We start from the raw sequence: 144,179 nt of genomic DNA, 5'->3' as shown, positions 1-144,179 counted from the left end.
CCTCTTTCTAAGTCAATGTGACAACTGGAGGGACCTTTGTGATTCTTATTACCATTGCAAAACGTCCTTCAGCAGTAACCGTTAGGAAACTTAGAAGAAACAATTACAGGCCCTAGAGCATACAAGCATGCCAGGGGCACGCAGCAATGTTGGGTTTGTGGGAGAGGGCCTGGGGTCTTGCTTTTATTGGGTTAGAGCTTGGGGGTCTGGGGTTTCCCAGACTCTATTGGTGAATTTAAAACAGAAGAGGAAAAGTTTAAAGCACAGGGAAGAGAAAATAACAAGTAGCCTAAATGGTCAGTTATCAAAATCAAAATCTCTAAAACAGAGGAGCTGGGTGGGGATAGGCGGCCTGGCTCTTTATCTAGTCCTGAGGCTGGCAGTGTGCTCATTCCAGACAGCCTTGCTTGAAGGGGATGCCTCTGCAGTCAAAGCTTAAATCAGGCACTTGCATCACAAAAGGAAAAGCCAACTGTCAGGGCTCCCCCTGGGATTCCTCAGGTGTTTGTGGTGATGCTGGTGTAAAGAAAGCTCCTGCACTACCAGGCGTGTTAACAGTATAATCACAGTGCTGGGCTATAGGATCTTGGTTTGTGTTCCAGCACTTTAGATGTTTGCACGACTAAATCGCCCAACGATGCGTTTCTGACACTATCCTGTTGTTAAGTGGCACATGACAACTTCTCAGACCTCCACCTCTCAACCCTGCTTTCTCCCATATCCTGATTTTAGCACACACCTTGGTTGCGAGCTGTCTCAAACACTTTATCTAGAAATTAGAAAGTCATAACGAGCAAATACTGTGTTGAAAATAATCTGTTTCGGAGACTGACTATCCAAGTGATAAATTGGCCAGGCCTTTTGTTTCAAGTCTACTCTGCTTCCAGCTCCCCTTTAGTACTTCAGTTCTCCATACACTGACCAAGTAAGGGCGTTACCAATTAAACTAATAACTAACTCTTAATGCCTCACAACACTCAGCACAGACCCATGCAAATGATTAGGTTGGTGCAAAAGTAACTGCGGTTTAAAAGGTTAAAAATAATTTCAAAAACCGCACTTTTGCACCGACCTAATAGAAGGCAGTGGATAAATGTTTGTTGAATGAAAACCAGAAGATCAGAGATGGGAAGAAATTGAAGCTTTGTGCTACAGTTTGGAAATTCTCTCCACGGTCAGTTACGTGAGTTCCCAGTTTCCTGACTCCATAATTGATTAGTTTTGCTCTTCTTTATGAGCTCCCTCTGGTTTAAACACTGTTATGGAGGAGCAAGTCTCTTTGTGCCTGTTTCATTCTCCTTGGGTGAATACTGTACAGTAGAGGCTCGCAAATTTTTTTGTAAAGGGCCACACAGTAAATATTTTGCATTTTGCAGACCACACGGTCTCTGTTGCAAATACAGTCTTCATTATTCTTAGATCCTGTGTTTACGAATTTGGCCACTCACAAAAACGTATTTAGAACCCCCAAACCAATACTTGTAGTGCCTTTGTAGTCATTCATGGACATGTGCAGAGTGGCAAAAAATTTGCGTCACCGAATGAATGCCTATGTTCCCAGCTATGAGGTTCAACAAGATGACATTCTGCCTTCTTGTTTCAGCTGTCATACTGTACTCAAGTGTCCTTTTTGTGATCTATCTGGTGTCATTTTTTTTTTATTTTTTTTTTGCGTTTGTGAGCTATTTTGTTGTTTAAAATGGCACCGAAGTGAAGTGCTATCTAGTGTTCCTATGTGTAAGAAGGCTGTGATGTGCCTGAAAAGGGGAAAATTCATGTGTTAGATAAGTTTTGTCTAAGCATGAGTTATACCGTGTTTCCCCAAAAATAAGACCGGGTCTTATATTAATTTTTGCTCCAAAAGACGCACTAGGGCTTATGTTCAGGGGATGTCCTCCTGAAAACTCATGCTAGGGCTTATTTTCTGGTTAGGTCTTATTTTCAGGGAAACACGGTAGTACAGTTGGCCATGAGTTCGAGGCTGGCAAATAAACAATATATATTAAAATAAAGTATCTGTAAATAGAAACATGTAAAATAAGGTTATGTATTGATCTGTTGACAAAAATGTTGTGACCAGAGGCTTTCAGGAACCTACCCCTGTATTTCCCTTCGGGACCATGGTTCAGTATTCACTGACTCAGTACTCCTGGTGACTTTATAGAACATAATTACCACCAATAACAATAACCGATTGTATTCGACTCTGCATTTGCAATGTGAGAGCAGCCATAAATGATATGTAAACAGTAAGTATGGCTATGTTCCAATGAAACTTTGTTTATAGATATAGAAACCTGAATTTTATACATTTTTATTTTATGAAATATTCTTTTCTTGATTTCCCCCCAACCATTTAAAAATTATAAAGACCAGTCTTAACTTGCTGTCCTTTCATGGCCTGAATTTGGCCCAGGGGCTATAGTTTGCCAACTCTTGTTTTCAATGAATCCCACTGCGTTGGAGCCAGGTCACTGTAGATTAGAGAGACCCACAATCTCATTCCCCTGGAAGTCTCTGCCATCCCAGGACCAGCACTCTGGTGGGGCCTGAGAACACTGGTGATGTTTGGGTCTTTGGAACAGAAGGAGACAGTACTAAAGTCAGTTCAGAGCGCTGGGTCTGAAAGCCAGTTGTGTCACTTCCTAGCTATTTTACTTGAGGCAACTTTGCTGAGCCTTGCGTATAATAAGATGGAGAATCATGGTGATCTCCGAGGACTGTAGTTACTACAGATTAAGCTGCACAGTAGGAAGGGGCTCTGCAGATGGGATTCCTGTACCACCTTCACCACTCCCACTCCAGACCAGCAGCTTGGTCTCTACCCTTGGGGTTCCTTGGACAGCATCCAACCCTCACACAGGGAGCAAGCAGATGCCCACAGATCTCATTCCGATGACCCTCCTCACCATTTTCAGGGCTCAGAGACCAAGTAAGACAAGCAACCAATGAGCAGGAAGATATTTCTAGCCTCATTTCTGTTGCCTGGCAACATGCTGCTTAAAGCACAAGGGAGGTGCCTCCAGATTGCCCCCACCCTTGTTTAGGCTCAGGTCAGTCAAATAATTTTCAGGTGGCACCTGCAGAAACCTGCTGGTGAGAAACCTCTCAAATATCAGTGCTTACAGAGGGAAGAAAACAGAAAACTCTATTTATTTTCCTGACCTAAAAGATAACATCCTTTGGCTCTTTCCTTTGTTTAAGGTCAGATCAGGCGCATCCCCTGAAAGTGGTTCCAGGAGTTTTCAGATATATAAATTTATGCTTTTCTTTCCAAATGTATTTCTTTCAGTAATAATGATGGTTAATATTAGAAGAAACAATGTTAATTTCCTCGTCTGTAAAACTGAAGTAATGATTCTGATCCTAGCCTGAAGTATAAAGGGATTGGTAAACTACATAGGAATGTTATGGTGATTACATGTAAATGAACATTGATTTTAAAATGTCATGTCAGTAGATTTTATAAGCAATGGGTGACAAAATTAAGTCAGCACTTTTATCCCAAGGAACTCCTTGCACTTGACAGGCACGGTCTCATTAATTTTCGCAGAGTAGAAAAGCAACCTTCGTGAAACCACAGCCTCAGCCCTTAGCCAGAGGACACTTAGAGCCCCACCACGTTCTTAGTCTAAGAATGAGGACACCAAGGCTCCGAGGCCGGTGGAGACCTTGCAAGCCTGGGATCCAGAAAGAAGACAGAACTCTGCGTCTGGACGTCAGTGGGCCTGCATCGGGCCTTTCCCCAACTTGAGCGCGTGGAGCGCGCAGGAGGCGGGAGGGGGCGGGGGAGGCGGGGACATGACCAGCTGCGGTAGCAGAAGCTGTCGCCGGGCGGGGGCGCGACCTGGGCGGCAAGTGGTGCGGCGAGCTCGCAGTCACGTAGCCAAGAGCCTGGCCGATTCGCTCTGGGCCGCCTAAGGACCACTCGGACTCCTGAAATTCAGCACCTTAAGATGTAGATGAGGCACAGGAAAGGAATGATCCCTCATCCCTTAACTTACTTGCATCTTTCCAGAAATTGACAGAACATAAGAATCTTGCACATTTATATGTTATACTTTTGAAAACAAAGAACTGTCACGTAATGAGAGGTAGCAAGGGGCTCAAAGAGCCTGAGTTTCTCAAGTTTCGCAGATAAGGAAACGGATTTACAGATAAGGACCAGGATGCCTCCCATCCCCACCTACCCCTCCCCTAGCCACCCTTCCCCCTTCCCCGGCCCCTCCACCCCGGTTCTGTGCCTTTGCCTCACACTGTCCTGCAGTTCCACTAGTTTTATCTGGTGGTTTAGGACTTTAAACAAGCTACTGAAAACGCCAGGGTCAGGAGAGTTAACCCCGTCTCTGCCACTGAGGGTGTGTCTTTAGCTAGTCGTTTTCTCTATTAGGAAGCAGAGATTGCAGGTGTGCCACCAGGAAGCGGTGGAGCCCCGCAGTGCTGTCCTGCAGACCTTGTCTAGGCCTTGGTAAGGTTTGAGCCCTCCCCAAAGCCTGGGCTTGGTTTCCATCCCCTATCGCCCCTGAAGCTGAGCTAGAAAACCTCCACATTTTTACAGGTGGGCCCCAGGGCTTTGCCTGCCCTCCTGTGTGGTGAAAGGAAATGACTGATTCTGCTGGAAGGCCACAGCTTCCATTGCCAACAGAGATAATTTTCAAAATGCTGGCCATGGAATACAGCCTTCAAAAGAAAGACTAACCAGAAGCACCACAAATCGAACAGCCAATGCTGGCTTGCTCTGTTTGAAACAGGAATATGGGAGGGTGGAGACTAGACCACACTTCACCTTCCCTCTGCCCACCCTTCCACCCTCAAGGTGGCCTGGCAGGGGTGAAGTCCCAGGGCTCTTCGGGAGACAGTTTGAAAATCACTGTCTTGTTGGTTAAAGTGAAGGCTCTTCAGTATGCTTTCCTCAAAACCTTTTTACAATCTGGCCACCACTATTCCCCACCTCCACTCCCAACACTACGGTCCAGACACATCAGGATATGGTGTCCCTTGCATTTGTCCACTTCCCTTGCTCCTGGATTCTCTGCTCAAAAGTTACCTCCTCTGTCACTCCTCCCTTGGTGATTCCTGTAGCACACTGTGTATTTCTCAAGTGTGGCACGTGTCACAGTTGTTTGAGGTCATCTTCCCCGACTGGATCATGAGTGCCTTTAAAACAGGAACTGTGTCCTATTCTTGCAATGTTTAACTGATATTTCAAGAACACTTAACTGCTAGGTTGTGGGGATAGAGTTGAGAGAAGAACTAGCCTCATGGGGCTGACATCCTAGAGAAGGAGAGACACAATTAAGTAAGATAAACAAGAGATATGGCCTCTAGAGTGATCAGTACTAGGGAGAACAAAAGAGCAGAAAAAGGGATGTTAAAAAACAAAATCCTACCAAGTAAATTTGGAGATCTAATTGGCTTTATTAAGTGAGTCATGAATCCCACAGCATCTCATCTAGCAACTGACAGGGCTCTCTGAGGGTTGTAGAAAATGGAAGGTTTTTATAGGAAGAAGGATGGGGCTGGTAGCTATTAGCAAAAGAAAAGAAAGACCTGGACATCTTTGGAGGAGGATGAAGGGAAAGGCAAGGGTTTTTATCATATAGATTACCTCTTCTTTCTATGTGGGAAGGAGGGATGGAGAGGGCTCATGTGACATATTATCTGTGACAGATTACCTTATTTGTGCTTGACCAGAAAATTCCAGACTGGTTGATTAAGATTATATTTCTAGGAAAGATTGAAACACCAATTAGGTCAGATATTAGATCTAGGTTTGCTATCATGGGCTTTAGCATAAGTGGCGCCATCTTGGACCTGTGGTTTTCTTTTTAAGGGGATAGACCGTGTGTTGCGGGGTTGAGGGGGGAACATTCTAACTTGATGGTCAGGGAAGGCCACACACAGAAGGTGACATGTGCATCAGCCTGAAGGTGGTGAAGGAGGGAACAGTGTAGACCTTTGTGGGGAAACTTCCAAACACAGAGCAGCACAAAGGCAAAGACACTTCAGGTGGGAGCAGGGAGGGGACCATTGTGGCTAAAGGGAAGAGACGACATAAAGTGGGAGGAGCGGAGGACACGAGATCAGCGAGGTAAGGGGATGGGAGAAGGATCCGGGGGCCGTGGGGCCCCTGTGAGGACTTTGCGTGGTACCTAAGGGAGAGGGTCAGATGGAATGTTTTGAAGTTCCCACAGTTTCAACAAAGCTGCTTCCACAGAGTGAGTGCCACAGTGACAATTCTGGTGCTCATTTCTCTGTCCTTGCTTTATTTCTTGCCTTTGACGTCACTGGCCGTTAACGTTCAAAATTCCACTTTCTCCTTTTCTTTCCTACTTCAGCAGCCACTCTTTATTGGGTTTCTGTAATTTTCTTCCTCTGCTCACCCTTGTGAAGGTTTACTCCCAGCCAAGGCTTTTTTTTAACACACATAGCCTCCCTGCGAGCCCCATTCAGATGGCCACCTGATACATGAACGAGATAGGTTCGGTTAGAAGGAAGACTGTGAGAAGGGCGGCGTCTACTACGGCCATGCCATATGTGACCCTTGCTTTCCCCTCCACCTCCAGCTCATGCCACTCCCCCACATGTAACCTTTTCTGGGGTCACTTCAGATAACTCATTTTTAGAAATTTTCAGCTCTGCCTTCACACATGCTTTTAAGATATGTATTAACTATTGCCAAGAAACAAATCACCCCAAAACTTTTTAGTGGCTTATAAAAACAGTAATCACTTGATCTATCTCTTGGGTCTGGCTTAGGCTCCTTCATAAGACTGCAGTTAAGATGCTGGCCAGGGCTGCAGTCACCCACTGGGGCTGGAGGATCCACTCCTCAGGTGGCTTGTTCACATGGCTGGTTAGTTACTGCTGGCTCTTGGTGGGAGGCCCCAGTTCCTTTTCAAATACGTTGTTTGAATGTCCTTCTGGGTTGGCATCTGGCCTCCTCCAGAGCAAACAATCCAAGAGAACAAGAAGGAAACTGCAATGCTCTTTAGAATCTACCCTCAGAATTCACATACCATTATCTCCAGCATTCTCTATTGGTCACTCAGAATAGCCCTGATCCAGTGTGCAAGGGCACAAATACCAGGATGTGAGAATCTCAGAAGTGGGCTCCCCCATGGAGTTGTCTACTTTCTTAGTCTAAATGACGGATTTGTCCCTCAAAACTCAGCTCGCTGACACACAGCCAGCCACTTCCTTTGAGGAGGCCTCCCTCATTGGTGGACATCCTTTTCTGGTGCCATTAGCCCATGGGCATATCTCACTTTCCTCTTGTATTAAGCTGCATTGAAATTGTTAACTTATCTGCATCTCTCTTCCCTAATCTTTAAGTTCCTTGAGGGATAAGAGAATGTCTAATAAGGCAACTTGATATCACAGCATCTAGAACAATGGTGTATAGCAAGTCAGTACAAGTTATATAAGGCATAAATGAATGGATATATAACATTTCCTTTCCCCAATCAGAAATATTTTGTGTATCATTTAATTTATATCATACCCCATTTCAGTTCTCTGCCTATTGTTTTTCATATTTCAGCTTTCATGTTGCATTTCCACCCTACCTCACCTCTGACACAGACCCACTCTCCTTTGACCCAGCAATTCCATTCTAGAATTTAGTCTAAGGAAATAATTGCAAGTCTGTATAGCATAGAGAGTAGAGTCAATAAATAATATGGCAACAACTATGTATAGTGCCAGGTGGGTGCTAGACAATCTGGGGACTCACTGCATCAATTATATAAATGTCTAACCATTATGCTGTACACCTGAAACTAATATAAAATAATATAGAATGCTTTGATAGTAGCCACCCTAATGGTGTAAGATGATAGCTCATTGTGGTTTTGATTTTCATTTCCCTAGTGATTAGTGATGTTGAACATCTTTTCAAGCACTTATTGGCTACTTGTATATCTTTGTTGGAGAAATGTCTTTTTGAGTTCTTTGCCCATTTTTCAATCAGGTTGGTTATTTGGATTTTTGTTGTTGTTGTAGAGTTGTAGGAGTTCTTTATATATTGTGGATATTAACCTTTTATCAGATATGTGATTTGCAAATATCCTATTCTGTAATTGCCTTTTCACTCTGTTAATTGTGTATAAAACATTAAAAGAGAAATGTTTATACATACATACACTCAGGAGAAAAACTGGAGAAACACACTAGGAAGTTAGGGGTATGAATTATAGAATTAAGAGTGATTTTAATTTTCTTCTTTATCTTGTATTGTTAAGATTTCCTGGCATAAACATATCATTTCCACATACAATGTTTAAATACACAACAATTTTCATTTTTGTTCATAGGTTTGTTTTCTGAAGGTCTAACCAGGAAGGTCTGAAGTCAAGAGAGAACTGAGTTGTCGGCATCCTCCCAATGGGGTACCGAATCAAGGAATGCTAAGTTGTTTTACTTCTCTGAGTTTCATTTTTCTCTCCTTCAAAATGCAAGAATTGCCATTCTTTATTCTGAAGAACTTATGCATACCATGTATAGATTTGATTGTCCTTAGGAAACCCTTCCCAATATCCTCTCTGCTCTAAAGGTAGTTGTTCCTATTTCTATCAGAGCAGACATCCCACAATACAGTATCTGGTTCCCTGTTTAGAATGGAATGTCCTCAAAATCAAGGGCTTACTCGTCTTTGCAACACCCACAAACACTGTGCTTGTCATACTTGTTGAATAACATTGCCAAATCCAAAAGTCACCTTTCTGTTACTCAACTTCTCAGGAGAATTTGACTCAAGAGAATCAACTGATCACTTCTTCCCGTTGAAATCATGTTCTGTTTTTGCTTCTGTCACCCCACATGATCTTTTTTTTCCTCCTAGGTCCCTGGCTATTCTTTTTCAATTTATTTTACAAAGTCCTCTTTATTCTCTACATAGTACTGTTATCGGAGTCCTTTAGTGTTTAGTACCTTCTCCTCATTTTCTCTCCTTCCATGACCTCATCTATTCCCAAAGCTTTAATTCCCACTTATATACCAATTATTTCCCACTGGCCCATACATCTATTTAGAGCTCCAGACTGTATATCCAATTGACTTGTGCTGTGTGTTTCTGTTTGTCCTTCTAGATCCACTCTATTCTGGTTAACCCTTCTCTCTGCCCTGATACTTTGACATTTATGGACTACATCAGGAGACTCTCTGACTTCCGGCTGAGTTTGGCCAATAGAAATTTCCAGCAAAAGATTGAAAAGCAGGAGAGTGAGGTCAATAAATTTATTACCCCAGCTCTGTCTTTGTGGTTCACCTCAGGGTGGCTTACCTCTCTACTGAAGGTCACAGCTGCTATCAGAAGGCCCTCTCCATCTAACTATTAATAACTAACTAATATTCTCTCTCTCTCTGCCTTTCACTTTCTCCTTGAGGCCTAAGCATGGTAATGCCTCCCCACTGTTACTAGCTTCAAGGTACTACACTCTGCTCACAAGGTTCCTAAACTCTGCTCACACCTTTGTACACAGCCCTTTTATTAAACTGTCCTTACATTACTCTGGTTTCCTCCCAGAATCTTGACTCTTACATATCTACCTGACATCTCCCCTTGGAATTCTCACAGGCATCACACACACGACATGTCCAAAGCATAACTTTGGATTTTCTTGCATGCCTCTCCTCCCCACTGTCTGCTTTCTCTGTGAATGTTAGCACCATTAGGCCGGGTGCACAAAGCAGAAGCCTGGGAGTCGTACACGAGTTCTCCATCTCCCTCACCCCTACTCCCTTTCATCTTAATCTATCATTAAGTGGGTAAATTCAGTTTCACACAGCTGGCTTCTTTTTGTTCTTTAGATCTCAGCTTAAATGATATCTTTTTTAAAAAGAACCTTCCTTTATGTAACCAAGAAAGGGCCCTCCATCCCTTTATTCTCCCCCCCATGTAGCACTTTGCTTCTTAGGAAACAATATTACTTCCTAATACACTTAGGAAGGGATTATCTATTTTACTTGAGAGTTATGTTCCTTTGGTAGAAAACGATGAGTCTGAGCTATGAAGGATAATAAATATAACTCTTAAGGTCTCCCAGCTTGGAGGCCAATATATCCTGGCTTGATCAAATATGGCAGAATTAATCTTTGAAGTTCCAGACTTGTATCCATGTTAATCTCTTCAAGGTACAGTACCCCTCAAAGCCTCATGGAAAAGCAGCCATTGGCTTTATCCACCTGGTCTACAGGTAGAGATAAACTACATGACATCTAGGGCTTCGTAAGAGCCCAGTTCTATAGGCTACAAGTTCAAGGATTTATCCTTGCCTATATATTTGTTTCACATAAACTCCACATATAAATGCAACTTTAAACAGATATAATGCAGATGCCTAAAATGCCAGATTTAATTCAATTATTTAGTTCAACCAGTGAACTAAAAGTTCAGAAAACAAAAAAACAAAAACTTAAATGAAAGAAAACACTTCTAAAACAAATTGCCATCATTGTGTCAAAATTCCTCATATACATGGAGTCAGACAGAAAACAGAAATAGATGTGTGTGTTATCAGAATTAAATTAAAAATATTTGCCTCTTTTCTTCCTGTGGCACATCATCGTCTGAAAGAAACACCCATTGTGTTTGATGTGTGGGTTCAGAGCTGAGGATTTGCCATGGTGTTTACGGTCTCCTGTGTGTTAGTTTTATCAGCTTGATGCCTTGTGGTTGAACCAAGGAAAGAGAATCAATACCCTGTATACTCCCTCTGAGTAGGAGTTCAGGAAAATATATAGAATGGATAAAATGAGAGGATAACTAGTCCATTGCATGAATATTTATTGAGTATTATGGGCAAGGTACTGCTCTCGGGTCTGGGTATTCAAGGTAAATAGGATGGAGTTCCTTCTATCCAAGAGCTCATTATCTGATATGCAACTGCCTTGAAAAATATAGAGCACTATAGAAATGCCCATTTCCTATGATTATGTTTTATTGCATATACAGTGAAGGGAACCTAATAGTCATGCGCAGAGAATAAGTATAATGAGTTGGATTGTGTACCCCTACTTTCATATATTGAAATCCTAACCCTAGAAACTTAGAATGTGACTATATTTGAAAACAGGATCTTTACAGGGATAATCAAGTTAAAATGCTATCATTAAGGTAGGACCTAATCCAATATTACTGGTATCCTTATAAGAGGAAGAAATTTGGAGACAGACCATGTGAGCATGAATAAATCTTTGTTTCTTGATACATCTTATTGGTGCTGTTTCTCTGAAGAACCCTGACTAATACATGTGGTGCAGACAGTGGGGGATGGATGGATGATTAACACTTGGCTTTCGGGTAACTTGACTCTGATTTGGTGGCCACTTACCCAACTATAAACCAGAGTAGTTGTTTCGTTCACAGCCACGCAATTCCTAATATTGTTGGGGAATAAGTGCTTTTCCTCACACATTCAGGTTTTGGAGTGACAATTTTAAAGTACCATAAGCCAAAACCAAAATTAAATCTATCAAAATGCCTTTGACTTTATTGTTCTTTCCACTGTGTCACACTGTCCCTCTTATGGAGGAAGTCTCCTCACCAAACGTAGGCAGTTAATAGCTGAAGCCATCCATCTGTTGTCCTCCCGGCATGAATGTCATGTGCTTGTCATGTCTATTTGATTCCTTCCACACACTCAAACTCTCTATTCTGGGAATTAAGCTGAGACAAGTTTTTCTCTTCCTTAACAGCAATTGGCGAGCATGCTTGCTTTAGTAAACAATGTAAATGCAGCCTGGGTGTTCCCAGGAAAGCTATCTGAATGCTTCGTTCTTCGGCTGTGCAGAGCCAAAGAAAAATAACCAAAATGTGAAATCTCAGCTTTTTTCTCCTTAATCTTATCAGTGCTTACTACCTTCCATGGAGGCCTTGGGTGGAAAGTTACAAAACAGGACAAATTTTCATCTAAAAATAAATGAGCAGATATTACTTAATTAAAATTATACATTGCTTAGGATTTTAGCTCCATTTATTAGTCTTCTCCATGAACATAGTTATGCGGAGAAAACTAAATGGAAAAGATGAATGAAAATATTTGAACAATTAAGATTTGGACCACAAACACAACTTTCCTTGTATTTACTTCATATTGATTTTCAGCAACAGCATGTTTTTGGTAAGATCTTTCTAACTACAGTTTTCTCTCCTTCTCCCATGCCTACCACTAGCTACTGGTTCAGCCAGGGGTGACAGAGCTTGTAACAGGGCTATCAAAAAAAAAAGGAGACACACAAAGCAAGGGATTGAGCAGACTCAATGAACAAGAACACAAACTCCATTTCAAAAAGCTAAGAGGTGAGTCAGATGTTTGCAGAAACCAAAGAGCTGGAGGTGAGGATGGAACCCAAATATACAGTCATGCACCACATAATGACATTTCAATCAACGATGGACCACATGGATGATCGTGGTCCCATAAGATTATAATAGAGTTGAATAGTTCCTGTCGCCTAGTGACTTCATAACCATCCCACTGTCCCAGCGCAGCACATTGCTGTTTAGTGTCGGTCTTAGTCTATCCATAATAATGCTGTCTGTTGGCTCGCATCTGGGCCCCTTGAGCTTCCCACAGACACCTCCCCTTTCTAAACCAATGTGACAACTAGAGGGACCTTTGTGATTCTTATTACCATTGCAAGACATCCTTCAGCAGTAACGGTTAGGAAACTTAGAAGAAACAATAGTTTATGACTTATAGGCCCTGGAGCATACAAGCACGCCAGGGGGCACCCAGCAATATTGGGTTTGAGGGAGAGGGCCTGGGGTCTTGCTTTTATTGGGGTAGAGCTTGGGGGCCTGGGGTTTCCCAGATTCACTCTTAATTGGTGAATTTAAAACAGAAGAGGGAAAGTTTAAAGCACAGGGAAGAGAAAAAAACAAGCAGCCTAAATGGTCAGTTATCAAAATCAAAATCTCTAAAACAGAGGAGCTGGGTGGGGGGGAGGGGGAGGCAGCATGGCTCTTTATCTAGTCCTGAGGCTGGCGGTGTGCTCATTCAAGACAGCCTTGCTTGAAGGGGATGCCTCTGCAGTCAAAGCTTAAGTAAGACACTTGCATCACAAAAGGAAAAGCCAACTGTCAGGGCTCCCCCTGGGATTCCTCAGGTGCCTGTGTTAGAAGTACAATCACAGTAGTAGGCTATCTAGGTTTTGTAAGTGCATCGTAGAGATGTTCCCATGATGAAATCGTTTCAGGACACATTTCTCAGCACACATCCATTGTTAAACGGCACATGACTGTAAAACTGATTATAAATGGCTATATAATATTCCATTCTAGGTCAGCCATTTCCCACAATTCTAATTTTTTATTTAGATCACTTCCCATTCTTCACTTTATAACCAACACTCTGGAGAGCATCTTTGCACATAATAATTTCGGGTCCATTCTGGACTACTTGTGTAGTATTTGTTTCATGTCCTTTATCCATTTTATATCTTTGAGAGTCCTAGTGTTTTTCTTACTAACTTATATAATAAGGATATAAAACCTTTAAGATTAAAAAAAAATAGGGACAAATAAGGATAAAGTGACCAGCTAAAATGTACTCTGCTCTTCCTAGATTCACTTTACAGTGAACGAATTTACTACATTACATAGAAAATTCCAGAAATAAGCAATACATATGTTTTAAATTGTGCACTGTTCTGAATAGCCTGATGAAATCTTGAATCATCCTACTTTATTCTGCCCAGGACATGACATCCCTTTGCCCAGCGTCTCCATGCTCCCAGCTGTTAGTCACTTAGTAGCCATCTCATTTATCAGATCGGCTGTCTTGATATCACAGTGCTTGTATTTTACTTAATAAAGGCCCCAAATTGCAAGAGTAGTGATGTTGGCAACTCAGATATGTCAAAGAGAAGCCATAAAGTGCTTCCTTTTAGGTGAGAAGTTGAGTACAATACAATAAGATATTTTGAGAGAGAGAGAGAGACCACATTCATATAACTTTTATTACAGTGGATTGTTATAGTAATTGTTCTATTATTAGTTATTGTTAATCTCTCACTGTGCCTAATTTATAAATTAAATTTTATGGTAGATATGTATGTATAGGAAAACACATAGTATGTACAGGGTTCTGTACTGTTTCAGGCATCCACCGGGGGTCTTGGAACACATCCCTGGGGGTACAGGGGACTACTGTGTAAGGCTTACAGAAGAATGGACAAAGGAAAACTGGACAGCTCTTCTTCAGCTTTCCTTATCTTCTCTATGATTTTATGCTAGTTTTCCCTACCCTTGGCTACTACTCACCCCTAAACTAATCCAGTCAATAGGCAGGCCAGGCTAATTACTCATGCATTACTTACAGGGCATGGTGGTTGTGTAGAATTGGGTTAGGCAGCTGTAAAAACCTACCAGCTCCCTTGTGACTCTGAATTGCCTTTTCTCTATTAAGATGTGTTCTTCCCCTGCAATGTTCCCCAAGGCCCCAAGTGAAAGCTTGCCATGATTCATGCAATTTTCAAATGTGAAAAATGTCCCTATGATAGAAATACAGGACCAACTTGTTCAAATTTATAAAGGGGTCTATTTTCAGGAGACAACATGTAGCCAAGACACATGTCCAAGTTCAAAAAGAAGACAGAACAATAATGATGAAGATGTGAGAGGACAAAAAGACAGGGAAGCTGGGAAACATAAGATGAAGCTTTTCATGTGCCTAATTCTTAAGATGCATGTGATGAGCTCCTGGAGAACTGCTAAATGTGTCATATAAATTTGGCTTAAAATATTTTGGAGCCAACCCAAAAGGGGACAATATAATAAGTTCCGTGATTAAGAAGGGGTGGTTACATAAGTAATGTTGTTCTTGGAATAGAGATGAGAGAAAAACTACCCTCCCACTACCCGTATCACCAACACCCCCACCCCAATTGCCTCTGGTAACATCATAAAGAAGATGTGGAGCAGAATGAACCCCATTTTCTGACATCCTTACAGAAAAGCATCAACAGTCTACAAGGGCTATAATAAATAATGTTCCTTGTCCTCCATAATTTCATGATCTAATAAGAAGAGGGGATAGTTTATGATTTAATGAATAGAGGAGATTGAGTGTGTGGCCTTGGACGAGCAGGGAGATTTCTAGAGCAGGGAGATTTTTCACATTTTAAATTGAATATTCACAATCTATATAAAGTGCGTTGTTCTGCATAGAGACCTGCAGCCACTCTAGTATGTCCCTTATGAAAAAGCATGAAGTGGCTAAAAGACAGATGACCCAGGAAAGAGATTAAAAATACCTTTGTTGGGGTTATAATAAATCATACTTATGGCAAAAGTGTGAAACCCATTAAACAAAATGGTTGCTCTTCAGTGAAGCATGTAAGAAGGAACATTAACTCAAAGGAAACAGATCCCAGGCTGAGAAGTAGTGAAAGGCTCCACCCACAGTGAGAATAGACCACTCTCAGGACTAAGGAGAGCATCTCCGGAAGAAAGCACCGGAAACTTGTCTGGGAGATGCTTCCCTCACTACAGAGGACACATTTCTTCAGTGTGAACAACAGCAACATCTTGCTAAGGTAAAGAGGGGTGGAAAACAAGGCAAGAATTGATTCTACAGAAACTTTCCCAAGTGAGTGGCATAATGTTTCCTCCATGTCAAAGTGCTTTTCCCAATAGGTCCTCCAGCCATTCTTCCTAGTTACGTGTGATCTCTCTCTCTCTCTCTCTCTCTCTCTCTCTCTCTCTCTCTCTTTCTTTTTTAAGTTATTTGTTTTTGCTCTAGAGGCCTGGTTCAGGTGAATACTGGTATTGGTGAAAATGTTAGTGTTTTCTAGAAGTGTCTCTATAATACTCTGAAGCAGAAGCGACAGCGAGCTTCTGGATGTCAATGTAAGTTAGGTATTGCAACCAGGGCAATGGAAATGTCTTCTTACGAATAACCCCAGTTCCATCCTTGCCCCCTTCTCCCAACAGCCTCTGGGCAGAACAAGTGGCAACTACTAATATCAGCACTCCCAACTGGCCCTCGTGGGGCAAGATGGCTTCTTATCCTAGCCCCAGCTGCTCTTCTTAAGTCAGTTCCCTCAGTGCCTGGCTATTCCCCCGAAGATCGGTGAGGTACCATTTTCCCTGGAAGGGATAAGGCAGCACTCCTTTCAAATACAAAGGACAATGTCTTCTTCCCTCTTCTCTTCCCAGTTTCCCAGGGTATTGCAATTCTACCCTAGCCAGATTCTCACGGGAAATTTCACCCATCCCCATGTCTACCCATGAATTACTATTATGAATTACTATTATTCACATTGGGTACACAAACTTAATAACCCTCATTTTGGTGCCATCTCACTACTGGCTCGCCCTGTCATTCTCAGTCATATCACTTTGTTTTATTATGGATATTATAGGACCTAAAATTATTTGAAATTATCTCATACATTAATTTATTCACAAATTTTTTGTCCATTCGTCAACCTCTAGAATATAAGAGCAAGGAATATGAGAGTAAGGATTTTGCTTGTGTTGTTAACTACTGTATTTTCAATTCTTAGAACAAAATGTGGCATATATTAGGTTATATGTAATATATATAATATATATAATATATATTAGATATATATAATTATTGTTGAAAATAGAAAAAGTATAGTCAATTGTAAATCAGGGGAAATAGGACAGTCTACTGAGTGCTGCAATAGGGGAACTTAGAGTAGCCAGACATCATTAGGGGCCTGGAGAGATGAATAAAGAGAAGTATTATGGTGTAGAAAGGGATCTTGAGCATTGATTCCTTCTAGCACATTCTTCATTTCAGTTATTGTATTCTTCACTTCTGACTGGTTCTTTCTTATGGTCTCTATGTCCTTTTTTATGCTTGCTGTCTCTTTGTTGAAGTTTTCACTAAGTTCCTTGATCATCCTTATAACCATTGTTTTGAATTCTGTCTCTAGTAGGTTGCTTGCCTCCATTTTATTTAGTACTTTTTCTGGAGTTTTCCCCTGTTCTTTCATTTGGGATATATTTATTTGTTTCTTTATTTTGTCTGCCTCCCTGTGTCTGTTTCTATGTATTAGGTAGATCTGCTGTGTCTCCCAGTCTTGGCTGGGTGACTTTATGAAGTAGGTGCCCTGTGGGTCCCTGGCACAGTCTCCCTGGTCACCTGCTCTGGGTGCTCCAGGAGTATTCCTCGTGTGGGTTGTGTGTGCCCCCCTGTTATAGTTGAGCCTTGATTGCTATTGGCACATCAGTAAGTGAGATTGACCCTCAGGCTGATTGGCTGTGGGGTTTAGCCACGTTTACAGCTTACAGGCTGCTGTGCAGGGGGCTTACCCCACTGAGTGGGATTTGCCCCAATGAGCTCTGGTGTCTGTTGAGATCACCCTTTGGAAATGCTGCTTGTGGGACTAATTGGGTGATGCTTTGCTGTGGTCTAAAGCCAACCTCCATGTATGTTGATTCTGGGGCCTCTTGGGAGGGTCTCTGGTGCAGGCCCAGGTTAACCACCTCCTGTGACCAGCCAGGCACTACCTGGTAGGAGCTACAAAGCAATCTATGGTTGTTTGCTGCCTGTGCTAAACCTGGAGGTGCATAGGAGAAGACACACTGTGAACTGAAGACATCTGCCACCAGTACTGGACCTGGTATAGCTCCACAAAAAGCCAGGACACCCCGAGGCCTTTTACCACCTGCTGGGTTCTGTAAGGCTCAGCCACTGATAAAGCCTTGTGCCCTATGCAAGTTGGGTGAGGCAATGTCTCAGGGAGTCACTAAAGTGGGAAGAGTTGTGTTCACCAGGTTAATGTAGATTCTGGTTTAGTGCCAGGGCTGAGCCTGGAGCTACTCAGCAAAAGTCTCAGAGCACACTGAGGCCAGTTGCCACACGCCTGGGGCCCATGGACTCTGATAGTTTTCCAAGAAATAATGCAATACAGGTGGGGCTGGCTGCTTACTGAGAAAGTGCTTCCAACGTTGGGTGAGTTTGGTGGGCAGAATCCCAGGGAGTCAGCAGGGTGGAGTGAGCAGAACTCATCAGGCCAATCAGATTTAGATGTGGCTGTGTGTGGGGCAGGCTCAACACAGGAAAGATGGCGCCTGCCTGCTGGCTGCACAGGAGAAGGCCCCCCCCACAGGGAAAATGGTGACTGTCTTTTAACCCTTGCTGTACAGCCACACACCTCAGTCTGTCGCCTATATGCCTCTGATGCCCCCTGAGTCACCATCCCTCCGCTGGAGCCCTGCAAATGAGTGAGTCTGTGCGCGGTCCCCTTAAGAGGATGTCTGGGTTTCCCACAGCCTTCCATCTCTCCCAGATGGTTGGAATCCCCACTGTTTTTCACAGCCAGATGTGGGTGCTTCTCTTCCTGGCACCAGAACTCCGGGCTGAGGAGTCTGGTGTGGGGCAGGGGTCCTGTACTCCTCGGGAGCGGGGAAACTCTGCAGCCGAGGTATCCCTCCTGATTCTCATCCACCACATACAGGTGTGGGGCCTGTTCCACATCTCTGCCCATCCTACCAGCCTTGAGGTGGCTTCTTATTTATATGCTTAGTTATAAAACTTCTGTTCAGGCAGACTTCAGGTGGTTCTCCAGGTTGACTGTTGTATAAGTTAGTTGTAATTTTACTGCATTCATGGAAGGAAGCAGGCATGGTGTTTATCTACTCTTCCATCTTGGATCTCTCGAAATTAACTTTTAAGAAACTAGTACTTATTGAGTCTGGGTGTAGTATCAGAGAATATGTGCAATTATTTTTAAAAACTATAAAATACTCCTCCCACACACAGAGGCTGAATGTTCTTTGTAAACTGCAATCAAAACAAGGTAATACAATAGATTGAATGTAGAAGCAGAGCAGTTATGAGAATCAAGCTGTTTTCCGTTAAGCCAGACATTAAAGAGATTTGTAAAATGTAAATGATATCTCTCTTGTCACTAAACTTGTTTTGTTTTGGAAAATAATTATTTGTCATAATTCATGTTAACATGTAATACATTATTATTTTAAATAAATAAATATTTTTAAAGTTTCTCAGTATTAACTTCTAATGTGGTAAATATTGGTAACCCACATTTTATGCAAGCTATTTAGAATCCTCAGTTTTTAAGAGTATGAGTGGGTTTTGAGACCAAAATATTTGGAGAACCTCTATTTAGATTAGGCTTAAGAGAATCCAGTAGTGGCTCCAAAGAAAATGAAGCATTTTCTTTTCATTTTTTTTCTTTACATGAGGCCAGGTCCCCATCAATGTAGTGATTTAGAAAATTAAACTGAAGGAAGGAGGCCAATATTTACAGATGCTTCTTTGTGCCATAAGACATCTACTCTCACATTTTCCTCAGAACTATCCTGTGAGGTAACAGTTATTCAATCCCATTTTGACAGAAGAAGAAAGATGCTAGGAAGAGTTATGTACCTTGCCCAACACCACACAGCCAATAAGTGGGTGGCAGAACCACCCGTCTGCCTAGCACTTCCCATCAGACCAGAATACAACGGATAATTATCAGAAATGTTTAGTGCAAAATAATTTCACCTAAACTATAAGCACAATTGAGGCAAAATATGGCTGTGATATATTTGAATTATCCCAGTGACTGCCTTGGTATGTCACAGCACCACTTCCCTGGGCTGGTGAAGACAAGACAATGCCGTCACAGAATAGTTACCAAATTTCCTGCAAAACTTTATAAAACAGCTGGCCTCTCTTTAAACTTCTTGGAATCATTCTTCCTAAGGAAAAAGGGTTTCCACCCCCCCCTCCTTCTGTTTTTGTTCTGGCATTCTTTTGTGAGTATGGAACTGATTACTAAATAGGGTCAAACAGCTTGAGTTGGGCTTCCTGTGTGAATGTGAACAGGGTTGATTTCCAGCCTTTCGTTTGATATGTTATCTGTGGCGGCAGTGCCCGACATTGAAGTTTCAGATGGCTTCCTTCAATTTCCTGTATTGTTAGAATGGTGGACGTGTGTGCACATGTGTGCATGAGAGAGAAAGGAGGAGGCTGCTATGTGGATTTCCTTGGACTTTTGTGAAAGGTTTTCAGTTAGACATTAAGAGGGCCACATGTTTTCATGGAAAGAGTACTGGTTAGCACAAATGTGGGCTTACTGCTTGTCTGCCACTAATTATCTGTGTAGTTTCCAGCAAATTATTTAGTTCTCAGGCCCAATTCTGCATACTTACAAGGCTCCTTCCAGCTCCGAAATTGTGTAACTCTGAGTTACTCAAAGGCTGGCTTTCCAACTCCCCATAGTGTTGTTCTGAAACATTTGTTATTCTTCTTTCTGACTCTACTTGGTCCTCTTCCATTTCCCTTTATTATTGTTACATTATAGCCTCTTATATTTAAGTTCTTCTAGAAATGGTTGTCCTCCACCAGCTCTTATTATTCAGCTCCCATTGTCTCAAAAATAATATCACAAATAATCGACTTTATCTTAGAAGGAAGATCCAGAATGTGTTCACTCCCTGTTCTGTTAAAGGGGAGTCTGGCAACCGGAGACTGGATTTTGTCAGGATCCACCCTCAAACCCATGAGATAGCCCAGAGAGGCTGGGCTAGCAGCCACGTCTCCAGTTCTAATATATTTTTATTAAATTCAGTTAGATTTTAAGTATACAGGACAGTGGCAAATTTAATTCATCTGCTTTTATGTCCGAGTATGAACATTTAAACTGGGACCAGGACGTTAACCTTCTCTTGTTTTCCACAAGTTTTGGCTGTCCCACAGTTGGCTGGCTTCCCTAGATCCTTCAAGAGTGGGTTTAGCGCCACCTAGTGATGTGATAGGCTGATGTTTTACTGCCTCATTCCTACAAAGCTTGAGGAAGAAAACCGGTTGATTGTGAAATATAGTCAAATGAGAATTACCCAAAAAGCTAGAAACATTTGCAACAGATCACTTAGTATATTAAAAGTTCAACTTTGTTATTAATCATGCAAATATGTGTAAATTACAGAATCCCTGGGACCATAAAAGTGAAGATTTATGGGTGTGTTCGCTTTAGATGAGTCATGTTCAGTTTTTAACTTCCAGGTGAGTGTTTTGAGGATCCAAGTGTTAGGTATTGGTAATTTATGCTCCTGTGGAAAATACAACTCTTTTAATATTTCTCAGCCTCAATTTCTCTTTATGTCATCTGTAAAAGATAATTTGTAAGAACCCTCCAAACCCTTTACAAAATTTCCACCAACACTACAATTCTGTGATTAAATCTAGTGATAGTACATACTTCAAAACCATGATTATTTCCAACCTGTAGGAATTTAATGTAACAAGAGAAGTAGAAATAGTATCAATAATTGTCATTTATTGGGTACTGCTGCATGACTGGTATTGTTTTAGGAACTTAACACACATTACTTTTTTAAAGCTTATTGGGGTAACAATAGTTAGTAAAGTTACGTAGATTTCAGGTGTACAATTCTGTAATCATCTATATATCACATTGTGTGTTCACCACCCAGAGTCAGTTCTTCCATCACCACATATTCGATCCCCTTTACCCTCTTCTACCATCCCTCTCCCCCCTTAACACACATTTTTTAAAATTTAATCTTTTAAAAATTTTGGGTGACAGAACTCTGCAACATAAATATCATTATGTTCATTTTACAGCCAAGGACGATAAGACTACCAACATCCTGCTCTCCATGTTTACAAACTAATAAAGAAGGTAAAAGAGAAACAAATGAGAAAAATGCTCTTGTCATTATAATTCATCATAACACCATTCTACAGTGTAGTCCACAGTGCAATTTCACGTGTTCCAGCAATACCAAATATAAAGTATTGATTTTTTCGTGTGTAAATTTCCAAAAACACCCTAGTGGTATCCCCTTGTGTAGGTGGGACAGCACATTTATTTTGATGAATGTTGCAAAAATGCTCTCTAGCTGTCACCTGGCAACCCTGGTCTGGGTTCCCACAGACCAAACAGAAACCCAGTAGCTGCTGCCCCCTGGAGGTGGGGTTTCACTCTCCCGGTTGCACAAGCCTCCCAGCGCCCAGTTCTTCCCTTACCCACCTAGGTGTTGGGGTTGTTACCAACGGTTTTTAGTAATGATCAATACCACACTGACCAGTTATCGTGTCCTGTATGATAGAAATTAATCATGCATTAGTTTAAGGTATACATTGTATGATTAAGAAACCTGTTAAGAATGCTTAGGCTGCTAAACATTTTTGGGACATCCTAGATCCTGACCCATGGAATCTTAGCATTTTAGTAATGACATCTTTCTTATGCACCAGGTACTTTACATATACTAATTTACTAATCCTCCCAACATCCTTAGAAAGGTAGGTGCACGTAACATCTATGATTTGCAGAAGAGTAATTGAGCTGTCTGGATTGGAAACTGGCTCTTCTACCCTGTTCAGTTCAGTTGTCCTGAGCCCCTCCAGGGAGGAGGGTATGCGTAGGAGTCCAGGACGGCTTGATCAAAGGGCTGGTTCTTTCCTGACTAATGGGAAACGTCTTCTTTGGCCCTTTTCTCTTCTTAACCACTCCCGGCCCTTCCTTCCTTTCACTCTCATTTCTGTCTCTTCTTGCCTCAAGCTCAGGTTTTCAGTCATTTAGTTCTGTTGTTTTGGTGCTCTATGTTAGAGTGTGTGTGTGTGGAGGGGGGGGAGGGGGAAAGAGGGAGGTGGTCGGGGCCTTGTTGAACCCTGCGGGAGGAAGGCAGTATGAAAAGAGGCTTCTTCTTGGTTTGGCCTTACGGTGGGATTGGTACAAGACAATTGGGTTTTTCTTCCTGCGAATATTTATTGCTCCTTTGTAATACCAGGCTACAAACATATCTCTTTCTTCATTTAGATTGCCTTCCAATCCACTCTCTTTTGTTATCCTTCCTTTAGTTGAGGCAAAGCCTCCAAAAGTATGTGCAGGGTGTGTGTGTGTGTGTGTGTGTGTGTGTGTACCTAGGAAGAAGGCAGTAGCATATAGTAATGAGGACATATCTGCCACACAAATAAATAATTGCAATATTGCAAAAAAAATATTTTTATGTAAAAAAAAATATTGCAATGATGGGTGGGTTGCCTATCTAAAAGGCAACCAGAAAGACTTATTGATTCAACAAAGCTAAGTTTCTTGTATCTACTGCAAGGAGGGAGAACATCACCTTGATAATTTTAGTGGCGTGTCAAAAAAGGAAATTAGGGCAGGGTATTTATATGGTTTCAGGACCGGGGCTGGGTGATTTTAAAGTGTGGAATGAGGATCAGGCAGAGATTTGCCTTCATAGCTTCCTCTGGATTTGTGGGTACAGTGAAGTAAGTGTCTGAGGCCACTCATGATGCATAAGCTGTGAGTCTTGATAAGTAAGCTGTTTAGCTGGTTCACAATCTTTTTCTTTTCTTCTAGGCACATGTATTTCCTGAAGCAAGCAGCTAGGTTATCTTTGGTCCTAATATTATTAAACACAGGCACAGACAATTATATTGGTTTCAGTCCTTTGCATACGACAAAAGTGGTAGCATAAATGGGGGGAGGAATTAATTGCTTTGAGGAGAGGGCTAGGAGGGAAGAAGGTGAGGTTGGGAAAGGCCTCAGAGAAGAGGAGATACTTGAGTGTGGGATTGAAATGTGAATGTGAGTTCTCCAGAGATGCAAACTGGGAAAGAATCTAAAGTGTTCCTCAAACTTTAATGTTCATACGAATCAGCTGTGGATGTTGCTAAAATGCAGGTTCTGATTCTTCAGTTCCAGGTTCCCAGGTAAGGTTGGTCCACAGAGCCCACTCTGAGTAGTTAGGTCCTAGACCCATAGAAGGATGTACAACAGCATCCGGGCATGAAATGATCAGGTGTATTCAGGGAACACCACCAGGGTGTTTGTGCAGATAGTAGTGAGTGTGTTGTGAGGGACGAGGCAGGAGACAAAGCACCCTGGCTAAGAAGGCCTTGTGAGCCAGAAGGGGAGTTGGGGATCTGTAAGCCAGAGTTCCAACCACCACTGCACGTTAGAGTTGACTCAGAAGCGGAATTGCTGAATTAGTGTGTTCTGAGTGGATCCTGTTCACTGGTAGGTACTAAAAGCTCCAGAAGTTTTTCTCATCTGCAACTAACCTGAGAACCATTTCTGTAAGCAAAGGAGAACCCTGGAAAGGTCTTTAAGGCAGGTTTGCATTTTAGATGACTGGTAGCCACATGGAGCTGCAGTAGATGAAACAGGAGGAGGCCCAAGCTGAACCCAGAAGGGAGTTTTGGGGATTTCCTGTCGCTGTTGCGTTAATGTGGATTAGAAAGCTGAGCCTGAGGGAACGAGATTGCCTGGCTTGGTGAGGAGAGAGCCTATTTCTGGAAATGTCCTTCTTGGGGCTTGAGATGTTTCCCAGGGATATATGGCCTGTAGCACACTTTGAGTTCGTGGGCTTCTGAAAATGGCATGGAACCACCAATGTCTGATGGGAACAATAAGGGGACAGGGGTGAGAACAATGAAAATCAGTGGCAACAGTTCCTGGGTTTGCCTAAACCTGGCCCTGACCTAGTTCTAACACTACCGGGCAATTCCTGGTTGGACGTGTCATCGAAAAAATCCCTGCCTAGAAATTAGAAATTCAGAATTTGACCTACTGAAGCTAAAAATGCTCATCTCCTATATTTCTTTCAATTTTAAGTTTGGTTTTTTTCCTACCCAATACAGAACCCTAATTTTTTTTCTTTTTACGACTAAAAAAAAAAGAGAGAAAAAAGTCATGGCTTCATCACTCTCCAGTTATTCTTGTCTTTTTTTTTTCCCTCCTTCTTTCACCCTCCCCCACCCCCTCACTCCAGTAGGAGCTGTTGTTTGTCAGTCCAGTTGTGTAGGACACAGCTCCCTGGCCCATGCTGGTGTTAGCCCAGCGGCAGCAGCTCACAGCAGAACCAGTGACCTCGGCGTTAGGAACACGGTGCTCCAACCACCTGAGCCACCAGGCTGGCCCATTCTTGTTGTCTTCTTTGTCCTTTTAACAGGATATCTGTGCCAAACATTTGGACAGGATATTACATTTGATACTGTGCTAGCAGCCCTCTTTGACAGCTATTTCCTTTCCTGATGCTTTGAAACTCAAACATAGCTTATATCTTATTTGATTCACCCAAGATTGTTAACATTAACCTGATTTTACAGGTGAAGAAATAGTACAGATGAGAAAATTGGTGCTCAGGAAGGGCTGAGCAATTTGGTTAAGCTAGTCAGTCTTAGCAGCAGCAAGAGACAGAACCTAGAAATGGGGTAGGGGGGATAACACTCTAAGAGAGGAAGTAATACTAGACTTACTGTGGTGATCACATCATAAGGAATATAAATGTTGAATCACCATGTTGTATACCTGAAAATAATATAATATTGAATATCAATTATACTTTAATAATTGAAACAAAAACAAAGGAAGCCGTTTGCTTTCTCGAACTCCGCCTGGTCCAAGCTCACTATGCTCTTTCTACTTTTTCACTTGGGCTCTGAGGACTTTCTCCTCTGGCAGACACCCAGGGGAAGTCACCCTCAGCTATTGTGAAAGGGGTCCCTTCAAAGCCTAAAACCCAAGGCAGCCAGTTCTTGGTTTTCCTATTCTAACAGACCTATCTAGGTGACAGGCAAAGTGCCTCTCTCTCTCTCTCTCTCTCTCTCTCTCACTCACCTCATACTAGATTCCCCAGGGTGGGCAAGCAGAAAGCAGGAGAGGTCAGGTATAGGTAATTAAAGGCTACAGAGATCCACTCTCCCCCCACCTTTCCCCCAGGCTCACCATCCTCTAGCCAAGTCAACTCAAAGCTGTAAGTTTCCATGTGGGTGAACACTGGACATCGCCAACTCAAAAGCCAATTATAACCCATCAGATATTTATTGAGTGATTGGCTTTTGCCAAGCATTGTTCTTGGTGTGAGAGTGGTGGACAAACAAACCTAAATGATAAAATCTCCTTTTGGAGTCCTACATCTTGAGGGTGGGGGGAAATCGATAACATATACAAGTAATGTAATGTTCAAAGATGATGGGGCTATGGAGAAACATGAAACATGGAAGGGGAATAGGGAGTGTGTGTGTGTGTGGGGGAGTGTGGTATGCGATTTTAAATGGTTGATTGAGGGAGACCACTTTGAGAACATATCTGAGAAAAGGCTGAAAGGAAGTGAAGGGAACATTGCTTATACTTCAGGGAAAAGTATTCCCAGTAGAGGGAATGGCAAGTGCAAAGCAAAGCTGAAGGAGCTCGGGCAGCCAAGTAAGACATGAGATTAGAAGGTAATGGGGCCAGTGCTGTAGGCCCTGGAAGGCCACTGTCAATTTTCTTCTCAGGACTCTTAGGTGAGCACAGCCATGCTGTTCATTGTCCTGAGACTACTGTTTGACTCTCTCCCTGTGGATGGACCCTTGCGATGGCCAGGGACACATATATGTCACAGGAATGGATGTGGAAATTAGGGGGTTGGGTGGGGAGGTGGACACCTAGCTGGGTGGTGGGGTGTACTTAGTGAAGAACACCCTGGGGTCCACCCACTGAGTCAGTTCCCCCAACTCAGTTTAGTTTTCATTTCCTACAGTTATCTTTGTCAAATTGCCCATGTAATATTTTGAAGTTGTTTCAACCCTCCACATTTCAACAATTGATAGCACTAAGTATTTTAATGTAGCACTAGCAGCTAATGATCACACTTTCAGTCCTTTATCACCTCCGAACTTAGTAATATTTCCAAAAGATCGGCATTCATTTTTCTATAGTCTTATCTCCTTTTATTCTAGTTCATTTTCGTTAACATTAAACTACTTCTAAGTCCAAAATACAATGCATTAGAAGGTGTCACAACTTGCTTTAATGGCCTCTTGTTGTCTCTGCACAACCAGGTTAGTCTGAATTGCAACCTGGTTACCAACTTGTTAGTTACCAGGTGTTTGAAGGACCAATGAGTATCGACTCAGCATCAATGGGCTCTGTAAAGACATTTAAACGGAACTAGACAATGCTCGGCCTCACAGCTCAACAGTGGCTTTTCTTTTCCAGAAGAGGGCGACCTAGTCCCACGTAACGGCGGAGACCTCCCAGGCACAGTTCCTCCGCGGGGCTCGCGGTGTTTGTAATGGGCTTCACAGACGACCGGTGGGAACATAAGAGCCATTTTTTTTTTTTTTTTCCTTTTCTTCTCCCTGGCTCTCGGATCAGATTCTAGTTCACGCTATCTTAGCTCTACATGTGTCTTATTTTCATTTCTAAGCCTACTGTCCCCACCCCTCACTGTGCCTGCTCTACCAGGAGACTCCGTCAAATCTTAGGCCTCCTCCCCTCCCACACCTTCCTTCCGCTCCAGAGTAATCTTTCTGAAGCATCTGCTCAGAAATCTTCAAAGTCTCTCTAGCATTTTCAGTGAAAGTCTAAATCCCTGAGCGTGACATTCAAAGCCCTTGGGAATCAAACTGCAATGTGCGTCTCCAGTTTTCTCTGCCTTTTACTTCCTCTCCCCCAAGTCGCCTTCCCATGGAGTGGGTAGCACAAGGGGCTTTACACAGACAAATCGAAGTGCCACGCTGAGTTTCTTCGCTCTCCAGCAGTGTGACTTTGGCAAGTAGCCTAACCTCTTTAGGCCCCAGTTCCCACATCTGCAAATGGCGCTCAATAATAGGTTGGTGCAAAAATAATTGCGGTTCAGAAAGTTCAAAATAAATGCAAACACCTCAGTTACATTTGCATCAACCTAATACCTTCCCCTAGGGTAGGTATGACAAATAAATGAAACTGTAAATGTGAAAGTTCTTGGCATGTAATGCACACGTGATAAATGGTACCATCGTTATCATCATCTTCAATTTACTCAGCTTTCCTCTTTGCCAGTGTCCCAATTCCCTGTCCTCCTCACTTGTCAACGTTCCATCCTTTAAGGTCCAGGCTTATGTCACATTCTTTATGATAACCCTCCTCTCCCCCTGGGGCCCCACGGGTCTCTGTAACTTCCTCGGAGTGCCCCTCACGCCCTGAGCCAGGCAACAGTAAACTAATTTCCTGCGCACTCTTGACTGGGCCAGCACTATGCTAAGCACTGCAGGGCTCTGCCGGGCAAGGGGCAGAACCCTCCCTATACCTGCCCTCTTAACAGGTATACTCTGGCAGAGAAGGGATACGCTGAGGGCCAGGGACTGTATCTTATTCCCAGAAAATTCCCACAATGCCTAGAAAGCCCCTTACCCAGAGGAATTGTTCAAAAGCTGTTCAACACAAAATACAAAGAAATATGGAGTTCAAAAATTGCCATCTTTAAAATGACGGGGAAACAAGCCCCTTCTGCTCTCATGTTTTCGGTACCTTTCTTGGAGTAGTTGCTCTACACATTTTGGATGAATTACCAACATATTAAGGTAGTGAAAAAAAAGACGAGTTCTCCCGAGATCACCCTTGAGGGCTGAGTTTCTTCAGGATGGCTGTGCATTACCCACTAGGGCAAAGGAGCTCCGCCTGTGGGGGGATGCACACGTCACTTCAACTAGAATATTGCAATTCCCCCTTAATAAAATGGAGGAGCGTGGGATTAGATTAGGACAATCTAGCAATCTTCTTGTTTCACGGAACTTGGGGGTCCAACTGGATTTTTCTTCATGAGCATCTCTCATTGCCTCTGATGAGGCTGACTCGGGCAGCACACCGCTTTCTGTGCCTCCTATGTGGGCAGTGATCTCACACGTGGCACAGGAGCAAGGCCTGACGAAGTGACCCCATTGTGCCATTCAAAGGTGGCAGCTCCACTCACATCGTGCCAAGTCTGAAGCCCAGACACAGGAATCTTTGCCAAGGTTCCCAAACGTGGGGCCAGTACTCACTCAGGGTACACGTGGGGCTGTCCTTGTTCAAGTTCCTTCCACTCCTGGGGCAGTGTGGGGGAGGGGCAGCTCGCTGCACCATCTGGCTCCCTGCCGGACTTCCTCTCAATAGAGCATCTCCAGTGATAAGTTGTCTGGGGACCCTGGCTTCTCAAAGGCTTGGGTGGCGTTAACTTCATGGTGGCCATTAGTTCTCTGGAGCAGGAGAGCTCTGAACACAGGCCTGGCTGCCATGATTTTTCAGGGGTAGCATGTGGAAAGGAATGGATTTCTCTTTGTATCTCCAACTATCACACCCTTCTTTTTATAAGTTAGCCAAATACTGTGGCTTCTTTCTTCTCAAGAGAAAGAAAAAGCTAGTAACGGGTGGTTAAATATTTACCACTGGTTGTTTTCATTTTGACCTTTAATCAGGTAACTCCAAGGACCAAGCACGCATCATCAGTTTCATCAGTACTCTCAGAAAACTCTCACGAAAAAAATCAACCCTTATTCTTCATAGAGGATGATAGGGGCCTTACACTATGGGCTCTAAGAGGAGAGGTTATCTTGGCAGGAGACTCAAAGTGCAGGAAATCAGTGGAGTTGAGCCACGGCCCTTCATAGCCAGCTGATCCCAGGAACTGAGTTCCATCATCCAGAGCTGGACTCTTCCTCCCCAAAATGCTGAGGGCAGGCTGGAAATCAGTGGTGGGTGGGAGGGCTCCTTTACCTCTCCTTACAGTACCCCCTTTAAAATGGCAAGTGCAAGTTTGTTCCTGGAGGCCAGAGCAGGGGGTGACAGCGAGAAAGATACCAGGTGGCAAAAGGACTGGAGCTGGAAAGGTTTTAGTCAACTCTCCTTTTTCTTTCTTTTTATATTGGAGAGAATAAGGACAAAATCATGGAAGACGTAGGGACGGTTGTAACTGCTAGTATTGTGAGTAGTGCTATAAAGGACCCTAAATGCAAAGAGCTACAGGATGATGAAGAAAAATGGCACCATGGGGCAGTAGGACCGCGGTGATCTGACGATGGGTCCTGAGCTGGGGCTACAGGGACAAAATCTGGATGGATGCAAAGGGCAGCAACTTCCGAAAGGAATACAATGTGGTTGGTGGGGAAAATGCAGGTCTGCTCCTTGGCTTGGGCAAGTCCCTCCTCCTTGGAGTTAGAGACAACTGAGATCTCTGGCTGCTCAGGCATCTGGCGGTTTTCCACCTGATGAGGCTGCTCAGGGATGGGTGCCCCTTCGTGGGGACTGGGTGGGGAGTGACATGTACAGGAAAAACCAGGCACTGGAGTTGATGGTTTCCTTCTGGTTTCCACCATCAAGAAAACCGCAAAAACTGCTAAAAAATATCTGTTAAGCAGATAGCTTTTAAGTAGAATCTATGCTGAGATATTTCAAAACTGGAAGACGAGCACAGAGATGGAAGACTAAAGACAATAGCTAGTGATTTTTTTAAACTGAGACTTCTACCAACAAGTACACAGCACATGACTGAGGTTTCACTGACACCTTCCAGAAGACTGGCACAGAGTGTATTTCATTTGCGATCAGTACTTTTCATTTTTGTTCTCCCAGCAGCCACCGTGAGGGGCAAACTGGCACTCGAGGACATGTAGCGTCTTCCATCCCAGGAAACAGGGTGAGAAGTGGTCAAGGTTGCATCCTGCCAGGGCACCATCTGCTACTAGCACGCAGCCCCGCTGAGCTGTGTTAGAGCCATGGCAGAGCCAGGCACAACACCCCCTTGCTTCATACCCCAGCTCTGATAATGTGCTGACAACCTGCAGATGGAAGAGTAGACAACAGACATGCTTGCATCCCAACAACATAAAAATGACGTTCTTTCAATATTAGTGCCATATTTTCACACACAGACACACGTTCAGATAGTCTAATGCATCTTTATTCATCTTAAAAGATTTTTTTAGTCAATAATGTCCTTTTATTAACTCATTAAGAGACCATCTATTGTTTAATGGTTAGCTTGATTTTCTTTAGACAAAGATAACAGAATTCCAACACTAATTTGCCCAGTTCTGTTGAAGTATAAGGAGAGGGGGCTGGCTTAATTGAGAGGATAAGCTGTCACACTCAGAGTGGAGATGAAAGGCAAAACTTTGTTCACCTAGTAACATTTTTGAAAAGTACACTTATACATAACTTATAAATTATCTAATACATTTCATAAGCATACAAATTACACTATTTTTAATACTACTTATTACAAAAAGATCCTAACATCATTGATTAATACAAATAACATATCTTCAAATTATTACAACATTCAAGATATTTTATATCAATTTGTGCTTTTAAAACTATTGCTAGCTTCTTCTGGGTATAGCTAAAGTAACTGTGCACTGTACAAGAAAAAAGAAGTTTTTGTACTTTTGATACACATACACATGTCAACACCGGAAGAGGCACAACAACATTTAACGATTATCTTTCAATTTCCCTGAAACAAACAAAACAAAATCTATTCAATGAAACACATGTCTATGGTAATTGCTAATTTAATGTTTTGACAAGTGCATAAAAGGGCTGGTCAGTAGTGACAGCCAACACTAAACATCTAGGAATATATAGATATATTTACATCATACATATTTAAGAGAACATCTAAAGATAATGGGACAGTTTTCACTTACATATTCAAAGTGTCTCAGAAATTCCACTGAGATGCTCATTAGTGAGCCTGAAGTAGTACCAGGGTTCTGTGTAAATAGAGTAGAAAAGCAGTCCTTTCCTAATGCAGTCCCTCTCCATACGTAAATAGAAAACCTCATGGAAGTGGTATGATTAGCTCACTAGAGAAACGCCTGTCAGTCAACCAAATTCCCTGCTGGGCGAGCATAAATATTAACATAACTTTTTCAGGGAGCTCAACATTCAACACTGGCTGCAGACAAACTGCAGTGACCCACTGTCTTTTCTATATGGAGGTAACATCTAGAGAAAAATAAATCTTCCATGTAGAGAAAATATATTGCTTCATGTGAATTAATACTTGATTGGGTTGGGGGAAATTTTATTTTTCCCAGCTCTAGTTGAAAAAGAGACAAAATACATATTTCTTTAACAAATGAAGGAGCCAATTTGACAATAGACTTTGACAAGTGGTCCATCCCACTGGTCATGTACATTATATTATAGTTCGAATCCCACCCACATGAAGTGATTACTTGTGTATAATCAATCAGAAGACCCAAATTTAGAGGGGGAAGAGTCTGTGTTAAAACTGAAGTGATGACTATTCCTACTAATGCGTCACATACTGTGGGACTCATGGGGAACCAAAAATAGGGCAATTCACAGTTAGTATTTTCTCTTTGATCAGCTTTGTTAGGTTTCTATGTTTGTGTTCTCCATGCCATGCCTCGTGCTTTCTATTTGCCTTGTAATTTCAATCCTTGGTTGGTGAGAGTTCTTTTTAAAAGATTCTCACTCCAATTTTGTAGATAATCGAGGTCGCAAATATGAAAACTGTAATATCAAACCAGTAATCATAATTTTGAGTTAAGATTGGCATGAGAGGAGTTGAACATTCTGATTTGGGGTCTGCTGATGCTTCTGTAATTTCCTTCCACTCCCACTGTTTTTCTCTCTGTTGGATGGGTATATGATAACACTTAACCTACATGCCCTTTGATTTAAAAGAACAAAGCCCGTTTCCTGCATTTTTTCTTTGGCGAAGGATGGCAATTATGGCCTTTGAAATCTAAGTTTATTATCTCAGGGATGTGATAATTCCTTGTCATTATGTGATTTCTAATGAAAGCATTGTTTAAAACTGCAGATTGCAGAACAGAAAAAATGGGGTGCAACTGCAAGATCTGAGGCCGAAAGTAATTTAGTATCAGTTTATGAATGCCCTCCTAAGAAGTGTGCATTTTATTCTATCAGATGTATTAATGAAATGTGTTGTACAGAATGCTTGTGCTAGAGGATGTGAATATGTCTCAAGTAAGCGCAGTTAAATTAGGTCCAAGTTTACTTTAGGGTAAGCCTTCTACATGTTAATATGCATTGGGATTCCCTAAGAGGGAGTTTTGTCTATTGCTTTTCTCAAACTAAACAATATAACTTGGTAGGAGCGATACAACAAATAGGAAAACTGTTCCGGCTTGTTCTCAGGTTAGTTAATTCTAACATTCTGTGTACACTCAACACACCTGATATTCACTGCCTTATTATCTACGTATCTGGGAACTAGCAGGGTTCAGTAAACAAATGGAATGAATGAAATATCTGAATAGCCCTCAATTTTCTCACCTATAAAATGAGAAAACAGTTCTACCATTTTTGAAGGATTGAAGAGCAGGAGAAAAGTAATCACAGAACATTTTGTGACCGAGACTATTTTTTTAATTAAAATCAAATAGACACAGACTTACAAATGAAAAATTAAATATAAAAGATGGGGAAAATACGTAAGGGATTGCTATCCAATTACTGTCTAGCTTTGTAGTCTTTGCTTAACCTTGCTAAAGGTCATTTGTAAAGGGGAGAATCGCACTTACCTCAAAAGGCTCTTAGAGTCTGCCTAGTACTATGGCTGGGGGTACATGTGGTGGTGGTTGAGCACAGGCTGGGAGCCACACTCCCTGGGTTGAATCTTCGCCCTGCCTGTAACTAGATATGTGATACTACGTGTGTGACTGTGACATTAAACAATTTAATGTCTTTCCGCCTTAGTTTTCCTCATCTGCAAAATGGGCACAATAATTATGCCTATCTCAGAGGGCTGTGGTGAGAATTACAGATAAAACAAATGTCAGATAGGAAGTAAAGTTAGCTGCTCTTATCATTATATTTCAAATTTTCTACACAATAGAAAAGCTCTGGCTTAGCATAATTTGTTCTTCCTAGACAGTAGCTACTTGACTAATGATTATACGCATCTCCCCTTCCTCCCAAAGTGGGTGCTCACAGCTCATTTTTTAAGCTCCCCAACCAAGTTCAAAAACTACTGGATATAGACCCTCTGTCCTCCTCCAAACTATTTATTTATTTTTTTCTTTTTTAAGGATCCAACAGGCTTGTTCTTTTTGTGGTCATTCATATAGAAAAGTATATTAATGTTCCTAGCTGATTTATAGTTGGATTATTTTTCTCTCTGGATTACCTCCAACTTTTACCCATTCAATTGGTGCACAGTTAATACACAGAGGAATTTTTTATCTAGAATTTGGAAGGATGTAGAAAGGGAAACTAGAAACAAGAATTACATACCATCTTGCATAGGGATGAGTGATAAGAAAGGAAGACCAAGCCAGTGTGATATGCCAAGATACTTGTTAGATGATTTGTTAGTTACTAGGACATGCTGGTGACATTTCACCACTATAGAGACAATTTAAAAAAATAATAATTTAAATAGGTCACTTGCATGGTTCCCACAATAACATTATTTTGAGACCATCCTTTGTCCATTCTCATACACTTTCCCCCCAAATCACATGCCTCAAGTAGGCCAGTGAGGCACCAAGAGACCAGCAAACGTTTTTAAGGACCTTCTAATAATCACCCAAACGCTTCCTTCTACTTCAGATCATGGGACTCTGCAGGGATGCCAGCAAGTAAAGGGGAAGGAACAGTAAAGACCTTGTTTGACCCAGTATTAATAATGGAGTCTAAGTTTTCAGATCACTTCATATTGATCAGCAAAATCTATAACTGAGCAAGTTAAGGCAGACTGAACACTCACAAATAACCTGAGTATGTTTAAACTCACTATGATTTGTATTTCCTTTTGAGGACAATTTTATAGATGAGCAAGATTTTAAATGATCGAGATATTTAAGACATCAAGATATTAGGCTCTTCAATGTCTGTGTGTATATATGTATATGTATATATGTATATATACATATATATATGAGATATATAATATATATGGATATATCTATCCAAAGGCAGATGAAGAGCGAAAGACTGCTATCCTTAATGGTTTTTCATTTACTGCTCCGTGTAAATTATGTGAAAATATTTCTCTCTCAAGAACTGTCCTAGAGAAGAATCATTTTATACAAAGGGTGTGTGTGTGTGTGTGTGTGTGTGTGTGTGTGTAGAGGTTGCTCATACAGGTTAGCTCAAAGCTTTTCTGGCGCAGTCTAATAAACTGAGTTCTTTGTAAGTGGTAGTCTATCCCCAGAAAGAGATGACTTCCAACAGAATTCTAGCAGCAAGTTTGGGATTAAAGACACATGTGACAACAGGCTTCAAAGAGAGGGAAAATCCACTCATAATAAAAAGGCCACTCAGCCGTAATTGTAAGAACTTCTCTGACTCTGAGAATCTTTTCTTTCCACCAAGAAAACCACTTATACTCATGGTTTAATTTAAGAAATGGAAGATACTAAATTAATTTTTAATTTCTATTCCACTTCTATGCCTGTTTTCATTGTCCCTCTACGGCACACTGCACTGAACAATATAAATCATATTCCTCATTTCCACCAATCTCCTCATCAACCAAAAAGGTGACAATACAGTCTTATTTTACAGCCAAAAGAGTTATAAACATCAATAATTGTCAGCTAAACATTAAAAATTACCCTTTAAGTTTCTTTGTAAGGAGCACCATTTAAGTTAGAGCACAATCACTGAAGGAAAAAAGAAAACAAAAACCAATGAAGTCTTTCACTATTTCAGTTAATTTTAGTGGAAAATAAAACTGGAATTGGATTTTCATCCAGGATTACAATGGTCCATAAAGTAAAGGGCTTTTGTTAAATGTCGACTCTCTCCTCACTAAGCAACTATCTGAGGCTGTATTCTGGGTCAACTCATTTCTGCTTCTCTTAGAGCTCCAGTCCTGTCCTAATTATATCTGTTTCATGATCCATGACATGGATTTAAACAGCCCCATGGTTAAATCTAATGCAGTGACCATATAACGCCCAATCGACTTATTGTCTGTGAAGAGGCAGAAATTCAACCCTTGATTTACAGGACTTGAGTCTGCCTAAATCTCTAATATAACTAACAAAATGTGGTCACTTTCAACAGGACAAATGCCCGGAAATAATTTTTTAAAAATTCAACAACTGCAATAAACATAGGAGTATATAGTTTTTCGAATTAGTGTTTTGGATTTCTCTGCATAGATACCTAAGAGTGGAGGGTAGAAATGTCTAACTAGTACATTGTTCTGTACACCTGAAACTAATAAAAAAAAATTCCACAACTGATCTTCCACCAACGCCAAATATCTTACATCTTAACAATCTATACTGAGAGTGGAAACAGAGCTTCCACCAGATTCTCATTTCCTAAATATCCCTTCAGTCCATGAGAAAAGCATCATTCTAAATAACAACTCCCCATTAGTCAATCTTGGTCTTATCATAACTGGATATTCCTGCCTCTAATAAGGTTGGGAAAATGCCACTTGGGTATTTGCAACAACTTCTAATACCCTCATAGCCCATTCTCTACATGCTAACAGTCCCTTTAAAAAACCTTCTGAGTGACATTGATAACATTTATTTACTTATTGACTTATCTTGAAGCAAGTCTGCTTATCATTTTAGAAAAGTCCTTGTAACACTTCTTGTCTCTCTACCTGCTCTCACCTTTCTGAAGACTTTAAGTAGAAGCAAGGCTTTAGCAACAAAATAATTTATCACGTGGTTCAATTTACACCTGTGCAATGGACCAGGTTTACCTGTTTCTTATCTGGCACACAGATCTAAGTTATAGCCTGAGAAACAGAAATTACTCCCTAACTACATAAAAATGCTATTTTTAGAAGACATACTTAAAAACAGAATCATTTAAAATCAGTGTCTAATAATGAAAAACAATATACATGTGTTCTTACAATAATTTCATCTTTCAGGGGGAAAAAAATCCAAACCGTATTGCTTCTTCAGATCTCTTTTATCAACATTTCACCACAAATACCCTTTGACAAATGTTTTAAGTGTCAGGTTCTGTACTTACCCAAAGATTAAAAAGAGGATCTGTTGGGAGTCTCCATAGACCAAAGCATAACTAGATTAAAAAATAACAACACTGGATGCAAATTCAGGTAACCATACCAGACCCAGTGAAAAGAACGTAGTTCATCTATGGAGGTATTGTCTAAAATGATCCAATCGATCAGTTTTCCTTCTTCTCTGCAATGATGCACCAGTTGCCATGATCATTCCCGGAGCTCAGAATATGGAGCTCTGACACATTCTCCTTCAGCAGGCCACAGAGCTCGCCTTCTCGGAACACGTGGTAGTAGCGCATAAAGGCTCTAGAATCCAAAATGTCTGGCTGTTGTTCTTCCACAGAAATTGTGTCATCTGGGATGGAATCCATGGAATCGACTGCAGAAACCTTTCTCAGTATTTTACTGGCAGAAGCGTTCCCTTTTTCTAAGTTACCTCTATCCACACAACTCTCATTAGTATTGGTGCTATCCAGAAAATTCCCGTCGCCATGTCTTCTAATTTCCCCTTGATGGTCTCCATTTAGATGTTTCCTTGGGGCTCGTGCTTTTAGCCACTCCAAATGTTTTTGAGGAGTTTCCACGAACACTTCCTCATCTAAATGTTGCTCTCTTGTGGAAAATGGCTCTTGGTGATCTAAGTCTAAACTAGAGTGTCTGGCAGGCTGGATTGATATAGTGCTATTGACCCAGCCTTCAGTGTTTTTCAGGGGTCTCACTCTTTCAATTTGTTTCCTCAGAGTTGATTCATCCAAAGATCGGGAGAAAAACCAGGAACGGAAAGATTTTCCTAATGTATTATAGAATCCATTCTCTTCCTCACTTTCCTTAGGAATACTTGCACAACAGGTACCGGCCATAACAGGTTCATAGCCCATGCTGTGGGACTGTGTGGAATCACACTGCCCCTTAAAACAAACGGAACAGCTACACACAGAGCAAGGGGGATGGTAGGGATGGCTTCTTTCTGGATGTCCACACTGCATCTTTCTCCCAGGTTGGCTGGATTCTGAGAGGAGCCGGGAACATAAGGCCCTGTTCCACGGAACAAGCACATCTTGTTTCTCAAAGTGCCGGTTCTTTTGTTCCATAGCCCAAACATAAATCATCAGCTGGCCTCCAGGAACTAAGACTCTGGCCATTTCTTTTATTGCTCTGATTCTTCTTTGTTTTGTGGAAAAATGATGTATAACTGAAAAAGTAGAAACTAGATCTCAATGTGTATGCATATACATAACTCTACACATTTATATGCTAATATTTTCCATTTACAAGTGATACAATTTGACATGTAGTAAAACCTCCTTATTTCCTACAGGGCAGGACTTATGGTAGAAATAGCACAGGCCTGGCTTTAGGAGAGACATAATTTTCAGCTTTGACTCCTATAATTATTAGACAACTGATCTCGGAAATTATTGAACATATATGGATTTTAAGTTTCTTCATCTATAATAAGACATCTAGAAGAAATAACGTGTAATACCTCTTCCAATTCCAAAATCCTATGAATTTTATTAACCAGAGGATGACCAGTGTGAATTAATAAAATTGGCAAGGGAGTATTGTTAGTTAAGTGTTCCCTCATAGAATGCTATGAAATAAAACATTGCTTGGATGAATGATCGGTATTTCTAAAGCACTGAAAGATTAATACCATGACTCAGTGTTAATAAAATTAATAAAGCAAACAGAAGTGGAGAAAAAGGTTAAAGGTCCTTTTATCTGTTTAGTTAATACAAAGATAAGCCAGCCAAGTTCAAGTTCAAATGATTGCTTATCATTTTTAATAATGTTAATATAATGTACAATGGTTGTGTATTTTTTTTAAAAGTCACTTTATGGACCATCATTTTTACTTTCAGTTCCTGCAAAGTTAAAGTGAGAGTCCAGCAGAACTGCCTTTATCTAATCTTAAGTGTGTTATTAGGCATCTTTTTATCAAACAATATAGTGTTTGTCCGTTAGCTCCTAAGAGAGTTTAATCACAGTACTGCGTTAACAGAAAACAGCAAATTATTTTTCTACACATGGGCCTACCACATGTCTCAGGAAATTAGTTCCAAAGAAAGTCTGGACACGGCTGGTCATGAGTCCTAAGAGAGAGAGAGTGAATCTGCTCTGTACCCTCACCATAATCCAGTTATTGGCAGCAGTTTTAGGCAAATAAATTCCTGTAGTTTACCTGGCAGAGAGATAGTAACTATCTAAAATGAGATTATTATATAGATAAAGCTGTCGCACTGTATATTGTCATCAGTCAGGGTTTCATTCCTATCAGCAGCACAGGAACTGTGGTTATCTCGTGCTGTACCATGTGGCAGTGTAAGAAGCTAGAGGTATGAGGTAAACGTGAGTCTGAAGAATAGGACACCAGCGTATGTTGTCCTAGATCTATCAGTAACTAGCCTTGTGATCTTTGGCCAATCACTTTATTTCACTAGGCCTTCGGCTGTTCTCCTCAGTCCTAGCCCCAAAGAAAGAGCCCTTTATGTGGTGGTTAACTTGAAAGCATACATTTTGTTTCTAATTACAAGCCTTCAGAATCCATGGGTTTAGCATAAAGCAAGGCTTCTCAACCTCAGCACTACTGACATTTTGGGCCAGATAATTGTTTGTTGTTGGAGGCCCACCTACTAGATGACAGTAGCATACATACATACACACAGTTGTGACCCCCAAAATGTTCCCAGACATTAACAAATATCCCCTGAGGGTGGGGGCAACATCCAAGTTGAGACCACTGGCATAAAATGAATAATTGATTGACATTATCTTAATATACTATTGCCAAACTTTTACAAAATTTTTGTCGGACTATGCTAAAAGTAAGTAGAAAGAGTGTTTCGTTTTGTAATCTGTCAATAAAACAGAAGGAATGTATAATTAGATATGATGCTTACCTTTCACATTATTCTTAAGAAACATGCAAAGGCAAAAATATATTCCTTCATGTTAAGATAAGCAAGAAGTGCCAACAAACAGAATTCTCAATAGGAAAGTAAATGTATATAGACACAGGAGAGACAGTCTATAGAAATTTCTCCTAATGTAGTTCTAAATGTGAAACCTAAATGGCAAATGACCACATCACACTGTAGTAACAGTTCATAAAAACACATGCTAGATTTCCACCTACGGGAACATTTTAAATTAGAAGATGGTAACCAGGTATACTCCATTTCCTCTATGGACAAGGTATGAGACTTAAACTGAAAGCGGAGAAGGGCTTCACCGTGTACACGTGGAATATTTCCCTAAAGTAGAAAGCTGGTCAATATACCATGACCACAAAAGTGGCTCAACAGCCTAGCCCGGATGGAGGTAGCCGTGCAAACCCAAAACTAATGTAAACAAGAGCAAAGAATCTGCTTCTGACTTCCGATTGTTAGTTCTTTAGGTGGAATGAGCAAACCCCAAACTTGCTTCCCATGAAAAATTCAAAGCATTGTGTAGTGCTGATTGGTTCAACAAGAATCCCTCCTCTTATTGCAGACAGCCAAAATGGACTTCATAGTTTCAACTGCAAAGAAGTAGGGCCTTCACAGAGCAGGTTTCCATGGCAACCATCTCCTGCCAGTCCTAACTAGTTCCAAGGTTATGGCATCCAGGCCTGCATCCTCTCACTATGCAGATACAGTCCCCATCTAACGTTGAATAAATCAATTTCTCATCTATTTCAGGAGAGAGCAAACAGTTTTATTCTGTGTTTTTATCCGGTCAGTCAAGTTTATATAGGTTCACCTTCTTTTGATTAAAGCTTCCTATATTCAAATAGATTAATTTTTTAAAGTATATTGGGTTTTTTTTTCTGCTTTGTGAAAATATTTGCCACAAGATTCCTATAAATAGTGAGTTTCCCAAGCATATTTAAATATAACTAACATACGAGGTTTCAGGAATATGTGTATTGAGTAAAATGAATCTTACCTCTGTGAATTTGAGGCATGGATTTTTGCTGTTTCTTTTCATTTTTGGCATGTGTATTTTATGGGCACTCCTGTTAGGAGGATATGAGGAACATATTCCCTACATTTATGAACAATTTCTGGCAGCTGGAGAGCCAAGTGGCATTATAAAAATAATGCAATTTGGGACCAAGTGGGGCTATCTTCCCCCGTGACTTGCATACTAGTGAGTGGCAGACTGGATGACACTTTCCGGTGACATTAGCCCTACAATATTCTGCTAATAAAGAGCACACACTTGTGACCTAAAAACATAATATGACTTCCAAAGGTCTACTTCACGTTGGAAGAGCTGGCTACATTTCAATATAACAAAATACTAGTTTCAATTAGTAAAATTCCTCTAATACTTTCTTACTCATAAGTATAATAAATTAGAATGAGTCATCAAAAAGAATACACTAACAGTTTGAAAGTTTAACTAGTTAAAAAAATATGTACCACAAGTACATTTGAGATTAGTCAAATAATTTGATCAACTGACATATTTTTAAAAATTAGACAAAATGAATTACATAGAGCTTTCCACAAAGAATAGACGTTGGGTCAGGAGAGTGGTCTTAACCACGTAACATTATTCTCAGGGAGAAGAGTGAACGTGTGACGGGGCCGCCTTACCTCCTATAGAGATGATGGCATCGAAGCCCTGATCCCTAAAGGGGAGGTTAAGGTTGTCACATACCATGACTTCACATCCTCTACTCCGGGCAATCTCTACCAACGGCCCACAGTAGTCACAGCCCACGGTATGAACCTGGCTGTTCACTTTAAGATACTTTCCAGTCCCACAACCTGTAAGAGAAAAACTGTTATATGCTAGCCTTAATGGAGAATGGAACATTGTCAGTTAGTCTGGTATAACAAGGAATGGAAATAACTTTATATTCATTAACCAGGACAGAATTCAACATGGTGTGAAGATCTACACAAAAGCAAAAGAAAAGCCTTCAGAGAGCTCTCATATATATTTTTTAATTAAAGTCTATTGGGGTGACTTTAATGGTTAGTAAAGTTACATAGGCTACAGGTGTACAATTCTGTAATAAATCATCTCTATATCACATTGTGTGTTCACCACCCTCAGTCAGTTCTCCTTCCATCACCATGTATTGGACCCCCTTTCCCTCTTCTACTACTTCCCACCCCTAACCCTCTGGTAACCACTAAACTGTTGCCTGTGTCTGTGAGTTTTTGTTTCTTTATTTGTTTGTCTTGTTCCTTTGCTGCTTTCAGTTTTATATCCCTCATATCAGTGAAATTATATGGTTCTCGACTTTTTCTGTCTGACTTATTTCACTTAGCATAATAATCTCAAAATCAATCCATGTTGTCGCAAATGGCACTATTTCATCTTTTCCTATGGCAGAAATAGAAGAGGGAAAAGGAATGAGAAAAAGAAATGACATTTATTGAATATTTACTGAGGTAATGTCCATAGGGCTTAGCACGCTCGCACAGCCAAGAACTGTTAGCTGGTCTGTGGCAAGGAATGACAGGTCCCTAGCATCCAGGAACAGTGTCTAGTCTCTTTACAAAAGTGACCTTCACATAAGTGTGTGTTATGTACACACAGATCTATATGTTATGGCAGATCTATATGTTATTTCATTATGGACAACTCTATACGTTATGGCATTTATTCTCATGTATGGTCTCTAGACAGTCTTACTACCTACTGGCTATATAAAACAAACTACTGCCAACAACTTTTAAATGGGTATCAATAAAATAATTTGTACAATAAAACAGGCTTTTCAAACATTTTAAATTTTAATTTGAATAAAAAAAAAGATTGCAACATCTTTTTATCCAACCTACTATCAGTGCTAGGTTTTAAATGATCTCGCATGACTCAGTATACAACTCTAAGAAAAAGCGATTTTTTTTCGTAACTAGATCATTTTTGACATTCACTTTCCAGTGGCAGAGATCCACGTAATTCAACATTTATACAGCCCAAAGATTTAGATCGATCAGATCTCACTGATACTACAGTAAAGAAGATAACATGGATGAATAACCATGAGAAAAAGCCACCTATGATCTAGGACCCAGTACTATATTCTAACCAGACATACCATCTAACTCCTTTCCAGAAATATTTAAAGATATCAATGGAGCTGATATTTGGATCTTTTGGAATTACCTATTTTTCTGCCTGATATTTTTGTAAACTATCTACTGCTCTTCAAAGATGATTAGTTTGCTGCTTCTGAAATACATCACAACACTGTTTAATAACCCCGCTTTAATAGGTGCTATTCAAAATTATATGAGACACTAAAAGCATAATTAAGGCTCAGCTGAAGCCAGCTGAGACATGCCAGTGGAGAGCATGTGAATAAAAACTAAGATTTCTAACATTATTTCAATGTAAATGATTGGGGTCTTAGAAATGTTTTAGATCTCACAGCCACTGTTCCTAAGAATGTATGTTTATGAGAAATGTATGCTTACTGTAAAAAATATTCAGTATTTATGGGGAAAACATAATTCACAAAGTGTTTTAAAAATTGAAATCCTGAATACTACAAAGATGATGGTCATATTTTAAGAAAAATAATCTTGTAAATCCTTTACTGCTTTTATTTGCTTTGGGGATACATTTAGAGAAATGAAAGAGAAAATTACTTCAAAAATAATATAAACAGGTTTATAGACGACTGGGGCTAGAAAGAAATATTCAGAGAGTATCTGATAATAATGAGGAAACTGATGTCTTTTCAAATCTCAACATCTCCTGAAACATTTCCAGTGTCTCTGGCACCCGTGATTTATCCCATGTTCATTTCTAACGGTATCCATTTTTAAGGATAGTGGTAGAAATCCCCAATATGATGCAACTATCCATTTTCTGAGATGCTAGAGAGGAAATCTTTATCCCAATGGGGAAATCAAGAATGTTGCCAAGCACAGTCACCCCACTACCATAAATGTGCAAGAAATAAATCAGAACATTTTTGATACTGCAGCAAGCTCCAGTACACAACAATCACGCTCCTTTACAAAATCGCATTAAATAACCTCCCGTAGTGCTAAAGAGAACAGAATGTGTCTGCATGCTTCCATTCCCCTTTATTTTGTATTCTGCACCATACACGGTGTGCATTTCTGTACTTTCTGTTGTCACTGTTTAAAATTCAGCACCGTGTCCAAGTGCTGTCTAGGGTTCCTAAGCACAGGAAGGCTGCGATGGCCTTAGGGACAAAATGTGTGTGTTCAATACACTTTGTTCAGGCATCAGTTACAGTTGTCCTGTGAATTCAGGGTTAACGAATTAATAACATATACAAATAAGGTGTCTTTAAACAGAAACATACATGAGACTAAGTTAGGTACTGACCAATTGAAAAAAATGTGACCAGAGGCTCACAGGACCCTAATCCTGTATTTCCCCGAGGGGCAATAACTCAGTAGTCACTAATTCAGTGTCCATGGCAACTTTACAGACCATAAGTACTGTGACTGACAATCCACTGTATTATATTTTATGATTTCTGACTGTTTTGGGTATCATACACAGAAAGGCCTTTTGCCCCCGAGAATGCTTTTTTTAAAAATCTTTTTATTATTCTTTTCTTCTTTTTTATTTTATTATTTTAAAATAATGTAGCTGCCATCTGGTCCTCTAATGATTTCATTTTCTTATACTTAAATTGTTGCTTCATTTGGAATTTTTGATGTAAGGTATGAGAAAGCATACACACACACACACAGTTGTCTTTAAGCCATGTATTGAATAATTCCTTTTCCTATAAACTGATCCTGGGACTTTGCTTAGATTACGGGTGATAAGAGTTCCAAACTCACAGATTTATTTTTTAAAAAATTGACGTGATAGAGCCATTTTCAAAGACTTTCCATTTCTACATGATATGCACCCCTCCCCCAAATTCCACACTGCTCGCATCATGTTTATCACGCCAAAAGCCCTGGGCATGCGTCTGTTTCTCTTACCAGTATTTAGAATGAATGTCAAATTAGACAGTTTGTAACTACAGACTTATGACTCATGGGTGCAATCTGCACGCAGTTGCTAGAAGCAGTTTCAGGTGGGCAGGCCTCAGGTGGGAATCCTAGCACGTCTTAGACCTTTCTCTTAGATGTACTGGGCTATGGTTTACTACTTCTTGATTCAGAAATATACTGAGCTAAAGTCCTCCAAGAAAATCAGTAATTACGAAGGCATGATCTAACTAAAGATATGCTCTAATAATGAAATACCTACCAACCAGTTAAGGGAAAGGATCCATGCAATTAATACGAGGTTATAGAACCTCTTGTATAAGTTCTGGCTCTTCTATAGAAAGCATGGGAGCCACTCAAGAGGAGCCACCAGAACACTGTATGTACACATGTGAATATCTCTAAATTTAAAATGGTCAATTTCACAAGCAGTCATTTCAATCCTGATTTATTCAAGATCAGGTTCATTTTGTTGGAGGGTATACGCAAACGCTCTGAAAAGATCTCTTTAAAATTTTTAAGAACTAAATCTGGTTCCTGTCTAAATGTAGATTTGTGGAAGTTTTCTCCTTTCTGACTTTGGTCAGAATGAATTTCTTCTATACAGTGGACTAGGTAGTGGCATAACAGGAACACGATTTCCGACTTCCGGTTAGAACACAAACGGAAAATAAATCTGAAAAGGAAAGGCACGACGGAATGTATTTCAGCCCATATGGCACAGCCCCAGGTTACCTATGTCAGCGATGAGGCTGCCCGGTTTCTGCTCCTGGAGGAACTGGCGGACGCGAGGCCAAGCTTTGCTCTGCAGGTCACTGAAGTAAGGGGCGGTGCTCTCATACACGTCATGCACGTGCTGCTTCTCCAGCTGGGCAGCTTCATGATCCATCCTAGGAAAACAGGGCCACCCCAAGAAATGCAGGTCAGACATGGCTGAAGGAAGATGCAGGTATCCTAAAATTGGGAACCTGCAACTGCCAAAGGTCATGCTGATCTTACACTTTCTTATCAGCTGCAAAGAACAAAACCTTCACCATGATTGTCAAAAGACAATCATATTTTTTATGTGCAAATCTCCAGAAAATAATGGTTTGGGAATGAGCTAGTCATTATCAGTTCTTGTGCAAGATCAATTCTTAATTTTGGAAGCATAAGCAAAAGTCTTATCAGTGGTTCACTTTGAATAACACTTTTCTATCTGATGCTAAATAGATTTTAAAAATTTATAATATGCAGCTCACCACTCCAATCCAGTCATGAAGGCCCATTGGTTCTCCTTTTTTAATGTCTCGATTCCAACCATTTCTCTACATCGTTACTGATTCTATTTTAGAAAAACTGTTCATTTCTTGACTGAATTACTTCAACAGCCTGTAAACAGGTGTTTTTGTTGTTTTTGTTTTTCCTTTTTGGCCCTTCAGCCCCTTTCCTTCAATTATGGTACAACTATTTTTCTTAAACCTAAGTCAAATGGTGTTGCTTCCTATTTTAGACTTCTTCAAAGGCATTTTATAGCTTGTCTGATCAGGTTTGGGTATCTTAGGAAGGCAAACAAGTCTCTTTCTGATTGGCTTCAACTTGCCTCTTAAAGCCGTGTCTCCCCGTCCTTCCCCAGCATCAGATGAGTCTGTAATTCAGAATGACTCCAGGTTTCTCAGGTGAGACACATTCTTTCTCATCCAGGGGCCTGCACAGATGCTGTGCTAATCCTGGCTAACTTCTGTTCATTCTTGCCACAGGCATCACCTCTTCCAGAAAGCCTTCTCTGACCTTCCATGCAGAATAAGGACAATCAGAAAAGAGTGGGTGAAGGTCAACAGCTGGTCTCAGAGGCCTCTGCTGTTTGGGGCTTAATCTTGTCATTATTCTCTCGTGGCTGTGAGTGAGGAGTAGCCTACGGAAGTGGCCAGCGGCTCAGACTGTGACGTTTTACCAACCAGGATGAGAACATGTTCAATCACGTGGTCCCACTGGTGCAGATCAGCTAGTTCAGTCCTGCTCCTCTGCTCCTGTTGTGCCCCATGCATGCCTCTTGAGACGATGGAAATATCCCGTTTCTCCTCTCACCCACCAATGTTATCACCAAGTGATGACAGTAGTCTTCCCCGCCCCATGTCTGCAGTTGTGCTTTGCGAGGTTTAAGTTACTCACAGTCAACCACAGTCCAAAAATGTTAAACGGAAAATTCCAGAAATAAACAATGCACCATTCTGAGTATCGTGATGAAATCTGTTTCCATCCCTCTCCATCCCGGGACATGAATCATCCCTTTGTCCAGTGTATCCACCTCACTTCATCTCATCACACAGGTACTGTATCACCTCACATCATCTCAAGAAGGATGAGTATAGCACAATGAGATTTGGAGAAAGAGGGACAGACCGCAATCACATAACTTTTATTACAGTATATTGTTATAATTGTTCTATTTCATTATTATTTATTATTTTTTTTTTTTTAAATTTATTGGGGTGACAATTGTTAGTAAAATTACATAGATTTCAGGTGTACAATTCTGTAATACATCATCTATAAATCCCATTGTATGTTCACCACCCAGAGTCAGTTCTCCTTCCATCACCATATATTTGATCCCCCTTACCCTCATCTCCCACCCCCAACCCCCCTTACACTCTGGTAACTATTTATTATTGCTGTTAATCTCTTACTGTGCCCAATTTATAAATTAAACTTTATCATATGTATAGGAAAAAACGTAGTATATATAGGGTTCAGTATTGTCTGTGCTTTCAGGCATCCACTAGGGAACCTGGGGGAACTAATGTATTCTAATTCCATCATTCGTTCTATAAGGAAGACCTTTACAGGATTTACTCTTAAAACAAATTACCAGTAGGTTATCCTTAATTACCATGGACCTGCCTACAGTCCCAGCAAAAAAATCTGGCAAATTCTTAACAGAGTACAAATCTCATTTGTGAGGTCTGACAAAACTTCCACCCAAATTGAAACAGTTTATATTGCACCCTCAACTAGAATTTACAAAGTAAACATATGGCTGGCTATAACTGCCTACACACAAGAAAAACCCAAACAGTACTTTTCTTTTTAATACAAAATCTCAGAAGATTTAAGTCTGTTTAAATTTTTTCCCTTCAAGGAATCAATCGGGCAATACAGTTTTGAGAATCCTAGAATAAATAAATTTTACTTTATTGCACTTGGAAATGTTAAATGGCAATCAACAGAAACTCAATCCCCTTCAATCTGGCTCCAACTACAGGCTCAGAATTTTTAGAATCTGAACAGCACCCCTTTGGAGGCCTTTTTCTAAGTGCTCCCCAAATTGTCTCACCTCTACAATAAACAAGTAAATTCAAAGAGCTATTTTAAAGTGTGTGAACAATATAAATCCATTTTGTTTTTTATTGTATTTGACCATAAAATTGATTTATAGAGTTGGAGCTATCTAGTATGACATTTTTGACACTGGATTGAAATTCCCTGCAATATTTTCCATATGAATTTTATATATATAGAAGCAAATTCCTTGTGAATTCAGTAATACAATTAAGCTGGTAAACTAGTACTAAAATAAGGGTGCAGGGTTCAAAGAGAAACTAGGGAGATAGGGTTTGGGTGAGCCAGGCTTCCTAATGTGTGGCGGTCAGATTCTGGGTCCTCGTAGCTGATGCCTTGTTGGTGAGTCATGAGAAAGGGAAAATAATTTGAAAGAAAAATAATTTGAAAGATAAGACAAAGTAATGCACTGAAAATTTGAAGAACTCATTTGGAGTTTAAGTATAATAGAAAGTGATTTTAAGTTGGTAGGTGAGTTGATGGAGGCAACATGATTGGATTTATAATTTTAAAAGATCATTCTAGGTGTATCTAACTCTAAGTAGACTAGAGTACCTATTGTCTTTATTTGGCCAACCACCTTTACTATCCCCCTTCTGATAATCTTGCCCTCCCTGGACGGGCATGTGACCCAGGCCTGGCCATTCATGGTATCCCATATCCATGGACACAATCATCATTTCAATGATGGACAGGTGATATATGGTGAGTCGATCAGATTCCTTCTGCAAAATATCTCACTATAGAGCTAAAGAAATGTTGGCCTTGCCTCTGGCATCACAGAGTTGGAAAGACGTATAGGTCAGGCAACCAATAGCCATCTTTCCTCCACATGGAAAATACTTGTCTTTAGATAGAAGAACATGAAGTCAGCAAAGCAAACAGAGATGAGAGAAATGGGGAGGGGGAAAGAACCATGGCAGCAAAGAGTCCAGCTCCAGTCCCTAAGTCTGGTTCTTACAGTCCTGTCGGCCACTCCTTATCCTTCCCAACTCAGAATCAATAAATTCCACCTTTCACTTAAGCTTCTTGGGCTTCTGAGCTTGCCACCATAAAAGTCCTCTCATTCAGCAGTATTTCTTACAATCAAGTGTTTTGTTTTGTGTCTAGCCTTTATGCCTTGGAAAATGGAAGAGAAAGTGGTAGGAAACTCACAGGAGAAGTCACGGGGTGGAGAGAGGAACAGAAACACATCAGTAATTCCTGCTTCTAGCAGCAGGGTTGGCATTAAGAATTCACAGATGCTTGGTTTTCCTGTTCTGGGTATGTGATGAGGATAACACTTCTCCACCCAACTTGATTCAGGCACAGCCATGTGACTTTCTTTGGCCATTAAAAGTAATCAAACAAGATGTGGGTTACTTCTGGGCAGAAGCTTTATGAGCCAGCGTGTGGCTCACCAAGTTCCTCTGAAATCACGAAAGCATCAGCCTAGGTCCCTGAGTGACTGCTCTTGATGGACAGACAGCATGGATATTTTAAACCAAAGAAACAGAATAAAAAGCTCATCATAGGAAATGCTGAATACCTACATAATGAAAAAGTAAAAGCTATCAAACATATTTTATGAGAATCTGATAATTTATTACTACGTGGGTTTGTCCTATTTCATTCTTTATAAATATGAACATTTTCCTCTTTCTTACAATCAAGTATTTTGTTATAGCTATAACAAAATTGGGCAGAAACTGAATACAGTTCTGTGTCCCATATTTTTAAACTTAATTTAATATTGTGAGCCAATAGTCTTTTGCTGTGGTCTTCTCCAATCTTCTTAAATAAATGTAAACTTCTTAATTCCTAAATTCCACAGGACTTGAAATGTTTCATGTTCTACAAAGTATTATAGTGGTTTATGTATGAAGAAACATTTCAGATACTTCTTTGTTTAGCTCATAGCATCTAGCACTAGGCTTATATATATATATAATCGGTCTACCCATCTTTTTAATGAATAAATGAAAAATGAAACCCCAGCCAATCGAACAGAAGTTTTTAATTTTATTTTTAATAGTTTTATTTAGGTATAATTGACAAATAACACACTGTATATAGTTAAAGTATGCAATTTGATAAGTTTTGATAAATGTATGCACCTGGGAAACAAAGGCAATTAAGACAGTGAACACATCCATCACCCACAAAGTTTCCTTGCCATTCCATAAGCCATCCCTCCCCCCTTTCAACCTTTCTTAATGCCGTATTTCTGGACAAAGAAACAGGGCTAGGTGAGTGCACACTGAGACCTATATCCAACAACCACCATTTCAAATGCAAATTTGATATTTGATGTGAATACAATACATTGAAAGCATTTTTTAATGATCATTGTAAAGCTACATACATACCACACACATGTATAAATAGCAAAAAATATTCAGAGGAGCTGAAAAGGCTTCCGGAGAAAAGATTTTCCCAGTGGTTCATCAAGAAGATGAGACACTGCACTTGATCTCCAGAGATGGAGGAAACTCTGAAAGGCCTCATTTTTGTGCCCTGTAGGGCTCCTTGTCCCGAGGGAAGAGTCACCATAGCTGCATGTTCTCAGAACAGTGCCTATAGTAACCACTCCACCGAGGAAATCAGCACAGAGACTGAGGTAATGGGTTCTAAGCTCACAGCCCTATCACAGAACAGACTTCTCTTTTGTTTGTGATGGGAATTTCTATTACAGCCAATCCTGAGTTTCTGCACATGATTATCTCTATATTCAGGCCTCTCTATTCTTTATAGATAGCTATAGAAAAAAAAATCTCTCCCAGGATTTCTGTATACTGCAGATTTATCATCTCTATCACTCTTAGGGCATTTCCCCTGATACCATCTTAAACTCTCAACTCTGTATATGAGTATGTCCCCAACTAGATTAGAAACTCCTGGAGGGGAGGAACTGAAGTTTGACCTTATGCGACGTCTGGCAATTAAGTTCGTGAACTTGTTGCAACAATGTTGCTAACCTTTTTTTGATATCAGAGGGATTATTCATTATGAATTTATACCAACTGGAGAAACAATTAACCAAGTTTACTATTTGGAAATGCTGAAAAGGCTGCGTGAAAAAGTTAGACGACCTGAACTTTTCGCCAATAATTCATGGCTCCTGCGTCACGACAATGCACCAGCTCACAGGGCACTGTCTGTGAGGGAGTTTTTGGCCAGTAAACAAATAACTGTATTGGAATACCCTCCCTACTCACCTGATCTGGCCCCCAATGACTTCTTTCTTTACCCAAAGATAAAGGAAATATTGAAAGGAAGACATTTTGATGACATTCAGGACATCAAGGGTAATGCGATGACAGCTCTGATGGCCATTCCAGAAAGAGTTCCAAAACTGCTTTGAGGGTAGACTAGGCGCTGGCATTGGTGCATAGCTTCCCACAGGGAGTACTTGGAAGGTGACCATAGTGACATTCAGCAATGAGGGATGTAGCACTTTTTCTAGGATGTTTGCGAACTGAATTGCCAGCCCTTCGTGTACATATATCATAGGGCTTCGGACAGTACTGAGCACAGAGCAGTCTCCCAATAATTAACTGCAGACCCAGTGAATCAATGAGCTGTTTCCTTAGCTCTCTCTGCAGAACAACAGTAGTTTACTCCAGACAAAATGGTCCTCAAGTCTTCAGTCATAAATCTCAAATATCCTGCTGGGGGCCGATAGGCACTCAGAGGAAAGTAGGGCTTTCCCAGTTGTGCTCTGTATTTCATGATTCCCTGCCCCAGCAGAGCCATGTATTAGAGACACACCCTAGGCATGCAAGAGTCACACTTTTTAACTAAAAACAAATATAAATATTGTAAATTGCTCCCCTATTATAAATGCCATAGAAGACACAGTATTTAAAAAGAGAGCATAAAACTCTGCTTTGAATTTTAAAGACTTATTTTATAATTCTAGAGTAAAAATACAAGTTAGTCAGGACAGTTCAAAACTTAATTATAAAATACATGGTTTTTTGTTTTTTTTTTGGTTTTAATATGTGATTCTTCAAACTTAACATCTACATATTACTTTCAAGTACAAATTATCCTGCAAACTTTTGAATGATAAAAACAATCATTTTATAATGCTTTTAAGTCCTAGGAAAGCATTTTGCCCTCTAGAAAACATGAACTACTGTATATTCTTATAATTTTAACTTACCCTGTACAGCTATTTTCAGCATCTTTTTTTCACCTAGTGCAAAAATAAACTCCAACTTACTTTATATCATATTGTCATAAATTTAAAATGACACAAATTGGGACTAATTAAGTTTATTGAACATGGACAGTGCCTAAAACCTCATATTATTTAAACTGCAGTAATAGTTGAAAGCTACTAACCTGAGTCATCTTGTGATTACAGGAAAATTACTTCTTGTCTTCGTGAATCATGGCAGTTTCCACCCTCAGCTGTCACCCTCAGAGAGTAACAGTTGTCACTCATGCCTTTCTTCAGTGCATAATGTATCTGAATAGCAGTAAGAGGGAAATCAAATAGTGAGGTCCTTCACAGGATGAACCACTTTGTAGGAGTCTTTGAAGGGAATTCAGGCCCTGTTAGGGAAAAAACACAAATACTAAATGTCATTTTACATAATTATGAATACTGAACCAGCTACAGCCCAGGTTGACCTCTTGACCTATGCACAAATTACCCAGAAAAGGGATTAGAAAGAGCAGTTATTATGTGGAGTATGCCTGAACTATAAGAGCAGTTTCTGAACTAATTCCTAAGCTTTCTCTAAAATATACAGTACTTTCTCCCAAAATTAAATTGAATGATTTCATCTTGTTCCTGAAAAAATTACAAGCATTGACAAAGTCAACTCTGAAATCAATAGCTTAATTAAATGTGCTATTTAAGACACTATTACTGAATTGTACTAAAGCATTTCAGTACAATTTAACTGCTCAATATTTGTTCATATTATCAGCTACTTCCATGTCACTCTGACAAGTACTGCTAGTTATTCTTCACTGTTCACAGTTATTTTTTTGGTTTTCATAATAGAGCAGGTCTGTCATGCAAACCCATCAAAAGGCTCTGAGTTACTAACACAATGGACTTTGTATGCCAAAAAGTACTTTGTAATGCAGAGGTCTTGGGGGTAAAAAATGAGGTCTGAAGAGATGCCTGGTGTGGTGTGGAAAGCCCATCCTGTAATACCTCGGGCCTGATTCCTCACCTGTAGCTGAGGCAGATGGACCTTACTTTGATCAGTGTTCCACCATTTCCTTTAGTCTTCATATCCTTTGTGTGTACACCTCACTGCCATAAACTGTACCTCTTATTACATACAGTGATTCTCAGGATGTTGGGGAGGGGGGTGCATGAAGCTTCCCCCACCTTGTCCCTGCTCCCCATCCCACTCCAATCTGGGTCTCTATTTAAGAATCACTGATCTGGGTGTGCTTTGGAAAGCTTCTCTCTGACCTTTTGGACTATACATAGCCAGAAATCTCAGTCATATGCAGGTATATGATCTGCACAACAAAGGTTGACTTTTAAGGAAGAATATTTAAGAAGGGTCTTGAAGGAGCTATTAGTTGAAGGAGCTCACTTTTTGTCACGCACTTTAGAGCCTGCCTTAATCAGGAAGATATGTTTGCTTGCTGAGCTCCCCGTGTTTGTCTGAAACCTAAAGGCTCTCCATTTGCAATCCCCCTTCCATGGCCTGACCTATGCATTCCACTTGGCTGATATGCACCTTTCCTCCAGGTATTAGTGCCTCAATGAATTTGATCCTCTGAGAGGCTGATATCCAAGCTGGAGCTCAGAAGACAGTAGGGGTAAGTCAGGGAAAGCGGGAGTGGGTGATTCTAGGCACAGCAAATAGCATGTGCAAAAAAGAAGAAATGAGTCTGATTACAATCCCTTTGATGAAGTAAACTGACAACAACAACAACAATAGCAAGACATAATGTGTTTCCCCGAAAATAAGACCTAGCCAGACAATCAGCTCTAATGCATCTTTTGGAACAAAAATTAATATAAGACCCGGTCTTATTTTAGTATAATATAAGACTGGGTATAATATAATATAATATAACATAGCATAACATAACATAACATAATATAATACGAGGTCTTATATTAATTTTTGCTCCAAAAGATGCATTAGAGCTCATTGTCCAGCTAAGTCTTATTTTGAAGGAAACATGGTACACACACATTATTTACTACCACCCAGGCCATTATATGCATTTAACATATATTAACTCATTAAGTCTACTGAATTACTATATGAAATAAGAACTACTGTATCTCCCATTTCACAGATAAGAAAACTAAGGCACAGAGAACATAAGTGACTTTCCAAGGTTACATAGCTAGTAAGTAGCAGAGCCAGGATTTAAACCCAGAAAGTTAGAGTCCAGAATTCACCCTCTTAACTATACCGTTGGAAGGGAGGGAAGGAGAAAGGGAAGACAGTGGTGCTCTAAGAGTCTTGGAAGAGCAGGCAGGAGTTAAGACCACACAGGGTCTACTTTGGCATTCTAAGAAGTTTGGGTTTTATCCGGAACACAATGGGGAACCACTGAATTATTTCAACCACAGAAATGACAAAATGTGATCTGGGTGTAGACTAGTATTGCCTGGCCAGTTTCACAATGAAGATAGAGAAAGCATGATATTAGGGACAAACACAGGAGATATTAAGGAGAAAGGATCAAATTAATAGGAATGAATGACTAATGAAGAGTTGCGACAAAGAGCACATGAAGGGGAAGCAGTGACAATAATACGGCTGATATAGTCAGATGTACCACCACCATTCCAAAATAAACTGCTAGAATGAAAGACAACAAAAGGAAGCATTGGCAATGATTATATGTAAACTAGGGTAAACCGTTCCTTTGGAATGCATGTGACTATATCAAAGAAGGTTACTCAAAATTTATGCATCTGCAGGAAACAGGATACAAGAAGGACAAAGTGTTGGTAACTGACTTTGAAATAGTGATTAGTAACCCATATTTTTTATAATGGCATGGGCTGTTTGTATACGCGTATGTTCCTTAGGTTCTGTAACTGATTGGAGCATTTTCCAGACAGGGACAATGTATATTATGACCACTGAGTCTTTGCTTGGTATTGTAATTTGCACAGTGCTCAATAAATGTCTATTGTATAAATGTGTGAAGAAAGGAATAGCAGAATTTTTTAAATGGCACTTTAGATGGTGCTATGGTTCACCATCAGAGGGCTACGTCAGAGGGAGGGTTCAGGCTTGAATATATTGTTTCTATGGTATCTGAAGGACAATAACGTAAGATGGATAGGAAGCCAGGAGAGCAAGCTGGACCAGAGATCATTTAAAAATCATCATTATCCTAGGACTTGGCATTTAGGGCCACAGGAGCAGATTAAATCAAAAGGGACTGTGCAGAGTAAGAAAAAGAATGAGGTTAAAACGTCAAGGATCTCTAATATTTAACCCTCGTACATTAGTATTAGAAGAGAGGTTAGTCATGTGCTGCTATTAGAGCCGGACCATAATTAAATTTAACTCAAGCAATACGGACTGAGCACCTACCAGGCAATAGTTGCTTTGGTAGCTATGAAAAGAACAAAAGCTCCAGAGCTACAGGCTAATACAGAGTAATGCACAATAATAGCTGCATGACAAGAACAGGTAGCAAGCATATGATTTATTGGTAGAAAAGTAGAGAGAGCAAGCAATATTAGCTTTTATAGTTTGGAGTGACACTTTGACTCTGAGTATACTCCCTCTAAATAGTGAAGTGAGTGAAAAGAGGGCCCTGTTCTAATGAACGCTCCCTATGCTGTACAGAACTCCTTAATGATACACCAGAGAGATAACAGGAGAAATGGTAGGAAAAGGAACACCTGGCATTTCTGAAATCCTATGAGTAGAAAACTCAGGGCTTCAAAACAAAATATGTAGTGCTGGCAGAATATGACCCTCTCTGGAGTCCCAGCAGGGACCAACAGGTGACCCCAGAGTAAATATATGTGGAAAGAAATATGAGGGGAAAAAAAGAGGGGTGTTTATCTTAGGGAAAAGGGATCAAATATTCTCCCCAAATACTTTAGTTTTTCTTGAAAAATTCCAAAGAGTACATGTCTAAATTGACTTCATTTAAGAGTAAAATATTATCTCTAATATCTAGATAAAAAAAACGAAAGTGATTCCATCTGGGTGGGGGCCGTGTGTGCACACATGCATGGCAGGGACGGGGGGTTACAGGAGGACACGACAGTAAAAAATGAGAACTAGTTTATCACAAGGTTGATGATGGTATCTGTTCTCAAAGGTGGATCCTCCACAGGCAGGGCCTTGGGCATATTCATTGTAACTCAATTACGATTCATTTTGATTTTGTAGATTAGAGAAGCCTAGGAAAGAACAAGGAAATCAAATATGAGGTTTAAGAAAAATGAAAATATAATACCCAGCTTTCCCCAGGCATTTACTGTTGGTGTCAATTTGACCAAACCAGCTCGCAGTCTGTGTTAAGACAAAGGTAATAGGATCCTCGCACAGCCGCTGGAGAAGACTGTGCTGGTGTTACGAAAAGGCAGCATCAGAGGAGAAGCAACACAGCACATTCCCTGTCCTCCTGCCTCTCAGGAAAGGAAGTGTCAGTGAAATGTTGACCACAGTCATTTCACTGTCAAGTGATTGTTCAAGAAGGAGCTTTGAGACGAAGACCGTTGTACTCAACTATAAAACTATCAATCCTGGCATGATTTTCTAAGAATGGAGTTAAGGGGAGAAATGTAAGGATGAATTATGTATTAGTGTATTTCATAAAATACTGTTTATAATACAATTGACCCATAAGGGTCACTCAGGGGGTTATTACTGAAAAACAAATGTGACTGTATATTTGAGGTTCAGAAAGAGAGTCAATGTGTACACAAAGGATAGTAAAGTCTGGAGTGTCAGAGAGCTTATCCTGCAGATTCCACCTCTGTCTCACTCATTCCTCTTACGTGTCTCCTCATCGCTTTCCCCACTGCCTCAGCCTGACGTTAGGACCTCACCGAGCAGTCCAGGAGTGCCCACTCTTGTGGATTTCTCTGATCCAAAAAATCTCAAAGGGACATTTGGAGAACCAGAGGGACCCGCTGATTTTTCACTTGAAGGCTAGGACACACACACACACACACACACACACACACACACACACACACCCTATTATTTATTGTCACAATTATTGCATAGATGAATAGACAATTTACCCCCACAAAAGTTGGGAGGTCATAATAGTGAACTAAAGAAGTCCTTTAAAATTGAATAAAATTTAGCTTTATGAAAAACTGATGAAACCTTTAATTTTCTCATTCCACTACAAATTGATGAAAACATTGTCACAAACCAACACTGGAATAAAGAACTGAGTTTGGGGGACCAGATTAATACAATGGTTTCCCAAACCACCAGTCCCCTTGCCGTAACAGCTCTGTGCCCTGAAATTTATCCTCTATAGCACCAGCATGGTGATGTCTCGCCCCCCCTTCAGACTAAAGAGAAAGTCCAAATGCCTTAGCATGTCATATCAAACCCTCCATGAGCTGACCCCAGCCACCCTCCAGCACTGTCCCTTATGATGGCCCACCCCTCCACCCCACACCCTACCAGTGCTACTCAAAGGAGCCAGCCAGCCAACTGATTCTTATAAGGAGATAAGGACTTTGCACCAGAATGTAAATCAATGATTGCTTCGTTCATTGAGAAACTCTTGCTGTGAGAAAGGAAAATGGAGTCACCTTGTAACTTCGCTGATTTGCCTGCAGGCACATGCTCATCTAATGTGCTACTGCTTTACCTTCATGACTTGAGAGTTTCTGAATTCATTAGACATTTGGCATCTTCATGCTTTTGCTCATCTATTCCCTCGGCCTGGATTCTCCTCCAGACCACCTGACAGACACAATTATCTTTGAAGGTTCAGCTTGGGTCATGTTCTCTGTGAACGCTTTTCTGTCCCCCAGCGAGGAATTACCACCTGTGCTCCCTCGTGCCTCCCTGGATTATATAGTTACACGTCAGTGCTAGCACTACGGTGGCCATCGTCTGGTGTATTCTGGCTGTCTCACATCCAGCTGTACTTTTCACTACAGATGACCCCAGAGTGTGAAGTAAGGGTGAAATGCAGGGCCTTGCCTCACCACAGACACTGAAGCAGGGAGCTTCCCTGCCTTCTGGCCCCTGGTTGGATGCTGTATTAGTTTGCTCAGGCTACCATGACAAGGAAGCACAGGATGGGGGTTTAAACAACAAAAACCTATTTTCTCACAGTGCTGGAGGCCAGAAGTCCACGATCAAAGGGTCAGCAAGATTGGTTCCTTCTCAGGGTCATAAGAGGAGGATCTGTTCCAAGATCTCTTGAAAGTAAAATTACTCGGAAGAAGCCTTTTGCAGATGTAATTAAGCTAAGCATCTCGAGATGAGATCACCCTGGATTATCCAGGTGGGACCTAAATCCAATAACAAGGATGCTTATGAGACCAAAGCAGCGAAGACCAAGAGAAGGCCACTGAAGACAGGGGCAGAGATTGGAGCTAGGCCGCCCCAGCCAGGGAAGGAGGGCCTGGGACCACAGGAACCTGGAGTGGCAAGCAAGGCTCCTCCTACAGAGCCTCTAATGGGAGCGTGGCCCTGCTCACACCTTGATTTAGGACATCCGGCCTCCAGGACTGTGAGAAAATAAGTATCTGTTGTTTTAAGGCACCATGGTTATGGCAATTTGTTCCAGCAGCCCTAGGAACTAGGACAGACGTCCTGGTCCTGTGACACAGATCCAGTCCATCAGGAACTGTCATCCTGGACTCTGAATCAAAAGCAAGTCATTCAAAAGCAAGGGAACTGATGGTGTCCAGCCGTGACTGCAGCCCCTGACAATGGCAGCCGTGTCCTGGCCAGGCCATTCCTGCCAAAAGAGGGCGGAGAACAGGACTGAGAATGTACAGATACAGCACCTACTCCCTTGCCTCATAAGGACAATCATTACTTCCTTGTAGGCCCTACAATTTCCCCACCAGAGGGGGTTTCTTGAAAAGGGGACGGAGTTCCGCCCACTCCACACCACACATTCCCTCCACCTCTCACTGTCCCCAGATCTGTACGGACTCACTTCTCTGCACAGCCCGGCGAGACAATTACAAAGTCAAAGCCGGAAGGCTTAACCACCAGAAGAATTACAGACAGCAGAATTTAGAAGACAAGAGATCTGAGATAAACATCCACATGTATAGATTCTGAAGGAGCTTGCCAAAGACAGAAAAATACAATTTTAGATTGTACCAGGTTTATCAATATGGGTGCACTTACCAGAGGGTCTGGGTTCACTGCCCCAACCTGAGCAAAATGGAGGGGGTTCTAGGGGCTTGTCCATCTGATACGTCAAATTCTGGGCTCAGTGGTGGCCTACCAGAATCAAGATGCCATACATGGTTTGGCCAAAGATCAGCTAAGCTATGGCAAGATGGCCTGCTTCTTGCCATGTAGTGGCTATTGGATTTCACACCCGAAGGAGAACCATGACAGCGATGCCTAATGTGGCAGCAGAAGTCTTCGTCGGTGGCAGAGGGTCCTGCTCAGACTGACAGTACCTCAGGGTCTTGGCATTTTGGAGCTGCCATGGGACACACTTATTTTCTGAATCTGGTTTGCTGGCTTTCTATGCCCTCCATATCCTTTCAATAAATTCCTCGTCAGCCCACAGATCATGAGTCAGTTTCTGTTGCTCAGGAACAATGGATCACAGAACTGATAAAGCGTTCTTGCATGCTTGTTTATCTCCCCAACTTGACCTTCAGTTCTTTAAGAACAATGACCACACCTGACTCATCTCTTCATCCACAATGACACTCACTATATCTGGCAAATATTGTGCTGGTAGGTAAGTGTCAAGTGGGAGGAAAAGCTGAATCCTATGCTCTTTTGACAGCTCAACAGCTTCTGTGCTGCAACCCTCTGCCCTCTCTTTTCAATCATCAGTTTCCCCCATGCTATTGATCTTTCTCATTAGCAAAAAAATAAATAAATAAAAAATAAAAAAATCAACATCTCAACTTTAAAAAATTAAAATAAATAAAACCCTCCCAAGCATGACCACAGATCACTGTCCAGTTTAAGTCCTAATTTCCCTGCTTTCTTTTATGGCAAAGTTCTTCAAAAATGCTGTCTCTACTTGCTGGCTTTCCTTTGACACCCCAACTTTCCCCCATCGTGCTGATCATAAAACATCTGTGGATCCCAGGACCACATGCTGCATCCAGCAAACAGAGTAGTGCAGGGAGTAACTTTGAAAAAAAATAAAACGCTTTACCCCGTTGTCCTGTTTCATGCCCTCCTCTTTTATGCAAGAAAGCAGCAAATTCTTTTGCTCACTGTACATGAACCTGAAATCATTACTTTGACTGCAGAGCGGCAGCACTGCAGATTCCAACACTGCTTCGTTTTGCCCACAGCCTTCCCACCACTGGAAGCGTTGACTTACAAAACTGTCATGTCAAACAAGCAGGATTTGTAGGTGACTCAGTGACCCTGGAAACCTATTCTGTGGCACTCCTTCCTCCTCTGCCCTTGAATGAAACTTGGGCAGACCCCCCGATTTTTCAGTAACTTTCAGATAACAAAATGTGCTCCTTAAATCACCTTATTCACAAACACTCTTCCTTTCGAAACTAACATTCCCTGTCCAGTATAAAACCAAAGCTCCAAGTTTCACTCCAATTTGAAACTTCCCATCCTCAGGTTGGGCCTGTTGCCATGGTGAAGCGGAAGGTGGGAAGTTGGGGGTGGTAGTTTCTTCTCTTCGAGCTCCCCTCCCTACCCAACCCTAGCTTGTTTCCCACACTTTCCGTACTGCAGTGGTTGGAGGGGCCGCTGGCAAGGAGAGGTCAGGAAGCCAGAAAAGTCCTTTTTTCACTGTTAGCTGGAGTCAGTGATCTCTGGCATGGTGGGAACTGAAGGCTGTTTCTCTATTCCATGGAGCGTTTTCATGGCCCCCCATGGAATGCCTTTATCAGTTCTGTGCAGATCAGCCTGCAGATCTCTCACCTGTAGTTTCCTGACATGGGTAGTCCACTGTCACTGGCTGCTTATGATAGTCTCTCCGCAGCTGGTCATCCTGCTCTACGCCTCCGGCATTATTTACCCGCAAACTCTTTGTGTCTCTAGATGAGATCCTATGCAGCATCGGCCAATGCCACATCTGGTCCAAAGAAAGCACTTATCTCTGATCTATCCTCAGTGAGCTGCACTTCCCACAATACCTCCTACCTACTCTGCTGCCACAGGCTGCTTCTACCAACCTCTAGATTTCTCAGGTGCATGCCTGACCCCAGACTACTGTGTCTTCTACACGGCACGTGGCACAAATCAAGCTTTCTGTGTGGACCCTTTGAAGCCCTGCCACTTGATTTAAGTATGGGAGAAACACCTCCCTCTCTTCTCCCAAGATGCCGTGTGTGTGTGTGTGTGTGTGTGTGTGTGTGTGTGTGTGTACATGTACACACATGCTCTTGCATGTTAGCAGGGAAAAGGTTGGGGGCATTCACAGAACCCCCTAAAAACTTCTCTAAATACGTCCTCTCCCCAATGTCCAAGTCCTTCCACATGGGTGTTGGTCTAACAGTCACAAAACCAGATTTTAACAGATTTCAGCCTTTATTGCAAGTCCTGTTGGATATTTTAGCAAGGAGTTTCAGAACATGAGAGCAACTGCCACCTAATGTTTTTGGGAGTGTGCCTGTTGTTAAGTTATGCTCCCTCCCCTTCCTTCTCCACCCTTGTGTTGTGGGGGTGAGGGCTCTGCAAACATCTCCTCTTGAATACATTATACTGTGTGAACTAAGCCACACACAAAAGGACAAATATTGTATGATCCACTTACATGAGGTTCCTGGCATAGTCAAATTCATAGAAACAGAGAGTACAATGGTGATTGCCAGAGGATGGGGCAAATGGGGAGCTAGTGTTTAACATGTACGGAGTTTCAGCTTAAGAAGATGAAAATAATTCTGGAGACAGGTTGCAAGCAATGTGAATGTACTGAATGCCACTGAACTATACACTGAAAAATTGTTAAAATGGTAAATTTTCTGTTATGTATATTTCAGTACAATTTAAAAAACATGATTTCACCCTCTTCTGTAAGTCCTGTTGGGTATTTTGGCAAGTAGTTTCAGAACATGAGCAACTGCCACCTAACATCTTTGGGACTGCATGTTGTGAAGTTATGGTCCCTCCATTCCCTTCTCCACGCTGCTGTGTGTTGTGGGGGTGAGGGCTGTGCAAACAACATTTCCTCTTTGACAAGGGCTCTGCAAACAGGGCACACCGGAGGGAGCCTGGAAGCCTAGAGGAGGGAGAAGGGACCAGACTGTAGCCACTGCCTGTTCCTGCCAGTTACCTGGCAACAGCCCTTCACTCTAGCAGCAGCCTTTGTTTCCAGTAACAGCTGGTTCGGTCCCAGGGTTTTCCACTCTCCTAGGTCCAGCCCTTTTGCACACCCCTACGAGATACCCGCACCGGCCAAACAGTCCCCAGTCCTCAGGGCCCCTCATCTGAGCTCTCAAGCTATCCACACCAGCAGACCAGCGTCCCCTTCTCAGAGGTCTGGGTTCCCACTCCATACTTTCCTCTGAGTTCCCGGGGTCTGCCTCCCAGATCTGGGGGCCCCTCCTCCAAGCCTCTAGGTTCTGATAAGCAACTCCTCTGCTTTTGTTCCCCCAGCACAGGGCTGCAACTGCTTCTGCTGTCCTACCTCATTTGATCCCTTTTTGCATTTTCAGTCCTCTAATATCTGTTTAGCCAACTCCTTATTCATTCCATCTGCCAATATTACTAGTGTGGTTTCCATTTTCTGACTAGATGCTGCCTATTACTACCATATTTTTGCACTACTTTGCAAAAACATGAAAACAAGAAAGAATTCCATTTCAACATCCTGCTATAGTTATAGTTGTTTATTGCCTCTGTCTCCCAACCAGTTTGTAAACACCATGAAATCAGCTATTTCTGGCTCACTGCTGTGTACTCGTACACACAGCACTTTTAACACAGCCTGGCATATCGCAGGGGCCCAATCATCTTCATCAGATAAATGAAGAGAATATATTTAATTTAAACATAAGACACAAAACAAAATAATTTTGGTCATGTAAAATGCTTATAATATGTAAAAGTTATAACTACATGTAAACATACCTGGGGGAAAATAAGTAGCTGAACTTTGCAAAACTCTCTGAAATTATTAGCACTATCCATTCTCTGCTTTTCTTCCCTCATTTTCCTGTTTAATAATTTTTGTCAGTGGGGATTTCTCTATATTTTTCTTGTACATTAGGGCATGTTATCCATGAGATAGTCATTCAGTGTGATATTGTGATTTATAATAAGAAATATATATTTGGTGTTTGTCCACTGTTTTTGGCACATAGCTCCTAAAAACCTTGTAATTTCCTATATAAAAGCCATACGGGCATCTTCTTTCATAATATTTAGTATTTTCCCCAGTTCTTGAAATAGCTCCAGAGCATAAAAGTGAAATAGGTGTCTTGTTATTAATAAATAACAAGCCCCTTTCTGCTAAACCTGAGTTAATGTTCATGAGGTGACCCGTGGAAAGCCCCTTAGGATGGGGTTGGTTGCCAGGGGAACTAACCTTGTGATTAAAGAGTTGGACTGACAGGCCCATCCCCAGACCTCCAGAGAGGGGGAGGGGCTGGAGGTTGAGTTTAAAACCAATGGCCAGTGATTTAATCAATCATGCCTCCATAAAAACCCAAAGGACAGGGTTCAGAGAGCTTCCATGTTGATGGACAAGAACGCACCCACCTGTTAGGAGGGTGGCAGGTACACCTCAAACTCCAAGGGGACAGAAGTTTGGGACCTGGGAGAGGTCCCAACCTTGCCCTAAGCATCTCTTACATCTGGCTGTTCCTGAGTTCTTTTAAAAATAAACCAGTGATCTCATAAGTAAAATATTTTCCTGAGTTCTGTGAGCTGTTCTAGCAAATTAATCAAACCCAAGGAGGGGGAAACATATTGACTGGTCAGAAGGTCAGCAGGTTGGTCAGAAGCACAGGTGATATAACCTGGATTTGCAATTGGTGGCTGAAGGGGGGTGGGGGGAGCAGTCTTGTGGGACTGAGCCCTTAACCTGTGGGATCTGATGCTCCAGGCAGATGGTGTCAGAATTGAGTTTAAATTGTGGGACACCCAACTCGTGCTGCAGAATTGCCTTATTTGCTGCAAACACCCACGTATCTGGTGACCAGAAGTGTCAGAAGTGAAGTAGTGAAGTGAACTGATAAAATACATTAAACTTCACAAATAAAACTTTAAAAGTAGAACTCAGAGCATTGTGGTGTGATCTGAAAATACTGTCTTGGGAGAAAAACACCGAGATCCACGTCTGTCCCTGGCAGTACAACTTTAGGCAAGTCACTTTAGCTTCTGTAGGTACCTTACTTTCTCTTAAGTATAAAGAAAGTGTCCTTCTTCTTTGAAGACTCTGGTTTTCATAGAGAAATGCGCTTTAACAACCCAAATGCACAACATAACTTTCCAAAAACTGACAGCCTAGACAAGCCTTGAACTGCTTTTTATCACAGTCCCCAACACATTCCTACTCCGACTGAGTGACTGGAAAAGGGTGAGGTGACTGACAGTAAGCAGTTGAATGAAAGCTTTGGAGCCAATTCCTATTTCCATTTCCAAATGAAATTATAATTTTCTGTAGCTAATACTTTTTAAACTTGGCTGGATAGTCTTAAGCTCCTAATCTGTGGCACAGCATTAATATTGACGGCTGCACTACCTGTCTAACACATTGGAACACATTGCAAAGCTCAAAAAGACCAGGTCAGGGCAGCCAACTCTTCTCTTTCACTGACATCTAAAGGTGTAAGACAGCCCAAAAGGGTCAGGGGGAGATGCTAACAACGGAGCACAGGCAGACCAGGAAGGAGACCTGCACCCAAGGTGGGGCCATGAGAGTGAACTGGAAGGATGGTACAGGGTGAAGTGGAGTGCACTTGTCATAAACGTTCTCTCTTTACTCTTATGTGTGATGGAGAATACAATACAATAGAAAAGTCAATCAAATGCTACTTTAGAAATAAAGAGAACCAGGGGGCTTACAGATCTCAGAACCAAAAGTTCAAGGACAGTAAAAGAATGACTGCTCTGTTTAATAATAACAGATGTCTGCAAAAGTCAACAGAGTAAATTTGGTTTTTGTTTTTCTGGTTGTTTTCATACAATTTTGTTCACAGAAGTAAAATGTAGTATGTGTGTATGTATACATGTACTTGTATATGTAATATATACATATTATATACATGTACTGTGGCCAGGTTAGTGATGTAAGACTATATATATATATATATATATATATATATATATATATATGTATATATATGTATGTATATGTATGTAAGAAAATACACTTTTCTTACTTGCAAGAAAACCAAGTAGTATTGGCATTATCACCAGGAAAGCATTACAGGGAAGGGATGTTCAGTATCAATGAGGGAGCCCAGAATCTCATATACTTCAATCTCTCTCTCTCTCTCTATATATATATTTACACACACACACACACACACACACACACACACACACACATATACCGGTGGTGCCAAAAATATATATACACAACATAACTTGTATTCATCTTTGGTTATCAGCATATATTACTACAATTTTAATACAGTTTTTTCCTCTCTTAAAATGTGTATAATTTTTTTGGCATCCTATACATAGTTATAGAGATAGAAATAGATGTAGATATACAGAGATAGATAGATAGATAGATAGATAGATAGATAGATAGATAGATATAGATATGTATGTATACATATGTGTGTGTGTGTATATATATATATATATATATATATATGTATATATATATATATATATATATATTTGTGTGTGTTTATATACAAACAGCTCAACAAAGAGGAAGGTGGACTTACAAGCCTATGGGAGCACAAAAGTAGGCAGCACCGTCTGAGAGCCCAGGAAGAGTCTGGGTGTCATCAGCAGGGGGAGGACTTTGGTTTCACAGGATGTAAGTGGGAGCATGCCTCGGTGACCACTTCTAAGCACTGCGGCTCTGTGGCTTCTCTCTTGATGCTGGTCTGGCCAGGCCAGTGTGCTTAATAAAGGGCCCACGGCAGATCCGTCACACCTCAGCTCTCCTAGTAAGTAACCAACATTGTCAAATTGGAAAATACCTACTGGGAGAGATGGCGATGCCCTTCTGGGGCCCTGTGAGGACCAGGGCTCACCTTGGGGCTGCCTGTTCTCACCGTCCTGAGGACTGGGGCCTCTCAGGGGGGCAGCTGAACAAGGACTCGACCTGGGCATCAGCTCGCAGCTCGAAACATCACTAACCTGATCACATTCCATAAAAATTCAAACCTCTGATTAGAAAGCATGGAGAGACTCTAGTAATTTACTAGAAGCTATGGTAGCTCTTTATGACAAATAAATCAGGAATTGCTAAAGGATCGATATTTGCTTATAAAAGGAAATTTCTTCTTTTACCGCCATTCTACAGAGAAAGCCCGTGTGGCTTTCTAGACTAAAGGAACGGAAGTCAGGAAGCTTTGCCCACCCTGTTTCCTTTCCTAAGCTCATCCTCATCAAACAGGCTGCATCCCAGCAAAGCTACACATTCCTGTAGACCTGTATATTCCCTTAGTATGTATGTCTTTTGTGATGTGGGTAGCATCTCATTTAAAATACAAATTTGTAAAACAGTGTCTTATTTTAGACGCTGTATTACAAGGCCCTTCAGCTGTGAAATGACAATGGCAAAATCAAACTTGTAACAACGTTTCAAAACAAATTAAAAATTTGTTAATAGTTTAGTCCTAGCTACTACTTTCATATTGACAATCACTATACGGCATAAAGACAATATTCTGAAGACATATTTAACACTCCTCTGGCATTCTAAATGGATTAGTGATTGTAATTCTACCATGGGAGTGACAGTTTCCATACTTAATGAGAAAAATTTAAAACTCAGGAGGCTTTGCCTTCACTAATGTTAAACCAATGTTAAAGAACCACTTTAATTAAAAGCGATTCACTTAGGTATAGCGCATTAATGGAGAAAAGTTAAAAATAATCTAAACGGAGAAGGCCTGAGTTGGTCAAATGCTAACAGGAAAAAGTCATGTTAATATCAATTCTACCTCAGGAAATACTTCCAGGGTGAGCAAACCATCACTGTCATACTCCCTGACTTCACTGTGGTCCGTGCGGTTCAGTCTGTGTGTGGAAGTGGTAGGGTGGTGCAGGAGTTAGCAATACGACTTTGAAGCCCTGAGGTCCTGAGGTCAAGTTCTAGCTCTGCCACTCTCTGGTGCCTTTATGGGACACACCTATTCCTAAAATCTTGCATGATTTTTTTTACTTGTGCTAGTATTTAGTTTAACTGATCAAAGAGTCCAGGGCACTGTAAGTATGTTTCGATGATCATTTCAGAGAGAAAACAAATACAAGAAATGATTTCCCCTGGACCCTTGAGTTAAGCAGTGCTTGAACATGAAACACACAGAACATTTCTGCTTCCCGGTACAATTTTCTGTGTACTCTACCTAGAATTGTATCACCTCTACTTCCCATACCTCTGGAGTATTAACCATTGGGATTGGTACTGACGATGAACGCTACCTGATTGTAAAATTGCCTTTGGATTATAATCTCATAATGTGAAGATCGAAAGGGACACTAAAATGTAAACACAATAATGAAAACACTGTCATCTCTAGTTTTTTGCTCCTCTGATCTGGGGACATGGGGCCTCCACCATGCACCTCCCCACTGTGCCCAGCTCCTGAATAAACAGGCTCAGCCAACCTGCAAGGGGATCTGTCCCCTGGTCTCCTGCCCTGGAAGCCAGACTGCGCTCTGAGCTCCCACCACACTTACATTGGGAGGGTGGATGGTATTCGCATGCGTACTAGTCTAAGAAGTCCTGCACTAAGTAAGTAGGTACTGAACTCAAAATTCAGACCAATTTTAATAAAAAGCTGTGTCACATAATTTAACATTAGAAATAGCTGAGGATGATCCTTTCAGTACCAAGGTGTTAGTTATTTTAACTACTTTTATGGAAATCTAATATAGGCCACATTCTGTCTAAATGGCCTAAAAATAGCACATTTTTATTGATAACATAGGACCTAATTATGACAAAGTATCATAGAGCAGCAATGCTCCCCAAGGCTTATGGAGTGGCCGCATCTACACTAAGCGACACTAGGTTTCTCATAGTTCTTTACTGTTTCTCGGCCCGGCCCTGCTGTCGGCAGTCACTTCACACTCTGTCCCCTCTTCTACTTTCAAATTTGCTGCTTTTGATGGGCTTTGGGCTGAAAAGAAATCAGACAACTAAATCTTTTGGAATCCTACCTAAAATATGAAGGACAAAAGACTTTTGGGTCATCAGAGGGCTCAGCTTTGGAGAAACCAGTATGGCGCCATCTGTACTGCCCACTCTCAGGCCTTCTTGGTTCTGAGTTGTGACCTGGATGCTTGAAAAGACTTGCTGCCCCCGATCTCCTGTTAAGTTGTTGGGCACTGGCCCTCTGTTTGTCAGCCTTTTGCCTTTTAACCAGCTCCCCGGCGCCATCTCCTTGCTGTGCGTGCATGTCAGGACTACTTCCGTTTCATTGACACTGAACTCCTAACAGCTCGGATCCTGTAGTTCCCTCCATTGTTTGTAGCAACCCACACCTGCTATGAATACCAATGTGGAGGTGGGGTTTAAATGTTTACATTGTGCACAGAGCTTTCAATTCTAAGCACCACAATTATGAAAGCTGCACAGAAGTAGGAACTACACCAGCTGAAAGTACGGTCTAATTTGCAGGCAGCTTGCGCTGCATTTGATAAGAATATGCTTGACATTTTAATCTTTCTTGTGGCAGTAAATTGTACTTCTCCTAGCAGCAGGATTTATTAAGTCTGTGCTCAGAATAAACCAGACTGTTTTGGAAAGTTTAATTTTTTTCAGTTTTCATACTCCATTTTATGACTGTTTGTTTCTTCAGAGGTAAGCCTATAAGGATCCACAGTCTACTATTTCTACTTTAAAACTATAAATACCATCATTTTAAACTTCACAGTGTTTCAACATGACCTATTAAAAAAAAAAGTTAAATAAAAGAGTTCTGATTCTAAATTAAAAAATAAATAAGACAAAAGATGGAACCTGAAGCTTCCATGCAAGATGGAAATATGTCTTGGGGATGGCTTGTTAAGATTAAGATGGTGAAGAATACAATACTTAATGGAATCTAGGATGCCATCTTCCTGAGCTGAACGTTTGTGTCTCTCCCCCAAACTCCTGTGTTGAAGCCCCAGCCTCCAGTGTGGCTGTATTTGGACATGAGGCCTATAAGGAGATCATTAAGGTTAAATGAGGTCATAAGTGTGAGGCCCTGATCCAACAGGATCGACATCCAGAGAGCTCTCTCCACCTGCACACAGGGGGAAGGTCATGTGAGGATACAGCAAAAGAGCCATCTGCAAGCTAGGAAAGGGCTCTCAACAGAAACCAGATGGGCTGGCACCTTGATCATGGACTTCTAGCCTCCAGAACTGTAGGAAAATAAATTTCTATTGTTTCAGCCACCCAGCCTGCTAAGGCAGCCCATGCTGATTAAAACACTATTTTGTAACATGCACAATTATTTTACCAAGAAAGTCAATGATATGCTATCAACTGTAAGATGCACCACACTTCCAATGATGTTGAAACATGAATGTTAAAAAAAGGTCAATACAGTGTTTCTGAAAAATAGTTTTTAGATAACCAAAATAATTAATATGACAATAATGACTTGAGTGTTTGAAAGTAGCTTTTCCTTACTAAAACCAATACTTTATTGCAACCATCAGATCTTTGTTTTATGGCCTCCTAAATTGGTATAATATGAGAAGTTGCACAGCTCATGCATGACAAAACTTAGAGTCAAAAATGGGCAAATAGATACAAACCCAAAGCTTAACTGTTTATGTTACTTTGGGAACTTCAATTTCCCCAGAAAACCTGAGACATTGACAAATACATTGACAAACAGCGCCTTATCAGGCTAAGTCTGCTCCTACTTCACGAAGAAAATGTAAATTACTTCTGTTTCGCTCCTTCTATCCCCAAAGCTTGTACATCCGTTTTGTTTCAGAATTATCAGAGTCCTTTCAAAGGCTAGCATCTCTCCTCTATTCTCATCTTTCCTAGGACTATCCTCTCTCTTCCCACCTTCCGTCTTTCTCCCAATTGCCTCTGCTCCTCAGCCAGCAAAGATACAGAGTTCCTCCTCCTTAAATAGGTACGGAAAACTACACACAAACACAAGCCATTCCCAGACCCTGCTTCGGCTTTCAAGCTTTAGTCTCCTCTTTCTTCTTTCCTTTTCAAGAGGGGTCCATAAGCCTTGCCTACTTCCTCATCCTTCATTTTCCTCTCTGCAACCCACTGCGACCCCACTCTATCTCACGAGTCTCTCAGGTTTTCCTGCCACATGCTTCCATCACTAGATTTTATAGCAACATTACCCTTGAGAAAAACTATGACTGAATTCCACAGGATGGCCATTTTGCTGGCACCTCTAGGACTGACCATTAGCAACTGGAGCAGAATGTATTATTTCTGACGTCATTGACCATCCAGTAAGCAAGAAGCCTCAAACAGTTGGTGTGCTGCTCAAGTGAAGGATTTATGATGCTTAGAAATTCACAAAGGAGATGGCTGCAGGGTACAAGGACTGACAGGGAATAATCATGCTGAGAAGAAAGGGCCAAGGAAAATATCAGCTGTGTGGAATGAGGTTTAAGCTTTATGTCATAGTAGGTGAAAACTAATGTCATTGGTGTCACTTGAGAGCCAATCAGCAAAGAAAAGAAAACGTTATAATTAGTTTCTTAAGACTGACGACGAGAATCCACGTGTACTAATTCAACAAGCCCAAAGATCCGCCACGTCACAACGCAGTCTGGTTTACATAAACAAATCCAGGAAAACAGGAGTTACTTAGTCACAGCTTTATCTAAAGTAGTTGTTTTACAAAGTATTCAATAACCTATATAAATGCTTTAGATTACTATTTACCTGTAATAAAAATTTTCATGTCATAACACAGTTTTTCCTCCATTTTTTAATTATTCAATTACTCTTCAACTTCCTGTTTGAATGGATGAATCATAATACACAGCATACTGGGAATAATTCGAAACACCAAACCACGTAGTTAGAAGTTTATAACCTGACAATTGAGTTCACAGGGCATACCTTGCCTCTAGCACAGAGAGCCACAGTGTCAAGTTGACCTGACTTTAGCTGGTCAAGTGGTAGGATTTCTAGTAGCTTCTACTTTTTAAAGATTCACTATCATTCTAAAGTGGTGTACATCAATTTTAGGCCAGAATATATCATCTTAATGAGAACAAAAAGCTTTTATGTGCACATACCGCCAATATATTTCCAAAGGCCCAAATTTTAACACGAAGAATAGACAAATTATCAGACAAAAAAAACTATAAACTACTTGAGCTGGGAAAAAAATCTTTTATAATATCTGGCTCAACATTCTGCTTGCAGGTTTCTATACATACTGCATACATATGAGTGTGCATGGTTATCTATGTAGCTTTTCCATGGTCATGTAGTAACTACAACATTCTTTGCTATAGCAAAACAAGAACTAGGTCTGCATTTCTACCATCTGGATGCGAAGCCTCAAGAGCTTCCTGCATGGAGAATCCCATCAACGTCTGCAGTAGGAAAAGTGGATGGTAGGAGCTTGCAGGGCCCTGAGGGCAGATGGCCTCGCAGCTTCAGGTCTGCATTTTCTCTGGTCTCAGGCCTGTCTGTCAGTGGGTTCTGTGGGCCCTGACCCAAGTCCTAAGCCAACAGGGAACTGGGTGGCAAGGAACTATGTCCTTTGCTCAGAAGCCTGGTTGGGTGCATCTTCCTCACCTGCTGAAAGCTGGGGGTAATATCTGCACCTCAGGCGCAGGGTAGCAGATTAGACATTCCAACTGGAACTGCTCTCATTCATTAATGTCTTTGACCTGGAGCTCTGTTCCCTACCACCTGACATGGCATCACCTGGACTCCTGAAGTGAACGTTTTCTGCATCTTCTATCTAGCACCAGATGAAGGGCCTGTTAGTTTATTTATTTATATGTATATATATGTATGCATATATATATATATATATATATATATATATATATATATATATATATTTTTTTTTTTTTTTAAGTAATTTTTAATTAACATCTTGCATTAGTGTGGAACACTAGTTACAACTGATGAACCAATACTGGTACATTATTATGAACAAATGCCCATAGTTTATATTAGGGTTTACTCTGTGTATATTACAGCTCTATGGGTTTTGCCAAATGCATGTCATGTATCACAATTACAGTATCCCAGAAGTTTCACTGCCCTAAAAATTCCCTGTGCTCTACTTACTCATTCTTCCCTTCCCTGCCCAAAAAAACCCCCTGGCAACCACTGATCTTTTTACTGTCTCTATAGTTTTATCTTTCCAGAATGTCATATAATTGGAATCATACAGTATTTAACCTTTGCAGACTGGTTTCTTTCACTTAGCAATATGCATAAGGTTCCTCCATGTCTTTTTGTGGCTTGATAGATATTTTCATCACTGAATAATATTCCATTGTATGGAGATACCGTGGCAGGGCTATCCACTCACCTACTGAAGGACATCTTGGTTATTTCCAATTTTTTGTAATTATGAATAAAGCTGCTAAAACATCCATGTGCAGGTTTTCATATGGACCTGCCTATTAATTTCCAGTCCTCAACAATACAGGCACAGTCTGATGAAAGCAGATCTATGGATACTGTTCATTCTGGGAAACCATACGATATTCACTCTGAGCCCATTTTTTCTCAAAGCTCCTTAATACCTGTTTGATTCTAAGCTACCATTTCTGATTAGCAGATAACTTCTGCAGATGTATTTTCTGACACTTGGTCATTACTAATATAACCAAACATTTACCAAGTTCCTTCCAGATTGCTGTTATAAATAAGTGAGTTTCCTCTGTTGACTCTACAGAGGGTTGACACCTGCCATAGACACTTTAAGAGAGGGAGCAATGCCCATCCAGTAAATGTGGCAATTCCTTATTTGTTCTAGACATGTCAACACTACTTTCCAGGACTATAAATCCCCAGTGGAAATAAAATTACTTAAAATTTCAGAGGAAGGGTTATATTTTGATGCTTCTATTCCCATAAAGAGATTACCTAAATTGAGGTAAGATGCACTACTGTTCTCAACATTGACATTCTGATATCTATTTCCACAGCCAAAGGAAGAATATTTTCCTCTGTATCTGGAATGTCCACATTCTGTTGTAGCCTGTCTCTTTTCATCTCAGTTTGCAAATCAACAGATGGTTATTGGTTCCGTTGCCTGTTTCCAGGAAGCTCATGGTCCCCTGTGTTACAAAAATGTTCTTGGTCACAGGGAGCATTCTGTTGTTCAGTCTCGTACTGTCGATCTGCTGGTTCTTTGTGTTGCTTCAGCCATGCACTTGACTTTGATTGTGACATTCTAAATGCTAGCCCTTTTCACTTAGAAACATCTGTGGTTAATGCATCATGGTACTTACTGACAGAAAAACTAGCTTCCTTTCTTGTGTGGTGACGGAATTTGAGAGCCTGGGTGTGTTGTTCTTCAGCTGGCAATTTCTTTTGAGTATCTGCAGCAGCTGTTTTTTCTGATGAATTCTGCAAAGGCATAGCTGGACTCCAGTATGACAGAGTATTGTGCTGAGGAAGTAGGCACACAAACAGAAAAATCCTGTAGAGGAAAAAATATGTTCTTTTTTCTCTCCATTTTTAATTTCTTCATTTGAAAATAAACATTGTGGGTATATACCCAAAAGAATTGAAAGCAAGGGCTCACAGAGATATTTGCACACCCATGTTCATAGCAGCGTTATTCCTAATTGTCAAAGGTGGAGGAAGCAGCTCGTGTCCATCTATGAATGAATGGATAAACAAAATATGGTATATACTCGTACATACAGTGAAATAATATTCAGACTTAAAAAGAAAGGAAACTGACACATGCTACAACATGGACGAACCTTGAGGACATTATACTAAGGAAAGTAAGTCAGTCACAAAAGGACAAATACTGTTTGATTCCACTAACATAAGGTACCTAGAGTAATCAACTGCATAGAAACAAGAAATAGAATGGTGGTTGCCAGGAACGTTGGGGGTGGGGTGGGGGGGGGAGGTAAAAGGGTAGTTATTACAATATTTAACAGGTACAGTTTCAGCTTTGCAAGATGATAAAAGTTCCGGAGATGGATGGTGGTGATGGTTGCACAGCCATCCATGTACTTAATGCCACTGAACTGTACATTTAAAGAGGTTAAAATAGTAAGTTTTATGTTATGTATATCTTACCACAATTTTTAAAAACTCAATATTGCAGTTAATGCAATAATGCTACAAGACTAGCACCTTAATCTTAGGTGACCCTAAGTCCTGGTTTGCTGGGGCAGTCCCCATTTGTGCTTCTTTACCTGGGCAATCATTAATAGGGTCCTTTTCACTCTCAAAAGTGTCCCAGATTGAACAATAAGTCACGTAGTCACCCTAGATGCATTCCATAATTGCAAAAATCATTGCATTGCCATCTGCATTTGCAAAGGTCTTAACGTTCAGAATGTGCCGGCATTTTCTCAAATCACTCTAATTATAAACTCAATGTCCTGTACAATGTTATGGGCTCAGATTTTTTTTTTTTTTTTAAACTGAAAACAACATGCCTTTATTTGCTCACAATTCTGTAGGTCAGAAATTTGGCACAACATGGCGGGGATTTCTGCTCAGGGTATGACAAGGCTGAAACCAAGATATCCCCCAGGCTGAGCTGTCATTTAGAAGCTCTGAGGGAAAATTTGCTTCCAAGCCTTTGTTCTTGGAATTGAATTCAATTTCTTGTGGCCATAGAAATGAAGTTCCTCAATAGGGTTGAGGTCCCCCTTTCCTTGCTGCCCTCCTTAAATTTTTTAAAGATTACTGATTACTTTCTGAACATTGAAAGCAGTCCTCTTTTCTGATAAACTCATTATTTCTGTAAACACTAAAACCCTCTAACTTTCGACAAGCTCACAAGTAACTATTTCTTCGGACTAAAGGGAGCACATAAAAGACATAATCTTAGACAGTTGCCAGTTTTTGCCTTTCTTGGCTGCCTTTTTGTCATTGTTTAAAATATCAGATGTACTTTGAAGTCAGAAATATATTTATGTTTCAATTAACTCCACCTTTTACCTCGCCATGGGAGAACACACCACTTTCTCTGAAAAAGCCACTGTTCTCCATACTCATGATGAAAGTCCCATGTTACCATAATCTTTTACGGCTACGTCCCCAGACCATCAGCCTCTCAAGGTCAGAGCCATATATCTTTAGCACTTGGTACCAATCCCAGTACAACCGAGGTTCTTAATATCCACTTCTTGAGTCAGTGAATGAACAAATAATTCAAGGACGTTCAAATACTAGTCTTGCTTGGTTCTCCTCAAATTTTGCTTTCAAAAATTATACCAAAAACTCATGCTCTCTCTACTCATCTCCCCACTTCAACTTGATACATCGATGATCTAACCAGGGAGCAATTTCAGATATTCTTCTAGTTCATAATACACTTAGCAAATCAAAAGATCATTTTGATTTTCAATCCATAAAAGGAGTTGGGTCCTACAACTTAATATTCCTCGAAGCTCCACAGAGCTGCACACTCTTACGATCCAGAAAGAAAAGCCAGGTTTTTCTCCTGAATGTTTACTTGAATATGAATGAAAGAGAAAAATTGGGCTGGGAAGGGGGGAGAAGCTGGAATTAGAGCGATCATTAGTGTGTATTATAACATAGAAAGATTAACACTACTTACTTTCCCTTACAATTAATCAAATAATACAATATTAGATTCAAGCAGTTTCCTCCTAAGAATACACTATATAAGTGGGTTTTAGGAATCACAGCCTAGTGGGGGCTTGAGATAGAAAACAGTAGATTTATCTTGAAGCTGCATTTACAGAGCATGAGGACTGTTTTTATTTTGACGTGTTTATTTTTGGTGGCTAAACTCTTGGTGTCACCACTGGACCCAAAAGAACACACTCATATTATAGTGTTTACACACTATTAATATGTTAACTAAATTAAATATATTAAATGTAATTCTGCATTTAAATGATTTCATTACCTACCAGAGAAGATATTTGAACGAATCTTCCCTTTAGAGATGTAAAAATCAATTTAAAAATACATGTTTAAAATTTTAAAAATATATGTAAAGACTGACAAATTTACTTAGTAACTCCATTTGTTTCAGCTGCTTTTCGCTCATTTTCCAGTTCTAAATATCAGAGGCAAACATAAAATGATTTCATTCAATAATCAAGATTAATTCCTAGATGTGCTAATGTAATTTCTCAGTGCAAATAAATGATAATTGATTACTTAGCAACAGTAGATATCCAATCATGTCTACTTTAATAGTTTGCAATAAAGGAATCTGACCAGCGCCAGAGTATGAAATAAGTGATTAGAGTGAATTCAAGCACACTCCTAATTTAATCTCCAATTACTATGTCATTTCTATCTCTGTAATCCTTTAAAAAGCACCATTGAAGATATAGAGCAAAAAAGATTAGGTAGAAACACAAATGCATAGATAATTCATCTAATGAAAGAACTAGCCTATCAGAGGTTATTATTTCTCTGATCAGACTCTGCTGAGTTCTTCCTTTGTATTGCAATTCATCAAACAGGTAGGCTATCTGGAAGTCTGGTGGGGAGGACTATTTTAAAAATTACTTTCCTGATATTTTACCTTGATTATTAAACCAATACAAAGGAATATTTTACAATCAAATAGAACAATATGCAGAGGCACACACTTGGTAATTTTTAGTTATTTATTTGCTTGATGCTTTTTCCAGCAATTTCAACTGTAATGTCTATAATATCTATCTGTTTGAAATGGAAATTGGTTAGCAACAAGATCTTTTTTTGATTCTTACAATACATCATCTACCAGCTTTGAATGAAATATTCTAGCTAAGTCTCTAGTTAAGTGTTAGACATGATGGGGTATCACTCAGCATTCATTCCAGTCCCCTTCAATTATGCATTCCTTTATCTCTGAAGCTGGAAAGCTATAAATTACATTTCCCAGACTCCCTTGCAGCTAGGATTCTGGGCAGATTAGATTCTACCAATGAAGTGACCTGAATGAGAAGCGAGGTGGAGGGTATCTATGGAAGATGTTGGCTAGCTTGTTTTTGTTACTGGTAGCAGTGTTAAGTCACTAGCTTCCTTGAAGGAAGAGGCACTTTGCAGCCGCTTCTCTCATCACTGGAACACAGCTCAAACAGTGTGCTCTTGATGTCAGCAGCTCCAGTGATGGCTCTGATTCCCAGCCGCCATACTGTGATAAGTGATGGCGGTAGCACTGGAGGCTGGTTCAGCATCCTGTCTGGGATTCATCCCTTGAGCTCAGCCTGCATCCTCTCTTCTTTAGGTTGCAGCCTTCCCTTCCAACCTTCTTGTGAGCACCTAATTCCCACATGAAGCCCCTTCCTGCTTAAAGTAACTGGATAGTTTCTGTATCAGCAACCTGACTGACACAAGAAAGAGAAGAGAGAGACAAGAGTATTCAATGCACAAAATAGCAGGTAATGCCTGGGGAGAACCTCGAAAGGGAAAAAGGTTGTGCCTATCTATGATATATGGGTACACCTTAAAGAACAGGAAGAAGGTCACAGACCTTACTATCCAGAACTACCCAAACCAGGGCCAACACTCTTTTGGGCCTGGGGTTGAGGCCAAAGCATAATTATAAAGGCTGAAAAGTAATCATGGGGACCCCTGGAGAGAAAGAGAAAAAAAAGCATTAAAGGAAAAATAACAAAGAGGGGAGAGAGAAAGGAAAAAGAAACAAAGTGAGAAGGAAACAGGGAATAACAAACAGGGACTAAAACCACACATACTCATATGGTGAACAAGATCATATAACAAACTCCTCACTTGACCTTGCCTGGATGTTTCCAGAGAGCAACCCACCAAGGGTGATCTCTGTTTCTCGTGACTCACTGCCTTGTAGGGCCTGTGTCATAGCTTCATAGAGCAGGGCTCAGGGGTTCTCAACTACAGACTCGGGAAGTGAATCAGTCCCTATGGCTCTAGAATAAACACGCAGAGTCAAACTGGATAAATATACCTATTTTGTGTATTTTCAGCTATCCTACAAATAGTATGTACATATACATATACATATATATGTATATATTTACATATATATACATACATGTGGATAGTAGCTGAAAATATGTATTTTAAATAAAAATCTGTCAGATTAAAAAAAGGAAATTAATCCAAATGGTTTTAAAGTCAAACAATTAATAATGCAAAGAGCTGACAAACTAGTCAATTATGGTAAATACTGGTTTAGGTTCTGATCAGCTAAAAAAGTGACTATAAATATCCTTTTTATAATTCAATAGAGTAGTCTGAAAAAAAGCACAAAGAAATGAAGAGTTCTACTGAGACTACAATCCTTAACATAAAAGAAAATGTGTGTCACAGCCCAGGCCTACTGTTTCAGCCTCATTCACACACTGCTTCCTTCTTCAAAATACTGTTCTCTCCACAGGCCTCCCCATCAGCACACACGCTCAGCATATGTAGAGTTTACAGGTGCTGTTCACTTGGCATTAAATGCTTTTCCTTCCCCAAGGACCTTCCGTCACCACCTCAAGCATTCCTGACCTCCCTCCCCACAGGTCAAATTCCCCATTTCTCCCTGTGACAGTTTCCTGCCTAGTACATAGTACAGGCATAATTATAGGTTTACCTATGTATTACTAGCAGACCTGAATTCCATGAGGAGTCAGGGTTGTTTGTCTTGCTATTGCATCCCAAAGGCTTCTTGGGTGCCTTGGCAATGCTGAACGATTGAAAAACTGAATGAATGTTATTGCTGCTTCCTCTCCAAAGACCAAATACTCCATTTCTCCATAATGATAGATGCTCTCTACCTTTTCTGTCTATGGGAAAGCGAGGAATTACTAGTATTTTATGAGGGCCGACTTCTCATGGCATTAACAGAAACTAGTCAATTAAATGTTTAAATCTCATCATCTCCAAAGACACCACAGGTAACTTCTTTAACCAAAGACCTTTCTAAGGTGGAGGAGATGCAAGTTTGAGCCTCTAACTCCCAAAGGACACTGACTACTAAGAGTCTAGTATATATTATAAGAACATAATAAATGTACCAGCACAGGGAACTGACCCATTTACAGTCAATTAGGCAACAGCCTCTCTGAAGCCCCCTTGAGATAGTAATACTTAAGTCGAGAACTTTCTCCTTACAAGACTGTTTACAATGTGCCAACATTGTACTCAGCATTTTACACCAATTATTCCATTTGCTCCTCACAACCACCTTAGGAAGTATCATTCTCCCATTTCATAGACTAGGAAATGGCTCAGTTGGAATTCACTCCAGGTGATGGGAGTACAAATTCTAAATTCCTTTTCTCGAGTGACTGGAAGTTTCTCTGGGTGGGAAGTAGTATGCAAAGTGAACGATGTCAAGTCCTCTTGGCGATCTCTTAGCCAGAGGTCTATACTATGTTTTCTCTTATGACATCAAGAGAAGAGAATCACAAAAGGTGAAGGACATTCAACGGGTCATTTAGCACCTCTATATTTTCAGCTCTGCCAGGGACCAAACTATGCTAGAATCAGGCTTGACATTTGGTTCCTTCAGTCTGTCCTTAAATAAATCTCCAGTATCTTAATACTTTCATGCCTCTCTTCTCAGAACGCTTCCTAATTTATGAGTAAAACACAAGACTGCACAAACAAGTGCTGACAGCCTCATCTCAACGATGCATTATACCAAGGGCTAAATTACAATGAGTGCTTCACTCAATTCCTATTTAAAATACAATTTGGAATAGCAAATGCAGTAAACACAGGATTTAGATGCATTTTTTTCTCAACATTAAGATCCTGTATATTGCAAAGCTTGTCCAGCCTTTTGTTCCTTCTTCAAAGCAGGGATAGAGCCCTCATAATGTGTTTCAGATTTGGAAACCAGCTCTCTAAAAGGTGCATATAAATTCTTTACAAGAGAAATGCATACAAATATTCACATATCCACCTATCAGAAATACTCTAAATATTAATGCCTTTACAGTCCTCTTACTCCTCAGTAAGGTTTGGCTTTAGAAGATACACATAATCAGAGATTTAAGATTGATTGGGACAGTCCTCCTGCCCCTCCATTTTAAGGCAGAGTTAACCACGCAGACAGTATTTTTAATTTCACATCCTTCTGATAAGTGAAATTTTATTAAAACCTTTGAACTGCTTTGGTGCTTTAGCTGTTAAGACACACACACAAGAGGACAAATTCTTTCCAAAGAACATCACTTGAATCTTTCTAGAACTAGGATTTCTTTTGGATTAAGAGAAGAGTCTATAGAGAGTACTCTTCTCAAATCTGACCAAATGCAGGCATAAAGCAGCTCTCTAGCAGTTTCCCTAGGGAGGAGATACTTTCCAACTTGCCAACGTCTCCTTTAGAAGAAGTTATGTGCAATTCATGGGTATCTGGGTGTCATTTTCATTCTTCTCAAATAATCCTCCCCTGTGAACTACTCTAAAGCCTCCCTCACTAAGGCAGAGTCCTTTACACTGCATTGTAAACCACGTGTCAAGGACAGAAACCTACAGTCCTCCCTTCTTTAAACTTTAAAACAAATTAACCATTTATTAGCCAGCAACATCCAAGGATTCAATAGGCTCATGAGTCACATGAATAATAGTACTTTTAAGCCACTGAAACAAGGGGTTAAACGTCAATCATTACCTGTAATATTGTCAATAACCTTAACCTCAAAACGATAGATATAGTCTAGCTCTTTGCCCACACAAAATGTTCCATGAACATTTAAATGCATGCGCACCGACTGATACATAAAGCTTTGTGCATTGATGTTTACAGCCTTACCATCTTCCTACATACAGCACGGTATACTTATAACATTTCTCACAAAAAACCCAGGTAATATCAAAAAACAAAAAACCAACCCCATACATATAGCAAACATTATACAAATCCTATCATCCCATGTTGATATTCCTTCTTAAATTGTACTTTTGTCATCCGCTTTGACTATTTCAGTAAATTCTTTCAGATCAACTAAACAAATATTCTGACAAACTTCTGACTTCACGTTATCTTAGTTCACGTCTCCTGCTAGTTAAAAATCCATTCCCAAACGGTAGCTTCTAAAGGCAAAGATATGTGTGTACTCCATGAAAACACAAATTCATTTTCACCTTTAAGACACTAAACATGTCCCCAGCAGCTCAGAGTTCTGATTTATCCGATGTACACTGAAGCACATTCCGCAGTCCCTTACCGCAGGGCCGGCTCGCCTGTTTTGATCACGTCTAAGTTTTCAAGGTAAACAGGTCACCCCCGGGGGCTGGAATGACAGAGAAAACACAGGAACTCACCCAGGCGGTCAGACCCCAGTCGCAGGCACGCGCGCGCGCGCAAAGCGACCTGTCGCGCCCTCTCCTCCCTGTCGGCGGAGGGCGGGCAGGCGCAGAGCCCGCAGAACTAGGCTGTATAAGAGGCTTCCCGCCACTCCCCTCTGCAGACCATTGTTAGAGCCACTGTCGTCGCGCGTTCTGCACGGTATGGGGGCGGGAAGCGCCACCAAACTGAATAGTTGCAATGCTTTCCCGGATCCGCGGAGAAAAAATTGCTTTTGCATCAGAACCGGGGGTTGTACCAGGTGTAACTTCCACCCCTTGACCTATTTTAGAGTGTGAGAATGAAAGCAATTGGAAAAAATTGACGGAGAGCGCGCGGGGGAGCGGAGAGCCGAGGACGCGCGTGCCCGAGTGGGAGCGCGCGTGCGCCCCGGAGCGTGTCCGGGCTTCCAAAGAGAAGTTACAGCCAGGCCCCCGGAGGCCTTTCTGGCCACGGCTCTGGAAGCTCCTCCTCCCGCCGCAGCCGGATCCCGGCTTCGCCCGCCCTTCTCAGGGCGCGCCCCGCGCGGGAAACGCCGCTCCTGGGGCTTGCGGGGGGCCTTCGGGTGGCCGCCGCGACAGCAGCCAGGCGACTGCCCGCGGCCCAGAGAACGCGGCTATCTGCCCCCACTTCCATTCCCGCCTCCCCGACCCGCCCTCACCTCTCCGGAGGCGGCGCAAGGGCTCGGGCAGTTCAGGAACCGGGAGCTGCAGCGCCTTCGGGCCAGGAGGGCGGACAGCCGCGGAGGGGCGGTGGGCGTGGAGCGGAGCCCGGGGAGTGTCGCCTCCTTGCTTAGTCTGTTGGAACGCCCCGCCCAAACGTGCCCGGGAAGTGAGGCTCTGCCGCGGGATAGGGGTGACCTTCCTACCTCCTCCCCGCGCTCTTCTCGTCTGTCCTCCTGGCGTGGCGGGTCCTACGAGGGAGAGGACGCCAAGGCGAGTACACCTGGCTCGCCCGGAGCGCAGCAACACAGTACCTGGGGTCAACAACGTGACGCTTTAGCGCGTCTTTTCTCATTTGATCCTTGCAACCACCTATTTCCAGGGAAATGTCCCCATTAGGTAATGGGATAACCGAACATCAAGGGGGTTAAGTCCAAGGTGCCACTGCTTACCTTAGACTCTCCAGATCTTTTCACTAAAACAAGATGCTTAATCTGTTAAAGTTTTGCAAAACTAGCCCCATCAAGGTACCCTCTATCATGAGGGGTGGAATTTAGGTTAGAGTGTTCCACCTAAAGTTGGAAACAGAATCCCCCCTCCCGCCCCACTACTTCTGTAACAGAAGGGTTAACTACTTTCTGACAAGTCCTTAGGATGATAATCTTCAACCTCTATTATTAAACAACTCAATAATCATCGATGGCCTGTGTACTTTAAAAGATGCTAGTGCCTAATATTGAAAAATTAGCATATTTTGTAACTGCTCTGCTGCCCTTTGTGTGTGAGATTGATGCTCCTGACTCCTTGGGGATGGGAGGACTTCATGCTGAGTTGTTTGTTATGCGGACCCAACTGCAACTACCCTGTGTCCCTGGAAATAAGACCTAGCGGGACAATCAGCTCTAATGCGTCTTTTGGAGCAAAAATTAATATAAGACCCGGCTTTATATTATATTAATATTAAATTGTATTATATTATGTTTATTGTATTATATTTATTATATTTATTATATTAAACCCAGTATGATAATATATTATATTATATTATATTATATTATATTATATTATATTATATTATATTATATTATATTATATTATACCCGGTCTTACATTATAGTAAAATAAGACCGGGTCTTCTATTAATTTTTGCTCCAAAAGACACATTAGAGCTGATTGTACGGCTAGGTCTTATTTTCCGGGAAACATGGTATATGCCTCACATAGACACTGGTGTACGTATGTAAAGTGTGCTAAAAGGGGTGGGGATTAGCATATATATATAGTTTGTGATTCTGGAATAATTTTCTAGTGCCACAGTGTATTGGTATAGGGTAGGGAAACTTTGCTTGGCTATCTTTACCTGTACTCAGGATAATTAAATTGACATTTCCTTTTTCTATAAACGTCTCCTTTTTGCATTTAAAAAGAAAAACAATCATGAACCTAGTTTTATATGTTCTCCTGGAGCTGAATGCCAGCCCACAGAAGTAGCACTGCTCCTTCATTTTTGTTTCCATTCAATGGAGCTGCAACTGCCATACATCCTTGGATACAGGATACGTACTGGATACTGTGATGTTCCTTGCCCTCTTCTAACAGTGCAATAGGAGACAAAGCACACCTAAATGAGTATAGTATAGTGCCTGGTACATAGTAGATGACTAATAAATACTTGTCAAGTCAAGGGGAACTCAACAGAATGTAATAAATATGAAAGCTTGCTTTAAACTCTGCAGGAAAACATGAGGGAAATGAGTTATAGGGTAGATGATCAAGGAAGGCATCCTGGAGGTGGTGACAGGTGCCGGATTTTGATGTGGAGAATTAGCTAATGAATGGAAGTGAGAAAGTATGTTTTCTATGCTTTCAGGATATGCGGAGGCAGAGGCTCTTAACCTTTTGTAGGTAGTAGGCCCATGTGAGAATCTGATAGGAGCTTTGCAACTCTCCTATATAAAAAACAAATTTAAAAATATGTGCATACGTTTTCTGGGATTTCCCAGACTGACTAAGGCGGATCTGTGGTATCCCTAGAAGGTTGTGAGCTTGAATGACCATTTCTTTGTTTGGAGGCAGGGAAAAAAGAAAAAGATGATTTTCTTTAAGGCAACCGTAAGAGGCATTGCCATGGCCACTAACGGAATTTGGGGAAGGGCTGAGCGAATGGAAAGAAAAGTGTGTTGTAGAGAAAAATTTGTACACTTGGAAGCATAGAATTTTCTCCTCAAAGCTGAACTTTCTAACATTTATGTTCTTTTTGTACTTGAGAATTTCATTTTCATTTCTCAGCAAACAGAGGGAAGACAGATCAAGTATGACTGTCAAGCACTGGCAGTTGCTGATGTGAAGTAGGTGTAATGGGGGCGGGGCGGGTTACCAGTATTGTGTTATTATCCCCTTATTTGTGATCTTTGACGATTTTCATGAAAAAAATTTTAAATAATTTTTACTGTCAGGTAGATGTAACCAATCCTATAATATTTCTTAACTTAGCTTGTTAGAATGGACATTTTGTATTGAAACAGGAAACACTACAAGTATGTCAGCGATGCCACACATAAGATTATTGTTAATAAGTAGTGTCCATATAGAAACAGTAGATTTTCTCTTGTAGTTAATTATGAAGTGTGTTAGCAATGGTCTCAACAGAAATTAGACCACTGAACATTGAACAAGTGTTCTGTTTGTTTCTAAACTTACACTTGACTTCATTTTATATTGCTTAGTTAAATGCCTTTATTATTATAACATAGTTCTATATTATATAATATAGTATGTATTATGTATTATTATGCAATAATATATTGTATAATATATAATGCAGAAATATATCCTTTACGTTATATTATTATATATGATTATTATGTCACTTAGTCAACTCAGTGCCTTTACTGTTTAACTGTCTGGCATACACCTCTTGCAGAGCAGATGGCAGGCCATGGTTCTCTGAGTACTTGCCCTGCTCCCTTCTGAGAAACACAGTGACAGTAGTCCCTTACCCATAGGGTGCCATACTTTCCATCATGTGCCTAACTCAGCCAAGGATTTGTTCCCATCCAAAAGAGCTATCCAGTTTGTCCTGTGGCCTACAAGTCAGCAGCTGGAAGAATGCGGCCAGATACGCATGTACTGTATTGGATAGAGATGATGAGATCTCTTCCCAAGTGTCTTACAGGCAAGGCCTGGATTTGAACCCAGGCAGTGAGTGCTGCAGAACCTGAGTTCTTACCCACTCTGTTAACTGCCGCAGCAGAAGACAGTTAAATTGAGCCACATGCATAAACTGAGACGGAGTCATACTGTAGGAGTGATGGATGCCCTGATGACTGAGAAGCTCATCCTACCATGTTACCTGGGGCTGTTGTGTTTCCTTGTTGATCTTCCAGCATCTTCTGAGTTGCTTATGGCTGGGGAGACTATTCCTTGTTCTTCCTTACTTCCTTTATAGTTTCATAATAAAGTAATATCAGTGTAGACAACTGGTTTCTCCTCCTTATAACCTGAATGAACACAACCATATGATAACATGATTACCTATAACACTGCCATGACAGGAAATACAACTGTAACTATCCTGTCCATGGCTCTATCCTTTTAGTGGTCTTTCCTCTTAATAAAACGGAAGAGATACCTTCTTTTTAGAGATGTTATCTGAAAACAAATTTTTAAAAATCAACTCACATTTTCCAATTGACATTTTTTTGGTAACAAAATCTTTTTCCACAAAAGTAACATTGTTTTCCTCAGACATTATGAAAATTATGTCTAGAATTCAGCAGCTATTATTTTTAACCATTTATTTAATGGAAATATGGAAGAAAAATATGATCAGTAAATGCTAAAACTAAATTATTTCATGCCCCTTCTGCTTGAGGTCCATTACCAGCTGTCCTTTGCTTATTAAATACCACAAATACCATAAAACAGGAGTGAGCGCCCATCACAGCCTGGCCCCAACCTACCTTATCTCTATGGGCCCAAAGAAGATCATAAGATTTCTCCAGTTTGTGCAGCCCTATACTCCACACCTGTAGTTTCCTAAATTATGGTGTTTAAGTAGAAATTCATGGATGTTATTTTCCTAGGGCTTTTGACCATTATCTTATTTATTTTATCCTCATTGCCTATCATAGTTTTCGGCACTTAGTTAGCGCTCAATGCGTATATTTGAATTTGTGAATTTGCATGTATTTCTATAAGCCTCAAAATGTGCTGCATGATGTTTTTGTAATGATTTCATTCATTTCAACTTTGACCATCTGTTATATAAAGCCCTGGCCTAACTACTGGCTAACTAATTTGGGTGCTTATCTATTCTTACTATAATGGAGACTTTAAAAAATATTGCTGTGCTTTTATCCGCATTTCTCCTCCTTTCAAAGTCATTCCATATTTTTGAGTGATTTTTAACTAGTGTAGCATGATAATATCTTGGTGCATTTTAGATCCATTCATTTATGTATTCAACAAGTACTCACTGAACATATATTATGTGCCAGGCACTGTGCTAGGAAAATAATAGTGAACAAACCAAATAACATACCTACCCTTATGGAACTTATGGTCTCGTGTGATGACAGACATTAATCAAATAATCACAAGTATCACAAATAAAATGTGCAATTCAAAAATGAAACAGGCATCTGGAAGGAAAGTTACAGAATGTCATGAGAGTTCATGTGTCCCCTATCTCTCCTACAGGGGACACAGGTGTGGGGTTCATCTTTGTACCCTCAGAGTCTAGCTAAGAGCTGTGCGTATGGAAGTGTTAAATAAGTTTTTGTTGAAGGAACATAGCCATCTACTTCTAACATGTGACTGCATGACACTTTCTGCATTGCGCAGTATTGAGTAAAATACACAGTGGGTAGTTCCTCACACGCTTGTCTCAGCACACTGCCACTTAAGCTGTCTGCTTTAGTTTCCATCACCAAAAATCCACAGGTCATCTATCTCCAAAGGCATCCTGTTTCCTTTGCCAGCATGACAACATGTAAATTCTTGTCTTAGTAGCATTACCAAGAACATTCTTTACTTTATGGCAAAAGTTCCAATACACACTAATTCTTTGCTGTTCTCACCAGCACAAGTCCATTATCCCTGTTTCTTACAGTTTATGATGTTTGCTGAAAATAAAATAGAGCATTGTTTTTTTTGCCGTGGAAGGGAATGGGTTCCTGCCATTTGCAGCAGCATAGATGGACCTGGGGGGAATTGTGCTGAGTGGAGTGTCAGAAAAAGACAGATGCAATGTGATTTTGCTTATATGTGGAACTTAAACAACACAATAAACAAACAAAACAGAAACAAACTCATAGATACAGAAAACATTTTAATGGTTGCCAGATGGGAGGAGGTTTGGGGGTGTGGGTAAAGAAAGGGGAAGGGATTAAGAAGTACAAACTGGTTGCTACAAAGTAGTCATGAGGATGTAGGGTACAGCATAAGGAATATAGTCAATAATATTATAATAACTATATATGGTGTCAGATGGGTACTAGATTTGTTGGGGTGATAGATTGGAGGGGGGTTGGGAGACAGAGTGAATAAGGTGAAGGGATTGAGAAATACAAATTGGTAGTTACAAAATAGTCATAGGGATGTAAAATAAAGCATAGGGAATATAATCAATAATATGGTAATTACTACATATAGTGCCAGGTGGGTACTAGACTAGTTAGGGGATCACTTCTTAAATTATATAAATGTCCACTATGCTATACACATAAAACATAAAATTATTTTTAAAAAGAGTCAGCACTGAGCTACGTGTTGCTAAAACCAAAAAAGAAAAGAAAAGAGAGAGAGAGAAGGCTGCAGAAGCAATACTCAAATAGCTACAGAGATGGAGAGGAAATAAGAAAATGACACAGAGGGTAGTGCAGGGTGACACAGTTTCCTGTGTGGCCCTGGCACAGTCTCCCTGGTCATCTGCTTCAGGTGCTTCAGGAGTGTCTTTTGTATGGATTGTGTTACTGTGAAGCCTTGATTACTATTGGCGTATCAGTGGGTGGGATTGACACTCAGGCTGATTGGCTGTGGGGTTTCCCATATCCACAGCTTATGGGCTACTGTACGGGGGGGCTTGCCTCACTGAGTGGGATTCACCCCAGCTGGTTCTGGTGGCTGTTGAGACCACCCTTTGTGTATGCTGCTTGTGGGGTTAATTGGGTGGTGCTCTGCTGTGGTCTAAAGCCAACCTCCAGGTATGTTTGTTCTAGGACCTCTTGGGAGGGGCTCCAGTGCAAGCCCAGGTGAACCACTGCCTGTGACTGGCCAGGGCCTACCTGGTAATAGCTGCAAAGCAATCTGCAATTGTTTGCTGCCTATGCTATACCTGAAGGTGCTTGGGAGAGGCCACACTGGGAACTGAGGATGGCTGCCACCAACCAAGGATGGTGCTGGGCCTGGGGTAGCTCTGCAAAAATCCAGGACACCCCATGGCTTGCTGCCTCCTGCTGGCTCCTGCAAGGTTCAGCTTCTGATAAAGCCTTGTGTGGTACACAAGTTGGTTGAAGCAGGGTCTTTCAGGGAGTCACTAGATTGGGTAGAGTTGTGGTCACCAGGTTAATGTAAATTCTTGTTTAGTGCTAGTGCTGAGCCTGGAGCTACTCAGCAAAATTCTCAGAGCACACCAAGGTCAGTCACGACCCACCTAGGGCCTGCCAGACTCTGACAGTTTTCCATGAAAGTGTGCAATGCGGTGTGCGGGGTGGGGGATGGGGGGTGGCTGCTCGTGTGGAGAAAGTGCCTCTGGCATTGGAAGAGTTAGGTGGGGTGGGATCCCAGTGAGTCAGCAGGGTGGAATAGCAGAGCTCACCAGACCAATCAGATTCAAATTTGGCTGTCGTGGGGGAGAGCGCAACACAAGAAAGAGGAACCCACCAGCCAGCTACACAAGAGGAGGACCCCTCAGAGGGAAAATGGTGACTGTCCTTCAGCCCTTGCCCCAACGCCACACACCTCAGTTTGCCCCTGTATGCCTCCAACACCGCTGAGTCACCATTCTCCACCAGAGCCCAGGGTGAGTGCTTCCAAGCGAGTGAGTCTGAGCCATTTAAGAGGATGTCTGGGTTTCCCTCTGCCTTCCATCCCACCTGGATTGTCAGAATCTGCACTGCTTTTCACAGCCAGATATTGTGGGACCTCCTCTACCCAACACCAGTACTCTGGGCTGGGGAGCCTGATGTGGGGCTGGGGTCCCTGGCTCCTCCAGGGGTATCCATGGTCAAGATAACCCTCCTGACTCTCAACTGCCACATGGAGTTTTGGGGCCTGTTCTGCATCTCTGCCCCTCCTATCAGTCTCAACATAGCTTCTTTGTATTTTCAGTTGTAGGACTTCTGTTTGACTAGCCTTCAGATGGTTCTCCAGGTTGATCTATAATTTAGCTGTAATTTTAATGTGTTAATGGAGGGATGCAGGCACAGTATTTATCTACTCTGCCATCTTGGATCGTCCTATCCTTTTCTCTTCATGTCTGCCATGTTGTTCTTTCATCATCTTCTACTTGTGATCCTATAATTTTTGGAGTCAGCTTTTTGCTGGAACAGAAAGTGATACATGTCTTCTGATTTATTTTATTTTACCTTTTTTTTTTTCCCAATAGTGCTATTACATAATTCTTTTTCAAGAAGCACTCTCAGATACAAAATCTCAGGTCTGATTTTTTATTTTTTTTTTGTATGTGTTTGTTTTTCACTTGGAATTTGCAGGAAATGGGGAAGATGACCTTATTTGTCATGGTAGGGAAAGAAAGACTAAAAAATCCCAACAGCAGAGCATATGTTATATAAAAAAGCCTGAACATCTAGCATGTAGAAAAATAGAGAGCCATGATTTTGAAAACAATTTAATGACCTAGAAAACAATACATTACTTGAAAAAGCTTTTTGATCACTATTTTGTAAATACTGCACATTTACATATATGTAGGGGGCAAATACTGGACAAATATACCAAAATGTTAACAGTGGTTTTCTCTAGATGATGGAATTTTTATTTTTATATTCTTTTTTTGTTGTTGTTAAAGAAAAAGAGACTATATGTAATTTTGGAGCAAAGCATATCCCTATTTTTAGCCATAACTCTGTCCTCATGGATTTTATTCTTATTATATCCTTTTTACCAATCAACGTGTGAGAAGCATATCAACACATGGAAAGCCCTCTTAGTCTTCTTTTTTAAATATGATTTACATTTTCAAGTGCAGCCATTGCAATTAAGTCCAGTTGTTTTAAGTATAGAAGTCACAATAACCACAGCATTCATGTACCAAAAAACTATTCATGGCTATGTCAATGACACAGCCATATGTACCTCATCTTATATGGTAGCTAAGTTACTTGTAGTAGTACATGCTGTTTGTAAGTTATAAAGTCAAATGTCTGCTCTTTGGCTAAGTATCTTGATTGCATCCACCTTGGTAATGGTAATCTTGAGTTAATGTAAAAGTCAGACCTAGGAAAAAAGGAGAAGTAGGTTCACTTTATGTTGTGTGTGCATGTCTGCACATGTGAGCACTTGTGCACACATGCGCATGCACAAGTGTGTGTTTGAGTGTGTGTGTGTGTGTGTGTGTGTGTGTGTCCTAGATATTTGGTATTCTGGGGAAAATGGAGGGTAAATTTTAAAGTGGTTGTTTTTATTTTTCTCTGATGATATTTTAAAACGTGTAGGAGGTGAAAATTCTGAAAAAATAGAATAAATTAGTATTTAAGATTGGATATTAATATGTGTTACCAGAAGAACCTGATCTCAACCAAGATCTCTGAATCTTAGGTTATTTACCTGAAAAGTGAGGGAGATGGGTTACATGATCACTGAGGTCCCTCATAGTTCTTAAAACAAAAAGCAATTTTGCTTGGATTTAGAAAGTTGTAAAACGAAGAAGGGATTTGGTGCCTTCTTTATCTTATTCATTTGTGATCTAAATATTGAATACAAGGTTCCTGTTTTCCAAGCTGGATTTCAAAGAATTGAATATGGAGTTAACAGTTGATAGTAGCTTCTATTTAAATCATGTGAAGAATTTAGGAAGAACTTACAATATGGAGGAGGAAAGAGGCTTATTCTGAGAGGCTCCAGGGGACAGACTTGGGCCAGCGAAACCAAGTTACAAAGAACATTTAGCCTCAACAAAGAGGAAGAGATTTCTAAAGTTTAAACTGCCTGAAAGCAGGGCTTCCTCAAGAAGTATAGTTTTTTGTCTCTTGACAGGCAGACCAAGAGGCCAGCTCACTTATTGCTGATTTTTACAGAGAGAATCCTACATCAGAGAGGAGGTCACACTTCTCAGAGATACCTCAGTCCTTCCAGGGCTGGGATCCTTTCATGTGGTGTTGACAAAGGATGTTGAGAAATGGCAGAACACAGAGTCTCTTCAGGTGTTTGTACAAGGAATGAGGCAGGTATTTTCACAACACAGCCTTTGCAACTCTTGTTTCTCTTTTCTTCTCCAGATGGTTTCATCTTCTGTATTATGGTTATGTTTGGAAATAGTAGTCAAGCCAAGATATAAACTAAGATGGGAAAGGGTTTAAGGATTGGTTTCATGCCATTACTTGAGGAGTTCAGCTGAGACCAGAAGAGGGATTATGCCTTAGAGACCACGAAGAACTTGGACAGACATAATCAGGGACAATAGCATCCTTGATTTGGCATAAGACTGTGCTCATACCTGCTGATCTGGAATTTGTACTTTTTGCCCATTTAATATATGAAAGAAGGAAAGGAAAGAAAATAAGCAAATAAAGATAATCAGTAGGAAGGTGATTAAAAGCATTAAGAAAAATCTAACTGAGCAATCAAATTTGCCACAAAAGGCCAGATAAGGGTGTTTGGGTTTGGGGAGAAGTTGTTTTGTTTTTGTCTAAAAGCAAAATAAACAGCCATTACCCAACAAGAATAATAAAACAGAAGAAAATGCCTTCCTAAGGGGAAGATCGCAAGTGAAATGACCCAGAGGATGAAGTCACTGCCAAAGGGCAGACAGGTAGGAAAATCCTTGGCCTGTTCATTTTCTATTATTGCAGAAGCAAACTCATCCATCATTTGGACAGTGGCTCTTTCATTCTCCAAGGCAAAATCTTCTCCACACTTACTATTGCAGCCACATACAGGCAAGTATAATGTAATATAGGATGTAATATAGGTAGTTTTCCCTCATGAGCTCAGTTCTATCTGATCAGAAATTAAATCAGTATAACCTGAAGAGAACAATTTTTTTAAAAATTATTTTATTGGGGAAGGGGAACAGGACTTTATTGGGGAACAGTGTGTACCTCCAGGACTTTTTTCCAAGTCAAGTTATTGTCCTTTCAGTCTTAGTTGTGGAGGGCGCAGCTCAGCTCCAGGTCCAGTTGCCATTGCTAGTTGCAGGGGGCGCAGGCCACCATCCCTTGCGGAAGTCGAGGAATCCAACGGGCAACCTTGTGGTTGAGAGCCTGTGCTCCAACCAAATGAGCCATCCTGGAGCTCAGCGGCAGCTCAGCTCAAGGTGCCATGTTCAATCTTAGTTGCAGGGGATGGAGACCACCATTCCTTGCAGGACTCGAGGAGTTGAACTGGCAACCTTGTGGTTGAGAGCCCACTGGCCCATGTGGGAATCAAACTGGCAGCCTTCGGAGTTAGGAGCACGGGCCTCCAACCACCTGAGCCACCGGGCTGGTCCTGAAGAGAACAATTTAAGAGAAATGTCAAGCACAATTTCCCTATATCCAAACTGAATGCATGTTAAAAGAATTTTCTTTGCACAAGGGTTAACATTTCTTTATTGAAGAAATGTTTGTGCAAAAGAGAAAGCCATCTTACATGACAATAAAAATGAACATTTGTTTTTCAAAAATTCTATTTACACCTAAATTTATAAACTGCAGTACATGTGTAAATTCAGCATAGGTTAACTCCAGCTTTAAAGAAAGTCTGTCTGAAATGGTTTGGAATGCTAGAGTTCTATATCTCTGTTTGTCATGTTCAGCTGTTAGTGAAATTTTACATTAGAAATTATTTGGAATTCCAACATGTATTGATTAAGGATCCAGGTGCATGTTAGAGAAAAAAGGGGGAAAACAAGGATTTTAAAAGGTATCTTAGCTTTTTACTATTGACTGAGAGAAAAAAAAATCTAGGAGAAAAATACAATTATTTGCTTTTCAGCAGATTAATGTTTAATGTTGCTGGCCAATTATTCTAACACAAGAGTAAAACGAAGAGTTTCCTCAGGAAAGTCTTCTTGTCTTTTTGAGAAAATAATATAAAAGAATCACATCATGTTAATAAAGCAATTATGTGTGCATACAAAATTTAAAATATGTAAGGAATTTTTGAGATAATAGAGTACCTATGAAAGAACCAAATGTTTTCTCCAAAAACATCTGAATATTCAGAATTGTGTGAAAAAGAAAACAATCCATAATTGTATCACTTCAAGACACCATTTTTAACATTTTGGTTCATTTCCTTACTGTCTGTGTTAATGTGTTTAATATTTTTAAAACCAAAATTGGGATGACGTTACATCTGTTTTTACTTTAAATTGTATTTTTGTGCAACATATCATGTTGTTAAGTAATCTCCAAAAACACTGATTTTAACACTATCATAATATTTCATTTAAAAAATATTTATCATGTCAGATAAAGTACAATGTTGGATGTTGGACAAAGTACAATGATGCATTAACTCATATAATCCTCAGGAGAGCCGAGGCATTATTACTATTATTGTTGTTTTTGTTAATATTATCCTTTTTGAAAAAAACACATGGGGAAACTGAGCTTAAGGGAGGTTAAGTAACTTGCCCAAAGCCAATAAATTGTGGGGTTGTGACTTGAAATGTTTTGGTTCTAACTCTAACACCAATATTCTTAATGATGCAATAAAATATCAAGAGCTTTTTTTTCCTCGTCAGGAGATCAAGTAACTTCCTTCAGAAGCTTCACTGAATAAATCACCATGATAGCTGTATGAATTGCATCTTTCCTCAGAGAGCAAACACTTCTCTCTGTTCAAATTCTTCAATTTTTTTTCTTGCAGCTCTGCGTTTTCAAAGGGCAATACTGTGCATTTGTCTCTGTGCTTGGGGGACGCTATAAGCCTACCTTAAAGCTATGTAAGGATATCTAGAAAATATTATATCTGCTTTTTCGTAGTAATGTTAGATGAGCCATGAACTAAGGCTATATAAACTGTTGCTCTGTATGTTGGCACTTACCATGTATTACATTGTGTTATTTCTCTCATGATAAGTAAGTCCTGATCTCTTTCTAAATTATAAGCTCCTTCAATATAGTCTATCGTTTCTTGCATTTCCAGAGTCCAGCACATGATCTTGAAAAATAGTTATTCAATATTTGCTTGCATATACATGATGGTGATTATGTCAAGTGTATCAATAATTGAAATAGTAAATAGTTAACAAACCAGGTCCATTTATCTCCTCTGCTCATGGGGGCACTACACAGCCCAGTCTCCTTTGCACTTTAGTGGGACCATGTTGTGTGACTTAGTTCTGGCCAATAGAATATGGATAAAAAGTAATGTATGCCCTTCTAGTCCTGGTCCTTGTTCCCTATAACCTCTCCCCCCCCCACCTCGCGCGCAGGCGCACACACACACACACACACACACACACACACACTACATATGGAAGACAGAAGGATTAGCTTCATAGGTCCATGAATCTCCATGTGGCAGGCTACCTGTGATGTGATGTGATGTGAGCTATTGCGATTGGGGGTTTGTTTTTTTAGCACCTAATATCCTATTGTGTTGATGATGTATTGAATTTCACTTATGACTTAGGCACTATGCCAATATATCCTCTACTATCATGTTTCTCTTCCCTTTGCTCCTACTGTTTCTTCAACCTGAAATTCCCTCCTTCCATGTTTTCTACGAAGTAAAAACCCTACATATAACTCAGCTCAAATGTCCCTTGTATGAAGCTTTGTTTCATATCACAGGCAGAATATTCTTGCTCCACTCTACACGGTTATAGAACTGTATTTCCTTATTTCACTATCATAGGTGACTATTGCTCACCATTGCATCCCTAATCTCAGCCCAATGGTTGGCATTTATTAGCACTCAGCAATACTTGTCAATACATGAATGAATGAATGAATGAATGAATGAATGAATGAATGAATGAGTGCATTTCATTTCTCCCACAGGTTTGATAAATTCTTTGTGTGTAGGATCATGTCTCATTTACCTTTATAATTCCCAGTGACAGGCACAAAACTCGGCACATAGGAGGCATTAAAAAAATGTTCATGGGGCTAAAGGGCTATTGATGATGATGGAGAGAGGTACAATTTTTTTTAGAATAGGTATTTATCAGAGTTTTATTATTTCTTCAAATATTTAATAACTTTCACAGATGGGAAATTTATCTTTAAAACCTAAATTCCTTTTGTTGCAATTTCAAGTCTTTCACGATCCCTACATACCCTGCAGTCACGGAAGTTTTGAGCAGGAAGAGGTTCAGTTCTCATACGCTATTTCTGTCTGACTGAAGTATTTACAGAAGAGACGGTAATGATTCAACTGCTCTAAATCAATACTGCTGCGTTATTTCAGGAAAGACAGCATTTATAGAGTCTGTCTATCATATATTCCTTTTTCCTTGTGGTTTCTATAATTGGTCACAAATTCATGTTTCTTTGGAGGTGGAAAAACAGAGATATAATTATCTGGGGAGAAATTAGGGAGGTGGCAATCAGTGATGCTGACTGTTACTGAAGGCTCATTAATTTGTACTATAAATAGAAAAAAAAACACAAACTATTTTCCAATTATAAAATCAAGAAATATGTTATCATGTGAGTAAGGTGATCAAAATTAGATGGAATTAATTATTAAGATATGACCATTATGCAAAGTATACACAATCTAATTTCAGAAAACCTAGCAAAGCATTGGAAATGCCCACCATGGTTGTTAATTGTGCTGAACAGCCCCAAATTATGCCCTGAAAGGTAAAAATATATATTTATTGCCAAATATTATACAAAAATTGAAAGCATTTACATTTTAATTTTATTAATATAGTTTCTATTCAAGTATATTTTAGTTAAAGTTTAAACAATAAGGAAGATGTACAGAAAAATGAAAAAAGACCCTTTTCACAACCTCCTTCCCACCCTAACTGCATTGTCCTTCCGCCAAGTGGTCTCTGTTAAGGGTGTGCATTATTCCTTTAGACTTCTGTGCAATTGTCAACACGTATTTGCCAATACAGATATGATGGAGAGCAGTGTTTACATAAATATTATCATATTGCACATATTACCCTACAACTTGTTTCATTTATTCAACAATTGTCTCGAAAACACTTTTAACCCAAACACACAGATTTGCCTCATTTTCTTTAACTGCTACTATGACATCTATCATGTGGATTTCCTATGTTTTATTTAACCATTTATATTCCCCCTTTCTTCCGCCTCTTCCCCCCACCCCCCTCACACTCCAGGTTCAACCCATTGGTTTTTTTTGTGGGTTTTTTTTAAATTTATTTTTTAAATTTATTGGGGTGACAATTGTTAGTAAAATTACATAGATTTCAGGTGTACAATTCTGTATTACATCATCTATAAATCCCATTGCGTGTTCACCACCCAGAGTCAGTTCTCCTTCCATCACCATATATTTGATCCCCCTCACCCTCATCTTCCACCCCCCACCCCCCTTACTTTCTGGTAACCACTAAACTATTGTCTGTCTCTATGAGTTTCTGTTTCTCATTTGTTTGTCTTGTTCTTTTGTTGTTTTTGGTTTATATACCACATATTAGTGAAATCACATGGTTCTCTGCTTTTTCTGTCTGACTTATTTCACTCAGCCATTACACTCTCAAGATCCATCCATGTTGTCACAAATGTTCCTATATCATCTTTTCTTACTGCCGAATAGTATTCCATTGTGTATATATACCACAACTTATTTATCCATTTATCTATCGAAGGACATTTTGGTTGTTTCCATGTCTTAGCCACCGTAAACAAAGCTGCAATGAACATTGGAGCACACGTGTCTTTAGGTATAAATGTTTTCAGATTTTTGGGGTAGATAACCCAGGAGAGGGATTGCCGGGTCATATGGTAATTCTATTCGTAATTTTTTGAGGAACCTCCCCACTGCCTTCCATAGCGGCTGCACCAGTTTGCATTCCCACCAACAGTGTATGACGGTTCCTTTTTCTCCACAGCCTCTCCAACACTTGTTACTATTTGTCTTGTTGATGATAGCCATTCTGGCTGGGGTGAGGTGATGTCTCATTGTGGTTTTTATTTGCATTTCTCTGATGATTAGTGATGTTGAGCATTTTTTCATATGTCTATTTGCCATTTGTATGTCCTCTTTGGAGAAATGTCTCTCCAGGTCCTCTGCCCATTTTTCAATTGGGTTATTTTCAACCCATTGTTTCTCAGTCTAGTTGTGTAGGACACAGCTCCCTGGCCCATGCTGGTATTATGAGCCCTGTGCTCCCCCAGCTGAGGCAATGGGTCACCAGTGGTAGGTTGGCCATGGCAACCCACGCCAACCTTTGGCTGCTCATGGCAGCCCAGCTCCAGGGATAGCTGTTGTTCACAATCTTAGCTGTAGAGGGCGCAGCTCACTGGCCCATGTGGGAATCCAACCAGCAACCTGGCGTTAGGAGCATGGCTCTCCAACCACCTGAGCCACAGGGCTGACCCAACCATTTCTTTATTAATAGAGACTTACACTATTTCTGAATTTATTATTTTGAAATGCTATAAAAAAATCATTGCATGATTTTCTGTTAATGCTCATGTATGAGTATATCTGCAGGTTGGAAAGTAAAAAGTGGAATATCTGTGTATTACATTTAAAAACTTAATAGACGGTACTCAATGACCTTCCACAAAAACTCCACCTATTTATTTACTGGCCCAACTACAGTGTCTTACAGTGCTGTTTGTCAATTCTGAACATTAAAAATCTTGATAATTTTTTGCCAATTTTCTAGATTAAAAATGTCACTGTTCTTTTAATTTGTATTTTCCTAACTGTTAAGGAGGTAGAACAACTTTTGTGCTTCATAGTTCTTTTGTGAGTTTCCTATTCATTTCATTGTCTCTGATTTCCCTGGGGACAGTGAAGCAGGGCTTTGGTCTGGATTGGATGCTATCAGGAAGAGAAGATCATTCTATGATTGGATTTCTGAATATATCTATGGAAAGGGAAAGACTAGAGTGAGGGTAAAGCTGTAACTGATAAAGAAGCAGCAGTTCCCTGGATTAGCCAGGTAAGGTGATGTTGGTATCTTTTAGGTTTGGACAATGTTCACGTGTAGGACTGTGTTAAGAGAGCATTAGAAAGCAGCCTTGGTTTTGTTTTGTTTTGTTGTCTTTCGAGGCCTAGTGGTCACAGACTGGCCTTATCTGAGGTTGATGTTCTGTGAAATTGTTTATGTGTAAGAGGAGAACACCAGGGCTCAGCTTCAAGTGCAGGGCCAGCTGCTGGCAACACCTGGGCCTGACCCTGAGCCTCAGGCTGGCTCCTCATGGCAGAAGCTACTTTTCTCTTTCTCAGAGGAAACCAGGAGAGGGTGGTATCATCAAAACCAAGTGATCAAAATGATTCAAGAAGGGAAGAGGGATCAAACTTTACAACAACGTCAAGAGGCCTGGTTAGATGGAATTGAGAAGTTCCTATTGGACTTGTCAATATTGAGTTATCTGGAGACTTTGACAAGACTATGGAAAGTTAACTGGATGAAGATTTTAAAAATCTGAGTTCGAGTTACAGCTTTTTTAAAAAAAACAAAAAACTAGCTATTGAACTTTGGAAAAGTCATTTTACTTTTCTGAACCTTAGCTTTCTGTTTGTGAGATGAAGGAGTTGAACTTGATGGTTCCTAAATCCTTGGGGGAGACAGGATGGTATAGAGTCCATTCTGGAGAATAGTGGTTCTCAAATTTGAATATGAATCAGAATCAGCTGGAGGGCTTGTTAAAATACAGGTTGCTGGGTTCTACCCCAAGTTTTGGTTCAGTGGGTCTGAGGTGGGGCCCAGAGAATTTGCATTTCTAACAGGTTCCCACACAAGGATGCTGCTGCTTTTGGTGGCCCAGAGACTACGTTAGTGAACCACTAGTGACGACAAAAGAGAAATGGACTCTGTGATCATACAGATCTGGTATCAAATCGTGCTTCAATTCCTAACTGTAATATCATGAGGAAGTCACTAAAACTCTTAGGGTCTCATCTGCCCCAACTCTATGAAGTTCAAGAGTTGCTGCTCCCCACCCCTCTGGACTGGGCAGCTTCCTTGCTTAGTCCATGCCCTCTTTGAAGCAAGAATTAACATTTATCCACAGAGAAAATCAGATGTCGATTTTATTAAAAATAGGCGTTTTGGAGGGGTAGGAAGGGGAGTGGAAACGGTTTACAGTACAAACATTTAGCAAGTAAATTGTTATTACTTTAATCCCGTAAACATTTCTTGCCCTCCTGACATCTCTTCTTAGTGGCCAGCCTCTTGGTTTCCTTCCTTTCCTCATTGGATGGTCTCTCAGACAACTTCTTCTTCACCTTCTTTTCCTTTATCCTTCTTATCCCTTCTATTTTTCTTTATCTTAAGCAGAGGAGTTTTGCTGTAGCATCTCCAATATATTCTACACTTGCACCCCAACTTAAGATCACCAAACATTGGGCCCTCAGGTGATCAGAATTTACACTCTCTAAATAACACCTAAGGAGTTTTAAAGGACAAAAACATTAAGCTTGTACCATAAACAAGTTAGTAAAACTGTCTACCTTGATGGGTGTTTGGATGATTACATGAGATATGAAATGTGATGTGCCTAGTTTAGTGCCTGATGCATAGAATTTGATCAATAAAAATCAGTTCCTAGTCTTCCCAACTTTCAGATCTCAGTTTTTGTGATTTATCTTTTTATGTTTTAAGAACAATCATGGAACATATCTAATCCACAATGGGAAAGCATTCCCAAATAAGCCATCTTACTCATCCTGCTGGTCCTTGCCCTCACCACACAGTTGATGAGAATTCACAAGTGGGTTCTGATTACTTATATTGGTTGCCTTGGGAGCCAAGCATAAGGGACTATGCTGATCGTCTAAAGTACAGTAAAAACAATCTAAAAGGCTCTTTTGGTATATTTTCATTGTCATCTCACTGTCCTTATCAGTCAGTTCCTACCCCATAACTAAAAGATTGAAAAGCCTAAACTTAATGTTCTAGCTTAAATTCAATGTTCCAAGAGACTTCAAACCTGAAAGCAGAACAATATTTAAGTCTATTAGTCTTACGGTTCCAGGAATTTCACAGAGATGCTTTTGTCAGATGATTTCCAGCAAGGACATGTTAAAATGCATTTGTCTAATCCATCTGTGAAGATCTTGAAGTGGAAACTGTTGGAGGGATTCAGTGTAGGGTCAGATTCTTCTTTTCAATTCTCATCTCCTAGCTCGTAGATTATGACATTTGAAGCACTTACTTGCCAACAGAGATGGAAAGTAACTATTGATTCAAGACATTGGCAGTACTTGGCAGGATTCGGTACATGTAATTCAGACACTGGAATGGATTTTTAAATTCATGTCTATATTCAATCTTCTTTTCAGCCCTAAGATCTAGAAAACAATCCATTAATAAGCAAATGCTGAAATAATACTTGAAAGCTGCACCTACCTATTAAGGTTGTAATCTGGAACCTTAGCTTGCTAATTACTTTTGTCATCATTCTACATATCTCTGCCCCACCACCAATTGCCCTAAACATTGTTTCCTTCCTTGCACTTCAGACCTATCTCCCACACTCTCCTTGGAGATGAAGGCCTCTGCCTTATTCATTTTTCTAGCTCCTGAAATTCACAACATCCAAATATTGAAGCATAAAGAAGAAACCAAATAGTTATGAGTTCCAAAATTTGGAGTCCATTGAAGTTTACAATTTTGGAATAGGACCTTTTTTTTTTTTTTTTTTTTAAGATTTTATTGGAGAAGGGGAAGGGACTTTATTGGGGAACAGTGTGTACTTCCAGGCCTTTTTTCCAAGTCAAGTTGTTGTCTTTTCAGTCTTAGTTGTGGAGGGTGCTGTTCAGCTTCAAGTTGTTGTCCTTTCAGTCTTAGTTGTGGAGGGCGCAGCTCAGCTCCAGGTCCAGTTGCTGTTAGTTGCAGGGGGCACAGCCCACCATCGCTTGCAGGCGTCGAACCAGCAACCTTGGGTTGAAAGGACACATTCCAACCAACTGAGCCATCCGGGAGCTTAGTGGCAGCTCAGCTCAAGGTGACATGTTCAATCTTAGTTGCAGGGGGCGGAGCCCACCATCCCTTACAGGACTCAAGGAGTTGAACCGGCAACCTTGTGGTTGAGAGCCCACTGACCCATGTGGGAATTGAACTGGCAGCCTTCAGAGTTAGGAGCATGGAGCTCTAACCGCCTGAGCCACTGGGCTGGCCCTGGAATAGGACTTTTGCATTTAAGTCTTACCATCTCAGGAAGCAAGCTGAAGTTCTCTATGTAAAAATACTCAAGCCACTCCTTCCCTCAAAGCTTCTGTTTTCTTGCAGGAAAACAGAGTGTGCTCAGAGACTGCTTCACTAAATTCAAAACACAGTTCTACGTTCCAGACGATGTAACCCAGTTCCTAAATATCACCTTCCAAGTTTAGCATGCTCCTCTTTGAGTCCAGGGTCCACAGATTTTGAACTAAGGACATGGTCTGTTGACATTTTCTTAGTAAGAAAACTCTCAGCCCAGTCAACATGTTCCTTGGGCCATCACCAAACTGCACATGTATAAAGAGGTCCCCAAGAATACATCCATGTTGCAAATCGTAGATTCAGGATAGTCAAGGGACATAAAACATCTAGGATATTACATTGCAATCCACTTTCACTGAAAGGCTGGATTAAACAAGGCATCATTTTAGCTACATCAAATCAATAGTTATGATGGCTCAGAAATCCTCAAGCTGAGGTTTCTCTTTATTTTTTCCCTCCCTCCTTCTTTCCTTCTCTCCCTTCCTCCTTTCCTCCCTTCCTAAATCTGTAGAAAAGAACAAATAAGACTGTATTGCTATGCTGTGCAGGGAGCTGTATACATTCAGCTGGATCATAACTTTTTTGTTATTTTAATGCAATTTTTTCATTAGCAAATGGCGTAGTATTCCTGGTTGATTTCTCCGACCAAGATTTCTATTAAGTTAATAGAAGAGATTAAATCAAGGAAATGGAAAAGAGTTGTAATCGCTTTAATGCAATCATTCATTTCTAAACCTAATTACTGTGACAAGCCTAGGGCCTGAGTCATCTTCCTTCTCTGATAGGGAGGTTTAATACTAGGCAAGACCCACCTCTGGGCAAAGAGGAAATATCAGTAAGGCTTTCAGGCTTTGATTTCAGTAAAATAGAATCAGTGAAAGCAGATTAGCTGCCTACAGGTGTGCACAAGCAGTAAGAACTGAAGAGATAACGGAGGGGAGGACGTTTGGGGGAGTCTTTCCTTCCTTTTCCCCATACTCACTATAAATGGATAGGCAGATATACATTGGTAAAGAAAGTTCCCAGCTGATACATGAAAATTTTCACACAAATGACCTGCCCACCCAAGCTAGAAGGAACATCTCTGAAATGATGACTTTGTGTTTGAGGCGGATGAGGTTGGAGGCAGTAGGGAAGGGCTGCTTCTCTGGGGAGCAATGAGAAGTAGCCCCAGGTCGGAGCGCCTCCGCTAAGGGATGTTCCAAAATTCTCTTTGATTCTTTTCATCTTTCCATCACTTGAAAATCAGTTTGCATTAAGACATTTTAAATACAGGTAGCTATGGGTGCCTACACTCATTCATACATCAGCGGGACTTACTCTAATCACTTTAATTTCTCAATATAATGAGGCATTGGACTCGGGGAGAGGTGGCGGAAAGTAATATTTATCATCTCTTTTTTAAAAATCTTTCATAGATACTAAATTTTTAGTGCAGGAAATCAATAAATAATGAAATTATGTTAGGTTATGAAATTAACCGCCAGAAGCCCTGTGAAGTAGAAGCTGGTAAAGGTGCTTATGCCAGGAGAATGAAAACAGGTGAGGAGACTCTGACTTCCCATTTTACAAGCTTCTAAATGGTTTGAATTTTTTTTTTCTTCTACCCTGTGCAGGTATCATTTCTATGGGGAAAAAATAGCTTAAAGTAGTTTTAAAAGGTCACTCCTGTCAATAACAGTTTAAGTAAGTTGCAGTACATCTTACACCATGAAATATTTTGCAGCCATTGGAAAAGGTGAGGTAAGGAAGACCTATCTGTTCTGATGAAAAAGGATTCCTAGAGGTGAAGCGGATGAGAAAAATAGTTCCAGTACAATATGGATAATGTGATCTCATTTACACAGAAGAAAAGCACATGTATATGTGCAGAGTAAACTTCCTTCCAGATTTTCTAGAATAGTCTTGGTTTGTGTCTTTTTTCCATGTGTAATTATTAATAGTGTCCCCTTCCACTTTTGAAAGTGTCCCAGGTGGGCAAAAATTCTGTGGTGACCTGATCCTGTCTATGTATGTCTATGTTGGTATAAGCGTAGAGAGCAGTCTGTGAGGGTCCATTCAGAAACTGCACTGGGTGAAGGCAAAAGGGGAGGACTTTTTTATTGTCTATATTTCTGAATTAAATTTTACAGTGAGAATCTGTTATTTTTTTTTGGTTTTGGTTTTGAAATTTTTTTTTTAGAGAGAGAGAGATGCAGAAATAATTCAGGGATATATTCTCCTCATAAAAATTCAAAAATTACATGTAAAACGAAATTCCCCTTGATCATCTCTCCTATTTCAGCTTCCACTCTGGACAGATTCTATAATCTCACAAATATAAGTTTTAAAAGTAAATGGGATCAATTTGTACTTGAAACTTAACTTTATATCTTAGAGAACTGCATCTATACATAGAGCCTCTTTTTTTTTAACTATTGCATAATATTCTACAGTGCTATGCGCTGAATTTTCTTCCTCCAAAATGCATATTTAAATCTTAACCCTCCTTACCTCAGCATGTGACTGTATTTGGAGGTAGGGTCTTTAAAGAGGTAATTAAGGTTAAATGAGGTCATTAGGGTGGGTCCTAATACCATATGACTGGTGTCCTTAAAAGAAAAGACACAGAGACACAGGAGAAAGGTATGTGGAGAAGTCAATCACAAGCCAAGGAGCGAGGCCTCAGAAGTTAATACTGCTAACACCTTGGTCTTGAACTTCCAGCCTCCAGAACTGTCAGAAAATAAATTTCTGTTGTTTAAGCAATACAGTCTGTTGTACTTCGTTATGGCAGCTCCAGCAAATTAATACACATAGTAACCATAATTTATCTAACAATTGCCCTGTTAATGGGCATTTATGTTGTTCCTGTTTTTTCTTTTCTTTCCCTTTTTTTTTTTTTTTGGTGGGTGGGCTATTACAAATAATGCTGCAATGAGAGTTCTTGTACATTGATTATTTCTTTTGTACAGATGTAAGAGTTTCTTTTTGTGCATGTGTGTGAGAAGTTCTCTGTAATAGATACCAAGAATGAAATCGCTGGATTAAAAGAATATGCATCTAAATTTTTTTAAATGGCCCACAAAAGATGTCTGTAATAATTTTACTCCCATCGCTACTGTAAGAACTTATTTCTCCACATTCTCATCTGCGTATGATATTACATATTTTTTTAAATTGCTAAATTTAGGGACAAAAAAGTTAAATTTGATATTTGATGTACAGTTCATGTTTGATGATTATTGATTTTTTTTACCTAATAGTAAGCTTTGTGCATATATATATATATATATATATATATATATATATATATATATATATGTTGTTTTTTTTTAATCATAGCTTATCCACAAGGATTGTCAGGGAAGGATGGGTTATGCTGCTGGGTCCTGACTGCCAGTGTTTGATTTCTGGGCATGAGGACAGATGAGTCCACAGTCCGTTGCTTGGAGCAAGTGGGAGGCAGGAGTTGGCTGAGTGGCCTGCATGCTCTGTTTGCTGTTCCACTACTACCACGTTTCCCCGAAAATAAGACCAGGGCTCATATTAAGTTTTGATCTAAAAGATGCATTAGGGCTTATGTTCAGGGGATGTCATCCTGAAAAATCTGCTAGGGCTTATTTTCTGGTTAGGTCTTATTTTCGGGGAAACACAGTATTACCTTGGTATTTGCCCCAGAGTTCCCTCCAGCTCTCCAACAGACCACCTCAAGGTGAACTTAAATTCAATTTCCACAGCAGGGTGCTTTTACTTAGGTTTTGTGCTGTGATCCTTGAATCAAACCTCCTATCTCTTATTTTAGGGATAATTTCTGTTCAATTGAGAGTATACTGTCTTGTTTTCCAGCACATTAAAAAATTATATATATACTTAATGTCAGAAGGATAGGTTGTTCAATGTGCCATCTTCCTCTAATCTCCTTCCTGTACAATGCACTTCCATTTGGAGTATATTTGAGATGGATAGATGATAGATAGATAGATAGATAGATAGATAGATAGATAGATAGATAGATAGATAGATATTGATTTAATTCATTTCAGTCACATTTTACTCAATGTCTGCTTAAGAGTGAGGATGAGGTAGGAAGCCGAGTGGACTATAGAATGAGCTTCTGTCTGTGCTCTGTGTGAGTCAAGGGTTTTAAGATGTGTAATTTTTGCTACAACATGGCCCCTGAATGCAAACCAACCACGTCATCTGATGCTTAACTAACGAAACAACAATCTGATCCAGTGACAGAAGAGCCGCTGTGCTGGACTTACAAAATAACCTAAAATTAGTGTTCAATGTGTATCTTCCTACAGAATTTTCAATGGTAATTCTGACTGTAGGATATTTTATCTTTACATGTTGGCTTTAGAACCCATTTCCTACCCCTAACATGAAAGGTGTTAACTTGATTGTATCAACAGGATCATTAAATATTTTTTAAATAATAAAATATTTTAGAACAGCACCTAGTGAGATGAAATTTTTGGTCATGTAGAGAAATGAGGAAGTAAGTGATTCTAGAACGTGGCAACTACAGGGTGGAGAGTAGTGGCACACGCTGCTTATGCTCAGGGAAGAGGGACGTGATGTTCCTGCTTAGCAACTCATGTCGGCACCATTGAACATGAGCTGGGGTGGCCCAAAGCTCGGGAATTGGCTAAGTAGGACAGTAGGGGTTTGGCTGAAAATCTTTAACATTATATTTATTGAGAAGTATATTCTAAGTTCCAACAAGAATCTTTATTCAGTCAAAGTATTGGCTAATTATTTGTGTATTTGTTTCCAGATTTTTGCCAACCATCTGTCACTTAGCCACGTCTCTCACATTTGTTTCAACCACATGGGTGCTAAAAATGTACTTATCATAGATAAAATGTTAAATAACAGAATAAAGACAAGAACTGTGTGATGCTTTGCAAGAGGGCACTCCACCCTCTGCAGTTTATAAAACTTAAAATTTTGGAGATAAAAGGACTTTTTAGAATATCTAACGCAATATCCATTTTGATGAGACACAGAGACCAGGAAAGTAGGTTGAATGGGTCGAGGACATACAACCAGTTTTTCATTTATTCAAGAAATGTGTGTGTGTGTGTGTGTGTGTGTGTGTGTGTGTGTGTGTGTGTGTTGTTTAGTTCACTAAGTGGACTCACTTTTAGTAGAAGAGTCCAGATCCTCCCCTGGCACCACAACCAGTGTGCTTTTTCCACTGACTCCTTTGACAAAGAATCATGAATCATCACTGCTTGAATACGTATATTTATGCAGCTCTCAAAGCCCCTATGTTACGTTCATCTACCTGGAAGATCTCATGGGATAGTCTATAACATTCTTTGTTAATATTAAGATAAATTTGACTATAGCATTCTCCTGCCCTAATAAGTAAATGATTTCATAGATTTAACTTAGCATTGCTTATGTTTTAATGAAGTTGTTTGTTCACTCCATTCCCAGTTCTATTCCATTCTCTTCTATTCACCCATTAAGAAATCCATTGTGATGATTCCAAAATATACTCATATAACACTAGTCCCTATATTTCCTCAGTTTCAAACTTTTCTCTGCCCATACCACAGGCCTCAAACTCAACATATTGAAAACAAACTCATGATCTCTTCCTTGTCAGTCCCATTTATTATCCTGAATTTCTACTATGTTTGATACCATCATAACTGACTTAATGTTTTGGGCTAAAAACCAGAAAGCTTTCAATTTCCTACTTTACCTGTTTGCTCTTCAAGTTATTTAGAGTCTGTCTCCAAATACTTTTAGTTTAGATGCTCATTTTATTTGGTGTTTATAACCACAATAGCCTCTTAACCAATTTCCATGTTTCCACACCTCTGATTTCCGGTGCCCTCCCCAGAGAGTTCTTTATACATCAATCAAATTTTTACAAAACTAGGCAAATACAGAACATTATTTTGCAGTATCCTAAAAGATTTTTCATTAAAAAAAAATGTTGCTTATTGTGGTAAGCAGAATTCTAAAATGGATCCTCAAGATTCCTGGCCTCTGGCTATTCAGTCAAGCACTAATCTGCTTACTCCTGTGAAGAGATTTTGCAGATATAATTAAAGTGCCAAATCAGTTGACTTCAAGATAGGCAGATTATCCTGGTGGCACTGACCTAATCACATGAGCCCCCTGATTAGAGAAGGGCAGATAGAGAGCTGTGCTCCAGCTAGCTGAGAAAAAGGCAAGCCATCTGGTTTGGCGAGGCCTATGTGGGAGGAGCCTGAAAGAGACTTAAAGGAGCTGAGAGCTGAGGACATCAGTTTGTCAATGGCAAAGAACTGAATTCTGCCAACAATAAGAATGAGTTTGGTGGTGGCTTTCCCCCAGACGCTCCAGATGAGGACTCAGCATTGGCAACATCTGGAATTTGACCTGAGCAGAGAACCCAATCATGCCTTGTTGGACTTCTATCCTACAGAACTGTGAGCTAATAAATAAGTTGTGTTTAAGTTGCTAAGCTTGTGCTTGTGGTAATTTGCTGCTGAACATTAATACACATAATTATATTTTGGAAATACTAAGCTGAACTAAGTTAACACATTTCTTCATTTCAGGGACTCTCAACGTATATTATGCTCATTAGAGTTCTTGTGATTCTCCAAGAAAGAGATATATTATGACATGTTTCCTGAACCATGTTGACCACAAACATTGGTGAGGGATATTGTTATGTAAATACAAGTTTAGAAAGCTTCTCAAATAATTATTTTACTTCCTTACTTTCAACCTGTGATGGCTGGCTATCATTTGCCCAATAATGCACAAATATCTCAATTTGGCTTTTGGAGACTTGGACACTTGGCTTCCAGCCTATATTCTCAGCGTTGTCCCCAGTCATTGTCCAACATCCAACTTGGCTCACTCTTGTAGACCAAGTCATGTCAGTTCAGGCTTCTTTGACTTTGCATGTGTCTCTTCTGTGACAAGTCCCTGCACCCCCAGGCAGATATGTTTACTGTGCTCTTTAAACTCTCATTTTACTTTGTATATAGGACCCTTAGGTCCCATGTCATATTACATGCTAGTTACAGTTCATCTTCTCTTATTCAATGTGAACCATTATACTTGAGAAAAGGGACTATATTTTTATTCATCTTGATAACCTTCATGACAGAAGTGGACCTCATGCTTAATTTTCTGAGGTCTCTGGATGTATTTCTGTTTCCTTTATAAAAATTGGGGTAATATTAGCCTGCCTCTAATCTATCTTTCTTTCTTGGCTTAAATTTTCAATTTTTAAAAAATTGTGACAAATTAGGAGAAGGAGGGAAAATAGAGAAATGAAGAGGAGTATTTTTACTCTAAGGAGCTTTAATACACTTATAGTGACGAGGGGGAAAAAAAGAATGAGGTAAGGAACAATGTGTGAAGGAAATTTTCTGAAACTGAAAAGTCTACCTACTCCTGTCTATTCCAGAATACCTCCTACTTAAGTATTGTTTTTTTCATATCCTCACCCAGCTGCCTATTTTCCTTTGATCTCTTCCTTCACAAGGGCCACTCATAACTTGCACTTCATTCTAAACCGAATCCATCTTCACTGCCCGCTGCACACAGTAACCACCCAATTATAAGTGCTTCACGTGTCCCAAGTAAGAATCAGCACCCTTCTCAGTATCCTTAGTGGATTTCAATATAGTGTTAAAGCAACATTAAACAGAAAAGGCATGCTGTTAAAATAGTCCTCTTCCTGCTCTGTTTTTCTGCTTTGTGGACTTATTTTGAACACTTTTATCTAATGTAGAAGCTGATGGTACTTAATAAACATCCCTCCCCTCTTTGTCTTCTACCTCCTTGTTCCTTTCTTTGGATGAAAACTTTGGATTAAGAACTATCCATCCACTCTCCTACATGCCTCAGCTTCCTTTGCAGTTAGGTTGGGCTGATGGTCGACCCATGAAAATCTGGGGAAAAGTGAAGCAAGTGACTACGTCCTGGTGCATAAAAGATCCCATATACTCCTTCCGTCCTCTCATGCCCTGCCACAGTGACCTTAGAGGCCTCGTGCACTAGATGGTGTCGTTTCAAAATGGAGGACAGACAACTGATCTACCTCACTTTCTGTGAAGCTGCAATTATATTAAAGCCATTGAAATTTCAGGGTTGAGTCGTTCATGTGGCAGAGCTGAGCCATTGCCCAGATTAGTCTGTCAAACATTTAAAACTTGAAAACAGCCCATAAAAATTCACTGGCTGTAAATAGGTAACTGAAAATAAAAGATGAATTTGAAAGAATCTCTGCAATTTTTTTTCAAGTGAAGCTTTGTTGTTAAAATTTAAATGCTACACAAATGCTATAGACGTTCAAGATTATAATTAAAGTAATCGGAAGGAAATACATTTCCCACGCACAGATATAATTTTATCCAAGAACTAGGTTGTACCCATTCCTGTAGTCTTTCAGAACTCTTAATTATAGAGATTACTCGCTCAAGGAACAGGAGGGTAAACATCTGCTTCCTCAAATGAAGCCAAGAGCTTGAGACAAATAGGCTGAATTATACAAAAAGTGAAGAATGAGAGACTAAAATTAAGCATCTCCACCAGCAGCTCATACTTCTCCTAATGAGATCGCTTTGTAGCAAGGGCTTAACGGAGAGGGGTGCAGCCAGGTCATCAGGGCACCTTTGAGGGAAGTCTTCGCAGTGCTTCTTCAGCCACTCACATGTTATAATCCTTCCCTCTCTCCTCACCTATAGATGGGGCAGCATGTAGTTTGTCCTCAGATCCTTCTCTCACTGGCCTCCCTCTATCTGATGCCTGAAATGTCAGGATTTATCACCTAGGTAATAAAATCAATAAAAGTTAAAAGTCTTTTGATTTTTGGAAAGCCATTATTAAAATGCACAAATCCTTGCATGTGAATTACACATCTCATAGGCGATTTCTACATATTGTGACAATTAGCTGAAATAGAAGACTAAACAGGAATGGAAGGAGCAAGGAATGGAGGGCACAGAGGGATGGGGAAGATGAAGATGATAAAGCCAAATTCGTTTCTTTTACAGTCCTCCCCTGGGACATGGAAGGAGCTGGTGATGGACTACGTGCCCCAAGACTGAGCTAGTGTATCAATCTCAGTCACACTTTCCTGTTGACATACCAAGGAGTCTGATTCTTATCATGAAATCTCAGAAATGCCCCACATGTAAAAGGGTCACTGGTGGCTTGTAAGGAACTGTGATCTGCCATCCCAGACTTTCTCCATCTGTGCAGAAGCATATACATTGACCAAATAAAGCTTTGATTTTATCTCTGATATTTCATTTTCTTTTTCTTCTTCCTATACATTTCAGCATAACATAAATTCAGCAACTTAAAAAAATTTTTATTCAAAAATGTCACCAGAATTTAATTTTTTTTATACATGCATCTTTCTTTGTGAAATAACATAGTGGGTTAATAAAAGTGTTGTATAAGGCCATATATTTTATAATTGAACTTAGAAAGATTGAAACTTCCATATATTAAAACAATATTTTTGTTACTTTTTAATATTACTAAAATACAGACTCAGAAACCCTTTTCTTATAAGTGTCTATTAGAAAGCTACTCCAGAAAAATGTTAAAAGGATATGTTAGCTCATAGATAAAGAGAGAAATGACTAAATATCTGAGTCTGGTCCTCAAGCAGACACCACTCCTCACCAGCTTCATAAGGATGATAGTCATACAGACAAATCAAGTGTTACCGCAGACTCAAAGGGTCTACTTGCCCGCACGCATCCAAGCCAAGAAAAAAAAAAAAAAAGACACATGGAGGAGTTTGCAGCAAAGAAAGTAAAGGTTTATTTAAGGAATTGGCTCCAAGCCCGGAGACACAGGTGAACTAGGGCTCTCAAAAACCTGGCTCTCTGGTGGCCTCTAGTAGCTAGGTTATATAGGAGGAAAATCATTAATCATGGTTACTATGGGAGCTGGGGTCGTGGGCTCTACTGATTGGTCAGGGCTCAGGCAGGAGCAGTTGATCATGGCTTCAGGTCCTGCTGTCAGTCATGGCGTTGTTCGGTCCGGTTTCCAGGGGATACAGTACGTGGGGCTGTTCCACTTTCATGAGTCTGGAGCTTAAACGTAACTGAGGCTGAGAAGCTATCTTTGTTTGACTAAAGCCTTATTGTAGTTTGAGGTCTGGCTATTGTATCTTGGTCATGGCTGACAGACCTGAAGCTTTATTCTTCCGTGAGTTTGACGCTGACTAGAACCTAATGTCCTAAGTGCTTAATGCTTAAAAGGGGTGGTTGTATGGTATGTGTACAGGGGGGAGGCTCTGGGGAAAGAATGCTAGGGAGTCAGAGTTCTATCCAGCTAAACAGCTAGCTTGGATTAAAGCAGAATGCATGCTGAAGAAACGAGGTTCTTGTGTGATTACACAAGGCAAAGGAATATTTTATTTTCATCCCAATGTAGAGAAAAAAGCTAGACCTGAGACATTTCCTTTTGCCTTTTGCTCAGAACCAAAACAGGTCAAAAGACTTCCTTGGCCTACCTTCTTCACCCCAATCCAAAACCCAAATGTCATATTTACTGTTCAACATGAAGAAAGTTCATTCACTGACTTGATGGAAAATAACAGTGAGGGTAGGCAAGTGTTTGCTTCAGGTTTTTCTCATCAGTTTCGTGCTAGGTGCTAGGGGTTTGGGGAGGGGTGGACAGACAGAGAGAGCTGTACCCACCACAGCAACTCTGTGCGAGGGTGAGTCTAAAGGTCTGCACCCACATGCAACCACCCCATTCACTCTGTCCTGTCAAAGCTCCTCCCACCGGCATAATATGGCAAACCTTACCTTAGGGAGAGGTGGAGGGAGGACCTCTTATTTACCCCCACAGGTTCACCAACTTTTCCCTTCTTGTTTCTGAAATCAGAAGCTCTCTGTGAACATACCTACTTCAGGGAGAAAAAAAAATTATTAAATGGTTTATGGAATGTCAATGTGAAGGTCAGAGTTATTAGAGCTTCATAAGTAGGCTGAGTACCCAAATGGAGGACTATCAAAAACAGAGATGGTATTGGTAATATCATGAATTTTCAGAAAGAATCTAGAGAGCTGGTAGTCCGAGCTGGGAAGGACACGTGTCTTCACTGGATCAGAAATTCTCAGCTGGAATGTAGAGGAGTCACAGAAACTGTTTTTAGAAACTTAGTCCATCAGGGAGCATAAGCTTAGAAAGAACGAGAAGAAAGTTTCCTAGAAACTGTAGAATTCAACAGTGCTGGTGCTTTCATTGTAGTCACACAATTGGTAAAACTGCCATAGAATAAAAGTTGAAAATGCTGAACTTAACTGCTGAATAGTTATTTGTAAGGGGGACAGTGGGGATCTGGATAGGAATTCCAAGAAGTAGAACCAAAAAACATTCATAAGTTTTAATAACTCATACGTTTTAAATTGCACCCGTTCTGAGTCTCGTGATGAAATCTCGCGAGTCCCTGCTCGGGACGTGACTCATCACTTTTTCCAGCATTTCCTTGCTGTAGATGCTCCCTGCCCATTAGTAGCCATCAGGGTTACCAGACTGTTGTGGTATTTCAGGGCTTGTGTTCAAGTCACCTTATTTTACTTAATAATGGTCCCAACGTGCAAGAGTAGTGATGCTGGCAACTCAGATGTGCCAAGGAGAAGCCGTAAAGTGCTGCCTTGAAGTGAAAAGGTGAAAGTTCTTAACTTTATAAGGCATTTTATCATCTCACATCATCACAAGAAGGGTGAGTATAGTACAATAAGGTATTTTGAGTGTGGACGCGTTTATATAACTTTTATTACATTGTTCTATTTTGTTATTGAGTATTATTATTAACCTCTTACTATGCCTAATTTATAAATTAAAGTTTATCATAGGTATGTATGTTTAGGAAAAACATAGTGTGTATGTATATATAGGGTTCACTACAATTCATGGTTTCAAGCATCCACTGAGGGTCTTGGAGCATATCCCCTCAGACAAGTAGGGATGACTGTAATTCCTGCAGGCTGTAAACTACAGGGGTGGTCCTTAGAGGCCTGACACCTGGTCCTGGGGTAATTAAGGCAGAGAGAGTGCCTCCTGGAGTGCACAGGCCAGATAGAGGGGTTTTACTGTCTGACTGAGCCCTTTACTATCTCTAAGAATTGACTAGTCCAGAGAGGGTCAGTTTCTACCCCGCCAAAAATGTTTTTTAAGATGTCAAAACATCATATATACAGAACATTTAAAAAATATAAACAATACAAAGTCAAACAATACAGAAGCATAAAACTGAAACGTTAATGATCTCACCCATACCCTCACCAACTCCTTATGCAATTCCATCTCCTCCATAGTAAAGTTAGCACTTTAGTGTGTACTTTCATGCATTTCTCTGTGCAAACAAACATGTTGACTCAAATGGAGGATTTGTTTTTTTGTAAACGTGGATTCACACTCTATACCTCTCTCTGCTACTTCTGCTTTCACTTGACTACATTTCATTAATAGCTCTTCACATTAATACTTGTAGATATAACTCATTATTTTTAATAGATGCTTTATAGGATAGATAGTTGAATTTATTCAACCATTCTTTTTTTATAGGTGTGTAGGTTATTCTTTCGAAATAACTACACATATGCTTTAATAAATATCCAGGTACATAAATCCTCATATTCCAATGCTTTTCTTTCCCATGGGGTTGTTATGTCACTGAGTCCATTGTAAATGTTAATAGAAATAATAACAACAGATTTCTTTTTCAAAATATTTTAGCAATTGAAACTGTTATCAGCAGTGTGTAAAGGTGCTAGTTTTGCCACATATTGGCTGGTACTGGATGTGATAGGTGTTTTAATTTTTATAAATCTTATAGGTGATAATGTTTTCATTGTTTTTTCTAATTTATATTTTTATTGACTACTAATAACACTGGGCATCTCAGACAAAAACTTCTTTATTGAATTTTATAAGAACACTAAAAACCGTATTTTTCTCTTGGTCTCTTATGAAGGTTTGTCCCCCCTGAAGAAACTGGTTGAGTTATCAAGCACCACACACGTAAGTACAGAGCTTTACTCTTTTTCCTATGTATCTGTGTTATATCTCTTCTGTCTCCCTGGAATAAGATGAACTAAAACTTTGGGCAATTCCAAATTCATTTAATTCAGGTTGTGTATAGGATAATTTTTAAAATTCTGTTTGTTATAATCTCCTCTTGGAAGGTAATGAAAACGGCTGTCATATACTTCTTTCTGAATGTTGTAATTTATTCATTTTGAGGAATTAACATTACTTGACTACATTAGCTATTGATTATACTTTGATTTAAAACCTACCATCATTTTGTGCTGTCACTGAGACCTGATGACATCAATGTCCTGTGGTTTTGGTATTGTTAAACCTTGTCTTGCTAAGCAGGATGAATCAGGGAACAATGATAATTATGCCCTGGTTTCTCTCAGTGAGTCTAAGGTAAATAAACCTGTGAGAGCTAAGCTTTTATTTCTGGTATAGTGGCCTCAGTGGGGAGATTGACAAGGTGATGGTGGCCTTATTTTAACAGCCAGAAGTCGTGCCCAAGATCAGTGTTAGTAGGTCATGGTGAAGTGGCTCTACAGTATTAGTCAGGATTCTTCAGAGAAGCAGAACCAATAAACTAACTCTCTCTCTCTCTCTCTCTCTCTCTCTCTCTCTCTCTCCCTCTCTATTTGTTTTAAGGAATAGGCTCAGCTGTAGAGCAAGCCAGAATTGCAGTACCGAGTCTGAAGGTTGGAAACTCAGGGAGAATTTCTGTGTTGCAATCTGGAGGCAGAATTCCTTCTTCTCCAGGAAACCTCAGTCTTAGCTCTTAAGGCTTTTGATAAATTGGATGAGACACACTGCATTCCAGAGGGTAATCTGCTTTACTTAAAGTCAACTGATTATAAATGTCAATCACATCTAAAAAATACCTTTATAGCAATATCTTGACTAGTATTTGACTAACCGACTGGGTACCATATTTTTGCCAAGTTGATGTTCAAAATTAACCATCTTAGTGGTATACATTTTATTTACTTCAGATACGGTAAGTTCAAATGATGCAACCACTATTTGTTTCTCTATGAAACACACAATTTAAAGTGGAGCCTAGCTATAGTCTAGCTATAGACCACTCCAAGAGAGCTCTGTAATGTTCCATTCATTTCCAGCATGCTCGTATCTTCCCCCATGAAAAACAAATACAGAGACCATGAGCATACCCTGCTTTAGGAAAGCGGTAGAAAAATAAGTAGCTAATGCCTGATTCTCCTCCAACCTTCCTTTTTTTCCTCCTTTGTCCACTTAATCCAATAAATTGACCTCTTTTCCTTTTTAACGTAACTGGTGTTAAGAGTGCTCAATTGAAATGAAATAAACAATTTTTTTTCTTTGCTCAATTCTTCTAGCTAATTGAGAAAGACATTCTGAACATGTGATAAATTTTGAGTAAAAATTGCACCTGAATTGATGGCCTTAGCATCAATGTTGATCAAATACATTGGAGAATTTTAAAATGTCAACTTCTACTTGTGTAATTAAAAAAATAATTTATTGAGGTGAAACTCACATAACATAAAATTAATCATTTTAAAGTGAACAATCCATTGGCATTTAGTACATTCACAATGTTTTGCAAATACCATCTCTGTCTAGTTAAAAAACATTTCCATCATTCCTAAGTAACACCCATACCCATTGAGCCGTTTCTCCCCATTCCTCCTTCCCAGCCTCTGGAACCCACAATTCTGTGGCTATAGATTAATCTATTCTGGATATTTCTTATAAATGGAATCATGCAACATGTGATTCCATTTTGTATATGGCTTCTTTCACTTAGCATATTTTAGAGGTTCATTCATACATCAGTACTTCATTCCTTTCCATAGCTGGATAATATCCCACTTAATGTATATGACACATTTGTTTATCTGTTTATTTGTTGATGGATATTTGGGTTGTTTCTACCTTTTGGCTATTGTGAATAGTGCTGCTATGGACACACATGTACAGGTTCTTATTTGAGTACTTATTTTCAATGCTTTTGGGTATATGCCTAGGAGTAAAATTATGGGGTCATATGATAATTCTATGTTTACCTTTTAAAGAAACTGCCAGTGTTTTCCACAGTGGCTGAATCATTTTACATTCTCACCAGTAGTTTTTACTTGTGACATTCGTCAGTGAATCCAAGGAAAGACCAGTGGAAAGGGAAGGTATCGTTAGAATTGGGTAGGAGGTGGAAGTCTTGCTGAAACAGAACAACTGCAGTTTTGCTCGGGCTGCTGTAACAAATTACTACAGACTGTGTGGCTTAAACAACAAACATTTATTTCTCAGTTCTGGAGGCCGGAATGTCCAAGATCAAGTGTCAGCAGATTTGCTGTCTGGTGAGAACTACATCCTGGTGTACAGACACCCATCTTCTCATTGTATCCTCACTTGTAGAGAGCAGAGACAGAGAGATCCTGTCTCTTATGTCCCTTTTTCTTTAGATGAGGGTATTAATTCCATCCTGAGGACCCTTCATGCCTTAATGGAACCGTAATTATCTCCCAAAGTCCCTACCTCCATGTACCATCACATGGAGGGTTAGGATTTCAACATATGAATTTGAGGGAGATGTAAACGTTCAACCCTCTGGTTACAAAGTGACCATAGTTTAAACTGAAATACTGGGTCGATGCTGATCCAACAAGGGACTATCTTTAAATGGATTTGGGAATCATAACTTAAATGAGCTCACAACATAATGCTCTATTTAGAATTATGTCGAAGAGCATTTAATTGCATTTGAAGTCCTTCTGAAGCTTTCTCCAACAGGGACTAGATGTTATCATGTCTGACTTCTCAGCAGTAAGTGAAAGATACTATACTGGATGCTCTTGGTGATGGAGAATGCATTGAGACAGGCCATTCTAAGTTAGGATCTCCAGATTTAATCCACTCCTGGAAGGCAAAGAGAAAGGGTTGGTAAGTGTTAGATTTTGCAGATCAATGGAAACATCATCTGAAACAAGATTCAGACCCTCAGTGTCAACGGTCATGTTGACAAAGTCAACCCATTATTCCAGATTCTTCTAGGTCTTAATCCAAAACTCTTTTCACCACCTAGGACAATTTTATGCTCAGAGAAAAAAGAAAACCACTGCTTCCCAAATGTAGCCATTTTAGGCTAGTTATATCAGATTAAAATGAACATCAAAGACAATCAATGGTTAGTGCAACTTAGAACATAAAGATAAGGAAAGAAGACAACAGGAAATGTCTAAACCAGACAATTAGCAACCTGGTTGGTAAACTGGTGCAAACTGCACTGCATATGCACACAGCAAACCGTTACTGACAGCCATCTTCTCTCAACCCTGGCATGGAGCCCTTCAAAAGTCAGAAAAATCGAAATTTGCTAGTTCTGGAACCTCTTCCCCTAGTATCAGTAAATGCATATCCTTTGGGGAAAAAGTCAATGCCAGTTGCAACCAGGAAGGAATCTATTAGCTAAAGTACACTTACGATAAATATTTTCTAATCATCTACAGGGTGACTAGCACTAAGGAATGTTTGCAGGTAGCTAGAAAATTCCAGCCCATCTGCTCTTTCTTAGGACAGATTGCAATGCACAAAGACCTCCCACAGAAGCTGAACGTATGTATCATCCTGCCATACTGAGCACAACTTCCTTGCATTTCCTAATGAAGCTGTTTTACAGAAGAAATTAAGTTATAAAATTTTATTTCTTACCTAAGAGACAGTATGTATGAATATGACAAAAAAACTGGATTCTGGAGAATATATGCAAATAAATAGTAAATCCTCTTGAGAACCCAAAACTAGAGTATTATTACATGCTTGAATGGCCTTTAGTCCTAGAATCAAATGTCATAAAGACCAATGACTAGAGGGAAAGCCTAACAAAGAAAACTGGAAACAAAAACAACACCAACAACACAAAACTTATTTGTAGCATAATTTTGTGCTGTCATGGGGACATTTTAAAAATAAATATCTTACCAGGATGACAGAAACAATTTTGCAAGTTGTAAGGAGCATCTTATTATCAACACTTTGTACCTTCAGTAGAATGAAAGAAATTGAATATACAGCAAAATCAATTCAAAAGTCAAATGATCAATGTGATATCTTTGAATGTCACATATTTGCATTAACTCAAATATATGAAAACGTCAGCATCTGCTGACCTTGGGTTTAGAAATGACCAAGGATGAAATGACGATTTAAGAAATGAGGATATCAGGGAAAGTATTTGCAATAATAAAGATATTCCCATTTTGACAAAGAAAAATATATGCAGGCCTTCTGTGAACAAGGGTGCTCTGCATAAATCATTATTTTAATTTTAGAAGTAAAATTGTTTATTAATAACAAGTAATTCATTCCTTCATCAAATTATTTTGAATATCTACAATGGGTCAAGCACTTTGAGGACCTGGGGATACATTAGTGAGCAAAATACATAATTCTTGCTCTCATGGAGCCTACATTCTAGTGCGGGGATGCGGAGACAATAAATGATGTTAATGTAGTCTGTTGGAAGGTGAAAGGTGCTATGGAAGGAGAGAAAAAAGTGTAGGTGGGCAGTGGGAGGAGGTGGGCACAGGACAGGGAGCTCAGATTGCATTTTAGATGCAGTGGTCAAGGAAGGCAGCATAGAGGTGACACCAGAGCAAGACGTGAAGGTGAGATTTACAATGTGAATACCCGGGGGGGGAGAATGTTTCCTGCAATGGCAGCAGCGAGGGCAGAGAGCCGAAAGAGAAAAGCCTCGAGAGGCAAGGGGGTGCAGTCAGTATCCTGGAGTGCCTTGGGGCCATGGCTAAGAGCACTGGCTTTTTCTCCAGGAGAAATCGGGAGCCATCAGAGGGGTCTGCGCAGAGGGGTGAATTGATCTGACTTTTATTTTAGCAAGATCTCTCTGGTGGCTGTGTAGCATGCAGAGGCAAGGACAAAATGCAGGTCACCAACTGAAAAGCCACTGAGAGGAGAGATGAGGTGACTCACACCAGGGAAGTATCATTGATGAGGAGTGAGGAGTGCTCAGATTCTGGAAGTATCACTGAGACACATTTCTCCAGGCCTCAGGTGTGATACACTGCCCTGCTGCTTCAAACACTAATGAATTGACACCAGAGTGAATAAATTCTGCATAACTACTTAAAGAAACTCATCTCCAGTATAAGTAAAACCACAAACATTTATAACATATTTTTAGTAAGATTTTGCTCTTCTGAGAAATTTGTAGTATTCTGTTAATCCAGCCTTCCTAATGAAGACCAGTTTTATTTCAGAAATTATTAAAAATGTTTTCCCTTTTTAATTTGTCACTGAATTAGTTATTATATGTCTATTAATTTGAAGACATGGTCTTTACCTAAAACATTTTTTGGGATAATCTAGGCTTCAAAATGTATTTATTTTTTAATCAGTTTGATTATTTGTATTGATCACATTCATCATATTGTTTATTTCATATTATTTAGAAGCCACCATAATTAGAAGAGGGAAGATCCCTTTTTATTATTCATTTAAAGAGCAAAATGACTGTGATAGGAATGTTTTACCATAAAATATCAACTCACCAACAACTCCAGAACCCTAAAATCACTAAAATTACAATGAAAAATGATTATAGACATTTTTACAGTCTTTTTATCATTTTCTTTTATAATATATTTGCCTTCGGCCTACCCAATCTAGTTTAAACAGCTTAAAAAGATGGTGATAGGAAGATTCTTACTTATTTTTTTCAAACTAAGTGTTTCTTCTCTCACTCCCTAAGGTAAAACAGGATATATGACATTGCGAAGCAGTTACTCTTTTGAATTCGTTGACAAGAAAGCAAGCAGGTTTAGCAACTGAGAAAATAGAAGATGTTGGATATCAAAATCAAGGATCACAGCAATCTCAGTACTAAATACTGAGTGTCACTAATACAAAGCCTCATACCGCCAGTGATGCTATTAAAATTTAAATGATTTCATTCAGCTAGGATACAGTTCTTATAAAGCCTGTTTACTACTTGTAAATATAGATATGTATAACTTCTGGATGGGAAGAATTGGTGTTTCCATGATTAAATATGTATACCAGTTAAGGGTACATTAACTGCTGAAAGAAGAAAAAATGCAAATAGTGGCCTCACAAAAGAGAAATTTATTTTTACTATTATAAAGTCTAGTTGGGTTTGGGCATTACTGACTCTTTGTCACTCAAAATCTTTGTCAGTTTTATTGTTTACCATTTGAGGTCTAGAACCAGTCAGCTTTTCCTACCCTGCATAGCCTTACATTTCTAGATTATTCCTTTTCATTTCTGCTTGCACACAGGCCAATTCTTGCTTAAGTGTACCTTTTCTCTATGAATAATCACAGCCTGTAACAGCCAACACTCCCTGTTAACATTCTGTTTTCCAGCCTCTGTCCTTCAGTTGGCAGCTAGCAGACCACTTTCCAGGTCATTCCAGGCAACGGTTTCCATGTTTTGCCCCAGCTCAGTATCTTCACCTCCCACTGCCTGAATGCTAAGTCAGATTTTTCGGTGTTTGTAAAAGTGGTGCTTCATTTCAGTGTTCCAATTTCTGTATTGATTACGGAAGGATAACTGCTATGAAAAAACCCACCCACCCCACCAAATCTTAGTTGCTCAGTAGAAGAGTATTTCCTGCTCACATGAAATCAATGAAGGGATTTAGGAGTGGAGTTAGGACTCAGATTTAGGTGAGTATTAGTATTTGCTTCAAAAGAAATAAGGGAGATTTTGAATCCCACTTACTTAGTTGGATTTCAAAAAAAAAAAAAGCCTGTTTTTACCTTAAACACATGATTTCTCTCTTGTGATTCATATTTTATCCAAAAGCCTCAGGCTCTTAGAAGTTGAAGTGCCAGATCTCATAGAAATAACTTTGAAATACAAGTTTTCCTATATCAGCTTCCTCACATTCTTTTAAATTGTTAAGATAATGAGATTGCCCACAAATATTGGGAGAAATCACTGATTGTGAAGCCAGTAGTGAACAGAATCTAGCAACATGAATTCATCCGTGCTGATTTGAAACAAGACAGAGGCTGCACATCTCAAGGGTTATCAAGGCTTCATAATTAGGACGCTGGGTACTGGAGTCAGGCAGAGCTACATTCAAATCTTAGCTCAGCTATTTACTAGCTCTGTATCATTGCATTTCTTAGCCTCTAGTTTTTAATCTATTAGCCTACATGTTCAGCAAAGTGGGGAAGGGTCATAAATCTCAGGCCCTTACCCTGGTATTTAAAGAAAGAAGGGCAGACAATGCCCTTAAGAAACCATATGGGTGCTAAGTGTACTTACTGCTATCGAAGTATCATTCTCATTCCTTCTGGGCTTTCTCAGCAGACAAAGCTAGGCTATAGATGTATGTATATACATTCACATAGATACATGTTTGTGCATGTGTGGGTATATGTGTATGCACTTAAATATCTTGCATATGATTTCAATATTTTCACTTGCATGAATACCTGAATCCACTTTAGTGGATTTCTGTTTTGATTTGGTTGGCCTTTTTGCATGGTATTATAACAAATATTTAGATAGCAAGAGTCTAATTAGCAAGGAATTAGGAGGTATCTGGTAGAAAATAAGCATCATATAAATATTTTTTTCTTATCATTTATTAAAACATGGGTGGTATAAATTATCTCTTTGTCCTTTGCTCTTAGGCAAATAATTGGAAGGCTGTGATTACTGAAAAGAAGAGTTACAAGTCACAGTCACAGAATGGAATCTATGATACCCTTTTGTATCTTGCAACAGAAGTTATTTATGTATGTGAAAATAAGGAAGTATAGATTATATGTCCAATATGCATAAACCTCAGATACTTCCCTCTTGAGTTTTGTTTTGTTTTTAAGGTTTAGCACACCCTTTTGTTTTTAAATATTTTTTTAAGATTTAAACATGTTTTAAGTTTGTAGTTCCAAGTAGGAAAACAAATACCCCAATGGCAAACAACTGTAAAATGGTACAGTTGCGTGTGTGGCAGATGGGAAAGGATTCTCTTCAAAGCACCCCCACTTTCCGCATGAGAAGGTCAGAGGTACACTGGTTTATATTACTATGACATCCATTGGGTGATGTAAGTTGCTTTCCCTTCAGCAAGGGCTTTATTTGTCAGAAAGACATTATGCTTGGCCTCCAAAATTGGCTGACAATTTACTGATGAGATTCATAACCTTTGGGTTGTTCTGGTATCTTGACATACTCGTAGTATTTGCTGGATTCTGGGCCACATCCTGGAAGGCCACCATGACTTCTGGATCCTGAATAGCTGCAAGAACCTCTGGATCACTAAGTAGTTCATTGAGCCCAGGCATTCCTGCCATTCCAGGCCTGCCCCCTCCCATTCCAGGCATGCCCCCAGGAAAACCACCTGGAAAAGAGCCATCCATACTGAGCTTCTGATTGTCTGGTTCTTCCTCCCTCTGGGAGCTCTCATGTTCTTCCACAGCCTTCCTGACCCTTTCCATTCTTTCTTTAATCTCTTACTCTTCATATTTCCACTCATACATTCTCCGATATTCTGCAATTTTCTGGGCCTTTGGTTGAACTTCTTTCAGCACTGCATTAGCATCTTCAGCATAATGCAATTTACATGCAAGGGCAAGATCATGGGCTGCTTTTCCCCAACCGCCCAGAAGTTTATGTACGTTTCCTCACCACATGCAGGGCTGAGCTGATCAGGATTTATTTCAGTAGCTCTGTCACAGGCTCTGATGGCAGCATTTGGCTTCTGTAATTCGCTGGCTCTCTTGGCAGACACAATGGCCAGCGAGGATTCAGCTGGATGGCATCTGTGAACAAGGCAATGGCTCTCTGTAGGTCACCATCATTTAGGGATCAATGGCAGCCACTTTTTTATCATTTGCCTGATCCATCATCTCCTCAGTTACCTCTACATTTTCATTTCCCATTTCTTGAGGGGCATCAGTGCCTGGGTGGTTCAATCACATCTTCACCGTCAATTTCTAGATCACTTTCCTCTCACTTGATGGTTCCTTGGTCTTTATGGTCTTGATGGTTCCTTGGTTTTCCCCCGCCTTCTTACTGTTTTTACTTCACTGATACTTTCTTCTGATTTTGTTTTTTGAGTAGCAGGTGGTATTTTATACCCCCTCCCGCCATGCTCTCCACCCACTCCCTCAGGAAGAGCAGTTCCTTGAAGGCAGAACACTTGGCTCCTGCTTACACATTTTCACCGAGGCCCCGAAGCTCGCTCACTTTGGGGGCGTCCGTGGTCAGGAAGCGGCAGGAGATGGTGCGCGTACCTGAGGCTGCACCCGATTCCAGGCCTGGGCATTGGCTGGGGCACAGCTGTGTAGTAGGGGCGGTGCCACAAGGCAGAACGGACTAGAACCGCCCTGACCGCTGGCTCCTCCCACCAACGGTCTCGTGACCCAGGTCTGTCGCTGGTGCATCGCTACTGCCTTCACCCCTGCTCTTGCGCACTGACTAGACCCCTCTACAAGTGTTGCTGTTTGTACTTTTGCTTGCCTCTGTGCCCACGCTTATATTCTTAACTCTGAATCTGTTCTCTGGATGGATCAACCCCCTACGTGGTGCTTTAAAGGAGGAGGGAGATACCAGCCCCTGCGGGAGTCATTTAGAATTGGCTGTTCCGTGAGTGGGAGCATTAAGTGGATCATGAAGTCATGAAGCCATAAGGCGCCCTTTTGTTTTAAAACAAGTTGAGATTTCTGTCTGGAGGGTGACATGACATCTGACTTGCTGAAATGCCTGTCATTCCTGGAAGGAACAGGAAACTCTAATGGGGAGATTTCCCCAGGGGTTATTCCTAGATGGAGTGTTGTCATACCTTTGCTAAATTTCTCTGAAAAGGAGGTTAGCCACTGCAAGGCAAAATATGATTTCAATATATTATTTATACTTGATCTTAGCCAAAAGGCCAAGAAGTGATTCCATATATTATTTATTAAAGTAATATTTATCATTACCTTAAAGAAGATTAAGGTAAAGTGAGAATTGCTTTCATAATGTCAGAAGTGATTTCTCAAGCCCGTGCTTATTGATGAACCTGATATTCATCAATAAGTAACCAGCTCACAGAAATCAATTTATTTTTATAATCTCATAAATCAACTTGATATATTTATTACTTTATAATGAACAGAATACTGTGCATATCATAAGCAGTAAAATTAGTCATTAATGTAGGGGTCATGAAAAATTAATTTAAAATGAGTTGACAGCTATCACCTGGGTTATTATTACTTTGTTAGAGATTTGCTGATACTTCTATAATGCTACTGTGAGATAATAATTATATATATACACATATATATACACATACATATATGTAGATATATAGATATCAATATATATCCCAGTTGCTGGCACAGAGCTCCTAAAACTCTTATAATTTCCAAAGGGTTGATAACACTAGGAGCATCTTTTGTTCTAGACCTTTGACTCCCTGTTCCTGTTGCAGAGCTCTTAAGTCCCTTGGAATTTCCCGGGTGAGAGCAGTATCTTTTGTTCTAATGAGGCGACTGTTGGTGGGCTCCTAGATGGAAACAGGTCTCCTGAAAGACCAAGCCATGATTAGAAGCTTGGAACTTTCAGCCCCACACCCACCCTCTGCAGAGGGGAGAGGGACTAGAATAGAGTTAGTGATTAATCATGCCCTACGTGATGAAGCCTCTGTAAAAATCCCAGCAGTATGGGGTTTGGGAGCTTCCAGGTTGGAGATCGCGTGGAGGTGCTGGGAGAGTGGTGCCTGGAGAGGGCATGGAAGCTCCACACCTCCTTCCCACATACCTTTCCTATGCAACTCTTTCATCTGAATGTCCCTCTGTATCCTTTATCATATCCTTTTACAATAAACTGGTAAACAGTAAGTAAACTGTTTTCCTGAGTTCTGCAAGCTCCTCTAGCAAACTAGTCGAACCTAAGGAGAAGGTCATGGGAATCTCAGATTTGTAGCTGATTGGTCTGAAGCACAGGCGACAACCTGGACTTGGTATCAGTGTCCAAAGTGAGAGGAGGGGACAGTCTTGCAGGACTGAGCTCTTCACCTGTGTGATCGGACGATAGCGTCAAGTTTGAGTTAAATTGTAGGACAATCAGCTGGTGTTGCACAGAATTGCTTGTTGAGGGGAAAAAACTCCCATATATCTGGTGTCAGAGGTGTTGTGAGTGTGGTAATAGTGTGAGAGTAAAGGAAACACACAGAGAGGAGGGGTAGTATAGGTTTTTCTTACATAGCGGCCATATTATATTTTTTAATGTTAATGAAAAGTGCCACATGCTTTAGACAGGATTATCATTATCACTTTTTGTAGATAATTGAGTAGTGTTTCTCTACTTTAAAATAATTTTTGTCACTGAGTGTTGGTATTAGAGTCTCAAGTACACAACTAACTCTATCTGGTTAGTTGTCATGTGTCAAGAGAGAGTAAATGGAGTCTTTCTAGTGTCTAACTTATTATAAAAAAAAATGGTATTACCTCTGTTTAAAATGGAATGATGTAATTCTAGAGTGTAAAACTTACAGAATGCTCTAATATCATTCTGTAATTTTACAGGTAATTGGTAGCTTTACAAATGAAGGAATTTGTGCTCAGAAAGGTGATATAACTAGTCTGAGTCACGATCAGTGGAAGAGCGAGCTGCAGAATCCAGACACTGGTCCACAAGTGCCTCATGTGCACTGGGCCCTCCTGAGAGAGGAAGGAATGAGTAAATGAACTGTACGTGATCAGATCTATGCGTCAGGTACTCTGAGTAAGGCCTGCCTAGGACATCATCAACCAGAGCAAAAATTCAGCATTCATAGCACTAAGAGACTGCAGATAGTAATTTTAAGGAGAATAAGGAAAGTATGTTGACTTGCATTTGATAACTCTGTCTTTACTTTCCCTAAGATTAGTTGCATTTGCAACCATTACAACGTTGACCATAATATTAGAATTATGTTTTTATAGGCAGAGATCTCATTTTTCAAATAGCTTCATTTTGTAACTATGTTATTGAGCTACGGTACATTAGCTCTAAAAGATCTGTTAAACTTATGTTTTGATCGTTTCTTTTTTTTTTTTTTTTTGGTTGGTTGGATGTTAGGTTGCGATTTATTTATTCTTGTTTGTGGTCTAATATGAGTGCTGCCTAGGAGATGGTGAGTTTGCTAATTATGCTAATTAAATTGACACATTAGTTATTATTATTATTACTGATCCTCTACCTCGATGTTGAACTGCTCATTGTACCTTGGAGCCCAGAGATATGCTCCTTTTTGTACATCAAGTGCGTCCACTTAGCATTTAAAATTAGCGTGGGTTTAGTTCCCTTTAGACATTTTATGTTCCACTGTACAAAAGCATGACTAAAATAACCAGGATTCAAAAGGAGTTTTTATAGAGCAGAAATAATGAGCCCGATTCTCTGACTCACAGGTCACAGATGGATCCCACTGTCAGGTTAGCTAGAGAGGAAAAAAGATAGAAAATAGCTTTCTCTTGCCTACTAGTTGGGGGCAGGTAGCCTCCTGTTACTTCTATCGCCAGAACCTACTTCATACCTAAGAACTGAGCTACCCCCCAAGGCCCTGTGCCCCACTTGCCAGCCTAACCACTGTTCAGAGAAGCTTTTGTGATGCAGCATAAAAGCCTACAAGATCGAAGGAGCCAGAGCCCTGGAACAGCCACCCGGCAAGGCCTTGCTTCCTCCCCTCCTGTAGATAGGAGTGGCTTCTCTGAGCTCCTGGGCACAGGCAGGGTCTCCATCATGATCACTTCAGACACAAGAGCAAGTGGGAAAGCTCAGGCTTCCATCGCTACATAATTGAGACCTCAGGATGTTGGAGCAAAGGAGAAACCCGGCCCCCTCTGCCCCATCCCCAATGACCCTCTGATGAAGCGTTTTGGTTTTTTTATCACCTTCTCCGGAGATACTCATCCACCCTAGGGTGAGGAACTGAGAGCAATCGGTCAACTCATTTGATCAAGAAACATTTCCTGGTGCCTCCTCTCGGCCTGGTACAGTGGTAAGCACTGGGAATATGGAGATACGAGACATGGCTCTCGCTCCTTCAAGGAGCTCAAAGAATGGAGGGATGTGGCTGGCTAGGGCCAAGCAGAACACAGAATTATGTGCTAGAAGGTAGAGTCTGGAGTGCCAGGCTAATATTCAAAAGGCAAATTCATGAATTTCCTACCAAGCTCATGACTGATTATCATTTCCTTTTCCCACCCAAGACTCCTACTGGGGCACCTCTGTGAGGACTGGCTGAGGCAGAGGGAAGTGAGGCCACTTACCTGATTGCTTATATCTACATCTGTTACACAGGCCCGTTACTGGCTTGGAGGAAAACAAAAGTGAAAACAACTTAAATTGTAATTGTCATTCTTTCCCATCTTTGATCTCATGCCAGCCATTTATTGCCTAGTTTCATTTCGAGTCAATAAAGTTGGCAGGAGTAACTTGTGCTTTAGCAGGGAGTGAGGAGAATGAGATAAAGGTCAGCTCTGCTGGCCACCATGACAGCCTGCTTCTAGCCCATAGCACACCAGCCCAGAGCAGCTAGACTCTGTGCCCCGAGTGCCCGTGGCACTTTGGGAGGGGATTGAGGTAGAAGACCTATTGCCACAACCAAGCACCTCTCTTGGCCTTACCAAATAGAACCAAAACACAGGTGGATTTGGAGAAGGTTTGGATAAAGGAGAACATGGTTCAATAGTTGGGAACAGTGGCCTAAGCTTAAGGGCTGGTGCTGGCAGTGACCCTGACCCCTTCGTGAGCATTGTCCCAGCTGCCATGCTGTCACAGCCATTCTCTGAAATCCCAGAAGTCTCCCCCCATTCATTCCTTGAAAGATTTGTAGGAAGCAGAATCCCAGCAGTGGTGGCCTCCGTCTTCAAGGACCAGCACCAACCTGGGCATGTTGCAGGCAGCTAATGCAGAATAGGTGGACGTTGTTCACTGCACTGTAATGTAGGACATACTAATAGGCTAGCGGGAAGCTTTCATTACAGCCGAAGTGCTGCCATGATCAGATAGTGGAGCTGGTCAGTCATGAACATGGCTTTGGAAAGAGGCCCGAGTCCTTTACTGGTGCAACAGGAACAAAGGGCAGCCACAGCAATGTCATGTAAGGTCCGAAGGTAAAGAGAATGTGCTCCTCCTCCCTGGGGGCATGGATGGGAAGATCCTATGTAAAATGAGTCTGAACTAAGGAGCGCTGCCCCTGTAGTGGCCAGTGATAGAGTGAGCTCAATGCCTCACCTTCAGGTCCCACAAAAGCCTGAGGAGGACTGAGGAGGCAGTGGCAGTAAAGTGCCTTGTCTGGTACAAGGTAGCCCATTGAGTGCGGGCATGGCCCTTCCCATGGAAAGAGGAGAGTCTGAGCCTGTGGCTCTGAGTTCTCCAGTCTGCAGGACTTGTTACCCGCAGTGGGGGGATTGTCACTTCAGATGCATCCCGCTGATAATGATTACTCAATTGTACCTTTATTCTGAATATCTTTTACACTTTTGCTGGACCTCAAACCTGGCCTGGAGTTTTGAGGTCCGGCTGAGCGCAAAGAGGGAACTAATATATGTATAAAGCAGAAAGCTATTCAGTGTGTTAAGAGCTGGGTTGGAGAGCCACTTGTGCCTTCCTGGAAGCACGCACCAGTGACACCTAATCCTGTCTGTGGTGGGTGATTGGAGGCTCTCACCTCCTGAGCTGGATCATGAAGAATGAAGAGAAGTTATTCAAGAGAAGGTCTCTGGGGACTGATGTGTAGGATAAAGGCATTCCAGGCAGAAGGGACAGTGTGATCAAATTTGGGGAATTCAGGAAACCAGTGGCTGAGTTGTGCGTTCTTTATTTTCCAACTTGTTAAATGCATCCCAAATCTCTCAGACAGAGTTTCTAGAAAGAATTGTCTATTCATGCATTCAGTCACTCAATGGATATTTATTGAATGCCCACAGTGCACAAGGCAAACTGCATTAAGAGATTCATAAGGCTTATTCTTTGTCCTCAAAGAACTCACAGTTTAGCAAATATTATTTATAAAGAGACAGGTGTTATTATGATAGAGGTTAGAACAAAATGTTACAGGAACATGAAGAATGGTGTGATGACTATGATTAAGCAGGTCAGAAAGGCTTCACAGGGGAAGAGATGTTGAAATTAAATCAAACGGGAAAGGACCATTTGTATTGCCAAGATGTTTAAATATGTCCTTACTTAGTATTTGCAAAAATACTTCAACTGTTGAGGTGCTTCTAAATTAGATGTTAATTAATGAAGTGAAAATGATGCAGAGAAGAAAGCCAGATTTATTTTAGAATGGCATGGTAGAAGTGAGCTCCTTACTAAAGTGAAGTTATGCAAATAAAACTAACTGCATTTATTATTGTAAGAGAATTCTAAATGTTATTTTAATATGTTAATACAAGTATAGTTTAACAGTGAATATTTATAATGCCAGTTGCTTTTCTGTTTTAATTTATTATTTAAGAGTATGCACTTATAGTTTTTTAAAGATAATTTTCTCTTCAATTATTGTTTTTCTTCTCTTATGCATAAATATAGTATATTTGTTATAGCATAGTTTCTCAAACTTGACAGACCCTACTCTGCTTTTATTTTCTATCCTTACTTAAAAAAATATTTTATTGAGTTATAACAAATATTTCTGCACAAATCTAAAGTGTATCTATCATTCAATTACATATATATATATATATACACACACACACACACATATATATATATGTATTCATGTAACTACCGTTCAGATTAAGATATAAAATATTTCCAGAACCTTCGAAGTTTCCCTTATACCCTCTCTCAATTAATACCCAATCCAGCAAAGGTGACAACTGTTCTGATTCTATCACTGTCGATTCGTTTTGCCTGTTCTTGAACATTGTGTAAATGAAATCATACAGGACATACTCTTTTGGGTCTGGCTGCTTTTGCTCAACATTATGTCTATAAGACTGAACCATGTCAGATGTAGTTTGTTCTTTTTCACTGATATGCTGTTATATTCTATTTATAAATTTACCCAAACTTATTTATCTGTTTCTGTGGGTGACATACTTCCAGTTTGAAGCTGTTATGGATAAGTCTTATAGATGTCTTTACATATACACTCATTTCTATAGGGTATATAGAAGTGGAATCGCTGGGTCATAGGTAGGCATATGTGGAACTTCAGTGGATACTGCTAAGTAAGTTTTCATGGTGCAAAAATTTAAACTCATACCAGCAGGGTGTGAGAGACTGGGTATTCTCAGCGTTTTAGATTTTAGCCATTCTGAAGAGTGCATTATATCTCATTGTGGTTTTAATTTTTATTTCACTGATGACCATGCTGAGAACCTTTACATATGCTTATTGACCATTTGGATATTCTCTTGTGAAATGCATATTTAAATATTTGGCCCATTTTTTATAAGTTAGGTTGCCCTTATTGAACTATAGGGTTTCTATTCTAAACGTAAGTCCTTTGACAGATATATGTATTGCAACTATCTTCTCCTACTCTTTTGCATACTTTTTTACTCTTTTAATGGTGTCTTTTTTTGTTAAAAAAAAGTATTTGACTTTAATGAAATTCAGATTGATAAATCTTTTCTCTTGTGGTTAGTGCATTCTGTGTCCTTTGAGAGAAATATTTGCCTCCTCAAGAGAAAAACTGTAATAAAATAAAAATAAAAATGTTAACATTTCCCATAGAACCCTCAAATCTAAATACACATTTAGAGTCCCCCTTTGAGAGCCATGCAATAGTATGTTGTTATAGAACATCCTATAGATGAATAGATATATTCCCCCCAAACAACACCAAAATACCATCATGGGAAGATTCCATTTTAAACCAAATAGGCAAAGAGTTTTAACTTTATAGGAGCAGTTACTCACAAATATTATATAGGAAATAAATATACAGAGGCTCCTCAATTTACAATGGGATTATGGCCCAATAAACCCACCCTAAGGTGAAATTATCATAAGTAAAAAATGCATTTAATACACAAATGCATTTAATACACCTAACCTACCAAACATCATAGCTTAACCTAGTTTACCTTAAGGGCGCTCAGAACACTTACATTAGCCTACAGTTGGGCAAAATCGTCTAACACAATGAATACACTGTAGAGTATCACTTGTTTACCTGCATGATCGCATGGTTGACCGGGAGCTACGGCTTGCTGCCACTGCCTAGCATCATGAAAGACTATCCTATTACATATGACCAGCCCAAGAAAAGAGCAATATTCAAAATGTGAAATAAGATTTCTACTGAATACAGCATATTGCTTTGCACTATAAAGTCAAAAAATTGTAAGTCGAACCATCATAAATCAGGGACCATCAGTATATACTCATAAGTATATATTAAGTAAATAAATATTAACTAGTATGCTTCACTGTGTTTCAAGGATTCAACAATAAGAAAAATGTTCTGAAAAGAGTATGAGATGAGAAAAACTATTCACTTGAAAGCATTGGACCAAAACTCGGCCCCCCCTCCCCTTCTGTGCACAGTTAGGAACACTCATCTCTCCCCTTGACCTACTTGACACACACACATACACACACACAAAACTAGTCCTAAGAGAAGAACACAACTGAGATATTTATGACTTCTGAAACTTGCTCTAATTCAATAGTTCACAACATAACAGATGGTCTATAATGACTGACCTATTGTTGAATTTGTCTTTAATGGTTAATTATACACCTATTTCTTAAAATCGAAAATTCATGAAGAGTCATTATTCCCAAGAAAGAAATATACTCATATTTTCATGTTCTAATTAATCATATTAGCGTGCAATTTTATAGATAGATAACAGATTTCAAGTAATTAGGCATATTAAGACACAATTAACATTTACTACGTTGAATATAACTTTTCTAATTTTCAAGTCTCTGAAAAGGTGATAAACACCAAGGTCTTGGGTAATAACATGCCTTTATTCATGCTATCCCAAAATTCAGAGTAATTTTTCTATATGGATTCTCTGTATAAATAGGAGTTTATTCTAATTATATGTAAAACATTTGTCTCTTCGGCAAAGTTCCAACTAGAGATAAAGAAGGAGACACACTAAGGGTTTATGGGCCAAACAAGTCAGAGCAAAGCACTGAAATAGTTGAAACTATTTAAGAACTTCACAGAGAACTCTTCCCTCAATGTTGAAACTAAGATAATTCATAATGCTACAACCCTGTGCTTTTTGAGGGTGGTCCTTTTCCAATTTTCTATGATTCTTTTGGAAAAAAACCTTAGTGCAAGAATACTAAGTGTCTTTATTTTTCTTTGTGTGTTTGTTCATTTTTAATGCTTTAATTTATGAAATTTTTATTCATGCATGAATAATAAATACAACAAAGGGTTACATATGCCTTGATATCTGAGGGTTTGGGGACCATTGGGCCTCGAATAAAAAAGGTCAGTTCCACTGGGGGTGGGGAGGGCTTTAGAAAGGCTTTATAGAGCCATAAAACAGCTCTTGAAAGATTAGTAGTTTCTTCGCTTCTCCATGTCTGTTCTTCCTTGTTTACTGTTCTGTTTTCCAAAAATGGTTTGTAGATGTCTTATTATTGGTGCCACTGGTGAAGGTAGAAGACAGTAATCTGGCCAACGCCTTTGGTCTCAGTCCTGCAGAATCCATGTCTGCCCTGGGGCTCACTCTCAATAGATTACTCACCAATAACAAAGTACAGAAGAGACCGCTTAGGGTAGACACTTGCAAGATCTCAGATCAGAGAAATATTTTGAATTCATAGGAAAGCTCCAGAAGCCTGAGTTTGTGGCAAAAGTACAGAGAATTCTGTCATCTTTGGTTTAGCTTTAAAATCTTAATAAAGATTGGGTTTTGAGTTATCCATTCTGTTTTGATGGTTCCTTCCTGTTCTTAAGCACATCTCATTCAGTTCTACTTGGAGCAAGACTGAAGAGCAAATAGCAAGGAGCCTACTAATGCCATATTTCAAACAATTAGATACCCCTAGGGCTGTTAGTTCAATTATTAGGATGGAGGGGAAATGAACTCTAGGTAAGTGGCTCTTACTCAGGACCAGATCTCCACTATGTATTTTCCTGCTTGACTTTTTTCCAGAAAGTTTACAACCGATTGTTGAACAACATCCTCAGCAGAGCAATTCTGACAACCGAGTTATGACTATTTACAAAAGAAAAATGAAGAAATACAGACAGAACAATCTGAGCTGAAGAAATTATGTGTTATTCATCCAACAAAAAAAACCTCTTCATTTCTGCTACCATAATGCGTTAGACTCATCAAGCCTGCCAAGATATTTTTCTTTTGAATTCTTCCTTCCACGAAGGGTTATGCTTATTTCTTTTTCACATTGTCCCAGACACATTTCCTACTTGAAGATTATTTCTCAGTAAGTTTAAATTTGGAAGACATTTTTATTAAGTAGGAAAGAATTTAGGATTTTTAAAAGTTTGAGTCTCTCCATCAGTGGAAGGAGAGAGGAAAAGAATGGAAGAGGGAGACAATGTATGCGTATTATCTTAAAACACATAGGGATCCAGTCAAAGAAAAAAGACGTTTTCAAAGAAATTACAGTTGTGATAGGCCTTTCTTCACTGGGTATTGGAAAAGCACAGATTTTATGGTCTGGTAGTGCCTAGATCTAAGCTGTTAGAAACAATGGTACCTAAGGTCTCTGATCACTTCCCTGTGTGAAGGCCTGTAGGCTAACGTGGAAACTTCAGTCTTGTTATAATGACTTTGTCCAAAATGTATCTTTACTAACTGTATTTTCTATCTCCCCAGCTTCTGGTGTTGTTTCCTAAGAGTCTCAAATTAAAATCCCAATGCTGTTGACATTGTTACCAGCAAATACCTTTGATGTTTCAACAGATAATTACAGTCAAGATTCAGATACTCAGCGTGAGTAGAAACGGTTAGGTTCTTCTTTAATCTAGGCTTATTCTTGTTTTGATGTGCAACTCCTGACAGTTTGGATTCACGAGATCTCTAAGGATATTATAGGAGATATGAGGAAAGGCATCTTTACCTGTTTGTAGGTTAAGTTAAAAGTCATCTATTCAATTAAAACTTCAAAGCGTTCTCTGTTTTAAAAAATCTTTTGCATTATTTTGAACTTTTTCTTTGCCAAAGCAATGCTCTTGCCTTGTGGTTAACATTTTCTTGAAAGCCTCTGAATTTGTTCATTGTTCTATTTCCTTTACTCGCTTTGATTCCATGCTTGTCAACTCTTCTAAGTTTAGTGCTGTTCTTTCATGATACTGATTTTTCTGAAATATCAGGTGATTTTTAGTTGTTTTTCTATGTTTATATCTGCTTTAAGGTGAAGGGGGTGCGGCTATGTGAATAGAAAAAAGACTTGTCTTTGAATGGATGGTTGTTGGTGCTGAGGTCTATGTGGGATTCATCAAACTCTCAAATGTTAAATTTTCATAATATTTGTTCTAATATTTTCACTGTTCTTTACAACCAGCTTGCCATCTGTCTTGGGGTAGGTGGAACTTGACATTGTCAATAAAAGAAAATATTCCACTTGCACATGAGGCTGGCTTTAGTGATGAAATGAGCTTGAGTGAATGTGACAAAGACGGTAAGAATAAATGAATGAAGTCTAATTGCTGGCACAAAGCAGGGCTCGTCCTCCTTAATTGAAATACAGTCATTCCTCAGTGTCTGCAGGGGATTGGTTCTAGGATCCCTGCAGATATCAACATTCAAGGATGTTCAACTCCCTTATATAAAATGATGTAATATTTGCATATAACTTGTACACACCCTCCTATATACTTTAAACAATCTCTAGATTACTTATAATACCTAATACAATGGAAATGCTATGTAAAGAGTTGTTACACCATATTGTTTAGGGATGAACTTTCTGGATTTTTTTTGTGTGTTTTTTTTTTAGTGTTTTTGATCCATGGTTGGTTGATAGCAAACCCGTGGTTATGGAAGGCTGACGGTACTGTCTTAAGTCTTTTTCACCACCTGTTTCTGGCAGGGTGTTTCCCTACCTACCCCTTTTCCAGTGGCCACTATGTGTCTCTCAAAAAGTGTATAAGCTTTGTTATTGAGAGATCCTAGAATAATAGTTGTAAAACAAATGCCATTGCTGGTTCAAATTTCTGTTTGAGAGAAAGTGGGATGTTGCAGTAGAATACGCAAGGTATTACTGAGGATCCTGGTCTTATGTTAGGCAATATCTATAGTAGGTCTTTGAAATATGCTGTACATTATCTGGGGCACATAACATCCAGAGGTCACTCAGATTAATTACATCTGAATCTGGGAGTGAAGTAGGAAGGCGTTTGGAGCCCAGTCATTTCTATGAGCAGCCCAGGGTTGAGAACTGTCTACTATTTCATCTTTTGATTTATAATTAATATAAACCAAAGTTCTTCTGTTAATGGTTTTCAAATTTGAATCCTGTGTCTAGATTTAGAACAGTGGTCTTAAACTTTATCAGACTTTCTGAGGGTGCCCTTTGCTAAAATGCATATCCATGGGCCACATCCACAAAGACTGATTCATTGTGACTGGTGTTGGGCCAGGGCTTTCCTTCGGTAAAAGTGTACTCCCAATCATCTTTTAAAAACCGAATTTTGGGAACTATTTATCTAGTAATTTCTTCCCCGTCTCTGTCATTCGAACATCAATTTGGTTGACACTTCAAATAGGGAAGCATATACTCTTTTGTTTAATATGGGGCTTCAAAAGTGACTTCTCCAAGGGGACAAATGATTTAGAACCTTCAAAGCCATGGTAAAAAGTTTGGCTTTTACTCAAGTGTGAAAGAGATGTTTTTGAATAGGTCTATAAGGTAAAAAAGGAATGTGATCTGTACAGGCCTCTTCCAAGGTCCTGTATCTAATTTTGTTTTTGTAATTTGTACTCTTTTTGTTAAAGAAGACCCCGAATGGTATGTTTTAGACCTGCACAATCCTGGATCTGCCCTGGTGATATGGTGTGGTAAGGACCAGGCAGAGTGCTTGGCGCACCCCGGGTCTTCCGTAAATACAGGTGCTCCCTCTTCATCTGTCTCTTCTTCTTGAAAGTCATATCTCACTATCCATTTGTATGTCCCAAACTCTAGCTCAGTGACTGTCACCAAGGGACATTCTTAAACATTTGTTGAATGACTGATGGAAATCAGAGCAGGAAGAAAGGAGAACTGACTCTGTTTTCCTTCTCATACCACCAGGAACTGACTTTTCATTTATTTGAACTCTAGCAAATGCTGTCTTCTACTGATGGAAAGCAGAACTTTCTTGACATGTACGACTGCGGTTTTTAATAGGCAGAGTAAGAAGCGGTAGATATGCATTTTGTGGAGGAATATATTATTTCTGAGACTTTGTCAACATGCTTGAAGGAAACAATATATTAATAAATGCAGTCTGGTTTTTTTTATTATGAGGCTAATAAGCTGCTGACCTTTTGAGAAAACCTTCACATATTTTCCAGTAAATTACCTGGAAGAAATATGAGAACTTTCATTGCTTTTTTACTATTTATAGCATATATATATCCAAAAGTAAACAAGTTTTAGACATTTTGCAAACATCAATCAATATGCCTGGATCCCAATTACTACCCTAAGTAAAAACTTTAAAAATCACCCTCTCTTCACAATGTATTTGTCCAGAAGTGCCATGACCACTATCTCAGCAGATATATAAATTTGTTTTAATTTTTTTTTAAATTTCTCCTTACCTTGATTTCTGGGATCCCCACTTTTTCCTGCCTTTCGGACTCTTTCTCCTTAATCTCCTTTGTGGAATCCTATTATTCTCTTGTCACCTTAAACTCTGATACTTTCTAGGCTTACATCCAAGGTTTCCTGCCTCTTTTTTATTTTTTTATTTATTTTAACTTCTCCCCGGAAAATTTCACCCACTCTTTTAGCTTCATTTACCTCCAGTGTCTCAGTTCTCTACCTCGAGCCCAAGCCCCTTTCTTGATCTCATGAGCTTCATAGTCGAGTGTTCCTGGAAGTCTAGGGCACAGATTGCAGAGGTTCACAAATCATGGTCAAGAGTCTGGTTTAAGATCTTGGAAAAGTGCTATGTTCTATTCATGGGGCCCCTGATGATGCCAATGGTACAGAAAAATTCTACAAAGTTTAAAATGTGACCAAATTGTCACATGGAGAAATAATATAAAGGTGGATAACACTTCCTAATTAGTTTCTGTAATTGAAAGTGGTAAAATTAAAATGAACTAATTATTTCTATTTTCACTAATTCATTCGACTAACTCCCATTAATCTGAACTAGAGTAGTTTTCACTTGCAGTCTTTCCTTTCGAAATGAATTTCTTATGATTATTTATTTTTATTTGTACTTAAAATGTTGTACCTAAAAGGCCTCGGAAAAATAACTAAGCTAAGGACAAAGGACATTGTGTTCCATCATTAAAGTGATATACAAAATTCAAATTGAAAGAGAACTCTTCCATTCCAAAGGTTTTAATAGAATGATACTCAATGAGAATTTTATCTGATTAAATTCAGGATATTGAAAAAAGTTCAGTACAGAATATTCTCTATAGCTAACTGTACTTTTATTTGATTATTAGTTCAATTGCGTTTCATCCATTTTAAATGTTGATTCTAGCATCCTCAGATATTTTTAGAGATTAACAATCCTGACAACATATGGAAATAGCACATTTTAGGTGGATTATAATTAGTTGTTAAATACTTATCCTTTATCTCTCTATAAGGTTAAAAACATCACATTCTCACATTTCTAATCTTCTCCAGGATAACTACCCCAATATCCTATGATATAAGCCTCAAAAAGATCAAGTTGATCCAAGTTGATTCTGACAATAGAATACTCAACACTCTATAAAGGAATAATTCACCGTATCCAGTATCCAACAAACTATTTGAAGAAGCAGGGACATATGATCCATATCCAGCAGAAAAATCAATTACTAGAAATATATCCTGGACTAGTAAACAAGAACTTTAAAAAAGCTATTATAAATTTGTTCAAGGATTTAAAGAAAAGCACAAACATACTAAAACATAATATAAAGAGATGTAACTAAATAAGACAATAGAGAAGATAATTAATCCAAAAGAAGTTAGAAAAAGAGGGGGAAAAGCAACAAAGAATCGATAGGGCAAATAGAAAACAAATATTTAGTTGGTAGTATCAAATCATAAAAAATGTAAAATTACATTAAATAAAACGGACAACTTCAGATTGCTACCAACTCTAAGCTGTCTAGAAACTCATTTTAAATATAAAGACTCAGATAGGTTATATGCAACTAGCTAGAAAAAGAGATACCACAGAAATACTAATCATAAGAAAACTCAATATTAATTATAACTATATTAACACCAAAATATGGCGGTTCTGTCAAATTATCTCTTAGCACATCTGACTCACAAATCCTTGAGAGGTTTAAATGAGACTCTCAGAATCTGATGGCCTGATGGTTATACTCTAATAGAAATTGAATTTTTTCTTCAGAGCACAATTATTTTACGTAGTTTTAGTAAACTGTGACTTCTTAGATTGTATTATGTGAAAAAGATAGGCAACTGGAAAAGATTTTTAAAAAGCAAGTATCTGCAGTTCTATTATAGGACAAAAGCAAAGCAGGAATCAAATCTGTCTTAGAATCACATGCTGAAAACCAATTCTGAGTGAAGAAGAAAAGGTGGTGTTGCCGAAATGATTCATTAGCTCTCAGCATCTGTGTACTGCGCTCCAGAGCAGTCTACTCCCCGCCTCCTCTCTGCTATGTAATTAAATAGGAGGAGGGTGCCCACGCAAAGAGAGACCAGCAAAATACACCTTGGGCCATTAGCCAAAGTCAAAATAGCCCTTGGGCATGGCTACAAGCCACACATGAAAACCTTCCAGCTCAACCAGACCAGAAAGGGCTATTCTTATTCCTTCAGAACATCAGCTACAGAGTAGAGGGTAACATATAAAAAGCAGCAAAGGTGTGCAGGCTCATGTCATAGAGCCTTACGGGAAACCCAGCATGTTAACCGAATGGAAGACCCACAACTGGAAGAGATGGCCAAAAACAGTTTTTAAAGAATAATGTCTACAAATGGAACATATATTTAAGAATAAGAATAGGAAATTAAATTAGATTAAATAGAAAACAATATACTTGATGATAAAGTAATCATATATGACATATTTAGGAGGCAAAATATGAACAACAGTGGATAGAAAATAAGTTTTTGGCTATCAAATATCTAAAAAGGAAAAAGAAAATCCACTGATGGCTTAGTAACTTTTTAAATTCTAGGGTCTTATAATGAAACTAATTAAAATTGTATTTCTTGGCTTTTCCAGCTAAAAGCTTCCTTAAGAAATTTTCTCTTCAAAGTTACAGATCTGAAGGAATTTTCAAAGTAGCTATTAATAATTATTAAAAAGCCATTAATTTTTTAAAATTAAATTTATTAGGACAACAATGGTTAATAACATTAAGTATGTTTCAAGTGTACAATTTTATAATACTATATAATCTGTATATTTCTTCAAGTGCTCACTACCCAAAGCCTAATTTTTCTTGAGGGGGGCGTGTTTTTTTTAATTAAAATTTATTGGTGTGACAATGGTGAACAAAACTACATAGGTTTCAAGTGTACAATTCTGTAATACATCATCTATATATTGCATTATGTGTTCACCACCCAAAATCAGTTCTCCTTCCATCACCATATATTTGATCCCCTTTACCCTCTTCTACCATTCCCCCTTCCCTCCACCCTCTGGTAACCACTAAACTGTTTTCTGTGTCTATGAGTTTTTGTTTCTTTATTTGTTTGTCTTGTTCCTTTATTGCCTTCAGTTTTATATCCCACATACAAGTAAAGTCATATGGTTCTCAATTTTTTCTGTCTGAGTTACTTCACTTAGCATAATAATCTCAAGATCCATCCATGTTGTTGCAAATGGTAGTATTTCATCTTTTCTTATGGCAGAATAGTATTCTATTGTGTACATACACCATATCTTTATCCAATCATCTATCAAAGGACACTTTGGTTGTTTCCATGTCTTGGCCCTTGGCCACTGTAAGTAATGCTGCAATCAACATCAGAATACATACCGGGGGTGCCGAAAAATGTATACAAGTGGACACATTGGTCAACATTTCTTTGGCAGTAGTTTGCCGTAATCAGAAGTGTCTAGATGCTGACGATAACCAGTTTGAGCACCTCTTGTAATTGCAGAAGTTTTGGCACCCTCTGTGTATCTTTACTGATAAATGTTTTCAGATTTTTGGGGGGTAAATACCCAGGAGAGGGATTGCTGGGTCCTATAGTAATTCTATTTTTAATTTTTTTAGGAACCTCCATACTGTTTTGCATAGTGGCTGTACCAATTTATATTCCCACCAACAGTGTATGAGGGTTCCTTTTTCTCCACAGCCTCTCCAACACTTGTTATTATTTGTCTTGTTGATGATAGGCATTCTAACAGGTGTGAGATGATATGTCATTGTGGTTTTGATTTGCATTTCCCTAAAAGCCTAATTTTTAAAAGTCTTTGATCATAAAAGCCATCAAGACCCAGTAGGATTGATTGATTAAGAGAGATTGCCTCTCAGACAGAAGGGAAATTAAGCAGAGAAGCAAGAATGAGCCACCAGCTCCATATGTGGCCTGCCCCCCGTTCTTGGGTGGTGGTGCATTTCTCACCACTGACCTCACCATCTGTGAAGTCCTCCTATTTTGACTACTATAACAAGACATTCTCTTGACTTTCTTCATACCTCCCTGTAAGAAACATTTCAGTTTCTTCCAACTTCTTTCTGCCACAGAGTCTTCCAACTTTGTTGAATATGGAAGCTCTTCCCTTTTATTTACTTCTCTTCAGAAACTGACTGGGAAATACATCATCTTCTCTTTGCTCCATGCTATAAACTCCAGTTTAAAAAATCAAATTCCATAAATACTTTTCTTGTTCTGCAGTTTTCCTCTGCCACAGCGGCAACTATAAGGTTTTAAACTATGCATATGTAGTGCCCAAAAATACTCTTAGTGAGTAAAAGTAGTGGAATTATTATTTTGACCTTGAGATGCTTTGAACACTTTCATCCTAATTCATTCAAGTTGCCAAAAATGCTTGTTCTTTTGTATTTCCTTTTATGGTGAATTTCAACTACTTACTCCCTAAATGAGTGGTGTGTAGACGTGATTGACAGGAGTGACAGACTTCACCATGGCAACTCTTCATAAGGGAAGTTGACGGATGAGCAAATTGAGGGTTTGTATAAAGAGCATAATAACCCCCAGGCTGCTCTTCCAGGTTCAGTAAGTTACTCAGGGTTTCAGAGGAGGGATAATGAATCAAATATTTTATTAGTTCTGAAAGGCTCCCTCACAAAATATGTATTTATCACTTCAATTTGTTCTTTGGCTGCCATACAGTTTAGCATAATCAATTTATTTTTTCTGTCTGTAACATTTGGGTCAAGAGCTCTGGTCAAATATGACTTCAAACAGCACTAAATCCTAGCCGTCACACACTGGGTCAAACCCTGAAAGGGTCACACTTTCTTTTCAGTGTCTCCCCACAAGACCAGCTACATAATTTGAGGGGTTCAGTGCAAAATAAAATGTAAAACCATTTGTTGAAAAATGATTAAGAATTTTAATGACAGTGGAGCATTAAACCAAGCCCTGGCCATTCAACACCAGGCACAGCTCGCACGCACACACAGGCAACAGGCCGTCTCCTTGACGTCTCCCTCCTTCACTGAGGCTACATTTTCTTCTCTCCTGCTCATTTGCAAGAGGATGAAAGTAGTTAGAACCTTCCCCTATTGGTGGAGTCTTCATATCTTTCATGTTAGAGACAAGAAAAGGCCTCACTCCATTTGCAGATTCGGTGGTGAAAGCAAACTCCATTTCTTAGCATTGGCTGTACAAAATGATTAGCCCAAAAGGGTCAGAAAACATTTCAGTGAAAGTATCTCCACCCTGGCAGGGATGAATGAGGCTGAATAGCCTTTCAGGCTATTCCATCTTTCAAAAATTTCTGGAACTCTATGAAAATGTGTAAATATATCACATTCTGGACTCTGTTTTAATAATAGGAGAAACATATCTGTTGTTTATAGTAACCCATTGTCTTTTTCCTTCAAGTATATTAACATTAAAAAAAGAAATGAAAAGTTCTTTTTAAAAAATAGGAGAACTGAGCCTCATCATAAAACTGTGGGATGGTACAAGAAAAGCAGTCGTGGTTCAGGGATTGATTTCTCTGACGGAGTGTCACTCAGTATTGCTTTAAATGTGCCCAGCAGATTGCTAGTGTCTGTGCTAAAAAGGACTCCATATTCAAACAAGACTGGGAAAAGCTGCACTAAAGATCCACATAAGAGTTTCCTAGATGTCCCGCAGTTAATAGAGGAAACAAACACACAAAGAAAATCTATAACCTGTTTACTCTTTATAAAACCCAGTTTTGCCCAAATGCATTTAACCACAGAACTCTTTCTTTACATAATAACTATTAAAATCTGGCGTTGAGCAAGCATACTTTGGGAAATGCTGCCTTAATGAATTCATGGAGATCATAAGAAGGGAATTCGCATTGCTGAGTACCTTCTAGATTCCAGGCACTTAACTCAATTTATACAAGTGACATGCCTTAACTCAATTAATAGCAGTCAGCTCCCAGAAGTGACTAGCATGATTCTGATTTTATGTATGAGGTGAATATGTTAAGTAACTCCTAAGGTGCAGCCACTATGGAAAACAGGATGGAGGTTCCTCAAAAATATTATAAATAGAGCTGCCATATTACCCAGCAATTCTACTTCTGGGTTTTTATCTGAAGAAAACAAACACTAGTTCGAAAAGATATGTGCACCCCTATGTTCATTGAAGCATTGCAGCATTATTTACAATAGCCAAGATATGGAAGCAACCTAGGTGTCCACTAATAGATGAAAAGATGTATATATTAATGGAATATTACTCAGCCAAAAAAAAGAAGGAAATTTTGCACTTGCAACAACACTGGTGGACCTAGGGGGTATTACGCTAAGTGAAATAAGTCAGACAGAGAAAGACAAATACTGTATGATTTCACTTATATGTGGAATCTAAAACTACAACAACAACAAAATGAGCAAACAAAACAAAATGGAAAAAGATTCATTGGTACAGAGAACAAACTGATGGTTGCCAGAGGATAAGGATGGGAAGATGGGCAAAAAAGCTGATGGGGAATAAGAGATACAAACTTCCAGTTATAAAATAAATAAGTCACGGGGCTGTAAAGCACAGCATAGGGAAAATAGTCAACAATATTGTAATAACTTTGTATAGTGTTAGATGGTTATTAAACTTACCGTAGTGATCACATTGTATGGTATTAAATGTTGAATCACTATGTTGTACACCT

The 144,179-nt window shown here is 39.9% G+C and overlaps 1 protein-coding gene and 1 pseudogene across 14 annotated transcripts; both read right to left on the bottom strand.

Moving 5' to 3' along the window:
• Window positions 1–30,630: 30,630 nt before the first annotated feature.
• TRMT9B (tRNA methyltransferase 9B (putative)) lies at window positions 30,631–82,544 on the bottom strand. Of its 14 annotated transcripts, none has more exons than XM_074329710.1 (7): window positions 82,440–82,544; window positions 81,370–81,518; window positions 73,599–73,789; window positions 52,279–52,491; window positions 45,364–45,518; window positions 41,281–41,454; window positions 30,631–37,886 (listed from the first exon to the last, which is right to left on the bottom strand). In XM_074329710.1, exons 5-7 carry the CDS (start codon window positions 45,515–45,517, stop codon window positions 36,859–36,861), a joined length of 1,356 nt encoding a protein of 451 aa, XP_074185811.1. In that variant the 5' UTR covers window position 45,518; window positions 52,279–52,491; window positions 73,599–73,789; window positions 81,370–81,518; window positions 82,440–82,544; the 3' UTR covers window positions 30,631–36,858. The 14 variants fall into 14 exon arrangements, with proteins under 14 accessions (XP_074185811.1, XP_019606088.2, XP_074185814.1 ...); XM_019750529.2 differs by lacking the exon at window positions 82,440–82,544 and adding an exon at window positions 82,233–82,398; XM_074329713.1 differs by lacking the exon at window positions 82,440–82,544 and adding an exon at window positions 82,233–82,398 and having other exon boundaries at window positions 81,453–81,518.
• A 40,366-nt stretch (window positions 82,545–122,910) lies between these two features.
• Window positions 122,911–124,203, bottom strand: LOC109457538 (hsc70-interacting protein; annotated as a pseudogene).
• Window positions 124,204–144,179: the final 19,976 nt, after the last annotated feature.

This window comes from Rhinolophus sinicus, linkage group LG04 (assembly GCF_036562045.2).
Source record: "Rhinolophus sinicus isolate RSC01 linkage group LG04, ASM3656204v1, whole genome shotgun sequence".
NCBI classification, from domain to species: Eukaryota; Metazoa; Chordata; class Mammalia; order Chiroptera; family Rhinolophidae; genus Rhinolophus; species Rhinolophus sinicus.
This window is presented reverse-complemented; position numbering and strand designations above follow the sequence as displayed.

Bases quoted from the DNA above. Each gene is read 5' to 3' on its own strand.
- TRMT9B (XM_074329710.1), bottom strand. From the start codon at position 45,517: ATGGATCATGAAGCTGCCCAGCTGGAGAAGCAGCACGTGCATGACGTG. The intron at 41,455-45,363 runs GTAACCTGGGGC...TTTCTCTTACAG, and splicing joins CAGCCTCATCGCTGACATAG to GTTGTGGGACTGGAAAGTAT. The intron at 37,887-41,280 runs GTAAGGCGGCCC...CTACTTTTTCAG, and splicing joins TGCCATCATCTCTATAGGAG to TTATACATCATTTTTCCACA.